The sequence below is a fragment of the Equus przewalskii genome, chromosome 1, assembly GCF_037783145.1.
Source record: "Equus przewalskii isolate Varuska chromosome 1, EquPr2, whole genome shotgun sequence".
NCBI classification, from domain to species: Eukaryota; Metazoa; Chordata; class Mammalia; order Perissodactyla; family Equidae; genus Equus; species Equus przewalskii.
The window spans coordinates 102008250-102152428 of NC_091831.1; the positions used below are offsets into that span (position 1 = coordinate 102008250).

Genomic DNA, 144179 nt, shown 5'->3' on the forward strand with positions numbered 1-144179 from the left:
AATATTCATGTAATATATACACAACTTGACTATTGCCTGTGCCATGCTGTCATACTTTCTCTTCCTTCATTGTTGCCAGAGTCTTACCTCCAGTCCAGTTTCCCGTAGATCGATCAGCCTTGGTGCACCATGTGGGCTAACCCCAAAAAGAGGCCCTCCCAATTTGCAATAGGTCAGAAGAGGTACAGGAAATAGAATGACTAAATGTTATAGAACTTAGTGTCTATTCAGGAAACATCCTTCATGGCTTTGCAAATAGGCAAAAATGTCAAGTCAGCTCTACTCTGAAGCCATTTGGAGACATTTGCAACAATGAATGCATGATTAAGTTTATTGTTTTGTAAACAGTTTGCAGACATTAGCCAAGGAAGAGTTATGGCGGCAGTTTACAAATAATTGCAATTGAATTAGGCAGACTGCAATGTAAAAGCAGTGCAAATAACTTGCCAATTCCATAAAATGTTTTGCAAACAGATTCTGGGAGAAAATAGAATGAGAAAAGCAGAAAATGCAGGAAGGGATGTTTTCAGAGTCTGCTCTGCAGATAGTGAGAGAGGATGCCCTCATATTTTACCACAAGAGTGAAGCGCTGGTGAAAGGTGTTCATTTCTGCTTTGCTTCAGAGACAGACCTGGGCATAGACTTCAGAGCAGGAAAAGGGGGCAGGACTCAGTGATCTGGCAGGTAACAAATTCAATCCAACAGAAGGGGCAGAATGATTTTAAAATAGAGGATATGTGCTTGAACTGAGGGAGACTGGTGTGGGGACATCCCGGCTTGTGGAAATCACCATTCATAGCACTGCGCAACCATTTCCGAGATGAACATTTGCCCATTGTCAGACAGCCACTATATATGTGGAGTTGGCTTAACTGAAAATATTTATTTTATTAAATGTATATTATAGAACATATATATTTCTATTTTATTAAATATTTTGTCAAACATATATAATATGCATAAATAGCATATGTACATAGTTATATATGTATAGTGTATGTATATAGTACAGTATACGTATATATTATATATAATATGCATGTTAATATACATACATATTAAATGCATAATATTTAATAATATACAGTAAGTTAGTATAAAAGTTAATAACATATATCTTGTCAATATCAAGATTGTCTCTCCTATGCCAATGGTGCAAAAAACATTACATTAGTTTGCTTCCACCAAACTGTTTTATTCATTTCTTACCACTGATCCTATGAATTGAAAATACAAGTGCAACTATAAACACATTGGAATGAACGTAGAAATCAAATTAAAGAAAACCTATACAATTATATAGTTACTCACAGGACCTGCTTGGATAAGGATTCTTTGGCCACTTTAACTTAGCCTTTATGTTGAAAAAAAAATGCACAGAGCACTCATAAAAAGTGCGAACATGATTTAATGAGAGATTTTCTGGGTAAGAGCACCCACAGGGCTTTAGTGGTTAAAGGTTGGCCTTTTGTCTCAAAATGCATCCTGGACGTGTGGTTTTCCTATTCTAACCACACCCTTTATCAAATGCTATTGATTTTGTAACTATCCAACAAGACTTTCAGATTCCAAAATGCATTTTTGGAAGAATAAATGATCTCAAACAAACTCATGAGTTTGATCCCTCATAGCAAGGGATGGGATAATTGGTTTATATAAAGAGTCCACTCCTGTCTCCTCTGAAAAAATCCAGGAGCCATCACACATCAATAGAAATCTGAGCTGGTCAGAAGGATGGATTAAGGACTCAAATGTCCATCCTTCTCCACAACATTTTGAAGTCTACAATGGATGTATAACTTGTGATTGACCACAAACATGTTTTAAGTCTACAGATCTGCACAGTAGCTGAGGCTCGGGTAAGGAGTCAAGTACATCATAATTAGACACTTCTTTGCACTGCAACTAGGTGCAAAAATCCACCCATCATTTCCAGAGACAAATTCTGTTTACGCAGTGCCCAGCCTCATTTTGTGCATTCGAAAGTTTCACTGTCTATCAAAGTGTTTTGGAGTAAGGCAGCTCATGATCACAAATGGAGCTTTGGGAGCTGAATCATTTGCAGCATTTTAGTTGCAAAGCAATTCTGTATCTTAGGAGTTGGCATAATAAGATGCTGCTGAGTTGGAAACTAAATAAAAGAGAACCTAGAAGACAAGGAGTCCAGAGACCATCTTTCCCTTTTACTCTTTGCTCTTGTGTCCCTGAAAAGAGCCATCATTTTCTCTTTGCAGCGTACAGGAGAGAAAGAACCTAGCTTCAGCACTTGTTGATCCCATTAACAGGGAAGATTGACAGGAAGTAGACAATTATATCTGACATGAATATGGGTATGGAGGGGGTTGTTGAAATGGAGACCCTTGCTAATGGAAGAAAGATGACCCTAGCCTTTTGACAGATGTCAAGTAGATTGGAGTCCAGGGAAGTTACAACCACTTAATCTGCATCACAAAAGAAGACAAATTGTAGGACTGATAACCTCTTTATTTTTTATTCTATAATTTTTTACTCTACAGTGTAGAAAGATAGTGTTCTCAACTTGCTAATGTGGGTCAGTATTATTCGTCCAGAGTTTCAATGGCACCGGGGCTTTTGTTAGTGGGTGGCCTCTTCTCTGGGTCAAGGAAGAAAAGAAATAAATGGAAAAAGATGTGAATAAAGAAATGATATAAATCAATCCAAGAATCATAATTCTTCAATGAAATTTTGACCTCAGTTACAAGAAAGCATTTTCTGTCTCTGTCTAAGAGGCATCAGTTACTTATTTAATGCATTATACGAAAGTAAGGTAAGTATGAAAAATGTACTTGAACTCCATTTGGTTCTAAAATATAATGGAGACAGAAATTTTTTTCATTCCCAAATAATCTTTTATCCTTTGGAGATGTGTGTGTGTGTGTGTGTATGTGTGTGTATTTCTGAGTAAAAAATTGTTTTAAAAAGTAGTTGCTTTGTTTCTCAAATATACCAGTACAGGCAATGAGGCAAGTGGAAGAAATGTGTACCTGTGACTATTGTACTCTTACATATTACGTCTTTTATTACTTTCCTTTGTTAAAGAGTAAGGCCCCAAAAAACTGCCTTCTATTCCCATGTTTAGAGCTTTTGAGTCCTATTCAAGGCCAATTCAATTTGGTAAAACTTAGAATGTTCCTCCAGTGGAAGAAATTTCCTGATACTAAAATTTGATGACACTCCAAAGTTAATATGCAGAGGAAATCCCATCCACCAATGACAAGTAGTTTTCTCTTAAACTTTTAGAGAAGTTGATGGTGGGATTCAGAGAGCCGCTGTTACTCCAACGTGAGTGAACTTGGCCTGGCGAAGGCACAGAGCTATTGGAAATCCCACACAATAAACCAGGTTACGGGGCCTTATATTCCGCCATTTCCTTATGATAACCAGATTACTTACTTGTGATGCTCTTTAGATCAATGCATATTTCTTGAGTGTCTACGTTATGTGAGGTAGTGCCCTAGGTGTTTGAGCTTCGAAGATGGAGGATTTGACTTCAAGTAACTTACAGTCTAAGGCAAAATTCACAGACATATTTTTTCAATGCAATCTAATAACATAAGGAGATCAGTAAAGGGGGAGCAGGTGAGATGCAATGCATCCCGACAAGGTCTGAATGCTCTCTGCTCAACAAAGGCATTCCTAGAACGCTCAGCAGTGAGCCAGATGAAAGAACACCATCAGTTTCCAAGCCAGAGGAAGTAGCATAAGGACAGTCATGCAGAAGTGACCTGGCATGATGAGACATGAGTGCTTCTCAGGAAACCATAGCCCCAGTCCAGGCCTTGCATACCCTCATTCTTCGCCTATCAATCATATTCTGATCGATCCTTCCAGTCACAACTCCAATACCACTTTGGCTGTGGGGTCTCCTGTAAGCTCCCACTTGTGGAAAGGATTTCTCCCCTCTGTAACCTTTGGAAGATTTCAACTCCCTCCCTTCCTTCCTTCTTTTGATTTGTTTCAAATTTTCTTGAATTATACTTATTTATTCTCCTCCCTGTAACTATTCCATTGAAGTTGTTGTGAGTGTTTTTGTTGAACCAGGATGCTCTAAGGCTTTCCATGTATTATCTCATTTAATCCTTACACTAATCCCTTGACCTAGGTAATATTTACCCCACTTTACAGATGTGGAAACTGAGGCACAGCTGGGTTAAGTAACTTACCCAAAGATACAGCTAATATGTTATAGAGTCTGGATTCTACCTCAGCCAGTCTGATTCCAGGACCACAACACTGCAGCTATCTTCATGTGTCTTATCTCCTTAGCTAGATTTTAAACCTCTTGAATGTAGAAACAATAACTTGTTATTTGCGGTTCACACAATGCTTACTCTCTTGACATTGTAGTTGGTGATCACATACTATTTATTGAATGAGTGAGTGAATGAACAAATAAATGACTGTGCAAACTCTACTTAGAAAGTTGGTGGAAAAAAGCAGCCTACAGAAAACTGAGCAGAAGAGTGACAGACAAAAAGGATATAATGATATTTAAGGATGATAGGAAAGGCAGTAGAATGCGGAGCTTGCACTTGGTCTTTGCAGTAGTCAAAACACTGATGTGAAGATCTGGGTCAGAATAGATGCCATGAGAATGGAACATAAAACCTGGAGACTTGAGCCTTTTTAAAGGGGAAAGTTGTAGATGTGTAGAAAGATATTCTTGCAATAGAAAAAATTCTAATTGTCCTAATGAAAAATAAGCAAGCACTGAAAAAAATAAAAGCAAAATCACTCATGATCCTACCATCTAATGGTAAACAGAATGAACATTTTTTATATAATCAACATTGATCATTGCATGAAAATCAATTTAAAATACTAGACAAAGCAAGAAAATTGTCATATCAATTTCCCCTCAAAACTCCAGCCCCAAAATATTACACTATATTAATATCCACTTTGAATTGCCAAATGGCTGGTCCATTTGATTGTGTGGAAACTGACCAGTAACATAAATAACTCAGTAAATAACTAAGTTGACTCAGCTTGAGTCCAATTTCATCACCATAGGCATCACTGCCTGCTGAAATTTGAGGATGCAGAAGTTGGGTACACCCAAGCCTGATCTTCTGAACAGTGAAATACTCCAGTGAGACATCCTCTGGTTTGACTATCTACTGATGAACAATTCTCTGACTTAACTCATTCATTCTATGCAGATAGATAATGCTTATGGGGCTTTTTATATGTCCCTTCTGTCTAGTTTCTTTAAAAGAAAATACCAACATTTTCACAGATTCATTAACGTTGTAAAATCCACCTATATTGTACAAGTGGTAACTTTGCCTCTGTAAAAAATATCAATTAATTGAAAAGTTGCGTTGCAGACACCAATTAAGTAGAGTATTTTTTTTCTTAGCATAGTAATTTCAAATGCAGCCCACTATAAATTCATAAGTGAGGGCCGGCCTGGTGGTGCAGCAGTTAAGTTCGCACGTTCTGCTTCTCGGCAGCCCGGGGCTCGCTGGTTCAGATCCCGGGTGTGGACATGGCACCGCTTGGTACGCCATGCTGTGGTAAGCATCCCACATACAAAGTAGAGGAAGATGGGCACGATGTTAGTTCAGGGCCAGGCTCCCTCAGCAAAAAGAGGAGGACTGGCAGTAGTTAGCTCAGGGCTAAGCTTCCTCACACACACAAAAAATTTCATATGTAAGCAGCCAAATTGTAAAACTGATTCTTTGAGAGGAAAGTAGGAGTTATTAATTATATAACATTCCCTCTGGAATTCCTTCAAGAGGTAGGGCTCCCCAGTTCCAAGAAAATGAAATGTATTGATGTTGATTCATAAATCTAATATTTATTATGCCTCTCCTCTGTGCCAGGAACTATGCTGGGGGATGACTTATACATAATTTCTCTCCAGAAATGCATCTGGCTATACATATGACCAATACACATATGTGTATTTCTTATATTAGGATAATTTATAAGATAATTGCTATTGTCTGAGTCAATCAGCTTGACAAAGACTGTTGTCAGAGAAGTACTTATTCAGTAGATACTTGCTATAGCTTTGGTCTGTTTTCCCACCTGTCTCCATCAGCAGATTTTATCTTATAGAATTTCAAGAGACATTTCTAGAACATAAATGAGACTGTTTCTATAGTGGGAAAAGATGCAACATAGTTTGTAATTTAGGTGTCAAGATATTACCAAGATTTATTAAGTAACCATCATACGCCCAAAACAACTATTAGATATTAGAGGTTTCCAGTTGGAAAACATTTTTTCCGGAGACCTTCGCATTAAATTTGGAATTTATATTTACTAGTTGTTCTAGCGTCTGTAAATGGAAGACAAAGTCTACCAAAGGTTACTTGAAAATATGTTTTGATGATTCGGTGAATCCAAAAGGAATTGCAAAAAGCTGCAAATCGCACGTGTCCCTCGTTAACTCAGAACGCCTGGCTTTAGACCTTGGTCTTTGGAGTTATATGACCTAGTTGATCATATAACTTCTCTAAATTTCTGACTCCTCCACTGTAAAATAAGATTTTCTGACAAAGATGCTGCAACAGTAACGACATAATGGATATAATGTGCTTTGTAAATTCTAAAGTGACAAATAATGTTACTAATATACTATCTCAATAATATTCCAGTTCAAAGCAATAAATTGTAAATAATCTTAAATTGCCATTATCTTCCCCAAATTCATAGTCCACATCATTTGTGCATAAGGACAAGCACAAAAATTCTTATAGATGGGTTACACCTTGAAGCCTACTATGTTTAAAGGAGAAGCACGTTATTCTTAATATGCCAACATACTGCTGATCCGTTAGTAGGGAAACATGAATATGTGCTGATGACAATCTGACAAAATCTGGTTTTGCGTTCTTCTCCAAGGTCTCGGGTCAACAGAATGGTTGATGATGAAGGGACAGAGTAAAACTTGGGGGCCCACCCAACGCTAAACCATGCCCTCTCCAGCATGGTGCTTTCCACCAAGCACTTTTGTTTCTGAGGAAGCTTCCAATTTGTAGCAACTTGAAGTAACTTCCCAAAAGTTAACCCTGTGCAGTGCTTGCCTGCGGGCCAGTAGATGCAGCTCCAAGGGCCCCTTAGGATAGGCTGCTCCAGATAGCCCAGAAATGTCTGAATTTTTGACGCAGCAGACACTTCCCTGGGAAAGCAAAACTCACCCTGGAGCCCCCCACGTACAAATTGTAGTCGCCATTTAAACCATCATCACAGTATTTGAGGTTAGTAAAACATATTGCTTGAGCTATAAAACATTCTAAACTAGCATTCCAAATGTCTCGCCTCAAGCAAGCACTTAAATTAAAGTTTCAGACAGCTGGCACTGGAATCATAATAACAGTTTTACACAAAGGGATTGGCTAAACATGATTATTGTTTTGATAATTTATTGTCAACAGGTATTATTGTGCTCTGATCCCCATGCTTGGCTTGCTTTCTTCTCTGTTGTCAACAGGTGACGACGAGGTCTGGTTCAGGTTATAGAGAAGGAACATTCAATGCCCTGGTCCTGGGTAGATCTCACACACACACACACACACACACACAAAGGAAGCACAGTATATTGTCATTAATTTCCACAATCCAATCATTTTTACTGTCTCCTTTGTATGACTTGCTTTGTTTGTAGGGGAAGAATCTGAAGGTACTATTCTCAGTACCCTTATTGCAAAAGAAAAAGGAAGAAAAAAAAAAGGTTGACTCCCTAAATATAACCCATATTCCCTTGGAATATCTACAGAATATCTAATTTCTAATATCTAATTTCCCATGCTTCTCTTTGTGGAAAAGATAAAAGCAGAAAAAGCCACGGTATTTCTTTTGTACTTTAAAGCATGTACACATAGGCACATGGGTGCTGGTTCACCCAAGAGACAGATAATGCTGACAATAGCTATTTGCTCTTTAGCCAATTCTCAAACACAATATTTGGCAGCCTTATTAACATCTTTTCAGGTATAACAGATTCTCTGTTCACTCCAACTTGGAACGCCTTGAAAGATTTCATTTCCACCACAGGGAAATATGCATGATTGACATTGTTGTTCCATTTTACTCAAACTGGACCCATTCACAAATTCCCTAGCAGAATTAGAAACACGCAATTGTATTTTTATTGTTAAGCCTGAGTCCCACAAATCCTACAGGCACACTTTGTTCTCAGTCTTTGTGAACCGTTGAAAGCAGTGTGGTAACACGTTGCACCATTTTAATGAGAAAGTAGACATCACTTGTCTTTCGGTGGCGAGATTGCTATGTAAGTGCAACTAGTTTTTCTGGTTTGTGTTTTTCTGTGCAGAAAACATACTGAAAAAATTTGGAAGGAGTCAAATATAGTCAGTATGCTTAGGTCAGTCAAGAGGGAAATAAAAGGACACATTTGAATACCTTTAAATTTTTTTCTGAACGTGACTTTTCCATTGACTTTAATTAAGGTTTCACTAAACCCTGAGTTTGGGAAGCTTTTAATTGAGGGAGAATTTGCTTACTGGGCATATTTTTGTGGGCTGTGAAGAGAATAGCTATAATAAATGAGTCTTCCAACTTTAGCGTAAAATTCAACTTTGTTCCACCTTTGCAGAAATTGGTTATAGATCCACTCTTAAGAAATGAGCCATGCCGCAATAATGATTTTTATCTCATAATAAAGTGGCACAAAGTTGGCTCCAGCACACTTTATAAGTATATTGCCTGACGACAAATTAATCCAATTAGCAAAGGTGAAGGTTTATAATTGGGGTTAACTAGAATTTAACTGGTCATTGCTAATCAAACCCTCCATCACCTCCCCTAGAGCATGGTCCCCTAAGTTATTCGAGTAGTGGCATCTAGTCCCACGATCAAACCAAAAGTCTGACTTAAAAAATCCCTTTTCAAGAAAATCGGGTAGAGCCACCCTTCCCAAGTCATGACAACAATGGAACTTCGTGGTATGGTATTTTCCTGCTGTTTGGGAGAGTGGATGTCCCCGCCCCACCCCCTCCCCCTTCCCTGACTACTGAGAGTATTTTTATATAGTTCAAGTCCCCATTGGTCTGCAGTTTGCACTGCGGTTTAAAAAGTAATACATCTTTTCTTAGATGTACCCCAGTTTCTGCTTTTTAATAGACATGATAATGAGCTTCTGGGTCTTCATTTCCCAGTGTGCAGAGAGCTCGAATAAATCTTCGATTGTTCACAACCCAGGAGAAGGTTCCGGAGCACTGGGATCCACTGAAGTCTCTCTAAACAACTATTGTTTTAAGAGTATTTTTTTGATGTTAGACTTTTCTGGTGCCATTGAATGTTTTTCCAATATATTCGGTGGCATCTGCTTATATCCAGCTGAGACAGAATGGAATTCCTTTTAAAGTGAATCAGAGTGAATGAAAGTTCCCAACTGTTTTGGAGTGGCATAATATGTCAGCTGCAATCTTGGCTGTGGAAAAGGTTGCCTAGTAGGTAAAAGGAAAAGAAAAGCTTTACTCTAGACTTTCACAAAAACACGTGTGCTTGGGCAGTCCGAGTATTGTTTCCTAGATTTCAAAATTTTGGAAGATGTTTCACTTTTTTGTGTAGACAAAAGCCAATATGAAAATCTGTTTGACCACTTTGGGGATTATTTGTTGTTTTTGAAGACACATTTCCATCTAGCATAATATAATTCATATTAACAAAATGCTTTCCAAAAAAACCGCTAATTCGAAGGCCTATCTAAAAAACTTATAAATATACAATTACATATTTCTCTCAATTTTTTTAAAAATCAAAACATCCTTTGGGCAATATCTGTTTTCATGGTTTTTTTAAAGATTTGCACCTGAGCTAACATCTGTTGCAAATCTTCTTTTCTTCTTCTTCTTATCCCCAAAGGCCCCCAGTACATAGTTGTATATTACAGTCGTGAGTGGCTCTGGTTGTGCTATGTGGGACACCGCTTCAGCATGGCCTGATGAGCAGTGCCATGTCCGCACCCAGGATCCAAACCAGCAAAACCCTGGGCTGCCCAAGCAGAGCGCGAGAATTTAACCAGTTGGCCTGAGGCCAGCCCCTCTGTTTGCAGTTTTGTTGACATCTCTGAAAATAGAAATCCTGATACTGCAAAGGCCTAGTGTGGCCAGGTTTTTTAGTGGAAAAAATGTGCTTCCTCTCTCCTTTTTTTTTAATTGGGGTGGGGGGACAATGTCATCAGGTCTATAATTTGATACGACCTCAAGTTATGCTTAAAAGAACTTATACTACATTGAGTAGAATCTTTGTTTATTATAGCTAAGGTAATTGATGATACTTCCACTAATTCTAAAATAATTCCTTGGAAATTGTCTTCCTATTACTACAGATGTAATTCTACCTATTTCCCTAGCCGGCTGGATCCGGTGGGAGATCTATTATCGTGGTTGAGGTATATTTTAGTTCAACTTTTTTTTGTTCGTGTCCTTATAAGAAAGGAAGAAGATGGTAGCTTGAGCCCATCCCCAAAGCTTTAACCAATTGACTATGATTGAATACATTCTCTTATTACTGCTCACTGGGACCGGCTTATGAAATGCACATTTCATTTTTATCCAGGACATGGGGATGTGGGGCTAAAGCGGAATATTACTTGAAATTCAGTGCACCACCGTCTACAGAAAGCTGCACACCAAGATTGTGGAAGAGTTATAATTTTAATTCTTTTTACAATGACAAGGTTATTCCTGAGTTAAATTATCATTATCTGTTAAACCAAACAGCACTGTGGCAGTTTTGGGAGGACAAGGTGGCTTATTCTAATTGGTAGGAACTGTAGATTCCTATGCTGAATTTTAGATCTAAGCATTTGCAAATTAATAGGGTGATTGAAGAGAAGGATATATTTGCTATCTGTTTGGGCTGAAGTGGGTACTTGGTGCCACGTATCTTAATGCAGCAAGCCATCATTATGGTTATTACTGCTTCTGTGATAGCCAGGTAGAAGCCCCTGCTCTTTCTCTGGCTTCTCCAGTTAATCCCTAACAATCAATTAATTCCTGAAAAACAGTAATGACTGGACAAAGATGTGAGCCTTTATAATATCAAGGAGGATGTGTTTGACATTGGTCATTGGAAAGGCTGTGCTTGCGGAATCCCGAAAGTTTAAGAGCATGGAAGCTCAGCTGTCATCAAGCCAAATTCAGTTCTGTAATATCTTCCTGCTCAATAGAATCTGCTGCAGCTCTCTGTTTTTTGGTATCAGCTTCAACTATGACATGCTCTGTTTATAGAGTTTGTGTCAACAATAGGGTTTGGTTACATGACTCATACGAACATTCTGGGCTTGTAATTTTGTTAGCTTATTTTTCTGTATTTACATAAAAGGACAAAATGAAACAGAGGAATTTGTTTCACCATCATGTATTAGCGATAATAAATATATATATATAAATAAGTAAGCATCAAACATACGTATATTCAGGACTGAACAAAAAAACCTCAAAAATTCAGAACCGTAATAGAATTGAAAGTGTACATTTATTTTGTGTACACTATTTAGCAGTTTATATTTTCAGTATGTAATATGTCTTCCTCCTGAAGGAAATTAGCAATGAAATAGATCAAATAACTTGGCAAATCTTTCAAAGTAGAAAACGGGGGATTTTGTTCGTTTCCCACAATAGCAACAGGGATTTTTCACAATCACTTTATACTGCCAAACCAAAAAAGATAAATAAATTCAGATAAAGCCAAATTAATCAAATTAGAGCTATGTCCCCAAAGAGGATTAGGACATGCTCTTCTTTTTGTGATATATCTATAGGAAAGGATCTGATATTTGAATTAACGGCCAACATTTAAAAATTGAGAGTGCAAATAAAAACATAGATTTTAAGTTTTTCTTGAAAATTCAGATCTGGAAACACTGGACTTTCATTTCCACCTGTAAACAAAAGGCCTGGTTTGAACAACTGCCCGGTTAAACCAAGCATGCTCTCTCCTCCCATTTTCTGTAATCCCTACTTGGCCCACTCAACTCAAGTTGCCAGAGTGATCCTCATGACCTTCTGGTTGCCGGCCAATCTGTGGCTTAACATGGAACAAGGACATCCTCAAACTCCTTTCACCTCTGTGTTCTTTGTCAGGACCATCTTTTTAGGCCATGTCAACCCATCTACTATCTTCCATCCCTCATCTGCTTTCTACCTCTATAGCTTTCCCAGATCACCCCTGCTCAGGAAAACTCCGCTTGCTCCAATCCGTGTTTCTCCTTTGCTTGAGACAAAAATTCCCTCCCATGTAGCACTCTCTATCGCTCTCAGCTCTGCCCTGGGCCTGATCTTATTCTACATTCCCTGCACACTTTGATACATGATCCACTCAAGAAAAGCCTGTGGTATCAAAAAAAATTAATATTGGCTGAAATAAACATACCTTCAGTGTCATGGTTCTCCTCATCAGTTTCTTACAATGACGCTACAGGAGACATGCTATAGGTACTCATAACTTCCCTGTGAGCTAGAATTTGGCCCCTGCCATCAGATATTTATAATAATTTTGTATGTTCCTTTTTAAATGTTTCTGCAATTCAGTCTTTCTTCCATATTTTTCCTCCATATTCAGTCTTTCCTAAATAAGACAGAAAATTCCTGAAGTCAAAGACAAAATCTTCCAGTTCCTGATGCCCTTTAAGAACAGGGAATATGATCCTATGACCCAAATGATAGAACCCATCACTCTTGCCTCAGAACTCACACCACATTTGTACCATTTGCACTGCACTTATCACGTTTTTTTTCATATTAAATAGTAATAGATTATACTGTCTCTATGGGCAGGGATTATACCTTATGCAACTTTGTATTCTCCTTAAGGAAAATCATCTTTCTATGTCTTTGAATTAATGAAAGAATTTTGAAATTAGTCGAAGAATGTTGACTGATTCAATGGACATGAGAACATAAATTCACAGTGCCCTAGATTAACATGTGAAGTCACCAACAACTCATCCAAGATTCCTATTCACAGCTTGAAATGTCTGCAGATGCCCCAGGACAGAGAATCACAGAAGGAAGGAGCCCTCAGGGGCAGTGAGCAAATGTGCAGGCAGCTTATTCACAGAACTATGCTCTTATTTCCTTCCAGACCGTACCCCCTCTCACCACATCCTTTTATTGTTGGAAGTATTAAATTGCCATATGAAGGCAGTTAATGTAAACCAGGTACTTTCCATCATTAGTCCTTCCTTTGATTTAAGGCCTTAAACTTTCCTGATCAAATAGACGCACATCTGAAAGGGTTATTTCCTGATAGCACTAGAGTGGGAATCAGTTTATCACTGTATCTAGCTAGAATAGTCCTTCAAGAGAAGGGGACACAAGGTGGATAAGTTTTGATTTATGAATTGGAAAAGAAGAGTTCTAGAACGGAGAATCTTGGTGGGATATCTATGTTGGCGACTTTCATATTAGGGCAAGATAGGTCTAAAGAGACAATGACTATTTTTGTAAATGGCTGTCTTATGATCTTGAAAATAACCTCATGTGATTGCTCCCAAAAATTGCACCAAGGAGAATTGGTTCAGGGTGCATTGGAGTACCTCAAATGCTCTCCATAATGTTTTTTGCTTTTCCCATAATAAAAGGAAAATAATTGTCAAATCCCATGTCAATTTTTTTAGCTATATGTTTCATGTACGACTTCAAAATAGGAATATAAATTAAGAGAACCTCAAAGCTCATATATGCAAAATTCTTGAAAAAATGGCAAATCTTCAAGGATAAGTTATTCCTCCAGAAAGGAAAGGAAAGATGCAGAGGAAGAGCAATTGAAAGGCTGGCCCAGTGGCACAGAGGTTAAATTCACACATTCCGCTTCGGCGGCCCGGGGTTCCCCGGTTCGGATCCCAGGTGCGGACATGGCACTACTTGGCAAAAGCGATGCTGTGATAGGCGTCCCATGAATAAAGTAGAGGAAAATGAGCATGGATGTTAGCTCAGGGCCAGTCTTCCTCAGCAAAAAGAGGAGGATTGGCAGTAGCTAGCTCAGGGCTGATCTTCCTCAAAAAAAAAAAAAAGGTGGGGAAAAGGAAGTCAAAGGAAGAGAAGTTTAAGATATTGCCTTCAGCTTTCCCTGTTTCTAATTGTTACATGAAATTCCACCCATTCCAAAGCATGCCCTGTTCTCTCAGCCTCCCATTCTGCTACACCACTGTCTGTCTTGGTTTCTCTATACCCAATACACGTGTGTACACACACACACACACAGTTTAGGTTCCTTACTCTGTTTATTTTCATCAGCAGAAATGTGAAGCAGTGACAAGATGAGCTTCCTATCAGACTGCAAACTCTTGTACGAATAGCTTCAAAATCAGGTGGACCCAATTATTTACTAGAAGATACTGGTGGCTATGTCTATGTCCTTAGGATCTGCCTTAAGGATTTCACATTTTGTATGTCTGAATAGGCTCCAATAAAAAATTTGCAGGGAAAAAAAAAGACAATCCCAAAAAACACTGCTACTTAACATTTTGGGGACCTTGAGTAAGTTTCTTAGACATTATTTTTCCCATTTTATTGACAAAGAAAAATGAGACTGCTTCAGGGGATTATTGCGAAGGTTGATATGTGAAATCACCAAATAGAGTGACAGGCACATAGTTAGTGAAGACTCAGTGAGTGGCTATTTCCTTCCACTTTCTCAGCATTCCTTTAGTTGACTATAAGTGTGTTCAAAGAGTCCTTCGCAGAAATGTTGATAAAATTTCTTTCATGAAGTCAGTATGAGTTTTCACTTTTCTTCCATTTGGCATATGAAAGACGTAAAAGGAGAAGCACAATAAGGAGGACCCATGGACTGCCACAAGCGACCTTCTTGAAGAGAACATCTGGGCAACAGAACATGCAGGCTCCATGGTTGGGTAGCTACATCATTCAGAAGAAAAAGGACAAAGATGTCTCCAGAAATCTATCTTGGGCAGATTTTCTTCATCATGTCCATATCTGTTGGAGTCTTCCACCTAGATTATAAAAAGGTCATAGAAGAAATGAAAAGTCATATAAGTATTCTTTTCCAAATATGCTTCAATGTTCCTGTCAATATTCACTTGGGATCCACCACTGATTCTGAGATCGTCAAAGGACATTTGGTCTAGATTAATAGCCTAAATTAATTAATTAGCTTCATTGTCTCATTGCCTTCACTTCTCTTCCTCTGTCTTCCCTTCTCTCCTCCCAATTGCTTTTCCTCTGTGTCTTTCTTTTCCCTGCTGGAGGAATAATTTACTCATCCTTGAAGAATTGCTATTCCCCTAAGAATTTTGCATATATGAGCTGTGAGGTTCTGTTAATTTACATTCCTATTTTGAAGTCATATATGAAACATACAGCTAGAAAAAAATTGAAATGGGATTTCACAATTACATTCCTTTTATTCTTGGGAAAATGCAAAAAAAAAATTATGGGGAGCGTTTGAGATAACAATGAGAAACCCCAATGCACCCTGAATCAATTAGCCGTGGTGCAATTTTTGAGAGCGATCACATGAGGTCGGTCAAAGAATTCACTGTTACAAGTTGAGAGAAGAATCACCACGCAGACATGGGAGGCCGATAGAGTCAGTGAGTCAACCTTTATGATCTCTCCGAGATCACCATTCTGAGTTTTCTCCACATCCAATCCGACTACAATAAGCTAGAGACAAGAAAGAATTTACCGGCTGTACCCATCAATTAATTACAGAGACTAAGGGTCCTCTGAAGTTCCAGAGAGGCATTAGCTTTGTTTATGTTTCCAGTAAGCCCTCCTAGATAGGTAAAGATCCTCTTTGTCAGGCACTAAGTTTTCATTAGAAGTAATTATATCAGTTATGTGGTATTAAAATGGAGAATAAAATAGTGAGGATAGAAAGGTGATTTAATAAGTGAAAATCGAAAAATATGGCTAGAACCTTTCTTTCCTCCTTTTTCCCTCCATCCCTCTCCATCAACTCCTCATGTCTCCTTCTGCTACTCCTGATAGGAAGGCCACTGAGCAGAAGACAATCACCATGAAAGCAGCTAATCGTGGGGCTTTTGCCCGTTAATCAGTGTTTCTGTGGCTGACCGTTGTTTACAGAGGGAAGGGGCCCAAGATTCTTGATCTCAAATAGTCTCTCCAGCAAGCCGCCGCCGCAGCCTCGGTTTAATTAACTGCCTATCCCTGCCCTGGTGTGACTTGCATGGCTGGGAAGGTGTTTCCCAAGGAAATCAGAATGGGGGGCAGAGAGGGAAAGAAGGAAAAAAAAGGTGAGTTCAGGAGGGCAATGAGGCGGGGGTTAACAACGCTGCTTAAGATCAAGGGCTGGAGTGCTGAGATGCTGCCAGACTTGAAAACTTTAATTTACTGTCACTGTTAGCCCCCTTTGAGGTTTATAGTGGTATTTATACACACAGCATCAATCACATGAAACAAGGAGGGGATTTATAGTTTGTTTTAAAGACTGCAAATGCAATGTAATGCAAATAGCTTGCCTCATGGGCATTTACGTTTAATGGGAAAATTACAGATGCAAAAGATTGGTAGAACAAATTTTAAATTGACTTTATTACATCTAGTGCTTCTCAGAGAATACTATTAAAAAAAAAAAGAAAGATATGGTAATGGAGTTCTGCACTGTAGTCTGACAACTTAAATTCCACTTAACTGACTTTCCTTTTTTTTTCTTTTCTTTCTTTCCTTTTTTTTTCTTGCATCTTCCTGCTTACATTACTCTTATAATAAGTTCGGCTGAAAACTCCCCAGGATCATAAACCGATTCGAAGTTTGAGTTTTCTTTATTTCATTTCATATTACTGTTTTCTAGGCCCAGTCAAAGAACGGACCCATATGATGTATGTTCATAAAACTATACCTCAGTTACATATGCATTTTTAGCCTCTGCCATAAAATGACTGCTTTGTATATTAATATGTGAATGCTTTTAATGAAGGATTTCAAGTTTTAGAATAGATCCGTTCTCTTGTCCTCATGTTTTAGAATCATACCTGTGTGCACATGTACATCCTAAGGGATACGTGGTTCTTTGACTTGGAACGTTTTTGGTAAAGACCTTTTCCTGAGCTGTGAACGTCAAAGATTGTCACATGATGGCTGTTGAGTTGTTTTCATGGGATGAACTGGTGGTCTCAACTTGTACACTGGCCAGTGCCTGGTGCCCTCTGCACAAAGATGACATTTAAATTGGTACCACCTGATCAAAGGAAAGACAAGGGGTGAACAGGCGGGAGGGGGAGCTTTGCTCATACTGGTGGCTGCAGAAACTCCATCCTCACATGCAGTCTTCTTGTCAGTTAACGAAGAACATTGCCATGGATAACCTGGCCAATACCGATTAGAAGCTACATCCATACTATATTCTAAGAGGATTTTATTATGTTGATTTGTTCTTTATTCCCTACCGCTTCCACAAAGGACTTGGGGTGGCTTACAAAGATGCATATAATTGTAAATACAAGAATTTGGGTCTATTTTTTTAATTTTATAACTTTATCTCATACATCCTTAATTTTTCATATATACTCTAGTATTCATACAAACTTCCTTAAGTGAAGATACCATTACTAAGGAACAAATGACTTGTAGAATTTTCTTATCTTTGTAACCATTTGTCTATCTTCTAAACAATGAGCAACTAAAGTTAGAAAGAAACACATCTTTTTAAGAAATTCGTAGTTTCTTAAAGTGACAAGGAAGTCCCAGTAACACCGTGTCCATAGTTGATCTCCAAATCCTTTTGCAATAAGACTAATAATATGTTAGGGCTGGGTTTCATTGTGCTTAACAGTGAAATTCCAAATAACAGTGGTGAAAATGGGAAATTGATCTCTCCTGTTTTAGGCAAATCAAGGCGGCTGTGGGGGCCCCTCTCCACAAAGTTCAGAGGAACTCATACTCTTTCACTTTTTGCTTTTTCATACATGATTTCCATTCTAAAAGTCACTTCATTGTCCAAGATGGCAGCTCCATTTTCATGCATGCTATCTTCATTTTACCAGAAGGATGGAGAAAGGAACAGGGAAGGACACAATACCCCCCAAGTCACGTTTAAAAACGCTTCTCGGGAGTTGCAAATATCACTTCTACATTCATGTCATTGACCAAAGTTTTGTCACACGGTCACACTTAGCTTCACTGGAGGCTGACAATGTCCTCTTTTATTTTTCCTGACAGCTGTAAGTCCAGCTGAAATTAGGGGTTCTGCGCTAAAGTAAAAAGTGGATGATGAATATCAAGGAAAAAACAGCAATATATATAGTGTATAACGGCCCTATATGCCAGAGCCAACAAAACTATTTTACCCATACTTTGGCTGATATTAATCTTACACTCAAAAGAATTGGCCAATAATCCGTGTCCATTGATAAGAAAACCAGAAGGAGAAATTTAGCTATGTGATGGTCAGATTGTCAAATGTATAGACTTCCCTCCAGTCATGAGACCAGTAGTGATGCTTTTAGCATTCATGATATACCATGGTTTCATTTTTTTTTAACTTGAGAGGTATAGGCATGATTTCAAGATCTGCTTCATTAGCTGCTTAGTCGTTTATATCTGGGTGCAGGTGCTCAGATATTCAAAGCAAAACAAAACAAAACATGTTTGCATTTTTCCTGATTCTACAAATAATTCGGGGGGGGGGGGTGGATATTTGGCCTGATTTATCAAAATCTAAATTGTCTGAATAGTTTCCAGTCTTCTGCTTCTTTATGTGGAGTCCACAGTACTTGCGAAGACTCTAGCATTTACCAGACATCGGTCTTAGTGTAGCTGTCTCATTTAATCCCCGGGGGGAGGTAGTGGGGGAAGGTACCAGTCTCCACCTTTCTATTCGCAGGCGAGACTCTGAGGTTCAGAGTAGTTAACAATACGCTAGTTACTATCAGGGCCAATACCATTGGATTGAAAGACCACGAAGATAGAGAACTGATGGGGGACACCTCAAAACGTGAGTTTGAACAGAAAGAAAAGCAGAAAGCCATGAATTTGTATTAACAGCAATAATGTAACTACCCTCAAATGATTAAGCAGCCTTTAAAATGCAAAGGAAAGTGACCAATTAAGGCGTAAACCCTTGATCTGTGAATTTGCTGGTAGCCTTGAATTATTAAATTAAAAGCTAAGAGATGCAAATATCTTCGTCAAGCTGATTTCTCAATAGGTATCAGTAGATCTATTAAAGATAAATTAGGAAAGAGAGAAATGCTGTCCCATGAAAGTGCTCCCTGTTTTGGTTTGTTTTGGTTTGGTTTTCCTTCATAAAATTAAAGGAGGTTTTTCAAAGAAGAGTATACAATTTAGAGTGACAGATGTTGCAGTTTCTCCTCTCCAAATTTATTTTATCTGTAGGAGGGAACAGAATTTTATCCAGATGGAACCTAAAGCTTCCACAATTTAGGGAAAGGGGAAGGGTGAAAAAATATAAAAATATCTTAGAGTTTTGCCAATTTTAAGAAAGCCTCTGATCATATGAACATGTTGTTTGGGCCTCTCCCAAGTCTTGGATGGCACCGTGCAGATGGAGGCCCTGGGACGTTTGTTGACCGCTGAATGATGCCTCTCATCTGGTCTCCAGGTAATGAGGCCTTGACCACCTGAGCATCACTATGCATCAGTACCCTCCCACCAGCACCTTGTTTTCTAATGAAAATAAATTGATTCACCAGAGTCAGGTTACATTTTCTACAGTTTGGGAGATACCCCTGCATGTTAAACCTTTCAAGAGTGACAAGAACAAAGTAGCCTGGATGGATGCTCAGCATGAATTTGTATCAGTGATGGAGTAGGAGAGTATTTCACTCTGTTATTCTAAATACTTCTGGAGTATTATGAGTTTTTCAATAAGCATGTGTTATTTGTTCTAACTTAAATATAGTTATAGGGGAAGTTTTTATCCTAAGAAAAATAAGTTATGATGCATAATTTGTAGATTAAATATCTGTCCAGTTGCCCTGTCTTTCCCCAACTTAATGAGTGATGGGAGTAGCTTGGCCTAATAGATTTCCTTCTAAAGTAGGAGCTCTCAAGATGGCATGGTAGAGGGTGAGGCATAGAATAATTGTGATCCAAACTCTACCCTCATCTTCTCATCAACTAGCAGAATCCCATAGATATTTGGGAAACTTTCTTCATCCAAGACACCTGCCACCACCCCAATGCCATCACAGTCTCTCAGGGCAGAGGTTCCCAAAGTAACATCCCCAGAGAATTACAAGCATCACCTGGGAAGTTGTTAGAAATACAAGATCTGAGGCCCCCTCCTTATACCTAGTGAATCAGAAACCTAGGAGTGAAGACCAGCCATCTATGTGATTCCAATGCCCACTCAAGTTTGAGAACCATTTTCTAAGAAGAAACCTTCTAGGGTAAAAGCAGGCATTTAATATGTCTTGTTCACCCCTATTATTCTGCCGCGTCTCTAATTCATGTGTTGTCTCCTATGATTAAGTACTCCAAAATAGTAGAGGGGCAGTCTCTTTACTCTGAAAACTTTATGTAAAATCTAGGAAAGCTACAAATTTACAAAAGATGTCAGTGTGTGCATTTGTGTTTCCTTTGCACTTTTTTTAATTTTCTCATTTTTAAGTGTAAAAACGAAGTGAAATTAGTCCCCACATGCCAAGACTCATTATAAGAGAAGCCTAGGAAGCATATACAGAAAGCCATTTAACTGATGACAGAAAGTAGGCTCATGACCATGGTACCCAGATTTTGGGGTTTCAGGAGGAGCAACATTTTAAAAGAAATGTCAAGGCATTGCTTTTTGTTTCCTTTTTTCGTTTTGCCAAGTAAGGATATTAACATTTTTTAAGGTCCATCTAATAGCATCATCATTCTCTTTCTAAAATATTTCTATACCAAAAAAATTAGTAAGGATATACTTCCAGTAAAATAGCATAGTCCTTCCCAAGGAAACACTGTTAGCAAGTTCACACCACCACTTTGACCATAGATTGTAAGAGGTAGATGCTAGTTCATCAAGGAGACAACTCAACTGCTTGAATGACTTGTTCCCGTGCATGTTCATAGGAGTGCTAGATTGAAACTGGTCCCTCAGCAAAAATTCTAATTTTTGCATGCCACCATCCTTCTGATTTGCTCATAACTGATTGTAATCTTAAAAGTTACATCCAACTATGCCAAGATCTACTTTCATACACATAGTAGAGTGGGTGCATTTTTAGTAATCTATTTTACTTGATTGCAAACATGCTGTATTTATTGAAATTTTGTATGGGAAAGCTATATGAAATTGCAAATTATAAAGCAACTATTTATTTATTTTTGTTATTTGTAATTTCATGTATATTTGGCTCAATAAAAACTCTGGTCTTACTGTTAGGTTAGTCATCTGATGCTGGTTTATTCTGGTTCCTTTTTTGGTTTTTAATTCATATTAATAACCATATCCTTATTGGTACTATGGGTTCTTTAACAGACTGCTATTATGTGTGCTTCTTGCAATTTGGCATCAGAAGTTGTCAGTCTGCATTGCAGCACTATTTTGAAACTAATTCAAAGAGGCATTATTCAGTGCTTCTTCACCACAGGCCGAAGGCCTGTTCTCATCTGGGAACTGCCCAGCAAGAGCTGCAGGCCAAATCTGGCTTGAATTTACCCAAAGAGTGGCCTTAGTGTTCACATTTCAACACTGAATGGGCTATTGAATTCCACTACCACCCCCAACCTCTTTCCTTCTCGAAGGTTGACTGTCTCCCATAAAGGAATTTGTAGATTTTTTATTAACTTGTTAAAATCTTTGTAATGGATTACAATTAGCTGTTTTCACTTACGCATTTAGTGATACAGCATTGAATAGGGATAAAGACATGAGAGACTGGCATAAGCCAGAAGAGAGAATAAAAGAAACAATTTTTGTATGATTTTTGGATGACTGGCCTAATTTTAAGACATAAATACAGTCCAGCTTATTTATCCACAAGTTGATCCAATTTTAAATCCAGTTTGGGGCAGATCAGAATGCTTTTGTCATTGCTCAGGTGTAGCAAGACCTCTTTCCTCTGCAAAGTTTCCTTGGGACATTTCCACCGACATGGACTTCTCCCTATCAATATGGCCATTAAAATTATCATCGTAATTGAGTATTTAGTATTTAAATGTTCTCTGATGGCTTCCTACACGTACATTCTGTCTTCCCTGGTTGATAGGGAGATGTTTGAGGTCGGAGAAATATGTGTCAGGCTCCACCTGGACCATCTTGGCTTCTAGGAGGTTGCTGCTCAGTAGTAAGAAAGCAGCTAGAAATTATTGATGGGAAAACAAATTAATCATTGTCTTCCCTGAAAGCTTTGCAAACATTCATCACTGTTGTTTTTTGCCTTGGTTTCAGGTTCCACTACTAATACGTCGCCTGGGGATTGGTGTATACATTTTCTTTTTTTTAAGAAATAGCATCTAAAAACTTTGGGGAAAGACTCTATAAGACGAGCATTTGGAGCAATACTTCATTCTCCCAATAACTTTAGAAAATGAGATGGTATGATCTCCATGAGGACAGGAATACACTCACTTTTGAATTCCTAGGGTTCACCATGGTGCCTGGAAGGCAAGAGACACTTTAAAAATATTTGCTGAATAAATGCATGTGTGAAAGATTTTTATATGATTTTAAACCACAGTGACTACAGCTATTTCCTATCTCTGAGGAATAATATCACGTAATTCTGCTAGAATCAATCCCCTTATTTCTTCCGATTTAAATCAAAGTATTTTACTGAAATGCTTTGGGCTAAAAGGATGAATATCCCCTAAAAGGATATTAGGAAGAAGCCAGAGAACACAGGATTGGGAAACCTGCCCTATATGAGAAAAAAACATCAGAAAGTTTTAGGATTGGGAGCTGTGTGGCAAGAACCAAGATGCCAAGGGAGCCTGGAGAGGAAGGAAAACTCAGGCCACGCGGCTGCAGAGTGAGAGCCTGTGAGGACAAATACATCTACTATTTTCAGTTGTGTTCAGTGTGATGTTGTGAAGTTACTTCTCACATCACCCTGATCACCCCCAAACCCTCAGTTAAGTCTGCGCCTCCCTAAAAGTCTACCATTAATGCTGCTTGTGAGAAAAGCAAGGAAAAGAGACTGACGTTCAATGTGTGGCAGAAATGGAGCAACAGCCACTGTGGCTGAGGTCTGGTGCTCACTAAGTGTAGAAAGTAGGATCAAAAGATCCTAACACTCCAGGAATTCACAGAAATCAGAAGAAGGGTCAATTTACTTGAATTTTATGCATAATTTTAGGAAAGGGTGTTCAAGGCAGTTTTGGCAAACTCTCAAACAAGCCATCTCACCTGATTTTTAGGCTATAAAAGAATTAATATTTTATTTTGTACTAATAAGTATAATAAATATATTTTTAAATATATTTTTTCTAATTATAATAATTAAGTTCGAGGTACAAAATAATATTAGCAAAAGAAGAACATGAAAATAACCCTCAATCCCATCCCCTGAATACAGCTACCACTTGTAGTTTATCTATTCTTCTAAGCTTTTTCCCCAACTCTTTGAATTATGGCTGGACTTGTGACTTGAATACACTGAAAATGAGAGTTGCAGTTCCATATCTAGTCCTTAAGAAGCCTCGTACATTTCCACCCTCTTCCTTGAAACATTTCATTGCCAACTAAACAAGCTCAAGGCTTGTTACAATGTAGTGGAGATGCCAGTTGTCCTAAATGAAGCCATCCTAGACTAGCCTGCATCTAATCAACTCACCACAGGTGAGAGAGCCCAGCCAAAATCAGCAGAGCTGCCTCCCCAAATCAGAAGTGATTACAGACATGTGAGTCACTTGTCCAGGAGAACCACCTAGCCAAACTTCAGACTCATGAGAAATATTAAATGCTTATTGTTTCAAGCCAATGAGGTTTGGAGCAGGTTTTGTTACACAGCAGTAGCTAACTGATACGCCTTATTTTGTAGAGAACAAAATCAGGTTCATTAAAGATTAAATTACTTGCTCACGTAACATACCAAATAAAAATGGAAGCAGAACTTTAATCCATGTCTTCTGTGTCCCAACACACTGAGTGATTTTTCCTGATGTATATCTTTCTTATTCTGATATCTTCAATATAGGATATGATTTTTCCTGTAAATTAAATGTATAAACTGCTTCTCCAATGTTTACAGTTATTTTTTCTTGCTGGTAAGCTCAGATTTTTTATTGGATTCTATATGTTCTCTGAATAGTTCTATGTTGACTTCAACTCAAAATTTACAAAATAATGTTTATTACCTGCTTCGACCACATCTTTTTAAACAGACACACACATACACACACACACACAAAACACTTCTCCCTGACTTTGGTAACTTGTTCACTGATAGCCCCAACCGTGTGGTCATGCATGGCGAAAATCTCGAAGCCATATTTAATCTATCCCTCTCCTTCATTAACCATCCATTAACATAGCATGGATTTCTCCTTCTAGATGTCTCATATAGTCTTTCTTTCCACTTCATGACTACTGCCACATCCCTAATATGAGTTGTTTCTACCTGTACATTGATACTTTCAAATTCTATCCCATGATCCTTCTAGTGGGAAAGATTGGAAAACTAAAAGTTACAACCCCCAGATTCCTTTTCAGTTCTGGACATGGATTAGTCCTGTCATTTAGATGAACTTACATTGGATTTGGAAGGCAAAAAAAGACATTACATTTGTCAGATCCCTGACTCCTTTTTGGCTGTTTTTATCCATAAACTAGACTGTAGAAACTGAAATTTGATGGCAGCTGTGTTCTAGTGTTCATTTCCTCCAGTTTCCTGAGTGTCAATAGGCAGTTACAGCTGAAGGAGTGACCTCAGAAATACTAGCTTCCCTGCCAGGTCCATTCTTTGTATTCTGGGACTTTCCCTGGACAGCCAACCTAGGTCCCACTCCTTCAGCATGCCAATGTTCTTGTAAACACCTAATTTATTGTATTAAGTCCCACTATCCTTGAAAAGTCTAGAGTCATTTCTAAGGATTTGAAAAATATAATGAAAACCCATCCTGGAATATGGAACTGTGTCCCCAAAAATGGAGAATATTGATTTTATTCAAGTGACACTCCACCACTTATAGTTGTGTCTCTTTGAATATAACTACACTAGGATCATCTGATTATTCGTGAAAAATGAAAACTTACCCCTAATGAATCATAATCTCCCAGAGAGGGCCTAGATGTATGCATTTCAACAAGCCATCTCAGGGATTCTTATGCATCCTAAAGTATGAAAATCACTGATTTACAATAATTGTGCAAGTGTCAAGCTTCAAAGAAAACCTCAATAAATAGAAACTGTGTGTGTTTCATTTTCTGACCCACACAATTAAGTAGATATTAAAAATAGAGCATTACATCATAAGAAACAAATAATTAAAATATTTATGTATTCTACTGCCAAATTATCTCAAAGAGGAAAGGAAAATGAAACTACAGGCTAGTTAGAAAATAATATATATTGAGTCATTATGTAACATCAGGTAATGAAAGTAGTCAAAGATGTATTCACAAGGAAATTTGTAGATGCAAACATTTATTAAACAGTAAAAAGACGAAATCAAATCAAGCAATTAGAAAGAGAACAAGAAGGTGAAAACCAAGGAAAGCAGGCGAAAAAGAGTACTAAAGCTAGGGCAGGGTATCAATAAATTGCAATAAAGAAACAAAGTGGAACTGAAAATAAATACAAGAATTGGTTTTGAGGGGGAATATACTAATGACTGTGAAGTCTAATCACAAATAAAAAAATAAATTCAAAAATTAAATACAAAAGATTTTTAATAAAAGCATAAAATAATATAGAAAACTTTTGGATGCTTTGAAAATACAAAAATATTAGAAAATCTTCTGAGGATATTCAAATCATCAAAATCAATTCAAGATCCGCATATGTGTGCATGTGAACAGACAAAGGATGAAGGAAGAAATGGCAAAATTCTAATGATTAACTTCCAAGTAAGGTGCCAACTTGTTTTATAGATGTATTTCTTTTTAATTCTTCCCATACTATGGAAGCTATTTCAGACCATGTAAAAAGATGGAAACCTTCTCAGTTCATTTTTAAAAGCAGTAAACCCCTGACACCTTGAAAATTAACAAAGATAACACAAAAAAAGGGAAAATTCCAGATATATCTCAATTATTAATATTAATGAAATATTATTATGTAACATCCCATTAAATCAAGTATATCATCACACTAAAAGACAAAATAATCAAGAATGATTTATTCTATGAAAATAAGGATGGTTTAGCATAGAGCAATATACTGATATTCATAATGCCAATAGACCAAGGAAGAAAAAGCATGCGATTATTGCAACAGACTTTGAAAAGTCACATGGAAAATTCAACATATCTTTTTTTTTTTTTTTTTTGAGGAAGATTAGGCCTGAGCTAACATCTGCTGCCAATCCTCCTCTTTTTTCTGAGGAAGACTGGCCCTGAGCTAACATCTGTGCCCATCTTCCTCTACTTTGTATGTGGGAAGCCTGCCACAGCATGGCTTGACAAGCGGTCCATAGGTCCACACTCGGAATCCGAACTGGCAAGCCCCGGGCCACTGAAGAGGAACGTGCGAATTTAACTGCTGTGCCACTGGGCCAGCCCTCTTTTTTTTTTTAATGCAAGTTATTTTTATTATATTTTGAAGCTTCTTTCCCTTTCTGGTTTTCTGTCAAATGATAGCAAAACTCACATTTATTGGTACATTTGAGCTGTAGCCTTTAAGTTCAAGTAAAAGATTAGAATGTCCCCATGTCACTACTATTAATTTAAATCTTTTTGAAAGTTTTCACCAATTCCACATTATTTTAAAAGGAAGCAATAAAATTATTTAAAGACAATGTGAACAACCACCAAGAACCTGAAAAAAAATCAAACGATTATTCCTATACGTAATAATAGAATTGCATCAACAAAATAACTGTGGCATACATAATCAATGTTCATAAATACAGTAGTCCTCCCTTATCTGTGGTTTCACTTTTTGCAGTTTCAGCTACCTGCAGCCAACCGCAGTCCAAAAATATTAAATGGAAAATTCAAGAAATAAACAATTTGTAAGTTTTAATTGCATGCCATTCTGAGTAACATGATGAAATCTCGTGTCATCCCTCTCCGTCCCACCTGAGAGGTGAGTCATCCCTTTGTCCAGTATATCCACCCTGTGTCTGCTACCCACCCTTTAGTCACTTCCTGGCCATCTTGGTCATCAGATCCACTGTCAAGGTATCTATCGTAGTGCTTGTGTTCAAGTAAACCTTATTTTACTTAATAATGGCCTCAAAGCACAAGAGTAGTGATGCTGGCGATTCAGATATGCAGAAGAGAAACTGTAAAGTGCTTCTTTTAAGTGAAAAGGTAAAAGTTCTTGATATCATAAAGAAAGAAAAAAAATCATATGCTGAGATCACTAAGATCTATGGTAACTTTTACTATAGCGTATTCTTAAATTGTTCTATCTTATTATTAGTTACAGTTGTTAATCTCTTACTAGGCCTAATTTATAAATTGAACTTTATCATAGGTATGTATATATAGGAAAAAACATAGAGTTCAGTACTATCTGTGGTTTTAGTCATCCACTGGGGGTCTTGGAATCTGTCCCCTGCAGATGAGGGGGGACTGTATATTCCCATTTTCCTCTGCTTCTGAGTGCCTGGCTTCCCATCTCCCTTAAAGGTAGCTGTGGTCACGTGACTAGTGCTGGCTAATGAAATGTGAACAGAAGTGACCCATGTCCATTTTAGGCCAAAGCATTTACTTGCCAATGCTCCATTCTCCAATCCTCCCTGCCCTGTGAAGGCAATTGTGAAAGCATTTTTTGATATAAAGGTCCCTCAAGGTAAATTCAATCTGGGTCACTGAGTCAACACATGAAGAGTAACTTCCCTGGAGAATTGCCCAGACCTGCAGAGGTCTTCGCATGATGAAAAATAGATGTTTATTCCAGTGAACTAAGATTTGGGAGCAGTTACTGAAAGATAACTTAATCTGTCCTAGATAATGCAATAAATATTCAAAAATGAACAACTTTCCTACATAATAGTTAGACAATAGTGTGTAAATACACTTATACCATACAGTGGGGCAAGCTGTTGCATTATAATAAATATTAAAATAAATATTTAACCACTAAAAAATATTCATGACTACATTAAAAAACATAAAACTGTGTCTAAAATATAGAAGTTTAATAAATGGAAAGTCATATCATATGACTGGAAAGGAAGACAGTACTGCAAATCTGTCTAGTTTCTCTCAAATTTATTGGTAAATTTAAGAATTTCTAATTAAAATTTCAAAGTAAATTTTTTCTAAACTTAAAAAAATTATTACAATGTACATATGAAGGAATAAACAGTTGAAAATAACTGAGAAATTTTTTTAAATGATGATAAGGATTTGTGCTGTTAGATACTTGGAGAAAATATTTGCCATGCATATATATAATAAAGAACATATATCCAAAATTTCTATTTAAAAAACTCTTATGACAACGAAAAGACAACCCAATTTAAAAATGGACAATGATTTGAACAAATACTTCAGAAAAGCACAAGGATAATAAGCACATGAAAAGACATTCAACATCAGTTGTCATCCAGCAAATGCAAATTAAAATGACAGTGAGATACCACTACTCACATACTAGAATAGTTAAAATTTTAGAAGACTGACAATAGCAAGTGTTTGCAAGAATGTGGAACAACTGGAACTGGTGTGTAAAACTGTAATAACACTTTGGAAAAGAGATGGTGGTTTTCTATAAAGTTAAGTACTTACCATGTGACCCTGCAATTCCACTCCCAGATGTTTACCCAAGAGAAAGGAAAACATTGCACACAAAGACTTGTAGAGGAAAGTTCATGGCAGCTCTATTTGTGATAGCTAGAAACAACCCAAATATCCGTCAACAGATGAATGGATACACAGATTGTACTGTAACCAGACAATGAAATACTGTTAGTAACAAAAAGGAATGGAATATGGACAAATGCAACAACAAGGACGAATCTCAAAAACATTATGCTGAGACAAAGATGTCAGACACAAAAGAACACATGCCATGTCATATCACTTACAGAAAATTCTAGGAATATGTGAGAGAAATTTGGGGAGGTGATCGACATAATATACATCTTGATTGTTTACATTGAACACAATGCATCAAACTGGACACTTAAAATGAACACGTTTTTATACATAAATTGTACAAATATAAAGCTGACTTTTAAAAAATGAAATAGTCTACCAAGATGATCTCAGCTTTCTCAACCCTAACATTCTGTCGTATATGTTCAATAGTTTAGGATAAATAAAGTAAGTTTTAAAAGTGCTCTCTCTCTCAGAAGGATTCCCTCTACTTCCTCCAATTTTAGAAGGAACAACGTCTTGAGTTAAATGAACAAATCTCCAGTGGTGGAGCTTATAAGACTAGGAGAGCAGAAATGCTGTCTTTCCTGGGCTGCTAACATCCCACCATATAGGGAAGCACTCACTGTGCCAGCACAGGGAGAGAACAGCTCCTGCTCTTCAGTTCACTCTGTGATCTCTCTTTAGACTCAACTTCCTCCTGTTGAATTAAAGGAACAAGCAAATCATTCTCATTTTGTAGCATTAGCAGAGAAACACTCTGCTTTCTCTGTCCGACTGAGCTACTTTCAGACTTAAATCGATACTTAAAAACTTCTAATTGAAATAAAAGTCAATGCATGTGACAGAGAAAGAAAAATCAGAATCAGATACTAAAAGAAAGTAAAGAAGGGAGGGAGGGAGGAAGGAAAGAAGGAAGGAACGAAGAACTGGTGGACTAGGGCAGCATTTGATAAATCAGAAAAAGATAAGGCAGATAAAACAGGACAGCCTTTGACTAGAACAATTCTGTTTGACTAGCTTAAGGCTACTATTTGCTATCATTGTTTATCTGGGAAATTTTATGATGACATCAGTCAGAGGCCAGTGAGAGGACTCAATTCTTCTTTGGAGATGCAAAATTGCCAACTATTTTCCTTAATATTTAAAAAGACAGCATTAGAGAGCAGGAAGCTCAGAACCTGAAGCCAGATAATTTCGTTTTCTTAACCCCTTCCAACTTGAATTTTTATATCTTCACACAATTTGATAGGGCACCATGTACAGGAAAGTAGGTTTTAATTTAGAAAATTCAAACATTTTACATATTATTTATTAGCAATAGTCAAGGTCAGTGGTGCCTACAAGTCATGCACAGGTCACTCCACACTTGCTCTTTGTGCAGACTAGAGACTAATGGGAACTGTTCTCCTAGACTCGGGAAATATTCTACTAACACCACTAGAAAGTCCAAAGAGGCCATAAGGAACAAGTTAAAGGGGGATATTGGGGTAAATGCTCTTGACAGACAGATCAGAATTAAGTTTCTTGTAATAGCCAAGTACCATTTCTGACGGCATTGCTAGCTAGATTCCTGTGTCCATCACACCTCAGCTCTGGCTGAGGTCTGCAGCATCATAAAGCAAACCTGTGGACATGTCTTGAGGCAATTAAAAGATCAAACACACAGGAGAGGTGAGGGGCTGGGGCCGGGTTTGCAATTGAAACATGGGCCGTAAAGTTCTGGAAATGAAGCTTTCTCGGCTATCAAGCCAATGATTGCCACATGCCAAAACATAAACCAGATTGCATAATGAGTAGGTTTTTCATAATTTCCTCAAATTAGGTTTTTATTAATGCCTGTCAACAGCAAATGATAGGCATGTGTTGCATTAGCAGCTGCCATTGACCATGTCAGCTCTGATATCACAGCTAATCTAAAGCTTACAGTAAGCCAAGGACCCACAGGTTCTATTTGAATGAAACTTTAAGTAGTTTGTAATTTAAAAAAAAAAGTGAACATTTCACTGCTAATGGTGAATAACTGTTGTTGAATGTGGTTTTAAATACATTAAACTGATTTTCGTCCTCAAATGAATGTCCTCTCTTTTCTGCATTGTTTGCAGACAACTTGATTTAGTGCAGGGCCCCTGGCATCTTTCTGGGATATTTTAAGTGTTCTGGTCTATTTAAGTTCCACCCTCCTTTAGCTTCTCACACTTAATCATGAAAGACTTGTTGCCTCCAAAGGGGGATACTGATGACGTGGTTGATTCCAGAGAGGCAATCTCATGGTGGGCTTCCAGGGGAAGAGTTAGAATGCGACCATTTTTAAACAAGGTATTAGTTAGACAGTAAATGAGCTTAGCTGATGATTTTCACCTTAATGGAAAACACAGTCAAATAGAGACAAAGATACTATTTTACCGAAAGCTACAACATTTTCTTAATTCATAGCATAAATTTAAAGCCCGTAATGATTAGAAACATTTTCAATAGGGAAAATAGTTTCATGCAAAGGATTATAAAACCTAGACACTTGTGAAGAGATGAGGGCTGCGAGGAGGCCCCAGCTCCAGGTGAAAGAATCCTGCCCACAGGAGTGGGATCAGAAGGCCGGATAATGGAAGAAGAATTTACTTCAGAAAAAGGAAGGTGAATTTAATACAATGTACCCCTAGGTAAATTACTAAATGTTCCCTATGATGGTGGTAACAGAACTTTTAGATGATTATTTGAAAGAATGATGTCTTAGTCAGCTCAGGTTATTATAACAAAATATGGTGGACTGGGTAGCTTAAACAACAGACACTTATTTCTCACAGTTCTGTAGGCTGTGGAGTCCAAGATCAAGATGCCAGCCCATTTTGTTCCTGGTGAGAGCTCACGTCCTGGCTTGCAGATGCTGTCCTCACATGGCAGAGAGGGGGAGCTCTGGAGTCTCTTCCTCTTCTTATAAAGGTGCTAGTCCCATCATGGGGGCTCCACCCACCCTCATGACCTCATCTGAACCTAGTTATCCACCAAAGGCCCCACCTCCTAATACCATAACACTGGGGATTAGGGCTTCAAAACATGAATTTTGGAGGGACACAAACATGCAGTTCATAACAAATTATTCAAGTGGAGAAGTTGGAAATAGAAAAAGGTAGCTGGGAAATAAATGTAATAATGCAGAGGAGGAGTGAAAAAGAACAGATTAGAGACCTGGTGTGGAAGTGGGGGAGAAAAGATAAATCTATGTGACATTGTAAAGGAATTATGATATAATGACTAATAACAGGGAAGTATAGATTGAGATGAGTTACAAATATCTAAGACATTGAACCTGAGAACTGAGGTATTTCTTGCTGATTTTCTTTTCCTTTTTGTAGAAATGGGAAACGTAGATAGAATTGCCTGGTTGAGGATACATGGATGGTAAATGCCACTCTTGGTGGAATATTTTAAGCCAAGAACATGGGTGAGAGGGCCCATATTGTAACGTACACATTAGGATGCATGCCCACTCAGGAATCCCTCATCCTACGAGGAAGGTCCCCCCTACAGGTGTGTTTGTGATGTACATAGTGCCATTCCATTGGCCACAGTTGATTGAGTCATCTAAGGGTTCAGATCTGGGATCCAGCAATTCAAGTTAATCTCTGTGGGTACCTTGAACTGAGGGTAGATAAACCCAAAAGTTTTAAAAGACACCCAGAAACAGAGAAAGCTTGTCACCAGAGAGAAGGATACACAGAGACATGAAAATGAAATCGATGCTCAGAGGTAGTCCTCAGTGGTGAGCACTTGCATGAGCCAGTGAGAGAGAGAAACTGAGGATGAAGTCACCTTGCATTCTATCCTCTTTCCTAACCCCTGGATCAGTGCCTTTTCCCAAGATTTACCATCCCTCTCCACCCTTTTTCTCCTTCTCTTTTCCTTCTTCTTCCTTTCTGTTGAGATAACTCCAGTTTGTTTCTATTCCTGGCAAGAAGAGAGACAAGGCTGTGGATTAACCACGATTCGAGAAGTCACTAGCTTATTAGCAAAAGGTAAGGAGGTGAATAATTCCAGGAAGAGAACAGAAGGGCACACAGAAGAACAAATAAGTAGTCAGTGAACAAATATTCGTTTATAGAGAAAATGAGATCAACTAAGAAGCAAGAGACCCAGCAGAAGTTGTGTTTTAGGAAGCCAAGACAGTAGCAACTATGGCAATGAGGCTAGGGCAGATTCCAATGAGAAAAGTTGGTAACTAAAGTAAACTTGAATGTTATCAAATATTCACTTTTTTCTTTTTGGTGCTAATATAGCACTTGCATAGGACTTGAAGGGTGGATTTTTTCCCCAAGTCGTACAGAATTCCAAATGTTGACCTAAATCCTCACTTCTCAATCAAAACAGAATCCTCAAAAGGCTTTGCTGGCTTAGCAGGCAGATTCCATCTCTTTCTTGCCAATATCTCTATGTCCCATTGTTATTCAGGGAATCATTTCTGGTGGTCCTTATTTCCCTCTGTCCTCCATTGCATTCCACGTTGATCATTGTCACAACTTTATTAGCAATTCTTCAGGCAGATTAAGGTAGAAATGAGAAATCAATCAATCAGATCCTTCAAAACTTTTGGTGGGAAAATATGTTGAAATGATTGGCTAACGAAGGTATTTATTCACTCTTTCCCTGTTTTCTAGTATGTACAAAATGACTTCAATTCAATGTCAAATTTAATTTTTGCACATTGAATGAAGCTGGCATATTTTCAACTACCCATTATTCAAGTAAGCACTGGAAAGCAGGAAAAAATGCAAAACTCTCTGAAGGCAGGATTGGGTCATCTTGTTAGATCCAGTATATTGATCATTTGAGTGTTTAATAAGTAGTTGCTAAAAGGAAAAGGAAATCTTTACATTGCTCACTTCACCAAACTGCCACCACAGGCTATCTTCCCACGAAGTTTCAAATATTTTAAATTGCTAACATTTCCAAAGTTGGATGACTCAGGTTAGATTTCAAGCCCTGTAAGCAAACATAACATGTGTCATCCAAATTAATTCCTCCGTATTTTTAAAAATGTTTGCAGGAAATCTAGTAAGTTTTTGGGACGTTAATATAACAGTGAATAGCTTTGTGCCCAGAACCACAGCTCTTTTAAGTGATGAAAGTAATCCAATTTGCTAACAAGTAAGTAAATTGGGAAGAGGGAAGGAGAGAAGCTTTGTCCATCCGTGAGAAAAGCTGATGGCATTTCCACCACCTCATGCCACCTTCCAAATGAGACCTGGGATGCACTCCTCTGTAACAAATCCATCTCAGAGAATCATAGAATTTTAGAGGTGACAGAGATTTTAGGGTTAATCTCAACATCCTCTTTGATGAATCAAATTCCCCTCAAACTCTTGTGTCCTGAACCTAATTCACTATCATCCTCCACAAATCTGGTCCTTTTCCAGTGTTCCCAGTCTATGAACATCACCATCCATTTGGTCATTCCACTCGGAAACCAAAGGCCCATTCTTGAGGATATATTCTCCTTCAATTTTGAGCCCAACCCATCACCAATGCTGTCAATAGTGTCTCTTAAATATCTCCTCATTCTATCCATCTAGTGCAGGCAACCATCATCTCTTGACTGGTCTACTACAATAGCTGCCCCCTGCTTGATCTGTTTCCACCCTTAGTCTTTTCCTCCAAGTTCTCCACAAATCTTTTTCCAACTCAAATCTGACCATGCCCTATGCTCTTACCAAGTATCTACCTCTGCAACTTCATCTCACTGCCCTCGCTCCCTTGTTGTCCCTCTTTCCATCCCATGCACTTCCTTCCTTCCTCCACTGCACCTTCTGTTTGTTCTATCTGTGTATTGATTCATCACATCTCAGCTCAAGACTTACTTCCTCTCTGAATAGGCCAAGTCCCCCTCCATGCGCTCAGATTGCCTTTATTTCTGGCTGTTCCATTTTGCTGCATCCATGTAATTATTTGGTGAATGACTTTCTTTCCCAATTGAGACTAAGCCCTATGAAGGATATGTGCCACTCCTCCTTGCTCACTTTTGAACCTCAGAATCTACAAGAGCTCATGCTATGTAGTAGATGTTCAATACATATGAATTGAAAAAACCCTCCCTCTCAATTTTATAGATCATGAAATCGAGTCCCTTTGAGGGTAAGTAAATCTTTCAAGGAACATAGCTGGTGAGCGGCAGAATTGGAACTTAAACCCACACCTCCTCACTCAAGGTTCAGTGTTCCTTTTCCTTTGTGCCCCATCCCCTCCTGCTGACACCCACACTTCTGCTCTACCCCATTCTTCTTCTTGTACCTCATCACCCACTGACACATGCATACACTAGTTATATTTAGAAGGCACAGTGCAGCCAGTTCTTCAAAGAGCGAAGATGGCAAAGACCAAAGGACTCTGTCCTCAAAGTCACAAGTATAATAAACAATCCCAGCTTCAAAAATGAATCCTCAATAACCCCGTCGGTCCAGGCCTTCCTTCGTCTTGGCAGGAGGGGGATTTACCAACCTGTCACTATCCAATCAATTCTTGGCTTCAGCAGGGAGGGAGATGATAAGTGTGTCTTTCTAACACACAATGGAAATTGAAATTAATCTAATTAGTTTGAAGGAGCACTTCAATGCCAGAGTGATGGGCACTAGATGCAGAGAAGAAAGACAGAACTACAGATGAAAACTGATGGTTATTTTCAGTCTACTTTTAAGTTGGAGGTAATTTTCAGAGATTAGTTTTATCCTTAAAATTCCATCCACCGATGAGACCCAACTGCTTCACTCTTTAAGTACTTCCAGACACACACACACACACACACACACAATTCATAACAGGTAGATAAAAGGTTACAAAGGTTGCAAAGAAATCAAGTCTAGTTTCTGGTTTTGGTGATTGTGCAAATTATGATTATTTTCGGTGTAAATATGTAACCAGGATGACCAAGATCCATTTGCATGGTGGCTTGTGATGAATACTTGGCTTACACAAATACTATTTCTGTCAAAAGGCTAACACCTAGATCTGCCTTATGATCGCCCTTCAGTGTTTTAAAAAGATCATAAACATTTGGCCTCTGTTTCTAATTAATACGGCACTTTCAAATATTTCAGAAGGAAACGGCTGCGACATTATTAAGAAATAGTGACTGTGTTTCAAAAACCGAAGGGAAACTCAAGAGAGAATACATTGGCAGCTGTTTAATAATAGTTTGTATAATAAAATATTCATATCATCATATATTTCCCATCATAGAGGATGGATCTTAAAGTCATTTTAATATTTTTCCTACTAAAATAAAATTTTAATTAAGGCTAAAGATATATTGCCTAAGGAAAGCTAAACTGTTTAAAATTATTAACTGCTTGAATACTTGTTGCTATACTACAAGCTGCATAAAAGAAAAGAAATTAAGTACTCGAGGGATTAACGCAATTTTGAAAGCTGTAGCCCCTCCTCCCTTCTCCTTTTAGATACGCCTAACTGAGCCATAACTATTTTTCTCCACTCAGCCAGACTCCAGCTTTGTGGCTTTTTTAATAACCTGGCTTTTCAAGGCCCTGCTCCTGAGAGCCTTTTCATTTCTGCCGCACTACCTACAAGCAAATTTCTTCCAGTTGCTCAACAGTCGAATGCCTCCCTTTCTTCGTTGCTGAAGCATTTCATTGCAGTTTCATTGACGGGGTGGTGTTCTGTTACAGTGGAATCAATAGCCCAGCGCTTCCCAGCACACCCATTAGCTTGTCAGTCAGGGCCTGGGGGAGGTAGTGTAAATCCTAGAATACCAGGGGCCAGGAGTTTGCAAACGGAGGAATGCAAGCAGCCCCCGTGGTTGTCTACCACCTGTTGCTCTGCAACATGTGCAAAGTGAATTAACTTTTTTGCTGCAACATGCCTTAAAGGTCAACTGCAATGGAAGCCTTAAGCTTTTGGAATATTTTAACTCATTACAAAAAATCCGCCTCTCCTGATTTGTTACTGGTTCTGTGACAAAAAGGGAATTTATCCTTTGAGAAGCTAAGTTGGACAAACAGGTTGGCCATGGGGGGTGGGGCGTAGTCAGGAAGGGCATTTGGGAGGGAGATGGGATTCTTGTTTTATTTTTCGGAGTAAATGGTCTGCCTGCTTCTTGATTACACATTAATGGAAAACAGCTTCCACAGTTAATGTGAGCGTGCTGTGGGTTTCCGTGTAGGGTATGTGTGTGTGTTTCTTTCTCAAACTCTTAAGAGGACTCTGATCACTGAGGAGTCATAAGGTTGTGTTTTCTTCATCCACAAGTTGGAAACTCAAGATAAGGAAAGGGTAAAGAAGGGAATACGAAACAATGATGCACAACTTCTTGGCCCACACACCAAACAGGAGAGTGAGTATTAGAACAAATAAGGGATTAGATAATTATTGTCTATTAAGACGTGATTACAAAGTGATGTGACTTTAATATCTATATGTAAAAAAAGGCTTCAAATGCCACTGTGGAAAGCTGTGAAATCAACCACTTAAAGTGTCAATGATGTCCTCCAGTCAACCTCAGGAAATCTTTTTACAGATATTTATTATCCAAAGCCACGTCACCCCAGACCACAAAAGGAAATTCTGTGCTTAGTACATAAAGGCACTACGGTTGGAGAACGGCTTGCTTTTAGCGCTTGGCATTTTCTCACAAAACCTCCATAAACTCACCACAAACCACAATGTAAACCGGCGTGCTTCAGATATGACTTGTTAACCTAATTCCACCAAATTAATTCACCCATTTTAAAAGGGATTTCTGACTAATGATGCAAACAAAAGCTCCAAAGCCATGTGAACACCCATTTGAATTCAAAGGTTGGCAGGGAAAATATTAATCTTTGAAAACAGCACACAGAAGGAAAACACTGAATCCTACAGTGCCAAATGTAATCTTTTTAAAAGTTTAACATAATTTGATCTGAGAAATAAATGTGTCCATTTCAGAATAGAGAACGTATGTGGCACCCTGAGTTTGTTTCTCTAAAGGGAAAAAAGGCTGTAGATTCTATTTTAAATTGCTGGGTTGCTGTCTTTCTGCTATTCTATCCATATGGCTGCTAGACAAATATTACAGAGAAGTTTAATTCTTATTGACTTTTAAAAATGTGGGCATTTAATTTTGTTCCCTCCCTCTTTGGTTTGGTCAGAATGTTTCATTTCATGGGCATTTACTGCCCACCAACAGCAGACCCACCACTGTGGCTGGCAATGTGGTGTGTAAGGACACAGACACGACCCAAAGAAAATCAAGCGCCTGGTCTCTAGACTCCAATATTCTAAATTCAGCAACACACCAAGTCAGGTATAGTTTCGGGACAGAAACTCGTTCTCAGGAGGTAGTAAACACAGAAATTCCACTCGGCCTAACTTTCGGTGGCATTTTTCAAAACTCTGTTACCCTCCTTCTTCTCTACGAGCAATACTTCTAACTTTGCACATGTTTTCAGAAAAAGGTTTGGTGACAGAAAATCAAACACAGCTTTGCACTTCGACAAATGACAACCGCTGGGGAACTGGGCATCATTTCTCCTGCAAGTGTTCGACTGCTGTTAGTGACTGCTTTTTCTCAAATCCCACCGCTACCTTTAGCAAATGAATTCAGAAGCCGCACCACTTAAAACTTGTGCCATAAAAGAAAAATTAGAAATACACGAAGAAGAGTGATTCGCAGTTCTATTGTGATTCCTTCTGTGAGAATTATCCCTAGCAGTTTCCCAGATCCACCCACAGGACTCTGGTTCCAAAGTGGATAAGTGAAGTACATTGTGTAGACAGATACACATACAGACTTTAAAGTGCAATCATGTTTAACATAAACAGAGAACAATATTTGAAATTTCTTTATCAACATTCTGTTTAAATTTCTATTTTCAATTGAAAGTATCTGGCTGTGGAAATTGCAGTCTGCTTAGTCCTTTAGAGTCACTACTGCTCTACGTGAGTATGAATTTGTTTTATTTCACGAGTATGTGTGAATAGCAGTTCTTGACGTCTCCCAACAGGAGCCTACAGTCAACCCTTACAGAGTAAGAATCCTCTGAAGTCATAGCATAAATGATTATACTTCACTGCAACGTTTGAGGCAATGTTTTAACTGCTCCCTGCTGCCTGGCGTCTGCTTATTATGCATCTTAGCCAAAGATTGCTCCAGTTACTGCAGTCACCACCTAGGCTCCTGGTGGCCCTTCCTGCAGCGGCCCAAACCCAAAAGTATGCTTCTTTGCAGACAGTAACACTTCTCTTGTGAACGGCCCAATGGACCCTCCAAGATCAAATCACTTCACAATAAGCACTGAAGGAAGAAGTTCTAATGATGCTGCTATCAACTAAACTTCTGACATTACTTGAAAAAACAAGGCAAGGATGCACCAGATGGTTACGCAGGGACTTTCCTTCCCAAGTCCTGATAAGCCTGGTTAAATTGCCTATTTTGCTTAGTTTGAAGAATATTAAATTTGAAACTTGAATTATTTTACCCATCTTTCAGAGCATATTAACATTGCACAATGGAATAATGTTGATTGTTTCTCTGAACTTGGGCCCAATTGGCCATTTTAAACAGGAGCAGCTAGCAACAGATGCATCTGGAGCATACATACATTCTCCTTTTCTTGCTCATTTCCATGACTCCATCATTGCATAAGAAATTCAAGCAATGGAGTGATTCGATTCCATCATCCTTTCTGGAGGGGATTAAAATCCAGTGTTTAACTACTATGGGAAACCTGGCACAGCAGGGACACCCAGAGTGTTGATTACGTTATAGTTTTATTTTACTGTATTATAGTCTCAAAAGGGGTTCACATAAATTATAGCTACAAACACCAAAATAACCTAACGATTAGAGTAATTAGGCAAAGAGACCAAGTGAAGAAGTCAAGAGGGAAGTTAGGGAGGTAAATGAATTCAGGCACCAAGTGGAGGGTCCAGCTTGGAGTTCAGTCCCAAGAGACTACAGAGCTGTCTCAATTGCCACCCTCAAAAGTCTGAGGGGACATTGGCTGTATTCTCAAACAAGGAATAAAGAAATAATTATTTGGGAAGTTGTAGCAGACACCTGCGTTGAAAATTTATTTTGCCACCCAGATCCATATGGAAAGAAAGTGGGCAGTACATTTCTTTCTTCTTCAGAAATTGTTATACAAAAACATGCTAATTAGATCTGATTAAATACAAATTATATTTATCTAATCATCTGAATGACTTAAGGCTGAAATTATTTTAATTTCATAGTATAATTGGCTGTATATTAAGCATTGCGAATGTGAATTTCTCATCATTCTTCTTTTCAGTCACCAATTTTCAGCGCATTTGCTTTATACTATAGTTTTTCAGGAAGCGGATATAAATGTATTTAAATTATAATTGGACAAGTTCTGTTCAGTCAGGTAAAGGCTCTTAATTCTTGGACTATCTTCTCTGAATCCTTCCAACAGACAACCCATGCCCCATTTCTACCTCCATGTGTAAATCAGAACTTGCTTCTCATTTTCTTATTTTGTTTAATCATCTGTCATCTGGTAGAAAGAAGAGGCAGCAAGAGGGACTAGAAAGGTAAATGGGAAGGATGCAACGAGGAATGAAGTTTGTCAAAAGAGTCCAGTATTAACAGTATTCAGTGGTCCTACCACCTTCAGAATTTTCTATTTAAAGAGCAAACATTTCAGGTAGCGCCTAAAGCAACTCACTCTAATATCAGGACTGTGGGGACGAGAAAGGAGCAAGAAAATTGAGATCAAATGAACCTGGTGTTAAAATCTATCCTTGCTGCTTATGAACCTGCCTTGAGACCTTGGGTCGGTTACTTAGCCTCTCTGAACCACAGTTTGTAAAAACAGAGATAATACTATCAATTTTCAGGTTGTTAATAGAGTTAGGAATAATACACATAAGCACCTAGCAGTAAGCGGTCCGGCTGAGGTTAGGCACACAAGAAATTATAGATGATATTACTAAATATCCTGCACAGAAATAAACATGATATTACATTCCCAGAAAGGAATTGCAACGTATTATAAATTAATTTGCTAATTCACATGATTTTCAGTAATTGTGTATTGGTTCTCAATGCCTTTAAAAATAGTCCTAACAGCAGTATCTTAAAGACACTAGAGTCATATTGTCCAGGCCTCATCGGGGGGACCCAGGTGGGATCAAGTGATGTCAGTCCAAGAAAACCAGAATGCAAAGACAGAGGTGTCATGTTTTTAAAGAACTTCTTATTGAGTGTTTAATCACAAGGCTAAGTAATTTATATATATCAGCCTCTTCAATACAACAAATCTACAAGTCAAGTGCGATGTACATACCCACTCTAAAGCTGAGAAAGCTAACAGACAGGGAATAAATTCCCAAGGTCCCACAGCTTCTAAGAAGAGTTGATGAGATTCTAACCATCCCAGTTGGACTCTGGAGCACATGCTGTTAACTTCTATGCCAGGATGAATGTAAGGAGCAGAGCTACAGATCAATTCTGCAATGGAAGAGGCATAACATTAAAGGATTGGACAGAGGAAAGAAGAGAGAGCACATAAATTTTAGCTACAGAAGTCAGGAGACATGGCGAGGTACCAGCAGGTAGAATTGTTTGTTTCAGGGCCAGGGGCAGTCTCTCAAAGGGACCAGACTGAGCTAGAGAAATCAGCATATTTAAATGTAATTTACAGTCTCTTTTTTGAAACTGAAAAGCCCTTTCTCAAAAAGAAAACTTGTATGAAGATATACAAATGGCCAAGAAGCACATGAAAAGATGCTTAACATCACTATTAGAGAAATGCAAATCCAAACCACAATGAGATACCACTTCGCACACTAGGAGAGCTATCAACAAGATAAACAATAATAAGTGTTGACAAGGATGTGGAGAAATTGGAACTGTCTCCCTTTGCTGGCAAGAAAGTAAAATGTGCAGCCACCAGAAAAGTAGTTTGGTGATTCCTCAATAATTTAAACCCAGAATTACCATATGACCCAGCGTTCCTGGGTATATGTCCAAAAGAATTGAAAACAGATGTTCAAACAAAAATGTGTACACAAATCTTCATAGCAGCACTATTCACAACAGCTAAAAGTGAAAACAGCTTAAATGCCCATTAACTGAGGAACCGATAAACAAAATGAGGCATATGTATACAGTGGAATATTATTCAGCCATAAAAAGGAATGGAGTTCTGATACATACCACAACATGGATGAGCCTTAAAAACATTACACTATATGAAAGAAGCCAGACACGAAAAGGTGCATACTTCATAATTTCGTTTATATGAAATCTAAAAATTGAGTTGGCAAATCCATAGAGATAGAAAGCAGATGAGTGGTTGCCAGGGTCTGGGGGCAGAGGGGAAATGGGAAGTAACCACTTAATGGGCATGGGGTTTCCCTTTGGGGTGATGAAAATGTCCTAGTAGTGATGATTAACATTGTTTATGCACTAAATGTCACTAATGGCAAATTTTGTGTTACAAGGATTTTACCACAATTTGGAAAAAGAAAAAGAAAGTCTTTTTGGAAACCCAGTATGTAAAACAGATCAAGGCAGGGGAATCCTGATGAAATCTGGCATGGATGGGGACCATGGGGCCATCTATTCCCAGCCTCTCCAGAAACGTTGTCATTAAAACAGAGGAGGCCAACTTTACTCGTGTAACTCATACCACGCTGCTCTGAGGAAAAGAAGAACTGAAATTTCTCTGTCGCCTATGTGGAACTGTCAACAAAACGTTGCACCAAATGCTAAAGAAGAGTTTTCACTAGCTAGAATGTATAGAATCCACACTAGGAATTTTAATTTTCAAGCAAAAGTAAAAACAAGCCCCTCAAACAAACAAACAAAACTATGGGGGATTTTTAGTTATTTTTAAGGATTTACAGATAGAATACATCAAAGTACCAGAACTTTTCTCTGTTGGCTCTCCTGGAAAAAAAATGTAGAAAGTGGGCTTACTTTATTGCACAAATTGCCATTCCCCCTCATTCTTGCAAAACCAGGCTCTTCCCTTTCATTTTAAGTTTGAGACACGTCTCCCAATGTAAATCCAGCATTTTAAGGTACACTGTATTCATCGCTTTAAAAGTCCCTTCAAGGGGTGGTGGAATCTTTTTGGCCCCTGGTTTACTGACAAGCAGTCCAGCTGGTGTCTTAAGTCAGGATTCAGCCTTTCCCCCAGAATTGCAAATGAATTGAAGAGTGACAGTCCTGCCACTCTAGAACCAGACTTGAACAGCTGGCCTCTTTCAGTCCTAATTTCTTCTTTCCTTTCTCCCACCTGACACTTTCCTACAACTGATTATGAGGATCCTTGTGCTTGCATCTCCACCTGGCAAGGGGGGTCCATGGGATAAGGTCCTTTCTTCCTTCTAAGGAGTAGATTTTCTCAAGAGCGACACAGGAAAGCGTTAAGGTAATGTCGAAGCTGGGCTTTCTTGTCACTGTTTGTGTGTGGCACAGGAAACAGGCTCTCAACATGTTAGTAAGAAGCCTTAAACCCAGATTACGGCACCTCTCTTTCCAGAGTGCTCTTTTTGGATAGGGGGTGAAAGGTCATCCTCTCAGACTGGATAGTTGTACTCAACCAATTACAAGACCCCAGGGTTTCTAAAAAGGGAGCTTTGAAATTCCATCAAAAGGTTTTCATTGATTTACAAAAAACACAATTAAGCAAATGGGAGCATCACTCAAGACCATTTGGTGGAAGAGGTAGCATATTTTAAGTTCTAGTACAATTATTAATAGCAAAACAATATAGATTTAAAAAATTGTAAAAAATAAACTGTGCATTATCTGTGCCAGTTTAATAGACTACATAGTATTTCCATTTATTTCACAGGGTCCAAGTATAAAAAGAGGTGAACATTGTATTACTGAAACACTACAAGTCGGGAAATCTGAGCAGATGCATACAGAGGCAATGCTCAGCAGAAAAGCTACGGATGGCCTCTGACTCCCAATTACACATCTTTATTTTCTCTGGTTAACTTAGGGAATTAAAACTGCTTAAATGAAAAGGAGATTTGATTTCTTTTCCTTTCTCTGTGCATCATTCAACCGAGGACAGAGACTTGCTTGGATTTTCCCTATTCTTGAAGGGCAATTATCAAATGTGAATCTCCAGCATACGGAGGTGTTGAATCACTGTGCGTCTGCGTCAAGGATCGCAGAGCCCATTGCAAGTCTAAAATGCTCTCCTTTGGCCTTAATATAATCAGAGGGAATTTAGGTCAACACTTGTGTCATGATGAGTAAGGTTATCCATAGCTAATACTTGGTTTTCCTGAGTTTCGTTAGGACACTTCATGCAGTTTTTGACAGATCCCTGCACTTTTTCCAAACACAGAAAAATATATCTTGTTGAGAGGGAAACCATTTTGTCAAAGAGGATTTCAAAATCAGAAACAAATGGTTCATTTGAACAAATACATTTACCGTTTCATCTTTATTATCTCATCGTGCACAAAAACAATCACAGTCTTCGAAAACATGTCCTGGCAACTTTTAAGAAATTCTGAATCGTAATAAAGCAGTGCATTACCATTCCCTAGACTGAAGGCTGGAAGTTAGCAAGTTCACACAACTGTGCTGTGAGATGGGGACCGAAATAATCATTCACTTGGTTTCCAAATATTGACTGAGAACTCACTTTGAGGTCTCGGCAACCTCATGGCAAAAGAGAGCAATGATGACTCAGCCCAGAAGAAACCTTAGAGGACTATCATGAAGTACAAAGTGCAGAAGATTCCAACAGAGCGTGACCAACAAAAGAAGAGGAAAAAAGTAAAGGGATTTCAGTTTGTCACACATTATTAAATTAAACATCCAGAAAAAATCAGATTATATTTAGAGGTGAAAAGATAAAATTTTAATGGGAAATTTACAAAGCAGAAACTGGGATCTGATGTCACCCCGGATCCAGAAAGGTAAATAGATAGAGTTGGGGCAGGGACAAAAGTGTTCTCACATTTTCTTGTGAGCTCAGCTCTCGAACAAAGTGCATTAAAGTATCACTTCAGACAATAGAGATGTAATGTCTCTATTACTCAATTTCTTTATTGAAATTAACGTATTATATTAGTTTCAGGTGTACCATGTAATGATTTGATACCTGTATGTATCACAAAATAATCACAATGTCTAGTTAACATCCATCACCTCACATCATTACAAATTTTTTCCTTGTGATGAGAAATTTTAAAATCTACTTTCTTAGCAACTTTCAAATATACAATACAGTATTATTAACTATAATCACTATGTGGTACATTATATCTCCAGGGCTTATTATTCAATTTTTTTTAATGAGGTTGTTACCTGAGGACCTATGCTTATTCCTTCCAAAAAAACAACAGAAAAGCAAAGTTCTTGCTCTTCTTCTGATCATTGAAAACCTTGGGCAATAGCTGGTTCACTCCATTCCTCATCCAATTCTTTAGGAAAACGGGCATTGTGAGTGGAAGAGAACAAGAGTCCCATCTATGTGCATAGAGTCTGAGCAAATCTTTCATAAATCACATGAAAACATAAGCATAACAATAATTGTGCTCATTCACCCAGTAAGTGTTTGTTGAGCAAGCACCCAGCTTGAAATATAGTTCAAAGCCCTGCATATGGGGCTGGCTCCATGGCCAACTGGTTAAGTTCCTGCGCTCCACTGCGGCGGCCCAGGGTTCAGATCCTGGGCGCAGACATGGCACCGCTTGTCAGGCCACGTTGAGGCAGCGTCCCACATCCCACAACTAGAAGAACATGCAACTAAGATATACAACTGTGTACAGGGGGTGTTGGGGAGATAAAGCAGAAAAAAAAAAAAAAAAGATTGGCAACAGTTGTTAGCCCAGATGCCAATCTTATTTAAAAAAAAAAAAAAGCCCTGCATATGCAGCAAGAAACAGACTCAAAGCTTGCCCTCATGGAGTTTCGATTCTAATAGGGAAAGACAGGTAGGATCAATTAAGCAAATAATTGTGTGTTATGTCAGGCAATGATATGAAACGGTGAGTAGGAGAAAAATAAATCAGGAGCAGATCGGGGGCACGGATGTTTTACCTTGAGTGGAAACAGAAGAATTTCCAGAAAGTTGACCCTTGGGCAGAGACCTGAATGAAATGTGTCAGAGCCAGGGATCATCCTGGGAAGGTCATTTCGGACAAAGGGAATCATAGAGGCAAAGACTCACCCACCCATCCACCTACTTATCAAGCAGGAGTGTGCAAAGCATATGTGAATAACAGAAATGCAGTGTGACTGGAGCAGAGTGAGCAAGGTGGGAGGGTCAGACAGGGGGCAAGAAGATAAAACAAAACTGAATCAGAGACAACCAGGGAAAAGATGATGAAGTTACTGAAAAGATTTGATTTGTGAAGATTTGTTGTTCTAGTGAGATGAGAAGCCATCGGAGGGTTTCTAATAGAAGAGTGACATGCTCCCAGAGCAAATCTTCGGAGAGGATTGCAGGAGACCAAGTGCGAGATGGTGGCAGTGGTGACTTGGACCAGAATGAGAAGGAAACACCTCCAGAAAGGCCTAAAGTTTCCACCTTCTCCACTCAATGGTCTTTAAAAGAAGAGAAAGAGTTGCCCAGTGCCAATCAGAAACCGTGGTAGGTGTTTTGGAATTTAGTGCCATCTGTACAGAATCTCAGCTAAATGAGTTCCCCAGTGCCCCACCCCAGTTAAATGACCCCACACAAGACTGGGAAAGTGGGCAAACAGCTTGGCTCCAAATTCCTTGTGTAGGAAGATTAATATTACATGAGTCAATGAATCTTCACTTCTCAAATTGCCGCAAATGAAAGAACTTCCTCTGCCCCCTCAAAACATCTGGATGCTGCCTGCCGAGCCTCAAATCCAAGTGGAAACATCTGGTTATCAGCGAAGAGGTAGAACTGAGTGGCATCTAAATATGAATTTGAAAAGTTGCTGGAGTAAAAGCACTAAAAATAGAAAATGTAGCCTTGTACGATGTAAATCCACAGTATACTTACGTGTGCTTACTTATTTTTTCTGACTCCTTTACCCATGAGCACTGCCCACATCATGGGAAAGAGACACAGCTTGACGATAAAGAAATGCTGCTCTGTTACAAGCAGGCCTTTCCCAGTTGATCTGACTATTAACCACTGAACATGTAGCCTGTTTTGGTCTTTCTGCTTCGGGTAGTTAGGTTTCCCCTGTGACTCTGGAAATCTGGAATTCATGGGTAATTTTGGCCCTGGCCAATCTGAACTCCCACTCTGCATGCTTTTTGTATGACTGGCTTTCACACAGGAGGTTCAAGAGAAAAATAGCAGCAATGTGTATGAGAGGGAGAAATGTGTACATTCGTCATTTTATTCAGTGCATACTACATTGTCATCACTGTCAAATATAATAAAAGTGCAGCTAAAACACTTAACCACGTATTGATCTGCTCCCACGTCTCCTGTAGAGAACTTAGAGGAACAGAGCCCCTTCCTTATTCCCCTCCAAGCTCTAGTGCAGAGGGGAGCGAGCTTCCTGTAACTGTTTATTTTGGAAACAGTTGAGGAAGCATCTGACCTCAAACTTTCCCATTGTTCAGCTATTGCCATATAATCCCTTGTATGAACTGAAATGTCTTATAAGAAACGTTACGATGAACTTGGGTGGCTTGGGTAGAGGTTGGTTTGTTATTAGTAGGATTATTATTATTATTAACATATGACTTTTGGTAACACTTTTTCTTTTTCAAACCTTATTTATAACTGTATACTTTCAGCCTTATTACTAGTAATTGGAATGAGACCCACCATATATTTGGTGGTTCTCTACGTTATACCGAACTGTACTAAGGGTTTTTCATATAAGCCTGTTTAAATTCTTGTCACATACCTCTGAGGTACGTGGTATTATGGTATTATGTGTATTTTACAGATAAGAAAGCTGAGGCACAGACGAGAGAGATAGCAAAGGAAAGGGACTTGCCTGCTGTCACTCAGAGAGCAACAGGCAGGGCCGGGGTATAAAACCACATGTGACTGATTCTGAAGCCCATGTACTTAACCACTTTGCTAGGTTGCAAGTTCATGTCCAGAATTGGGAAGACATTTTCCTGATGAATAAACGTGTATACTAGAAAGTAAAGCTGAGGCATCTCCACTGTGACCCCGACCCCAAGGTAGAAATCAGGACTCAAATTCCCAGCCTCCTTTGCATCTCCCAAGGTGCCACAGGCATGAGACACACCCATATGAGAATTTGGTTCAGACTCCTGGTGGAGCTTCCATTTTCTTGACATGGGTGGAAACATAAGCCTCCAGCTTTGGGTTGCAAAGTTGAGTTCCCAATGCAGGCCTGGCATCCATCAGTGCAGGCAGCAGCAGAGGTTGCAGAAACGTTCTGAGAGCATTCTGCTCACGAGGGAGCAAGGACAACTGTCTGCTCATGTTACAGTTTTGTGGCCTGATGTAGGATATGATTCTGGAAACTTAGCCTCAAATCTGTTTCTCCAGTCTCCCCAAAGATTCCGTGTGTTACTAATTTCCTTTATTAAATCCCTTTTCTGCTTAAACTAGCTAGAGGAGATTCTGTTGTTTGCAACTTCTAACCCTGAACAACACAGGCAGAAGAAAGATAAATAAGCGGAATCCATATATTTCCCCTCTACTTGCAGCTGTTTCTCTGGTGAGCTGCCATTTTATGTCATCACCTCCACCTCCAATATCCCCCCTCCCCCAGGAACTGTCTGACTCCCCACAGAAGGGACTGAGGCTATGCTATGGGAAATACACCTGACATCTCCCCAGGATGGCATGGAGGTCAGAAAGCAGAAGCTTGGAGCTGTGAAGGGCTTCTCTATGCAGGCAAAAAAAGAGTCTCAGCTTTCACACTGAAGTCCCTCCCATCCACAATGAATCCAGATCTGCTCTGTTACTGGCAGGTTTGAAAACATGGGTCTTTACAATAATACCCAAATCCCTGGGAGTAAAATATGCTAAATTGTGCACAATGGTTTTCCACATCTCTAGCATTGTGTTTACTTCTCTCTGCTGATTCCACACATTTACAGATAAATTTAGGCTCCATTTTATTTCATTAAAGCAAAAGTTGCTCTACTATGTACATAGTTAAGCAGAAAAACTTTCCACCCAAATGTCACTGTTGTCCAAGAGCACAGGTTAGGGCCAGAACTGAAGAGGTGAAGTGAATGGTAGCCTTGACCAGGCCTAAGTAGAAAGCTGAGAGAACCCAACCACAGCGGATGCAAAAGAGTACAGGCAGGTAGAATGGAATATCAGGCTCAGTGGGATCATCCAGCAGACTGTGGGGTAACGGGTGGGCATGCCAGAGGAAGGCCTTGAGCCCAATACAGGTAAGCAGGTAGTAGGAGGTGATTCAGGAGCTCTGACAACAGGTGATGGGTCCTTTCTTTCCCAATCTGAAGAAGTTATATTGAACACTGTCAAACATAACTCCAATTTAAAGTAGCAATGCAAATTCATTCAGGCATAAAGCGAGAGAAAGTTAGATGCCTCAGAAATTCATAATGTCCCTTTTTGGCCATTAGGGTACTGCTTAGTAGCTTATTACTCCAGAGTTTATAAATTCTGGTGAAAGTCTTATATAGCAATCTTCCACTCCTCTTCACCTGTGTTCTTGAAAACTACAAATGGGACTAGACACTTGACAAACTAGAATTTCTAAATTCCCTTAGGGTAATTCCAAACCACGGTGTGTATGCTAAGGTCCAGCGTCCCCAGTGTGTATCTTTTTTTTTTCCTATTAATACCTAAAAGGTAGAAATCCAACCTTAAAGGCAGCAACATATGATACAATGGAAGTTTCAGACTGCAATATAGAAGACAATCCAATTTAATTTTCAATTTGGGGGAGAAAAAAAGCACACATATATATTTTTTATATATTTGTATAATTTTTTTACAAAAGTCAACAAGCTAGCAACAAAATCTGAGAAGACTTCAACTTTCTACTCTTATCTTATCCCCTCCAAACTCACTCATATTATGCACGTTGATGTTCACGATGAAACAGCAAAAATGCATACTTTTTGATCCAATAACTCCACTTCTAAGAAATCCATCTGAGGAGAGGAAATCATATAGGCAGCCAAAATATACATCCAAGATTATTTATAACAGAAACAATTAGAAATAACTACATATCCAGGAATAGGGGAATTATTAATGTGTATTATGTAAAACTATAATAAATACTTATAATGAATGTGATGTCATTATTGAAAATGAAAACTGGGCCAGCCCTGGTGGCCTAGTGGTTAAGTTCAGCATATTCCTCTTTGATCTGGGTTTGGTTTTCATAGTGGTGGCTCACATACAAAAAGAGGAAGACTGGTAGCAGATGTTAGCTTAGGGCAAATCTTCCTCAAGAAAAAAAAGAAAACTTTAAAAAACATTTGATAGTGGAAAAATGTTTATGAAGTGAAAAAGTAGCACTCAGAACTGCATGATGGTGATCCTAATTGCGTGTATTTTTTCTTAACAAAATTCATGTGTGTTAGTTAAAAAGACAGGAAGAGGGGGTGGCCCCATGACCAAGTAGTTAAGTTCACTCGCTCCACTTCAGCGGCCCAGGGTTTTGCTGGTTCGGATCCTGGGCGTGGACATGGCACCGCTCATCAGGCCATGCTGAGGTAGCATGCCACATAGCACAACCAGAAGGACCTGCAACTGGAATAAACAACTATGTACTGGGGAGGCTTTGGGGAGAAGAAGGGAAAATAAATAAATAAAAGCTTAAAAAAAGACGGGAAGGAATAATGCTAAAATATTTGCAGTAATGGAATTTTCAACGACTTTTCGTTTTCTTCTCCACAGTTTTCTTTATTATATTACAGATTCTTTTTATATATTTGGAAAAATCAGTAGCTATGACTTACAAGCACTGAAATAAAGCCAAACCCTGACCAGGCAACACCTCTTCATTTCCCAACCTGGTTTTAGGTTCAGATAAGTGGTCTGATCCTCTGACCCGAGGTCTATCTACTGGGGAGTGAGAGAAGGGCAAAATAGGGTACAGGGGTCACAAGTCAGAATGGTCTAAGAAAAAAATATTTTATTGTGAAGTAATTTGCTTCATATCCTGAGAACAGCTTCCAGAAGGTGACAGAAATCTGTTTACCCTAAGGATGGGCTGCTTAGGATCAGCTAGAAATTACCTCCCGTATTTCTGACAACCCCATTCTCAGCCATTATTCCCTCTTGCATTTTCTGCTTGAATCTGTTGCAAAACCCTCTTGTTCTGTAAAGAGCTTCCTTCCTTTATGGGTGTGTCTTATTTGCTGTGTATTTACCATGATGGCCTCTGTGTCTTATACTTCCAAATCAAGAGTCAGGGAATTTGATCTTACACTGAGAAGAATATTTGAAATTTTTTCTATCCTAGAAAATCTGACACCTCTAAGTACTCTGAATTTACTTTCAATAAGTTTATTTAATATGATGAAGATAAAATTGATGGTGGTACTGCTGACAATGATGACGACGAATGACCCAGTTTCGTTATCTGTAAAATGAGGAAATATTTATTTCACGGGGTTTTTGGAAAGAAGATAATGAGATGATTGTATATACAGGCCATAACAATGTCTGGCAAGGAATAATTTTAAACATTTTATGTTCCATTGGGATTTCTGGTTCCTAGAAGACAAACTGTTCAAAAGGAAGAAAGTACCATATGGTGATATCAATATGATGTCCACAAAACTGCAGAGGGGCAGCATAGCAGCCTGGGCTCAAGCCAGACTCCTTGGGTTTGAATTCCTTCCTTGCAAAATCTTGGCCAAGTTACTTAATTTCGTCATACCTCAGTTTCCCCACGTGTAAAGTGGAGCTGATAACAGTTCCTGCTTCATAGGGTTGTTACGGGGATTATGCTAAGCATTTAGGAGAATGCCTGGCAAACAGTAATCACTACACAAGCTAAGGCAAATATCTTTCTATCTGACTTATGTTACAATAAAAGAAAAGAAATTGCCTGGAGAGCAGCACTACTTGCTCTGTAGAACTCGCTGGGATGCCCAGGGTTGTGTGCCCACTGCCTTCCCTTCACTCACAGGGCTTCTTTACATACACGTTCATTTCCTTCGTCCTCAACTCATTAAGTTCTTGATTGCGACTTACTCATTTTCACGTCCCCAAAGCCTAGCACCCTGTAGGTCCATATGAAATGCTTAATGTAGTTAGAACCAGGCTACAATGAGAGCGGGCAATGGATTTTATTAATATCAAGTTATTTTTTTTTAATTGCAGTAACATTCGATTATAACAATATACAGCTTTCAGATGTACATCGTAATATATTTCGAATTCTGTGTAGATTACATCCTGCTCACCACCCAAAAACTAATTATAGTCCATCCCCTCACATGTGAGCCTAATCATCCCTTTTGCCCTCCCCCACCTTCCCCTCTGGTAACCAACAATCCAATCTCCATTGCTATGTGTTTGTTTGTCATTATTTTTATCTTCTACTTATGAGTGAGATCATATGGTATTTGACTTTCTCCCTCTAACTTATTTCACTCAGCATAATACCCTCAAGGACCATCCATGTTGTCACAAATGGCTGGATTTCATCATTTCTTATGGCCGAGTAGTATTCCATTGTGTGTATATACCACATCTTCTTTATCCGTTCATCCCTTGATGGGCACCTAGGTTGCTTCCAAGTCTTGGCTATTGTGAATAATGCCGCAATGAACATAGGGGTGCATGTATCATTATGCATTTGTGTTTTCAAGTTCTTTGGATAAATAGCCAGCAGTGAGATAGCTGGATCATATGGTAGATCTAGTCTTAATTTTCTGAGGATACTCCATACTGCTTTCCACAGTGGCTGCATGAGTTTGCACTCCCACCAGCAGTGTATGAGGTTTCCTTTCTCTTCACATCCTCTCCAACACTTGTTGTTTCCTGTCTTGTTAATTATAATCATTCTTACCGGAGTGAGGTGATACCTCATTGTAATTTTGATTTGCATTTCCCTGATAGCTAATGACATTGAGCATCTTTTCATATGCCTGTTGGCCATCCGTCTATGTTCTTTGGAGAAATTTCTGTTCAGATCTTTTGCCCATTTTTTAATTGGGTTGTTGGTTTTTTTGTTGTTGAGCTGTATGAGTTCTTTGTATATTTTGGATATTAACCCCTTATCTGATATATGTTTTGCAAATATCTTCTCCCAATTGTTAGGTTGTCTTTTCGTTTTGCTGACGGTTTCCTTTGCTGTGCAGAAGCTTTTTGGTTTGATGTAGTCTCATTTGTTCATTTTTTCTTTTGTTTCCGTTGCCCTGTCAGACATGGTACTTGAAAATATGCTGCTAAGACTGATGTCAAAGAGTATACTGCCTATGTTTTCTAATATCAGGTTATTTTATTTCCCCACCTCTCCCCACAAACACACAAAATGTACCCTTTAGAGAGATTTTGGAAGAAAGGACACATTTTACCTTATGCATTGAAAGGAATTAATAAATCTATATTCAGACTTATTTTTAATAAAATTTATATAAAATTGTTAGAATTCTAGCAATTAAAATTACATCGCTTACTGGAATTCCTTTGCCTATTTATAGAGACATTTCCTTTATTTCAATTTGAGCTGCTAAGAAACCTTAAGCAGAAACTATTTAACCAGTTATTTCTATGCTGCAAAGAATAAAAAAAAATTTCCAAGGACTATAGCTCATGCAATACGTGCTGGGTAGAGAAAGCAGGACTCCGCAGGAACACAGCAACAGCAACATTGGACCTCAGTCCAGGAGACTCGGATTCTGGATCCAGTGATCCTGGGGAAGTGTGCGTACCTCTCCAGGTCTGATTTCCTTCTTTGTACAGCAATAGGGCTGCCGAACAGGTCTAGACTTCAAGCTACAGTGGAGCAGCAAAGACTGCTGAATAACTCTGCCCTTGCAGGAGGTGGCAAACAGCAAGGAGGAGGTGAGGAGATGCCCTTAATTAAATGAGTAACTAAAGTTTATTCTGCTTGAAATTTCTAGTTGAAGTTTCTAGATCTTCCAAAACCAGGCTGTCTATCCAGATTTTCCTAAACAGCTCCCAGCCATCCTTAAACTGTTTGCAGAATGGACATTGCCAGGCAAAGTTGTTTCAAGCCCCTTCAGCTCAGCACCACAGATTACTGCCTTCTCATATCAAAGGGGGCTTCCTGCTGAGTTTGTTTACACCATTAAATTTCCTCAAATGTAAAGCCAGGAGAATTTTCCCAGGTGTTCAAATTCTTAGAGGGTGGGGAACGTGTGGAGCCCTGTATTAGATCAATACCACGCTGAAGTGAGATACAAAGAACCTTTTTCACGGTGTCGCCTCCTCCGGAGATCTCTGTTTTAGCGGCACCCTTGGCAGGGACCGCAAGGCCGTCTGTCACTCTCCTGTGACACCGACTGCCCGCCCAGGGCGGTCCCGAGCTCTTTGCTGTCAGCAGCCTGGGGGACCTTGGGCATGGCCTCGATCCGACCTGCGCAACGTGTAAGGTGATCAGAAAGGGCCCACTTGCGGGGCGCCCCTAGTACCTCTGTCGCTTCTGGTCCCCCACCGCGGGGTCGCAGCGCTAGGCACTGGCCAGGAGCCCGAGTTAAATGCAAAGGGAAGGAGATTCCAGAGAGAGCTACAGGTCGAAATCAGCAAGAGCCTGGGCTTCTCCTAGCCAGGTGAAGAGAGCTGGCAAGGTCACCCATGCAGTCACCAGGTGGTGCATTTAATTTAAAACGAGTGTTAACCTTCTTTATACAAAATAACACCAAAATGCAGAGAAGCAGTAAATCCATTGTCGTTAAACAGCGGGGAGCCGCTGGCGCTGGCAGCCTGCCCACCGGCGACGTGAATCGGGCTGGCACCGAGCAGGGTGCGGCGCGGGCCGGCCGGGGCTGCGATCCTGCCCGCCGCGCAAGAGCAGGCCCGAGCTGTGCCCTTTCTGCCCTCCAGATGACTCTTTGCATTCTTGTCAAATATATTTAGAACAAGAGGTGTCCACTTAAAGAGAAACATTTGTTAATCACTTAAATGCAGGCGCTTGGCAGCCCTCCAGTTTCACCTTTATAAATATGTAGGATCGGTTTCCAGCTAAGCAGGGAACTCCTGAGCAAGTTCTCTTTCTCTCCGTGTCCCCTCGAATTGACCTAAGGTGAATGTCCCTAGCACCTTATTAATTTTCTATCCCAGCGGGTTTTCCTGAGTCAATGCCAGCCTTCTATCTGAACGTTGGCGGAGATAAATAAATGATGCACGACAGAGAGAGAAAGAGAGTGGTGTTGCTTTAAGCAAGGGACAGATTAAAGTGAAATTCCTGTTGACTGAGGCGCTGGTGTCGACATCTTCCTTGTTTACCAGCAGCTGTCCCCATTAATGACACTCTGATAACTTGCGGAGGCTGCCCCGCGGTAGGGGTGAAGCAGATAAAGGGGCCTCTGTTTAAACAGTCCAGTCCTCGACCCGCTCCTTGTAACTTGCCTTCATTTAACAATCGCTGAAACTGTTCAGAGAGGCAAACCCTGAGCGCAGAGGTTTTTATTCTCCAACTTTCGAGTTCACAACGTGAGAGCAGCGGCTGCTCCGGCCAGCCCTCTGCGAGCTGATGAGCATTCCAGGAGGGGACACTGGGGGAGGGAGTGGGGAGGGAGTGAGGCAGCTGGTGGGCAAGGTGAGAAGGTCAGCACTAGGTGTCTTGAAGAACTCTTCCCTTTGCTGGAAAACACTGACACCTCCCCACCCCCAACAAGTCTTAGTAACAAACTTGTCGGGAACAAGGTGTGGATTTACTGTTCTCCAGGACTGATTCAGCATTAGGGTTAACCACGCCACCATCACTTTTAAGGCTTGGAACAACCTCCTTCATAAGACTGTAACGTTGTAGGGGACTGTGCCGGGCACCAGGCTAATATCCCGATCTTACAGCTGAGAAAGCAGATGCCCAGGACACTAAGGGGCTTGCCTAATATCACTCAGCAAGCTTAGTGGCAGGATGGGGACTGGAACCCAGGCCCCTGTTCACCGTTCTTTTCAGACAGAGAGATATGTATAAAATATTATATGTACTTTATATCTATATATTTTCACTATATATATAGGAGGATAGGAAGAGGAAACGTGTATGTGTATATGTGAGATCTATGTATAAGATATGCATATATCTTTAAATTTCCTCTTCCTAGCCTAATGCAGTAGGCAGATGGAAGCTATGAGGAAGCCAACACTCTCACCTGGCTCAGGTCCCACCAGGTAGATCCTTGGGCTTCCCTCAAGACCCACCTCTGCCCTGATTATTTCATGAATACAATCCATTTAAAGATCAACAAACCTGGAATCTCATAATCTTTTTCATGCTCTAACCAGTCAAGCAGACACACCTTCAATAACGCAAATGCAGAGAACAAATTTATCTTTGGTTTTAGAAAGTGAAGATGGTGTGAAGTAAATGCTCTTACTTCCATTCACCTCAGTTTTGTCACCTATGGGATATCCCATATCCAACTCAAGAAATATTGAGGAAAAAAAATTAAAAGGCAGATGAAGTATTTTGAGTTGCTCAGAAGAAAGATATTAACATTTTGATACACGTGATTTCCTCAGGAAAGTTCTTTACAATATTTTTAAGGATAAACTACTATAGTGTATTTTCCAGTGGCTTACAATAACGTGAGGTTGATCGCTCATATTCCCAAACTATAGCGACTCCACAGTTTTGTCTTTATAGTAAGGTATTATAAAATTATTTTTTCTACAAAATTTAAATTTAGCTTATAATCTCTTTATGGCATTCTCTTAATTATCAACTGTTCCGGGTTGAATGTGTCCTTCTAAATATATATGTTGAAGTCCTAGTGCCCAATACCCCAGAATAGGACCATATTTGGGGATAGGGTCTTCACAGAGGCAGTTAAGTTGAGTTCATCAAGATGGACCCTAAGGCAACATGACTGGTGTCGCTATACAAAGGGGACGTTTGGACACAGAGATACATGTAGAGGGAAGAAGATATGAAGAGACACAGGGAGAAGATGTCTCCTTATGACCAGGGAGAGAGACCTGGAACAGATTCTCCCTCACAGTCCATGGAAGGAACCAAAGCTGCCAACCTTGATGTTGGGCTTCCAGTGTCCAAAGCTGTGAGACAATAAATTTTTGTTCTTTAAGCCACCCAGTCTGTGGAACTTTGTTACAGAGCCCTAGAAAACTAATACACAAACCAATTTAAACCATCTCAGTAACTTTAAATATCCCCTACAATCAATAGTTCAAAAACTTACAAAATCAACTTAAATGGTTTAAAATTATTGTTCAAGTGTTACATGTAATGGGGAGTAAACAGAACTAATGCTTATTACACATCTCCTATGTCTTGGGCAGGATTTGGGGGACTTTGTATATTTTTGTTCATTTTACGTGTATAAACCATGCTTTCAATAATAAAATTTTATCTAATTCAATAGAAGCATATTTTGTGCAGTAAGAACATTTACAGTAAACATGAGTAATTTAAATGAGTACCAATTAAGGGGATTGTACCTTGCTTAGCATATTTCATTAAATTACATATCATAGAAGGTAGAATCTTCTCTACATTCTGAACAGTAGTACTTTTTGAATTCTTCTCCATCGTTTCTCCCACATTTTTGGTATATAATATAATTGATGGTTGAAAACTTTATAGTAGGTTTTGTCAAGGACCCAATTGCGAACAGAGATTATAAATAAGCACAGTCAGTCAAGAAGGTTTATCAGGTAGGCACTCTGTATAAAGTTCTAGAAGGAGAAGGGAAAGATGCACAGGCTGCACCGCCTATCTCTGGGTAGCCAGGTGTGTAATCGGTGAAAAGGGCCATAAGCAAGTCAAGAAAGCAAGTTAAAATTACCCTTACAAACAATGTCTCATCAGTCCAAAAGAAAAGGCACTCAAGATAGAGGACCACAGATCCTAGATGCTCCAATTTACACCTGCTGTCTAAGCTTAATTGTTAGGAGTGCTATCTTACACTCACCAAAATGTCCAAATTTGATTGAAAAAGTCTGCAGTCACTCTATCTCAGGGTTTCCCAACCTCAGCACTGATAAAATTTTAAGCTGGATAACTCTTTGTTATGGAGTTGATCTGTGCATTGCAGGATGTTTGGCAATATCTCTGGCCTCTACTCACTAAATGTCATTAGCAATGCCCTCACCCAGTTAGGACCATCAAAAATGACACCAGACAGTACCAAATATCCCCTGGGGGGTAAAAAAAACCACCAGTTGAGAACCACTATTCTAGCCCAAGATTACATAGAGGTTAGGAGAGGGTATGTACAGGACTGAAGATTAAACCGTGAAAAACTATCTTGTGAAGGTTAGATTTCAACATCTATAGCTAAGGAAGCTGAATTGGTTGAAGAAAGAGGAGGACATTCTGTCTGGAAAAGAACACATTGAAAGTCAGAAGTACAAGAGAAAGGAGTAAGCAGGAATAAAGATTGGGACATTAAACAAGTTAACCAACCTGTTTGCCAAGCTACAGCTATATCTATCTATCCCTCAAGAATGTTTAAAAAAAGCTAAGTTGTTAAAATGCCTTAATTTGTGGAGGTCTACAGCCCTTGCCATAGTGCACCAGAATTAGCCTGTTTACGTTACTTAGCTTTTTTAATATAGAGAGGCATAGGGTGTCAGCCCACCTCAATCTTTTCCTGAAAGAAGAAGAACAGTTGAGAGCATGATAACAATAATAATAGCAGCTGCTGTTTATTTCATACCTCCTTTATCCCAGACCTTTTGCGGACATTATCTGGTTTAATCCCCTCAAGACCCTGGCAAGAGCAGTATTAACTTCCCTGGGTCTCAGTTTCCTAAACCGCAGAGAGTGAAGGTAGGTGGTGTCATGCATCTATCAAGTATCAAGGCCATGACTTGAATCCAGGTCGGGCTGCGCCCAGCCCATGTCTGTTCTCCTTGCCCCACAGCAATGGGTGGCAAGACAGCAAGCAGAGGAACTTCCAGGTGAAAAGAGAACACAACCAACTTAAGAAGATAGGAAAAAATGATCATTCATACAGAGACTCTGAAAAAATGAGGTGGGAGGGAAGGCTTGCTCTTCTTTTCTTCAAATTAACCTTTAATTATTGCGCGTGTCCTTATCTATCAAAATGAAGTGATCTTTATCTGTTTTTTTTCATTTAGTTGTTAGGCAATCCTTTCAGATTAGGAGTTTCTAGACTAGTTGATGTTTAATAGAAGTGTAACAATATCATTCTGAATACTGGCTGTGGTGAAATCCCTCAAAATGAAGACTTAAACTCTAAATTTTTGTTTAAGACTCTCCCAAGTAAGGATATTCAATATCCAGAGGCAGGCTCTCTTCCCATCTCATTTCATTCTTAGATCTTCACTTAGTAAATTTAGCTCACACTTGCGGCTGGAAGGAAGTTATCTGGTTACAGGGAGATCTCCATGAAGACATGAGGAGTATCAGTTATTACCATCACTTGCTTTTCTTTGCCTTTATCTCACTCAGCCAACTGGGGAAAGACAAAGTCCTCACGGCTCCAAGCTTGTGGAAAAGAACCTTCATTTAAATGTAGTCACGTGATTTGTACTAAGCAAAATTATGAGTACTTCTACAGAGAGAGGTAGGATGTAGCTGGGCCAGAAAGTACACTTTGCCTGTCCACATTGGACCAGCATGGCGTCTTACATCTGCTGTTTCATTGTATTAACCCCAAAACCCAGAGGTAGGAGATGTTTTATAACCTCATTACTCAGGTGAAGAAAAGGAAGATCTAGAGAAATTAAGCAACTTGCCCGAGGCCACATGGCTGGGAAGTACTGTAGTCACAGCTCAAACTCAAGTCTGCTTCATCTCAGAGCCTGTATTCTTTCAACTAACACAAGCAATTCAAGGGAAATTTAGCTATTTAGCTTTGGAAAATGAAAAGAACACGTTCCCAGCCTACCTCAGAGAAGATAAGGTGAACCCTAGGTCAAAGGAGAGGGACCAAGTCTTTCAGGTTCCCAGAATGCAGCTCTCATTGGCACCCTGCAGTGCACTAAATGACACCCCCTCCTAGGAGAGTAGTAGTTGAACATTACCTTGTTGTCTGAAAGACTTAATGACTCCCCGTTTCCAACCCTCAGAATGTAAACATTGTGCTAGACTGTGGCTTTCAATCATCATTTCCAGCATAGATGATATTGCAAAAAGTTCAAGCAGAAGCACATAAGTTCGCTGGGACCTGAGCACAGGCTTTTTCTCTTGCTCATGCTCCTGTGTGGGCCATCTGCCAGGACCCTCAGAAGAGGGGACATCCAGCTCTCCCCAACTGGGCACAATCTTATTCCTGGATGGACCACTTGTCCGTGTGCACTGCAGTTTCATGGAAGGATCCAGGAGAGCAAGTGCTGAAGGCGCAAAGAGGCTGGAGGGTTTCACAGGCCGCCCTCTTGCCCCTCATTCCTCGGCTCATCTCCTACTCCAGGAAGAGTTTGCAATAGGAAGGGAAATCCACTGGGTCTGTTTCTACAGAAAAATATGAGTGTGAGGGAGTACAGGATTATGTGAGGGGAGCTCATAAACTCCCAAATGTGTGCAGGCCTCTATGTCTTGCTTCAACAAATACTTATCTACTGTCACCTGAGTGGCAGGTGCCCTTCTAAGTACTGGGGATACAGTTGTAAGCAAAACAAAGTGCCTCCATGTAGCTTATATACTTATAGGGGAAAGAGAAGACCCAGGAGCAGATATAGGAAGTCAGAGGATGATGAGAGAGGGAGAGATGCAATGTTCTACAGTGTATTCATACAAGATCCTTACAAGGAGGTGACATGAGAGCAGATAACCAAATAAAGCACACGAAGGGGCCACAAAGATATCTGAGGAAAAGGATGTTCTAGAGAGAGGGAACCACAGGTATAAATCCCCAGAAGGAGGCCAGTGTGGTAGAAGGATGGAGGAGAGAACAGAGTATTCAACAGACGAATAAACCACTGGGAGATCCACTTCATTAATTTTAACTGCTTTATAGTATTCCTTGTAGGAATAAACCATATTCATTAATACTTCTGTTGACATACGTTAAGGTGTTTCCAGTTATCCATATCAAATCATAAGTTATGATGCATGTGGTAACGTTTTCTCTAATGTATGTATAAGGAACTGGAATTGCTGACCATAGCGAATGAGCATCTTCAGCTTTGCTACATATTGTCAAATGATTCTCCAAAGGGATTGTTCTCATTTACAGCTCCTACAACAGTATATGAAAACTCCCTTTTCCTAACATTTTCTCCAGCGTTTGGTGTTAGCAGATTCTTCGTTTCTAAAAAATTTCTACCCATCTGATGAGTTTGAAACAATCTATCTTTGTCATTTTAATCTGTATTTCCTTGATTACAAAATAAGATGGAGAGGTGCATTTTTTTCAAAGGTTTCTTGTTGATTCAGCTTTCCACTTTCATGACTGACCTTTCATATCCTTTGCTCATTTTTCTATGGTCTATTTATCTCTGATTAACTTGTAGGACGTTTTAATATATTCTTGATATAAATTATAAGAATTAAAAGATATTATCTTGGAATGTAGGGCTTTAGAAAATATTTTTGGGTATCTGTAAACAGAAAGAAGAGTTTTCATTTAATTTAATCAAATTCATTAATCTTTTTAAGATTTGTACTTTCCATATTTAAAAACTTGTATCCTCTTGTGATGTCATAAATACGTTCTCTTCCATTTTTGTCTAAGAATTTTAAAGCTTTGCTTCCTGATTTTACTATTTTCAGTGTATTTTTGCGTATATGTAAGATATCTATATCTATTTTCTTTCACGTGGAAAGCCATTCTTTCTCCATTGGTGAGTGAGACCACCTTTTATCCACTCCCCATGTCTATGTGGGTCTGTTTCTGGGATCTTTATTCTACTACCTGTGTACCACCAGCACACTATTTTGAATACGATAGCTTTAAAATAATTCCATCTCTAAATGGGTGTGTGCTGCTTCTTGACTTTTTCTCTTCAAAATCACCTGAGCTATTTTGGGCCCTGACTCCTGAAGAAGCATGAAATAGTTCCATATGAACTGACTAGCTTTGTGAAAAAAAAAACCCTGTTGAAGTTTTAATGAAAATTTTAGATTAGTTTTAGGATAATTGATCTCTTTAGGAAAATAAATCTTCTTGCCTATGAAATATATCTCCATTTATTTGTCTTTTTTGTATCCCTTCAATAATATTGTACAATAGATTCTACACAGGTCATCTACGTCTTTGCTTAGATTTATTTCTACATACCTAGTGGGTATTAGACATGCAGACCTTTAAAGATTACATTTTTTGATTGGTTATTGCTGATATTTAGGGACACAATTAATTACATTCATTAATATTTATATACTGACCCTGTATCTGTCAAATTTCTGAAATTCTTCTACATTTTCTATCAAAAAACTTATACTGTCTGTAATCATGACAATTTTTCATTCCAATAATTATGGTTCATATTTCTTTTTTTTGTATAGTGTGCTGTCTAGGACCTAGATATGGTAATAAAGGACTTCATTGTCTTATTCCTCACTTTGAAGGTAATATTCCCAATATTTTAGCATCACACATGACTTTTGCTTTAAATGTTGGTAGATATTTTATCAAATTAAGAAATTTCCTTTTGTTCCGAAAAAGTTCAAAAAATTCTGATACACTTGTGGAAATTTAATTGCTATTCCTGGACTGGTATCCGGCATGATGAATGTGGTCCATTCTCCATCAATAGAATGATAAATAGTAACAATATAAATGTCTACGTGTTCATAGTGTTTATAGAGAATATACTTGCTGGTTGCTCTTCTGTGGGCTAACATTTGAGATTTAGTGGTGGAGCAATGTAGCATTTTCTATAAAACAGTCTTTTTGGGTTTAAAATAGTCTCTTTTGAGTAGCATCACTAGTGTTTAGCTTTAGATCCCTAGAGTGATGGAACTCTCTCTTTTCTCACAAAAGTAAAGTTATGTTGAGAGCTCAAAATGTAGAAAATTAAATATTAGAAAATTCTTACAAAAAGTCAAGAAATTAGCAGACTATACTAAGTTCCATTTCAAATTTCTTATTCTAACAGCATTTCAGAAATGACTTGGGGTTTCAAATGCCTGTTGAGGTGACATTCACATTTCCAGATTAATTTACTTTAAATGAGTATATTTTTCAATAACTTTGTTGATTGGTCCAAGAATGTTTACAAGTCTCTGTCTGTTTGGGTTTTATCACTAATCACACCCACTTCTCTAAGGGTAAAAAAATGATATGTTTTTAACTAGATATAACTGAAATTGAAAAATGACATAATAATTAAAAACCTTTCAGAAATACAACATAAACTATTTGAAGGAGAGAGAGATCGAATTATTGGAAATATACCAGGGTAATCCACAGCTTCACAGAAAGAACTAAGGAAACAACATACCTTCAAGGGTCTCTAGGATTAGAATCAGATACAAGATACTCTTTTCTCTCTCTCTCTATCATCTCTTCCGTTCATCCATCATATTTCTCATCTCTGCTTCTCTCACTGAGCCTTTTTCCAGTAGTAGAGAACATGGACACTCTGCATAATGTTTGAAAGGTCCCTAAGACCACCCTCAGGTTCAATAATTCACTAGCAAGATTCACAGTTCTGAGAAAAGCCATTATACTCACAGTTAGAGTTTATCACAGATAAAAGAAATGGATTAAATTCAGCAAAAGGAAGAGGCACGTAGGGCAGGGTCCAAGACATACAAGGCATGTAGCTTCCAGTTGTCCTTTCCAGTGGAATCCTGCGGACAGCACGGATTACTCTCAGTGACAATGTGTGGCAACATGCACAGAATACTGCCAACCAGGGACGCTCACCCAAGATTCGTTGTCCAGAGTTTTTATTATGAGTTGGCTATGTAGACAGGCTGATCACCCACATGAATAGCCTTATTCTCCAGCCCCTCTAGAGCTGGTACCACATGGCCCAAGGCCTTCCACCAAAAATTATGTCGTTAGCATAGACTATCTGACCTGGCTCAAGAGCCCTAGGTAAACAAAGACATAGACATTCTTATTGGGCAGGACATTCCAAGGATTTACCGATTATCTCCCTGGGGCTGGGGGCAAAGGACCAAACCTTTCTTTGGGCAAAGTTAATCCTTTACTGCACATCCTGAGTCATGGAGTCACATCTTTATCAACCTGGGAAGGAAGAATTATATTCCCTGCTGCTTGTAGTAGAACAAATCCCAGGGGAGAATTCTGATAGGCCCATCTTGGGCCACATGCCCACCTTCGTACCAACCACTGTGATCCAGGGAATGAGGAACGTGATCCACCCAATCTGTGCCAAGGGTTCAGCTTCTAAATCAGAGAACTGGAGCAGCTATGAGAAAGATTTCATGTTTGTCAATGAAAAGAACCACAACAATTACTACAACAATAACCTTAGACGTTAAAAAGGAAAAAAGGCCATAGAGTATTATCTTGCTTTTCTTCTTTTGGATTAAGTTCTATTTGCTGAATCTGGATATGAGTAGATTTAAGACAAGTAGGTCTTCTCTTAAAATGACTGACTGTGTGTATGATACCAGAAACATCCAGTAATTTTTTCATATTTTTGTTATCAGTAGGAGAAAATATAAGTCAAAACAGCCAAGTGAGTGAGATTTTTATTTGTCGATGATTTTTGCCACTTGACTATAACTCAGCCTGTTTTCAAAATTTTTGTTTTGCATACTATGAGTCCTGCTTGAGATATCATTACTTGTGGTGAGAACCAAAATTCCAGTTTTATTATTATAACTCAAAAACATTATGAGTTTTAAGACAACAGGAAATTATTAGAAATCTGGATTTAGAAGAAATGTTATCACAAACATCCTTTCATAGCAATCATTTAAATTGTCACACTGTGGTTTAATTGCATACTTATTAATGCTTTTATAGAGAATAAATCTTAGCATGGAAAAAGTTGGAGACTGGAAGGTTATATCAAACTGAAAATAAAAATATCTTTAAAAGCATTCTCTTAAGCTCATTTCCTGTAGACAAGACAACCCCAGATAGTCTTTGAAGAGATTACCCAATTAAACTCTGGTAATAGAGGTTCTTCAGATTGTTTTTTTAAATATTCCTGACTTGAAAAAAATGCCCTAGATTTAATAGGGTATCATAGGACATAGGTCTGTGGCACCTGTGATTTTAGCTAAGTTCACTGAGAAACTAGATGCAAAGTCAATGCTAGTACACAAATCAAACCTCCTATCAGGGCAATGCACTTGGCATACTGCAGACTGAAAAATAATAATGATAATTATTATAATGATAAGTCATCTAGCCTCACAACAATCTAATTTTTATATGTTTGTTTTACAAATGTGAGACATGCCTGTCAAAGAACAGGACGTCCATGGCCCCAGGGCCACCGTAACAGGTGACAATGCAGAGATTTGAACTCCAGGCTCACTCCAGAGCTGTAGGCTTGATCAGGTAACCTGAGGAAGACAAAGCCACCTCCTGAAATCATTATCAGTCCCAGGTTGTCCCTCAACACTGGTGTTGACCTGCACAGTCTCGTGTCAATGTTTTCAGCAGTGGAACTGACTTCTTTGATCACCCATCTCCCACGATTGTCCGTGGTTTCCTAACTTCATGCCTCTAAGCACGTGGAAAGTGGCGCTGTGGGGAAGGTGGCGAGGAAGAAGGAAGGAAAATCACTGCAGCTGGATGGGATAGTATAATCTCATCCAACTGTTCTTTAAGGCTCAGTTCTAATCTTATCATCTCCCCAAGCCTTCTGGATTGTCTCAAAGTACAAGCTCTTGACCACCTTGCCAAAGACCTGCCAGGTTCTGGTTGGCAGACAGCTGGGATCCCTCCATCCATGACTCCCTAGTGCCTGCGAATGCTAAACCTCACATACCCCCAGACTGGACAGCCCCTGTCAGGCTGGCCATAATGCAAGAAACAAACATCGTCTATGGCCACGCTTTAATTTAGACCTCGTTAGTAGTGAAGACGTTTCTGATAACAATTTTTTAAACCATCTAGTTATTTGTACAATTTCAAGAAGTTGTATGTTTATTTTTCTTAGCTGCTTAAGTTCAATTGTTGCTATTTATCTTGAAGTAAGACTAAATATTTTAAAATTTGGAATGACAAGCTGATATGGCCCAAATTCTTTTGCCTCGCCAAAGTCTAATTTTTTATAAGGATACAGTTTGCAAATTTATTTTGGAAAGGCCAGTTGCCTCAGAAAGTCATTCTCAAGCTGAGTGAATTTATCAAACCTATATTATTTTTAGCCTGTCTAATCCTTTTTCCAATTCCTTGATGGTCATAATGTATAAAAAACAGAAAAAATAAGCGGGCTCAAAACATGCCAAAAATAAAAACTTACGATTTCGAGCCTTTATAGATTGTCTCTCTCCTCATTGGTGTTTTGAAAAAGTTTTAATCTGAGAAAGAAAAATAATTCTATCACCAGTGATAATTTGAGTTCATGCAAGGACTTTTATATAAAGTGCTCAAATAATTTTTCATTTAGGCTCAAGATAAGCAAGTAAAACAAATAGATGATAATAATAACAGTAGCATGGTTCTCAAACACTCACTATGCGTCAGGCACTTGACACATATCCTCGCATTTAATCCCCACAGAAAGGCAATTTTTATCATCTACTTACAAATAAAGGAACTGAGATTCAGAGAGATGGAGTAACTGGTTAAAATTATACAGAGATGCTCAGGATTTGAGCCCAGGTTGTGTGTCTCTAACCTTAAGTACTGTGTTGAGGCGATTATGCCAAAAGGGCTTCTGATCTTGACTGCGGAGGGCAGCCTGGAGCAAAGCTCCAGGTTCCCTCTCCACCTGACCTCACACCACCAAAGGCTAAGGGTCACCAGACTGTCGCCCAGCTAGTTCACGACCAGCCAGGATGGGATGAGAGATGCGTTGCTGTTCATGCAAATCTTTCTTTCAATACTAGATACATCTGTGATAGCAGCAAACTGTCCTTATTATTTCATTTTAGGTAGTTAGAATTAGAACTTCTTTTTCAAGACATGAATTGAACAGGAAACGTTGTATCTTAAGGCCAAAATGGATTCATTCCTAACAAAGATTACGCCACTCATCCATATCCAACTTAACGTTTTCTTAATTCGGTCTACACAGAATCACAGAATTTGGAGTTTTGAAAAAGAGCTATTAGGTTCATTCTGTTGATTCCGGTAGAAGTGATCCAATTGATTAAGAATTTACTATCCCCTTCAGAACATGTTTTTCCACTAGATTTAAATTGGTTTATTTTTATCGTGATATGTATAGTCAATGTTATTCTTAAAGTACACACAAATTTACCATCTACAATCAGGTTTTCTCCACATACATATCGACTCAATAGCTGTTTGTTTCTACCCCAGACAAAAATGACACCCTCCGTTAGCTAGATGGTATACATGTCAAGTTTGTGTGTTTCTCTGGCTTCTGGCATGAGACGTGCTCAGGTGAAATCTTGCCCCTCAGAGCAATCTTGTAAACAAGTGGGAGAATTATCAGCTTCATCTCTAAACACCAGTTTTATAGTTTAGACTTGCAGACACCAGCTGCTTCCTAAATACAAGTTTGTTGAAATGATGGAAGCCACCAGTAAATATCAAAATCTATTGTTTCCAAAATATCTTCGGAATGTAACATGTTTCTAGTTTAATAATAATTAAGTAGACTCTTGGACTCAATACCATGGTTGAAGAAATACTTAAGTAGTGACAACAGGTATCCTAGACCCCCAACACAGCCCCACACATTGATTTGTTTGTCTTTGATGTAGCCATTTTAAAAGCCATTTAATCATTAAGAGCTCTAGTAGGCAGAAATGTGAGTTGTGGTCATTAGCCCTTCCCAAGCAGAAGATTTGATTTCTAGCCCTAGGTTCCTCTGGGCTCTCCTTCAGGATTTTCTAGGGCTCTTCTTCTGGTCTGCACACATAGGATGGGGAAAGAACTACACCCTTCACATCGTAACAAGTGCTGAGAGGACAGGGAGCTAGTGAAGGCCCCGAGATAGAAAGATAGCTATCTGCCCACGGGTCCACCAGGGCTCAGCTCCAGAAGAGCAAACTATGGGCCCAGAAGGAGCCTTGAACTGCAATTGCTTGTGTTCTTCCCTTTAGAGATGAGGAAATAAAGGCTCCGGAAACAGGCTCCCAGCGGTGGCTCTACCAGAGTCCGAATCTCTGAGTTTCTTGTCCAGTACACCATCGTGTATAATAATGGCCCCAAATTGGGGTCCTCATTGCTCTTAAGAGCTCCCAAAGGGAGCAATGGATCCCTACGATTATTTCCTACATTCTGAAAAGCCTAAGAAACCCCACATTTGTCATCAGTTAAGCCACACTGTGATTAATAAATGTAATGAGGTATTTTTCAATTAGTGATATTCATGGGGAGTCAGAAGCAGATAATTAAAGGAGTCCTCGATTTAAACAAAAAGTAAGGAACGCTTGCACTGTAGCACACAACATGCTCTGAAGAGCTATGGAAGAACATGCACTAGCATGTGCGTATTTATGTGGCCACAAAAGTGGCTGTGCCACCTTCACAGTGTTGATAACCATTCTACCTGCAGGTCTGTGTGGCTGAAGCCACCCCTGTTATGAGAGAACACATGCATTTGACTGAGGCCAGAGGTTCTCAGATTTCCATAAAACGACCTCAACAGCAATGAAAGGAAAGGACGGGGAGGAAAAGGAGATACAAGGAGAGAAAAAACAAAGGAAGGGCTAAGACTTATTCAGGCACCTACTTGTTTCTCTTTACCTTTATGACACCTCAGGTAAGCTGATAATACACTTAGATTCAATTGCAAAGTAAGGAGATCTGATACAGAGCTGGGGGAAAGGGTTTCCCTACGTTGCAAACAGGGAAGAAAAAAAACCAGTTGTTTTTTCTCAAAAAGGATATATGCAAACAGGGAAGTCTTAGACATCTCCTAGTCAGCCAGGTCTGTATACTCAGTTTACTGATTCCCAGAAGGGAGATGAATTGGGAAATGGGGCTCATGGTCTGGACGTTTGCCGGTTGTTCTTTACCTACAGTTTCGACAAATATGATCTCTTGTAATCAGCCTGTGCTCTGACTCACGGACTATAGCAGGGAGCAATCTTAGCGCCAACTCTCCCAGTGCACCTGCTCTCCTGCGAGGCCTGCATTCAGTTGGCATGGCGCTCCTAAGCAGATTGGCACGAAACCATCCTCCCAGGAAAACAGCATGTGCATCGTGTCAGGAGTGTAGGGGTGGCTTACCATCCCAGAATTCCAGCTGAGAAGTTTGGATTACATAGTTCTATGCCTGGAAAAGAACGTGGCTACTCCAACTTTTCACATCTTTTTATTTTTCTAGGATTTCTTCATGAGTAGGAAAAAAACACCCACAACTTTTGCTGGAAATTGAGATTCAAAATAATTGATGCTTGGGGGCTGCCTGGTGCCGCAGTGGTTAAGTTCACACTGTCCGCTTCAGTGGCCCAAGGTTCACCAGTTCCGATCCCGGGTGCGGACATGGCAACACTTGGCACACCATGCTGTGGTAGGCGTCCCACATATAAAGTAGAGGAAGATGGGCATGGATGTTAGCTCAGGGCCAGTCTTCCTCAGCAAAAAGAGGAGGATTGGTGGCAGGTGTTAGCTCAGGGCTAATCTTCTGCAAAACAAACAAAAAAAAATTGATGCTTAAAACTTTAGTGTTAGAATTTAATTTTTCCAGATAATTTTTCTCAGTGCCAAAGAACCCCCTTTCAGTGGAAATATTATTCACAATCTCAGTATATAGCAAAAATAAATAGCCAGGGAAGCTTCTGGAGGAGTGGTGGGTGGAAGGAGGAGGATGTGTCCTCACCTCCCTCTTACAGCCTTCTGGGATTCAGAAAAACATGTTTCAAAAGCTGCTGAAAGACACTGATCTCTGTCAAATTAAAAATGTCCCCTTCACAGATACCCATTTATATTCTTATCCAGCATTTATACCTAGTGTGAATAAAAGCGTAGATAGGGAAGCTTGTGGATATTACATAAATAATTAGTTCTTGAGCTGGGTCAGGTGCTCCCGCGGGAGGCAGAAGGAGGAAGAGCATTGTGTGGTCCCTGTTTCCCCGTGAGCAGCCCCAGCTTATCTTCCAGCTTTAACAGCATTGATTGAGCCCCTAATATTGCAATAAACCCTGGGGATGCACAACTGAAGCCCAGAGGAGCGTTATTTAGTGAGCAGTGTAGCACTAGCTTCTATCTCAACCCAGGACCTCCTGGGACAAGGAACTGAAGAGCCAGATGCCCTGTCACAGAGCAGCTCCCTTTACTCTGAGCTGTTCTCCCCAACCCCGAGCAGACTGTAGATCTTATGCCCCAGAGGCTGCCCACTGAGCCCAGAGGTTGCAACCAGCCCATAAATGCGTTTTGTTTGGCTCTCACAGCATGTAATATAAGATATATAAAATAATATGAACATATAAAAGAATATATATATAAAATAACAGATAGATATAAAACAATATGTATATATACACATATGCATAATGTCTATAAATATACATACAATATTTTAAAATCTAGAGATTCCATATTTAAAAATTATAGATGCTGTACCAAGTCAGAGCCCCCTTTTCATGCGGAAACAGTAAACTGAGGCAAGGCTACTCCTTCAAATGAGCACATGCTCTCACATCTGCTCCACCAAGGCAATTTCACTCTTATGAGGATTAAATGAAATAATAAATGACATTAAAATATTCCCAGCACATAGTAGGTGTGCAGTGAGTGGTGGTTATTTCATTTCTTTATTTGCCTAGCCAGGCGAGGCATTTGAGTTTTGACCCGTGTTTTACACACAGTCCTTTAGAAACCACTTGAGAATTTATATCACTCGTATCAAACACCATATATGGTCTGAGTATGTTTAGTTCAATTGGTTTCCAGTATAGGAAAAGAAAACAATACATGAAATTTTAGAGGAGAATTAGTGACTGCATTGTGGGCTTTTTAAAGCATTTCCTGAGATTTTACAAAAGAAAAATATGGAAAGTAGAAATGATATGGGAACCATTGCATTCTCTTAGAATGTGTGCTCCTGAGAGTAGCGAGTTCAGGAGCTGTGCGAATGCCAGACCTTTCAAGCACTTAGCCCAGGCCCGGGTGAAATGGAGACGCTACACAAGATACTAAAGTCATTAAAGCCTCGTGGTGCCTCCTGGGCATGGTGCAGGGGAGCCAGAGAGGGATGGTGACCGTGAAAGTATGCCACTAAGTAGAAAAGTCTGGTAGCACCAGTGGTCAAACTGAATGATTAAGGTCAATAACATTTCCAACCCACCCAATAAGCCACACAGTGACCAAAAGCTGCTGCCTCTGCGCTGGAGGAAATACAGTAAAACCGTATAAGGAAGGACATATCAGCCTGCCTAGACACAAACAGCCAACTCAAATATTTTTTGGATTTAGGCAAGGAGAAGACAAAAAATAAACCTAGGGGCAGGCCCTGTGGCATAGTGGTTAATTTCAGCACACTCTGCTTTGTGGTCTGGGTTCGCAGGTTCAGATCCCAGGCGTGGACATACACCACTTGTCAGCCATGCTGCGGTGGCAACCCATACACAAAATAAAAGAAGATTGGCGCAGATGTTAGCTCAGGGCTAATCTTCCTCAAGCAGAAAAAGAGGAAGATTGGCAACAGATGTTAGCTCAGAGCGAATCTTCCTCAGCATAAATAAATAAATAAAGTCTAAACATTTAATTATTTAAAATACCTCCGCATGCAGCTATTTTGTAAAACTCCCCAAGTCAAGTAGTAAAATGAACATAATTTATAAGTTAAGTCAAATGTAGGTAAAGATTCAGGTATGAAAACTGTTTCTATACATATAAATATATTCAGTATTTATTAAATGTAGAGGGGTCAGGAATTAAAAACTCAAAATTAGGCAGACGTGATAACTTTGTGAATCCTCAAAGATTGTTTCTAAAAAAAAAAAAAAGGAAAATTCAGTAGTGGGCTGCCTGATTGAGGACCAAATATAAAGTGAGTTTGCCTCATATTCTCCCAAACAGTGGTAAATTCCCCAAACCTAATCCTAGTGGAGGACATGAGGGGAAGAGGAGGACTCGAGAGCTGATGGGGGTAACACAATGACAAGGAAGGAGGAAGGAGAAGAGTTATAAGTTGTCCTAGGAAACTTGGAAGAAAACTCAAGTTGAACCCAACTTGGACTCCCTTTCCCTGATCCTCTCCTCTCCTCCCACTTTCCCATCACCCGGGGGATTGATCTGCTGCACTTCTTCCCTTCTAGCCCTAAGCCCCTTGGATCTCTTCATGGTCGCTTAAAGGTTTTCAAGTTACTCACGCCACATGTCTTTAGCTGAATGAAGTCTCAACTCAATGGAATGAAACTAGGAAAAGGGGAAGAGCAGGACTGGGGAATCAATCAACCAGTCTGAGTTGAGTTTCTGAGTTTGCTGAGACATCAGGCAACAGGTTGCAGTATTTATTATAGGTCTAGAGAAGAAAAGGAAAGTAGGCTACTAAATTGCACTGCAAACGTTTATGTTTCTGTCTTTCCCAATAGATGATGAGTCCTAATTATTTTTATATCCCCAAGTCTAATTCAATGCTGTTCCATAGTATTTGCTCAATTAGATGTTTGAGTGATTGTGCAAATACAATTTTGGAGTTCTTGGGTATCTTCTTTTAAAAAGCACAAAAGCATATCATACATGCCATTCCTTCTCAGCTCCGTTTGCTAGAACTTCTTCCTCTGTTTCATCTCTAGTTGTTGGAATAACCCTGACTCTTCTCTTCTCTGACTATATATTCATTCACCCTAGATGGTCTCATTCAATTTCTTGGCTTTAAACACCATCTATCTGTTCTTAACTCCTGAAGTTCTATCTCTAGGCTTTGCTTCTCCACTGAGCTCCAGACTCATGTGTCCAACTGCCTATTGGGCATCTTTACTTAGATCTTAAATATATCTCTTGAAGTTAACATAGCCAAATAGGATCTTATGATTTTCCCCAAACCAAACTCCATTCTCACTCATCTTAGTATATGACTCTAGCCACAAACCCATGTGTCCTTGATTTTTCTCTTTCCCACACTTCCAACATTAAATCCGTCAAAAACTCCTTGTCTCCATCACCACTTCTCTCTGGCACTCCCATTTCTTGCCTGAAACAGCCTCCTAACTGGGCTCCCTGCTGCTACTTTTGTTCAAGAATCCGTTTTCCATGCGGCAATCACAGTGATCTTCCAACAATGTAAATACGACCATGTCACTCTCCAGCTTCCAAATCTCTCTCAACTTCCCAATGCATTTACCATAAAATCCACACTCCTTATCCTGGCTTATCAGGAAAAGGTGCCTACCTACACGGTGCCTACCTCATCTTCGGCTACTTCCCCCCTCAACCCCCCATTTTTTGCTATGATCCAGCTACCATAATTGTTTTCGTGTTCTTTAAACACCGCAAATCTATTTCCACCTTAGGGTCCCAAAACGTGCCGTTAACTCTCCTTGTCGTTCTCCATCCTCACACTTTGACACCAGATTTCTTATATAGCTCAGGTTTCAGCTCAAATGCCGTATCCTCAGAGATACCTTCCTGGCCACCTAAATAATACATTTCCTCCTCCCACCCCACAAATATATCACTTTTTATCTTATCACCCAAGCTTTTTCTTTTTAATTACCAAACTCTTACCACTGTCTGAGATTACCTTACTCTTTGATTTGTATGCTTATTTCACATCGTTCCCTTTAGGATAGGAGCTTTCTATTCTATAAGAGCTTAGTCCATCTTATTTACCAATGTGTCCCACAGTCCAGCACAATGCCTGTCCCAGAACGGGTGATCTGTTGAATGAATACTCTGTGTGTCACCATCACATTGGTCTGAATCTGAAGACAATACCGATGGTAGAGGCAACATAAACTCTTACCCTGCTCATCACCGTCTGCTTGACCTTGGGCAAATTACCTGGCTTTCCCAGACCATAAACTGGAGTTTAGGAAGAAGGCTGAAACTAGCACCTTTGATGAAGTTGAAAAGCAAATTCTTCAAATGGAAGAAAGAGCCGGTAGAAGACAAGGGACTGGGATCTTGGTCAGGGGAAATGTCGGGGATAATAGGGTCTGTTATCTTAGGAGTAAAACTGTTTAGAATATACGTGATGGGAAAGACTTGTGAAGATGAAAGTCACCATAACTTAAAGAATGGTAGAACCCCACAATTATGCTATAAGATAGAATTTACCCCCGGATATTAGGAAATGCTTTCTGTGTCCATCTCTCTTCCATTAGGATGGACTACCCTTGCCCACCACATCCATGAAAGAACACAAGGAGCCAACCCACAACAATCACCAAAAAACATGTATTTTCTGTATCAGTTGTCTTGAAAGTGGGGAAATAGCCCCAGTGGATGAGCAGAAAGAGAATATTAGAACTCCTATGAATATTGATTTTTATCTCCTTTTTTATTACTATTTTTGTCTGTGTTTAATGCACATAAGATTTTATTATAGTAATACATGTAAAAGACATATAAACGCACATGCACAAAGTAAGACTACATGCAATTGGGGCTTTTTCTTTTGCATCTCTGATAAGAGTTTTTAGTCAGTTTTAGATATGATTGGTTTTAATGACACATGTAACTCCATATTCCACCTTACATTTTAATCTTCTTTCTTAACTGTATGCATAAATTAAGTTTCTACAACCAGATTATGCATTTATTAAGGGTATGGCCCCATCTCACACACGGACCATCAGCATGTTCTCCATAGAGACCAGTAGAGCATCTAACAGTATGACTGCCAGCACTCTGTGAGTTCTGGTTGACTGACAGAGAGAGAGCAAGCAAGTCCCTCATAGACCACCCTGCAAGAGAGAGAAATAGGGCTGGAGGGTTTGATCCCCAACACCTTCCTTCAAGAAAAGGGGAGAAGAGTGCCCTTTCTTAACTTGGGATTTGGCTATGCTTCACTGCTTCAAAAATCTCATGAAGAAATCACATAATTTTGGTTTTTCAAATTGAAGGAAGCCAAGAATGAGTTCCAAAAGAACTAAAATATTTGCCACGATGGACTCATCGTCATCATCATAATCACCATCATATGTATGTATGTGTGTGCATGTATTTATGTATGTTTCATAATACATATATTTATGTCTTTTTGTCTATATACAAATTATGTCATATATATGTACATACATATGTACGTATATATTATACACATATCTCCTACGTAGAATATACGCCTATATTATACACACACACACAGAATACTGACTGTTAGGCTATCTTTTAGAGTCAAAATGATACATAATTTTCTAATTCTACATAAAAGGCGTATGTGATGTCACTATAGATCTGATATTAGAAAAGACTCTTTCTATGAAAGCCCTTTGACCTACCTTCATCTGTGCTCCAGGTATTGCTAATTTAATTGCCAGGAATGTAAATATAAATTAATGAATAGTTTTTCCAATTGCCAATTTATGGATTGGAGAAATGGTAAGCATTTCTTTTGCACATCCATAATTATTTAATGATATCTACATAAAAGCTTTTAATTATATGGGAATAGTGATAATAATTATAAAGGCCCACACTCAGCTGATAAAATACATATTGCTCTAAAAAATTATTATGTCTATTAAAAATGAATTATTTCTGCCAGTGAATGGCTCACATGACATTTTTCAACAACTAAGATTATGCAGCCTTCAGTTTTTACACTTACTGAGGAAAAAATTGCTGGTTTGTGGAATCAGAAAGGTATTTTTTCTGTCCTTTTTTTTAAAAAAAAACTCTAAAATTTTATTTATTTTCACATTCTTTTGGTGCTGAGTATGTGCCTACTTGAGCTAAAAAGACAGGCGAGAAAGAAATTAGAGTTGATTTTACATTTTGAAATTTAGTTTAAAATTGAAGTTGTGGAGTAGCGGAATCAAGCGTTAACATCCTCGTGTGTTTGTCAGTGTGTATTTACCTGCAGCCAACCTACAGCTGCCTGTGGAAGGAGTCTTGTCACATCTGCTCATCTCTTAAACTATAACGGCAACATCCAGATTTATATAATTTTCATATATATTCACCAATATTTGTAAAATCAAGTTGAAATAAAAATCTAGTATTTATGCATGTGATAACTTTTAAAACTCTGTTTCCTTCTGATATATAACTGGCACTAAGATTACATTAGATAATTCAACAGAGAAAACCATTGTTTTTTAAAAATGACTGAAAGTTGAGAATTTAGCGTCCTTAGGTGAAGCTGGCTGCTAACAAAACTGCATTAGAGACATCGTTGCAATGTCAATAACAGAGTCTTACTACAATTTCGTTTTTCTGAAACTTAAAAAGAGGCATTTATTTTTAATTTATTTTATTTTAAACTTAAAAAGGAAGCATTTATTTTTACAAAACTGTTTACCTTTTGTGGCTTAATACAAAGAAATAATACAGAAATAACCTCCTGAAATGAGTATATTTCTATATTGCATTTCAAGATTTGGGTTCAGGGAGCGTGGCGTGGAGAAATTAAGGCTGGTCAATGAGATTAGTGTTTCAAAAATAAAAAAAGAGAGAGAGAGAGTCCAATTAGAAGTATCCTGGGGTTATTAGCGATAACAGTGCTCATATCCAATTAAGATGAAAACCATTTTAGCAGCTTAATGTGCCACCTCTGGCAGTGTGGGTTTATTAGTTTTATCAGACTTGAGAACTGAAACTTGAAATGATACGTATGCTGCGTACCAAAGAGAGGCTGTTTAAGACTTAGAGATAATTGGTATAAAATGAGATGCCTCAAAAGTTGTTGATTAACAAGCATTGCGGATTTTGGGGAGGGGAAAAAATTGGTCGTTTCAGACCATGTTTGAAAGGAAAAGACTCACTGAGCTGTGCGATGACGTTCTTAAGACAAGAAGGTACGTGACATTCTTCGATGTCCAAAAATTCAGTGATATGACATACTCATTTGAACAAAATAGTCTTCAAAATCCACGCTTCACCTTCTTTATAAAAACTCAGATGAACAAGAGCAGTTTTTTGTGGTGAATGTCAGGTTCCTTGTTTTCCCTTACAGATTAAAAGGATATCATAACTGATTGGTATTAATAATTAATAAGAAAATCTCTTGTATTATCCTCAAGCTTTTCAAGCTAGGCTAGATAACCAGCAAAACTTATTTTCATTAATTAAGTTTTGTTCTATGTTTTTAAACAATCATTTGAACGTTACACAAAAAAATTCTTTGCATTTCCATACCACCCATCTTAGTATCACAGAATGATTCAAAGCTAACAAATACATACACAATAAAGCTTCCCACTTAGGCAGCAATAAAGTCACTGTTGCGTTGCTTCAGTAGACATCTCCTTGGCTAATAAAATTCTTGTCACTCATTTCTGAAGCTGATGGGGGAAAGCTTTCATTGTGCAGGCGTAGTGTTCTGGATGCTTGTCTTTGGTAAAATATTCAGTGCACGGCCAGGAACGTGCGATGGATATTGTCAGAGAGATGGCCCCGCGGCAAGCCTGCACTGGCGACTGGTGGTCTCATACAAGCGGTTCTTCTAGAAAGCACACTAGGACTTCCTCTCCTAAAGTGTTGGAACCCATATACGAAAGCCCTATTCCATGATATTAAGAAATGAACACGGGAGGCTAGGAGCACGTGTGGCCCATTTTGGGGGTAAGAGAATGGCATGAGCAAGTAAAGAAACACAGGCCACCTCAGTTAGATCATGAAGGAAATGGAATATTTTCTTTCATAGAAAAATATTAGGCTCATAAGGTGAACTTGGTTTCGGTGCGTTCGTTTTATGATGAAATTTTTAAATCAAGTGTGTTTCATGTGAGTCTTTCAACTTCATACAGGAGTGAACACACTACTGCGTCGGCAATGTGTGTCTTTGTTTCTGCCAAACAGAAAACCAAGGGCTTTGGATAAATCTTAAGTTGGCACAGGTCATATGTAACTCTTCTATAAGTAAAAATTAAGGTTTAAACAACAGTTACCCGGGCCAGCCCCATGGCCGAGTGGTTAAGTTCACGTGCTCTGCTTCAGCAGCCTGGAGTGTCCCTGGTTCAGATCCTGGGCACGGACATGGCACCGCTCATCAGGCCATGTTGAGGTGGCATCCCACAGGGTACAACTAGAAGGATCCACAACTTAAAAAAAATACAACTATAAACTGGGGGGATTTAGGGAGAAAAAGCAGGTAAAAAAACAGTCACAAAGTGTTTTCCAGTGTGTGTTGGGGGGGGTGTATATTTCCCAGACTTCTTTGAACAATTCATCTTAGAACCAAAAGCAATCATTAACAGTTCATAGTTTTCAAAGGGCACTGTTTATGTGGCGTGTTGGATAGCATGTATTTTAAATGTTTCTAAAGAGACATGTATTCCTTGGGTGCAGTAGCCAACTTGCTTAACAAGTATAGGTCACTTATAGGTAAACATAATGATTAAGAAGGCTTTTAATAAATCAGTAGGTTAATCACATATGTACGTAGTTTAATTTATATGAAAAAATCATGCATATTTGGGTTTTCCATTATTTAACAGCTAAATTTTAATTCCAGAAAAATATTAGGGGTTAGCCATGTGTTCTAGATGATAGAAGAATTGACCATAGCTGGAATTATTCATTATAAAAGAAAATGGCACCACATTGAGAAGTATTTCACACAACCATGCTTGAGGCAATGAGGATAGGCCTGGAAGTTGGTATGGGAATACATTTTAAGTCCTCTGGGAAACGCTTTCATTCACCTCAAGCTATAAACTTAATAAAAGCCTTGAAATATTCATTCAAAGACGTATTTCTTGTAGAAATTGTAGAAAATCCAGAGAGTTTATTTTTGCTTATCTGATTTTACTCCATCCAAAGAAAAAAATAGCATTTTAGTAAATATTTTTCCAGCAAAGGCAACAAAAGTAAAAATAAAGAAGTGAGACTACATCAAATCAAAAAGCTTCTGCACAGCAAAGGAAACCATCAACAAAATGAAAAGGCAACCTACAAAATGGGAGAAAATATTTGCAAATCATATATCTGATTGGGGTTAATATCCAAAATATATATATAAAGAATTCATACAACTTGACAGCAAGAAAACAAACAATCTGATTTAAAAATGTGCAGGGGAACTGAATGGACATTTTTCCAAAGAAGATATACAAATGGCCAACAGGAAGAGAAAAGGGTGCTCAATATCGCGAGTCATCAGAGAAATACAAATCAAAACCACAATAAGTTGTCACCTCACACCTGTTAGGATGGCTCTCACCAAACAGACAAGAGATAACAACTGTTGGTGAGGATGTGGAAAAAAGGGAAGCCTTGCACAAGGGCAATGTTGGTGAGAATGTAAATTGGTGCGGCCACTATGGGAAACAGTATGGATGTTCCTTAAAAAAATCAAAAATAGAACTACCATATGATCCAGCAATCCCATTTTGAGGTACAGATCCAAAACAAATGAAAACAGGATCTTGAAGAGATGTACTCCCACTTTCATTGCAGCATTATTCACAATAGCCAACATAGGGAAATATTGTGTATATATATAACGGAATATTATTCAGCTATAAGAAAGAAGGAAATCCTGCCATTTGTGACAACACAGATGAGTCTTGAGGGCATTATGCTAAGTGAAATGAGAAAGACAAATATTGTGTGATCTCACTTATATGTGGAATCTAAAAGAACCAAACTCATAGAAACAGAGCAGATCGGTGGGCGCCAGGGACTAGGGGGTTTGGGGGAAAAGGGGATGCTGGTCAAAGAGCACAAACTTCCAGCTAGAAGATGAATAAGTCCCCAGGATCTACTGCACTGCACAGTGATTATAGTTAATAATACTGTATTATATACTTGAAAGTTGTTAAGAGAGTAGATCTTAAATACTTTCACCACAAAAAAGAAATATTAATTATATGATGTGGTGCAGGTGTTAGCTAACGCTATGAATGGTATCATTTTTTCAGTATATAAGTGTATCGAATCAACACATTATACACCTTAAATTTACACTATGTTATATGTCAATTATATCTCAATAAAGCTGAAAAATTTTTTTTTTAAAATCCTACACACATATAACAAATATGAGATGAGTAGATTTTAACTTTTGTTTTTAACAAGTTGTTTAACTTTCTAAAAAATTTAATAATAGACGTTAAACATCTTTTCAGCACTGGTGGGCTATCGGTTAAGATTCAGCTCTCTCATTGCTACAGCCTGGGTTCATTTCCTGGTCAGGGAACCACACCACCCGTCTGTCAGTTGTCACACTACGGTGGCTGCATGTTGCTGTGATGCTGAAAGCTATGCCACTGATAGGTCAAATACCAGCAGTGCCACCCACGGTGGAGAGGTTTCAGAGGAGCTTCCAAACTAAAACAGATTAGGAAGAAGGCCCTGGCCACCCACTTCTAAAAAAAATTGGCCTTGAAAGACGTAGTTCCTACCTGGCTGTTGACTAAAGGCTGCTCTCAGATCTTTGCCACATGGGTTTCTCCAACATGGAGACCCACTATGAAACGTAATCACAGAAGTGACATCCCATCGCATTTGCTGTATTCTTGTTGGTTAGAAGTAAGCGGCAGGCCCACACTCAAGGGTAGGGGATTACCCACGAGCATAAATACCAGGAGGCAAGGACCACTGGGAGCCATCTTACGGTCTTCCTACCACAACAGGTCTGTGGTCAGAGACGTGAACATCTTCTGAGATATGCTGATAAGGTGTATTTACATAGGAAAGTTATTTCTGGACATGATAGGAGATATTTTCCTTAGCTGTGCAAAGTTGTAGAAAAAATTATTTTTTAATAACCCTCAGTTTTTAATCATTTAATTTTCTTAGTTATAAAAATTTATCTGATTGGGGTTATTTCTGTAATTATCAAAAAACGTTTAAATCCATTACATGTTAAAAAGAATCCTTGTACTGCCCCTTGTGGCTTTTTAAGTTTAATATTAAATTGAATTTAAAACATCTTAATTGGTAGACAGCCGATGTGTATACACTTTAACCACATTATTTATTTTTTTAGAAAATAAAAAATGGCCATTAAAATATAACTTTTACTGCATTTCAACTTTACTTTTACCTCACAATATAGTTGTAAGCAATACTAATTATGGGATATAAATATTCCACTATTGGTAATAAATGGTACTTATTTGAAAAATGTCTCTATTAATCTTTTTCAAGAACACATTAAAAGGCATGTGTACAAATGTGTAATCTCAAGGAAGAGAAACTGATGACAAAAGACATACTAGGTGGTAAATTTTCTTTTTCTTTTTTTCTTTTTTTTTTTTTTTGAGGAAGATTAGCCCTGAGCTAACTACTGCCAGTCCCCCTCTTTTTTGCTGAGGGTGCCTGGCCCTGAGCTAACATCTGTGCCCATCTTCCTCTACTTTATACATGGGACGCCTACCACAGCATGGCGTGCCGAGTGGTGCCACGTCCGCACCCGGGATTCGAACCAGCAAACCCCAGGCCACCACCGAGAAGCAGAACGTGCGAACTTAACCATGGTGCCACCAGGCAGGCACAGTAAATTTTCTGATGACTATCAATGTCCCATTTTGTGAATATCTGTACAATGTTTTCCCTATTTCATCAAGAATTTCGGGTTTCCGTAGCTGAAAATCCACCCATACAAGGCCATAATCTGTGGTTGGATGGCAGATGCAGCCCAGGGTTGTCCACCTTCCCCAAAATTGGCCTCCAATTGCCATTATCAGCAGCTTGAATTACTAGTTAAACCGACAGAAATGTGTTCTCTCTCCTGGCCAATAAGAGCTTATTTCCATTGTACTCCCGCTTTTTGTTTAGAAGTTAAGAAAATAGGGTAATAAATTAATGACTTCTTAAAAGGGCTAACCAGAAACTGAAACATTTGTGAATAAAATGGAATTTAATGATAGAGCACAGACTGCCCAGTTTCAGTCTTATTAAAAGAGGAAAGTATTTATGTACCTAGTAAAGGTTTAAAAATAACTAAGCAGCCAGCAGCACCGACTTCGAGTTGGGGAATAATGAATCTGCAAATCATTATTGATTAAGCTGTGAATTCAAGATCGCTTCTTAACCTAAGAAAATTTCTTGACCTAGACTTTTTTTTCTTTTATTTCGTCAACCATTCAATTCAATTAGTAGCTACTGAACACTTATTCAATGCATGGTACTCTAGGAAGGTGAAAAATACTCAGAATCATTCTCCAGCCCGCTTGCCAGGGAACACAGTTTTCCTAAGCAATGTCACGGCATTCTTCCAACCCAACTCACACTTTCTCCTCAAAGTAGAAGTCTAGGTCACTCACTTGTAGAACATTCTGTCCTATGGCATGTGCACACACAGTAAGTTTTGGACCTTAGTAGAATTCCTTGGCTCAACTGGGACAGTAGCTTTCTCTACACAGTGAGTAGCAGCTGTAGTTTCCAGGTGTACAATGTGTGTAGAGTCAGTCGGGTAGAATAGTGGTGGAAACCAGGAGTCTTCTATCAGAAAGCAGCTAAGGATAGCAGAGGGTCCAAGTCCACAAGCATCTCCTAGGACCTCCTGGAGGTCAGGCCCTGGAGAAGCAAGTAGAGAAAGATCAATCCCTCAATGCTTTGGAGAAGACATCCAGAGCGGGAGCTTGAGGTTTAAATTCTGGCTTTGCCACTTACTCACCAGCTCTATGCCCTTGGATCTATTTTTAATCTGTTTCTTCATCTATTAAAATGAAGACTAGGACTAATATTTTACATGAATGTTGAGAGAAATAAATAAGGTAACAAGAGATAAAAAAAAAAAAGCAACTTGTATGCAAATCCTGCTTCATTTTCATGATAAATGGCAGCTCAATAAATATATGATGAAGAGACAATGAGTTCACATTAATTAATTTATTTTTTAAATCTCCTAAATAAAATTCAGCTGCAGATATATTTGTTAGGAAAAATACTTTGGCTATAACACCACAATCTTTAGTAATAATTGCATTCCTTGTATTAACCTTATACACATTACTTTCCTTTAAAATGAGGAAGCATATATTTACAAGGAAGAGAGTCTAATTTTTCTTGTACATTTTCTATACATATGACATTTTGCAATATATATATTTTTGTCATTCTGGCTAAACTTAACTGAGGACTTATTATGGGCCACACACAGGGTCATTTATGAATCATAATATTTTATCTTCCCAGTGACCAACCCTGTGAGTTAGTACCATTCTCACTTCACAGATGAGCAAACATACAGGGTCTACCAAACATCAGGCTTCTGGTTTTTACCACCAGTGTATTACAATAACGTAAGTTTTGATGCGCTGTCTCTGAGAATCATACTAACCTATAGTTCAGGTGTAGTTATTCTCAGAGAAGGTAAAGAAGGCAACAAAAGCAAGTTGTAGTCTTCGTAAGTGTTGAAATTCTGACCCCAAAAGTCCTTCCCTTTCCATGATGCTTCTCCTGGAAGTAAAATATTAATAAAAGTCTGTTTAAAATACTAGCCTCTGACATTTCTCCATATAATATTGTCTCTGACCATATTTCAAGGGCTTCTATTTACGTATCACACATGCTTTCTCCTCTTCAAGTCCTTTATCTTACCAATGTTTCCAGTTGGCTCTTTTACCCAGATCCGAACCACAGCAGCCTTTGCCTCTTTCTCTTCTAACCAGTCCCTCTAGTTCCCCTGCTTTACCTCACCCACCCCAACACCCAACCTACACTCCCTAGAGCCGCCACCTCCTGGAGGGCTGCAACCATGGCTCACAGTCTTCAGATCCCAGATGCCCGGAGCACCATGGGAACACAAAAGAGATCACGTGAGGCAGAGCATACAAACATGCGTGCATGAATTCCAGTTGATGCCACTTGAAACATACTTTTCAAAAAGCCTTTCCCTGTCTTGGGTTAATTTCGGTAAAAACAAAGTTCCTTAAAAACAAATATGCCTTTCAAAAAAAATGTATAGTTACACTTTTAATAAAAGGAACAAAAGAAAAAGAAAATCTTTCCTCTAGCCTGGGATGGCCAACTTTTGTTATCCTGATTTACCTAAGATATGGGCTTATATTAAAGATTTTTACAGGAATCATTATTATTTTTAAAACTAACTTCTTATGCAATGTTTTGAAAGCAACAACAAACAGTACATTGCATTATCAATACTGTGAAACGTGCTAAAATGTAGTAAAAACAAGATTTTTAAATCAGGTTTTTAAGATTCATTTGCTTACAAACACTAAACTTTTTTTTTACTTATGGAAAATAATTTGAAGTCTTTGAGAAATAAAATATGATCCTAAATTTAAAACATAATACCTCATAGGATCAAATCTAGACCAAAGAGCAACATGGCAAAAAAGTGACCAAAAAAGCTTTGGTAAAAGTTTATAGTGAGCTTTGTGTTCATTGAATATAGTATGGTGGGAGGGAGACTAAGTGGGGGCGGGGGGGGGGTGTAATTGAGTACTTTTAATTTAATCAAAAATTCGCTTTTGCGTGAAGTCAAAAGTGCTTCTGAACTGTGTAACTGTTGAGTCAGGGAGCTATTCCCCCTCCTGACAGCACAATCATTTAAAAAAAATAAAAATTAGAAAGATTATTCTCCAAGAAAAAGTACCTAATGGGGAATTTAGTTAACGTGGTAGATTTTTCTCCCCTTCCTTCCATCTGAATATTTCACAGAAGAGAAAAGTCCTGCTCTATTTTTCAGCTGGAATCATAGCAGTTTCGGTTTCTAACCTGGGAAGAATGTGGTTGGGACTGAAAAGCCCCCTGTCCTATTGTTAGACTCCCCGGCACTGATCCCTGCTTTTAACATCATAATGAAGGATGCTCTTTAGTGGATTATCTTGAGAAGGGATTAACTCCTTCAAGTCTTATAGGGGGCAAGGTGTTTTGAGCCCTAAATACACACCAATTGCCTGCTTAACTTTTCATCTTATTTTGAAAACTGCCCAGCTGGAATTCAAATTCTTTTCCATAGAGCTGAATTTTATTAGTAGCAAAGTTGGAGTTGGGGGCAGCAGATGCTAAATATAAGCACTGTTCTTTTAATCTCGTGGGGCCAAATGTTTCAGATATTTCACCGACACAGGCACGTCAGGATAAGACTCAATCTAAACTTTGCTGTAAACTCTGCACGCTCTGAAATCCTCGCCCCCTCTCCCAGGCCCAGGACTTAAGCCTTGCAGGAGGCCATCCTTTAACTAGGACTCTACCTTTAAACTCTGTTTGTCTAGATGGCCCTTGTTCGTGGCTTTTAACATTATTATTGACGTTTTTTAAGTCACACTCAAAGTAGAATTCAAATGCCTAGTAAACACTCACACACACACACACACGCACACACACACACTTCAAAAGAGAACTAATTACTCTATAATTTATAATCAAGTGGTTTCTTTAGCCTCTGCTTTTTTATCTTAATAACCATTTATTTCAGTCTGCCTATTACATTAATACCGAAATCTTCCATTTGTTTCATGCTCATCTTACCCCTTCGCTAACCTCATCTCTGTTCTTAACTACCCCATTGTATTATCCTCTCATTTGCCAGGAAACTAGATAGTTCTAAATTTGTTCTTTCTCCTACTTTTCTGTCAATTCAAACTCTTTTACCTTAATAGATTGCAACTTTTCTTTTGTTCAACCCAAAGAATATTTTCACTGCCAAAAACACTCATTTTAAAGCTATTTGTTCCATGTTGAAAATTTCTTTTAAACACATACACAACAAAACTTGTATTTGTTTCTTTCAGGCTGATTTATTTTTTTAATCAAATAGCAGCACATGCCAACAGCAGCTTTAAAAAATAAGATACAAGTTGATTAGCAAATGCTCTATTAAATATGTAAGAAGTTTTAAATGTATACAAAAAGCAACAGAAAAATCTTGAGAAAATGAAGTTTCATAATTTTTTTTAAGTCAGCGTGTTCAGGTGCACTTTCTCGTGAACAAAATGAAATGAACTCTTATTCTTTGTTTTAGATATATAATAATTGTATTCTAGACGCTATGCTTTAATTGTAAATAATCCTCCACATTCTTTCAGTGTAAACTCTTTAAAGAGTCATGAATTTTATTTATACTCTCTCTCTCTTTGAGAGTCTTTTGTTTATTTGCTGTTTCGTTCTTTGTGAAATAACACTCCCAGAGGAAAATCCCCTCTCTGCTTAAGGAATTAGGCCAGAGACAAAAGCAGGGAATTCTTTAAGCCTTGTTTTGTGCTAAGAGAAATGTTTGACATTTCTGTGGAGAGGTGTTTAGTTTGGATTCATTAGGTCTTACGGACTCTTTTCTCTTTTCTGGCCTTTCAGATTCTGTCACTGTTTTTTCTATGTTTGGTAGACTGAAGAGAATTTACCAGAGTGTAATTAGGTTTCCTACATTCGAATAGCAAAAATCCAGTTGTTTTAAATGGGCAGACTAAGTATTCCCCTCGCTCAGCAGGCCCAAACCTGAAGCTCGCTTTCTGATACCCATCCGGATAGAGGAACACGCAACGTCGGAAGCAAGGAAGAAAAGGCTTTCACCGAAGTTTGCATCCTGATTGAAATAAACACCTCTCGTAAGCATCTTTAAACAAAGAGGCTTGACTATCACTCCCACAGTTCTTTCAACCCCGGAAGACCAAGACCAAGACATTTGGTTTTCCTGTGCTTCATCTAGAAACACTAAATAAATTCAGGTTTAACAGAATTTTTTTAATACAACAAAAAATTTTAAAATATTTCCTATTTTACAACAACTTGCCTGACCTCCAGTCCTTCCCAACATCATTTAAAAGATGTCTGTTGCCTGGCCTGGAAAAGCTGCATTCTTGACAGGGTATCACAGCCAGATCACTTGCCTTCTGCTAAACAACAGAAATACTTGCTAGATTATTAGTTTCACCCCCTGAATTATTGGAAGATAAAATATTTGGTAATTCCCCAAATATGAAAGCCAGAAGTAGAGTTTGGTTATATTTTGCCTTTTTTTCTTGGATGTGACATTATAGACTCTATCGTGATGATGTGCTCTCTACGTTTTAATTCTGCCAGCATCAAAGAATGGAAGGAGTGGAGGGAGAAAGCTTGAAGACTCCTCTCAAGAACAATTCAGAGGTTAGGGAGCACTATCCATACAGACTGTATAGGCTGCTTTCCAACTAAATCCCAAAGCTTGTTCCAAAGCTTGCCAGTCTCGGCCCAAAGGCCACTGACTTTCATTTAAGAAACATGCCCTCCAGCATCTGCTGGACCATGTGTTCTCCGTTCATCCCACACCTCAGAGAGTGATGAAGTTACAGGGTGGCCAAGGAGCCCCATGGCCAAGCCCTCAGCAGTGACATCCTTTTTGGGACACAAGCTTTCTTTGGCTGGCTGACAACAACCCTTTGGTAGATCTGGCTGGGGAAGCATTAACCAAAAACAAAAGATGGAAACACTGAAGAAAGACCTAGTGCCCATGATTATACAGGGAAATACCAGAGGATAACATCTTTAACTAGCGGATGGCACCATTGTCAAGTATGCATCCCCAACCCTCCCCACCACTAAAGAAAGTGCCTATTTGTCTTTATTGAAATTGTGGAGAGCCTGTCAGCCATGTCAATCCAGCCCAATCAACAAAGATGTGTATAAAGGAGTTATCTATCTATCTCCAGGAAAGCTTTCACCATGTCCCCCAATAGATCTTTTATCATTGGATGTTCAACTCTACCATATTTGTTAAAGTTAATTGTAATCAATATTATTTAATAGAATGAAAAACTCAAACTATTTTTTCCCACTTCTTTTCGAAACTCTGGATTGTAAATTATAATTCAATTTCCGTGAGGACCTAAAGGTGCAGATCAAAAACAGTTTTGCAGTACCTCATTATTTAGAAGACTTTGAGAAGAAATATAAAGTTAAGAAAAAGTAATGGTTGAAATCACTGATTCTTTAAGAATGGTGAAAGGTAAATCCAGCAGACTTTGGTCACTGAAGAATACATAGGTTGGGGATAACAAGATAAGCATTTGTGGAAAGGTATGAATATCGACAAATTTAAGTAATTATTTAGGATGTCAGAACAAAGATTTAATAATCCAAGTGTGAACCATGGGTTGAAATGTAAAAGTTTCCTTTCTTCAAAGAAAGAATATAATGGTCTCTAGGCAGGAAAGGGGATAATAAGGAAAAGGAGAAATGCCATGAAATATAGCAAGCACGTTCAAGCATATGCATTACAGTCAACCAAATGTCTTTCTTTGACTCAACTACTGAAAAACTTGCCAGGTAGGAATTTTGCAATCATGGAAAATGTCCCCAGTCCCTGATATAAGGATGACATGTTACTGATCAGTCTCCTTGGGTAAAACCTATCATTATCAACAGTGGGCCCATGTTTTAGAGAAGCGTTTCCATCTTCATCCCCTTGAACTGATCCTAAAGTAACAGGAGGGGAGGAAAAGGAGCTGGCAAGGAATTTCAGCTTCTTCTATTTGAGAGAGCAAGGGGAAGAAAACAAGTGTCACAGTTCTTAAAGTAATGCTGCTTTGGGCAAGAACAGAACTGAATAAACTTGTAAGAGGAAAACTCAATTTGATGTTTCATTATGTAGAATAAATTTGGGTTGACTAGATATATATAAATACTTGTATTTCTCATTTTCTCTCCTGTTAAATAACCCAAAGTCAGAAGAGAGAAGCCAGGCTCTTATTGAGTACCAAAAGAAAAAAGTTTGTTTAAAGTATGCCTTGGCATATTAATTATTGAATGCCGAGTAGATTGGGCTGTTTACCACTGGAATGCCATTAAGCGAAAGGCCAATGATAAGAACATAACAATGATGGAATTTGCTCTGCAAGTACGCATCTATTCATACCATATAAAATCAATTACTACAGTTCCCACAGGACTTCTTTTCGCCTAAATCTACCAAATATAATGTGTTCTAATGTGCAGAGAGAGCTATAGAGAACTGTCTCCATCTTAACCCTGGATCCTTTGACCCTCAGCACCTCAATGTGAAGATTCAGAGTCTTCATTAACGTAATTAATTAGAAACAAATGTGTTTCTATATTTTAAATCTTTGTGTAAATATACTTCTTATACTCTAAACAAAAACTGCTACTATGCCTGCATAGCATTCCTGTTTTCGTTCGTTACTGTGCAGATAATACTTTAAATAAACATAATCCTCAAACTTCTTAATAAAGACAAATCGCCTTCTTTAGTCATTATAGAGAGTGACATATTTTGTGATTAAGTGTGGGTGTGTAGTTTTGAGACACTGTAAAAGTTAGCATTTCTTTCCTGCAGTAGCTTTTATTTTTCTTCCAGTGACCGCACTTTCTCCCATCCTCCCTCACTTACTTGCAGATAAGGCAGAATGACTGCAGGCATTAAAGATGTGATTATGTGCCATATTTTTGGTGCTTCCCAACTCTTCTTCTCTCTGTGTGAGGTCTAAGATGCTCATGTCCATTTTATAAGAAAATATGATTGATTTCCAAAATGAATGGTTGAAGCAAAAATAGGTGCAGTTTTGGAGATGGAATTTTGTGGAACCCTCTCTAGAAATAAGCAAATATCCTCAGAAATTTAATACAAGTGCATATTGGTTCTTTACAGAGTGGATTTCATTCAGACTCTTCAATGTTGTAGCATTTAACAGGATAGCATGAAAGCTGATGGTACTTTTCTAACAACTGCAAACATTTCTCCTGTTTCTCACAATAAAAGCACATTATTTGTCGAAATTTTAAAAGATTCCTAATTTTTTCTCACGCATTTGAATTAAATATACATATCAAATGTTTTGCTTATAGGCACTAATGGGAAGTTTCGCTGTGGCATTAACCAAACAGACTCCCTAGAAACAAGGCAATTTTGTACATTTGATGTGAATTGTAAGAGTTTCTTTGCAGATATTGTCTTAAATGCGATTATCTCACCTCCTTTTTTTTATTGTTACAAAATAAAGACTTCTTTCCTTTAGGTTGCCTGTCACTTTTGAAACGGGACACATGATGAATTATGGCACATTTGCCTTGCTATGCTTTATCAAACTCATTAGAGATGATACATAATCTGAACTTTACAGAAGGAAAGAAAATGCATGGACACCCTCTTTCTTATCTTCTCTGTTAACCTCTGAAATTCTGCTGTTTAGCTTGTTGCACAAACTGACCACCTATTAAGAAAACAACGTCTTGTCTGTAAACTCACGGCTTTCCTCTAGAATAGCCCTAAACTTGAGCTATAAATTCTCATCCTCTAGAATAGCCCTAAACTTGAGCTATAAATTCTCAGAGCGATATCATCTCCAAATTTCTAGCTCAGAATGTTTATTTTTTTCAATTTTTATACTATGCAAACAAATAATTCCATATGCATGTATAGATTTGATGGAAAAGATTATTTTTAACTCAATTTTCCAATGAGATAGCCTTATAATAAAAGCCTTAAGTGAGAAATCTTCAGCTTAATAAAACCAACTTTCATCCATAAATTTAAACATATCTTGTTCTGCTTTAGAATCATAATGGCTTGCTGAATATTCAGTTTTAAAGAAAAATTTGACTGGGTTTTAAACTGATTTATGCCAAATAAGTTTTAAGTAAGTCTTGCAAATTCAAAAATTATTACAGAAATAAAAAGTCATATCTTCTTATCTCTTTCTACAGTACTTTGAAAAATTTGATTTGCATGAAAGCCTAAACAGATTCACCATGATGAAGGTCTCAGATAAAAAAAATGTTTCTCCAAGTTTAATTCAATACTTAGCTAGAACACGTCATCTCTAATCCTTCAGACGTTAATCGCAATCGAGATGTAAAAGACAAATGAATATTATTTTTAAATGTTAAATACAGAGTTGGAAAGAGCATTTGGCATCAAAATAAGAAAGGTGACTACTTTGATAGCAAATATACATATATGAATTTTGTTGACATTAATGTATCTTTCATTTCTGGCATTTGTGATTGATGGGTTTCCTTGGTAATAGAACACTGAGGCACTCACTTTTAAAAAGATACCTAAATTCCAAAATCATGGAGAACTGCGCTAGATTCTGTAACAAATTGCCTGGGAGAGTCTTTTAAGAGGCCAGTGGGTCAACCTCCACTCGTAAGGATGTCTTCAAAAATGATACCTACACTTTTGCTGCTGTAATGAATCAGTTCACACACGTGAAGTTAATGCCTATGTGCAAGTGGTGTTTTGCAGTTTCAAATGGGTATCACGGCATCATTTCCTTCTCTTCCTTCATTCATACAGAAACGTTCTGTGTCAGGGACTCTGCTGGGTTCTGGAGGACTGTGGAGACTCCACAGAACTGACCCTGCCTTGATAGAGACGACAGTCTGGAGGAAAAGTCAATCTTAATCTAATATCATTTAATCAGATAAAGAATTAAGGTACTTACAACTGAGGTGAGTCCTGTGAAGGAGGATGCAGGGGGCTCTGCACGCACATGTCAGAACCCCACCTCCTAACACGGCATGTCAGGAGGCCCCAACCTAGTGCAAGATGTCAGGGGGCGGCCTTACTGTGGGATGTCAGGGGGGCCCCCAACCTAGCACAGGATGTCAGGGGGACCTAGCTCTGCACATGAAGGAATCAGATCTAGTGTGAAATGTCACGAGGGCCCCCGACCTAGCTCTGAATGTCAGGGGGCCGGACCTAGTCAGGGATGTGGGGACCGGGCATGGATCTAGTTCAGGATGTTAGGTGTCCTCACTTAGAAAGGGATGTGAAGGTGAAGTCAAGGTTCTAAAAGAAAGCCAGTGGGGCTAGAAGAAAGTAGTAATCAAGGGGAGTTGTTAGAGACAGAACTGGCAAGAGAATCGGGGCCAGATTATGTAAAGCCCTAAAGTCACCTTGAGGATATGCTTTTTGTTCAAAGATTTATGGAAAGCCATAAAGAGATGCAAGGAAAGCTTCAATGCAAAGAGAGTGACACAACCTGACTTGTATTTTTTATGATTAACACAGACAAACAGACACCCTATGAGGCAGACAAAGTAAGTGTGATAAACCTCACTGAACAAACGTAGAAACTAAGATCCTAAGATTGAGTTCCTTGCCAAAGAAGGGCTGTACTGAGTGGGTGGTGGATGCACTTGCCCCCATGGTGTGTGTCCATGTGTATAGGATTCCATTCTTTCCATTCCCATCATAAGTCTCTGTCCACTACTGCACACATTCAAAATCAAGGCCATGTTTCTCCTTATTTTTTTGGTGATATTTTATTTTAACCCCAAGTGAGATGTAACTTAGGTAGTTTGTGAACCAAAAAAAATCTAATAGAAAAAAGTTATTTTTAATAATGGGTTTCCCAGGGCCTGCCTCGTGGAGCAGCAGTTAAGTTTGAATGCTCAGCTTCGGCAGCCTGGTTTGCCAGTTCGCATCCCGGGTGCGGACCTATGCACTGCTTATCAAGCCACGCTGTGGCAGCACCCAACATACAAAATAGAGGAAGATGGGCACAGATGTTAGCTCAGGGCCACTCTTCCTCAGCAAAAAAGAGGAAGATTGGTGGTGGATGTTAGCTCAGGGCTGGTCTTCCTTGGGGCAAAAGAAATAATAATAATGGATTTCCCTTTAATGTGTGCCTACTGTTTATCTAAGTAATTTACTGGATAGTTTATTTTTTTCATAATTTTAGAAGCATTTCAGCTCAAGGACCAGAATGGCATTTAAATATCAGCAACACTGTCTATTCTAGAAAGCAGATTAAATAGAATATTACAACCACATCTTAAGCCCCACATAGAATAACTCCTTTATTATACACTAAATAATAATTATAAGTAGGTTTTCTAGCACTGAAGTAGTATAAACATGAGATCTGAGGAAAATACGGTTTATAATATTCTACTTAGTTCTGACAAGTAGGCAAACACCACTTGAAGGAAGAAAGCCCGTCGTGGTTTATACTAAAGTAGAGGAATGCCTCACCCTATTGCTTTTTCTTTAACTCTTTCCAAATACTGGATAAGAGACCAGCTCTGGGCATTCTTTACCCAAGATTTGGTGTATAAAGAATTTGTCTACCTCTATGAACCAGAGGGAATCATTTGGGCCTGGCACATCTGCTTACAAGGAAGGAAGAGTAAGGATGTCAAAACAGGAGCGTTTCATTTTTGCAAAGTGGAATTAGTGAAAAGAACAGTAGAGTACCATAACCTCTACAGTGGTTCAAAAATAACCAGCAATTTCTACCTCGTATTGTGAACTTAATCAAAGTGCTTGCGAATTAATTGACTAATGATTCTGCAGCAGACAGAAGCTGGAGCACTTACAGCCACGTCTGCAGACTGACTGTGTCTTAGTCAGTTTTGGCTCCTATAACAAGATATTATAGACTGGGTGGCTTAAACAACAAACATTTATTTCTCACAATTCTAGAGGCTGGAAGTCCAAAACCAGGGTGCCCTCATGGTGGGGTTCTGTCACGGTTCTTCTTGGCTTGCAGAAGGCCAACTTCTTGTGGTTTCCTGACATGTCAGAGAGAGAGACGTCCTGTCTCTTTCTCTTTTTATAAAGTCATTAATCTCATCATAAAGGCACCATCCTCATGACCTAATCTAACCCTAATCACCTCCCAAAGGCCCCATCTCCAAATACCATTACTGTGGGGACTAGAGTTTCAACATATGAATTCGAGGGGGATACAAACATTCAATCCATAACAGACTAGTTTGCTTACACCAAGGCCAAATTACCCCCCAAAAATGTGTCAAGCCCTATCTCATAGCACAGAGTTAGAGAAAGATCTACCATCAGCTTTGGGCCCTCTTGTCATCTCGGGTTTTCAGGTAGCATTGTTCAGTAGGCAGTTGGATAAAAGAATGTAGAGGTTGAGGGAAAGGACTCTAGGCAAATATACAGATTTGGAAGTCAGCAGAGTATGTAAGAGGAGCTAAGGGCCAAGGGCAAGGCCTTGGGTAACATTAACTCCTGTCAAACTGATTGAGCCCTTCTCAGTTTTGCATAATTTAGCACCAAACTATACATCATCTCATATGGTTCTAATTCCTATTATACACAACTCTTATCTTGCCAGCTAAACTCTTAGATCCTTGAGGTCAGGAGAGTGTAAGATAATGCTCTTCTATCCAATTATGCACCCCAAATAGAAGCCAGGAGTTGAGGGAATGATCTAAATTCTACCACCAAAATCCAACCGATCAAACAGCATTGATTTAAATATTCCATTACACAAATCAATTACTCTTGTTTTGTTGGCTGAACTGCCCACATCATTGTCCACTTCTTAAAGTAGATGAAGTAGTGATTCCTTATGGGGTGGGAATAGAGCAAAGCAGGAGTAGCAGTTGACACTGAGAATTTCTCTGCGTGTTCTAGAATTCAGGTTCCCAAATGCAATGAGCTAATTGAGTGAAGACTGTCCTTTCCAAGATATGATGAATCATCACTCATTTAAAAAACCCTTTGGAAGTGTAAACCCCACAGAAGTAGAATGCTCTACTTCCCTCCATTACCTCACAGGGCGCTGTGGCCTTCTGTGACCAATGTTGACATGTACTTTCAGTTGTGCTTACGGATAAAAACAAAATGTATTTACAAGGCCAGTTTCAAGTTCTGGTTATATTTGTCCTTCCAATCATTCTCTTTCTGTTTGAATCTAAAGAATTGTCTTAATACATGCTATAGACTGATTGTGTCCCTCACCCCCAAATTCATCTGTCAAAGTACTAACCCCCATGTGCTGGTATTTGAAGATGGGGCCTTTGGGAAATAATTACGTTTAGATGAGTCATGAGGGTGAGGTCCCCGTGATGGGCTTAGTGCCTGAACAAGAAGAGACACCAGAGGGCTTGCTCTCTCTCTTTTCTGTATGAGGACACAATGAGAAGTCAGCTGTGTGCCAGCAAGGAAGAGAGTCCTCCCCAAGGAACCAAATTGTCTGGCACCTTGATCTTACACTTCTCAGCCTCCAGAACTGTGAGAAGTGAATTTCTGTTGTTCAAGCCACTCAATCTATGACATTTTGTTATGGCAGCGCCAGCCGAATAATACAATGTGTATGTCCAAGAGGAGATCAAAAATCTTTGCAAAGCTAAGGAAGTTTACTTTAAGGTATAATGAGAAAAGTTGATGAGAATATCTAACATGGGCCTTTTAAAATATTTGATCATTTGGAATGATTTAGAAGGCTTTGTGATGATACCATTAAAAAATATATTCCATTTAACCATAGTCAATCATTTTGTATTTTGGTTTGTTTGGTAATGAGGCCAAATTTAAGATATTATTCTACAATATATTTGAAGAAATTTTGCATCAGATATAAATATATAGATTTCTCTGCTTAAACCAAATATGATGAGAGAGTTAAATTTTGTGCCAAGAATATCATATGGTATTATACCTTCTCTATTGAAAAAAAATAAATGTTTCCAATTTGGAAGGAGAACTTGTTGTAAATTCTTGAAATTTGAAAGTTGATTTCACATCCGGATTCTCAGTGGGGCACCTGGTACGTTTCCCCGAAGCCTGTCTATGTTGGTGTATTGGTACAACCATTTCTTTAATAAATCTGCTTTGAAATACAGAAGAGGCATGCTGTTTAAAAGCTGGTGAAAGGTGATTGCTAGCCTTGAAATAAAAAAGCCGAGTTTCATTTTAAAAAACAAGATCCTTCTCAGTTTGACTGAAATGCATTAAGCAGGATAGAGAGACTATCTCTTGTAATTGTCAGCAGATTGGCAATCTGACATATAATTCTGGCAAACCTGTACTTAATTGCTAAAATATGACTTCCTAGCAACTACAAGTATGTTCTGGCAATGTCAAGTTATCCCAAACCACATGACTTGACTTCTGCTTTAGAATTAAAATTGAAGATTTATCCCAGGTTGAAACTGTGCCTCGTGCATTCTGCAAGAACTCTGTAGACTGCAGACAGGAAAACGGAATATCGTTAAAGCTTTGCAGTGCCCCAGGGGTCAATGTCAGATACAATCTAATTTAACATCTTTATTAAGGATCTCGAAGAGGGAGTAAGCCACATATTAATGAAATGTGCAAATGATATTAAACTGGGAGCTGGTGTAACCACCAGTAAGGACAAAGAAATAATAGAAACGCACCAAAAGAGGTTAAAACTATGAGCAGAAAATTATTACATGAAAATCACCTTCTTGGGATTGATAGTTTTGGAGATGAGCACTGGGAGTCAGACATCTCAGAGTTTGGGGGTTGCATCCAATTGGGAATTAAAGAAGAAGAAAAAGAGGGCAACCTTTAGCCAGTATCTAATTTAGACACCAATGTAAACACTTTACATTATATTATGTAAATTTATACAGTCTTTAAAATCAGGAAGATCATCAACTCTAAAATCTAGATACAAGCCAACTCAAATGTAGTAGCTTAACTAAATATGACACAGATAGCTATTAAAAAATACTAGTGCATGAACAATATCAACATGCAGAATATATGAAATACCATGGAGCAACATAAAAGCAGAACATAAGATACGTGCAGAATGATAAAACATAACATAACACAACCTAAAATATATGTATGTTCACTAAACAAGCTCCAGAAGTCTCCACCCAAAAACCTCTTTTCAAATATATACTAATCTGGAAAAACAAATAAATGAATCTTTTTTTAAAAAAAAAAAGGCAAAATAATTTAGAAGCCCTAAATTTGTAGCCTCTATTTCTTCATATTTTCCTATTCCTCACCCATACAACAGTTGAGACTACTCCAAAAACGACACTGTGAAGCTGTTACTAAAATACGATGCCCTTGAGGCAGCATCTGACAATCTTTTAGTCTTCAGGAAGGAGTCCCGTGACTACCTCTAACTTCTTGAAATCACCCTTTCTTCCTTTTCCACTTCTCTTTCTACTCTCATGCCAATAAACTTGGTCACTCTTAGTTATCCAGTCATTTTGACAAGAAATTTTAAATAAGCAAACACCCTGAAACAATGGTTTGCATTTTAGAACTTCTGACCTTTCCCCCATCTCTTAGAATTCCTCATGGGGCTGCCTTCAATTGAACTACACGAAATGGCATACTCTCATGTCACATACGTGGAGCCCGAAAGGGAGACCTTCATAACCATATTGACTTCACCCATCTGTGTATGGTGCCTACTCAGTAAAAGTCATCTTCCACTCGTCTTCTAATTTCTTCCATGAACCCTTACCTGCTTTCAGGATGTAGGGCCAGAAGAAAAGAAGGAAAATTCCCTAGTGCCCCAGATATACCAAAAGGGAACCCATTGACCTAGCATAGAACCCACAGCAGTGGCTCCTTATAACAGCAAGACATCAGTAGCAAACATGTAAAAAGGCAGATGTAAGTGGATCCAATGAATCAAAGATGCTGAGTTTCCTAAAACAGTAGAAAAAAACAATCCTATTCGTGTTTCACACAAAGAACGTAACCCACATCACATAACTGCAAGGTTTACTGCCTCTGGATCATAACGATTCAGCTATATTACTGGCTGATGGAAGGTGATGGAAATGGGGCAATGGGCACATGAGGGAAGACTATAAACACCAAATAAGGATCGCAGTTCATAGGGGTGGATACACTGAAAACCTTCAAAGGACACCCTTGCCAATGAGGAAGAAGAATTATTTTAAGTATGCTAGAAGGAATTACTAGACATATGGGAATAAAATTCAAGGAGAAAACAAGTGGGCTAAATCTTAAGAATTTTATTATAGTTTAGCTCTTTCATGGACTTGAGATACCTAAATGGGAATTTAACAGACATGAAAAGCACACACTAGAAGACAATTTCATTAATGATTCCTAAATTACAGTGAATTAGAATAAGCTTCTCCACATGAAGTGTAAGGTTTCCTTTAGTTTGTTACCTGAGTTCATTTACAAAGGAGGATTTCCATGTCACCTCCTCACTGCATCAAGCACAAATGAACTTCACCCCACCCCAATGGCAGTTCTTTCCAAAGCTAGAAAAGTGTTTTCAACAAGCCATTTAGTATTCTTGGGTACTTTAGCTTTTCTTAATTTATAATTAGTATACGCATCAGAAGTTCAAATATAGACATATTTTGAATACTTTCCACCATGATAAAATAGGAATTTTTTTCCTTAGAGAAAAATAAATTTAGCTTACCTGTCTATGCCTTCTTCCAGGTACATATGAAGTACAAATTGTTCGTGTCACAACGTAACGGAAGACATTTAGTATCTGCTCTGTGCCAGCTAATCTTCTAGGTGGTGGGAATACAGAAAAAATCAGACCTGGAGCTTACCCTTAAAAATTTCACCATCTGGTGAAAGATATTAACTAATAAACAGGTTTATATTATACACTATATGTGAACGATGGAATCATTAATGCCAGTACATCTTCCAGGAATGTCATAAATAGTAAGTTACTTGGTTTTCAAATATTAAGATACAAATTCATTAAGTGGAAATACGTGATTTTTTCAAAGAACAAAATATTAACTTTCAAAGATCATCAGAAAAGCCTGTGACAAATACTATTCTGTTCACTGATATTTAATTCCCCTCTTCTGGGCACATGGAAGAATTATAATTCCCTGTCCCCTTGAAGTTAGGCATGACCACATGACTTGCTTTGGCCAATGAAAAGCGAATGGAAGTAGAGAGTGGAAGCTCTAAGTGGAAGCTTTTAATTGCCACCGCTTGAACTCTCTCTTGACCTCATCTGGCAATCACTGAAGTGCATGTTGATAGGAAGGTGAAATTCAGAGCTATCACCTGGAGGATGGCACTCTGGAGAGTCACTCAGATCTGCAATGAATTTTGCATGAGCCATAATTAAACCCTTGCTGTTAAAGTCACTGATACTTAGGGATGTTTATTACTGCAGCATAACTTTGTCTATCCTAACTGATACACTCATTAAACTCAAGGAAAAATATGATGTCTTCATTATAAAGCAAGAGTTGCTAAAAATATATATATATTAATTCTAAATGAGTTAAGTGTCAGCTAGTCAAGAAGCTTTTATTGCATGTCCACAAGGTGCAGAATACTTTAGTCAGCCATGTGTCAAGACTTTAATTTTGTAGAATACTTTGAATTTATGACTTTAGCCAGCTCACTACTCTCCATGAGTAGTGATGATAAAGGGTCTTGTTCAGAGCAGCTGTAATTCTGAGTATCAAGTGCACCTTCTTCTTCCATCTCACAGGTAGCCTGGGGGTCTGCACCCATCCATACTTGAAAAAACATTTTGAGATCCTCTAAGGAAGAATGAAGGCAAAATTGTTTTACTGTTTTCACTGTCAGACACTTAAAAGATTTTTTGACAAGAAAAAAAAATAGAAGTGATCAGGAAACCATTCTTAAAATTGACTATATAGTTATAATGATGGGTAAAAGTAAAAATAAATATGTCTAATCACAGAATACTTTATCATGTGAAATAAAAATGAACTCTCTTTTGCATTGAAGAGCATTCTCTTGTATCTAATTTGGAGAGATACTTAACAAATAGTATAACAAAGGCTTTCTTTCTATTATAATAAGTAATTGATGTAGACTAACCATTTTGCCTGATGGATTTCAGAGCTGAAGAGTGACAATCACTCACTGTACCATCATTGAAAAGCAGCATTCTAGAAGATTTGTTTTTTTTAAAGACATTTGTATGCTTTTTGAAATGAGAAAACATCCTAGCCATGAAATAGCGTTGTTATAGCTATTTTCTTGAAGTACCATGTGCAGAATTTCAAAACAACTTTGGAGTGCTAGCTTATAAAACCATTGAGGATGGCCTAGTAACTAGTCTGGGTTTGGAGTCAGGGAACTGTTTTCCTGGTCTCCGGACTCAGGTCTCCTTTACATGCAAACCTACGAATACTCAACCATCAGAGCTAATTTTCTAAATATAAAGCTGACCTGGTTCTTTCTATTTGAACAACCTCCAAAGCTTCTCAGTTGCCTTGTGCATGAAGTTTACATTTCTTAACCCACTCTTCTGTCCAAAATAACCTTTGCTCCCGTCGTGCCAAGTGGGTCTCACTCGCCAGGTTTATCTTGTTCTTTCATCCTCTTATCTGAGACATGTTTCTTCAACTTCTTTTTCTCCACTGGTGAACTCATCTCTCAAAGCTTGCTCATGGCACATCTCTTCGGTAAAGTCAATGTCACTTGTTTCTTTTGTTGTGCCTACTCTGAATGTATGTTTGTTTCTATGACTGCATCGTGTGATATGATTACTATATTTTATTATAACTATTTATTTACTTGTCCAAGAGGACTAACCCAATCCCTTCCATAGAAAAATGTGTTTTATTTAACTTTGCATCACCTGCTCCCCTATCAAATAGCTCAAGTATCTGGCATATAATTGTGGGTAAATATTTGGCGAATGAGTAAATGAATGAATGAACAAATGAGAACTGAATTCAGCTGATGACTTTACTAATAACCTCCTGCGTGACATTGGCCAGGTCACTTGATTTCTCTGTGCCACAGATTCCTGATATGAGAAAAGGGGATAATAATTGCTACCTGCCATAGAGGGATGCTGAAAGGATTAATGAAATAATTTTTGTAAAGCAGTTTGAGCTCCCTGGAAGAAAGGCACTATGTAAGAACAAAGTGTTATTATAATTATTATGTAGCACCTTTCATCTGAGAATCTCAAAGCACTTCACAAAACATTAACTCATCAATCTTCCCGATGCTTCTGCAAGAGAATTCCATTATCTGCATTTAGAAAAGGGGAAAATGTGGACAGCAAAAGGTGGACCACCTAGCCCACGATGCCATCCTTGTTGAATGCCAAATCCAAGAGCAGGTTTCAGGCCTCCTAGCTCGGAGACAGCCCTTTGAACTTCCACTCTGTAACTTCTCCTTTTCCCTATACAGAGAGAGCCATTGAGCAGCCTGGGCCGGATGGCAAAGATCCAGTTGGAATGAGTGCCCAGGTTAATACCTTCCATAGAAGAAAGGGTGGGATGGGGCAGGAAGGTGATGCCCACAATCCTTCCCTCAACTGTAACAGTAAGAAGAAAATGTAAGCAATGCCTGCAATCAATCGCTCACCCTCCTCCAAAGGCTTTGCCTGAAATCTTTTCATCAACCCACTTTTAACTTGACACCTTTCGGCAATGTCTGTCTCTCAGCCAGAAAATGTCTCATCACCTTTGAATACAAAGGTAGCTGTTTAGCAACCAAAGAAATAATCCTAAAATACTACATTCAAAGGAGCTTTCCCTTCCTAATACTGTTTTTCCTGCTGAATCCCATGAATGTTAGCTGAGACAGGTGGTACTAATCCGCCTTCTAAAAGGAAAGGAAGAATGTTAGCTATTCTGCATATACTTAGGGGAAAAAAAAAAGCCGTAGTTTGGAAAAAGATGTGTTACGTCAGGAACATCTAGCAAAGTGGAGCCACTTCTATTCATAGCTAACCAGGGAGGCGACATTTGTGCTTTCTCACAGATGTGAAGTTCATACTTCCTGGAGGTTGTGGTCAAGATGACTGGTCCAATAATGTGGGTAAATTTGCTGCAAACATACACAGCACGTGTGTCTCAACATCCTGGAAATAGTAGAACTGTGTCTAGAAGCCAGACGAATTCAGCAATCATCATTCTTTCATAGCACCCATTTCCAGGGGAAACATTATATTTCATCTTGATTTTAAATCCAGAAAAGAATAATTAGCTCATTATGATAAGCTTCCTACTGACAGCTCCTCTGAAAGCTTGAATGGAATATCCCTCAACTTCCTTGATACTTAGGACCTTTCTCTTCTCTTCATTCATTATCAAGCCCACTCTTCAAAGGTCAATTGCTCACAAACTGTGCCACTGTAAAGATTTGAAACTCCTGGCCTGCTGTTCCTAAACACAGTCTTATTCACCTTTCTAACTTCCTCACACCTCCTTGGGAGCCATCTGTAGTCATGGAAAAAGAAGGCGCTTTGTAACCAAACCAATCTGACAGTTAATCTTAGTGCCTGCCACTTTCTAGTTGTGTGACTTTGGGCAAGTGTCTGAATCTCTCTGAGCTTTCCTTTGTGGCCTGTAAAATGAGAATTACAGGCCTACAGTGAGAGCTGTTTGAGAGCTAATGGGCACACACAGAATTTCCCAGCAAAGATCGGTGCCCTGCACTGACAGAATCTCCAAATGCTGAGCAGAAGATTGAATGTAAATTCACAAAATGAGCACCAGAAGTTGAGCTATACCCACAGTGCCAGCAAAGTCACTGCAAAGAAATCCCAGAAACAGAGCTTGGATCTAGGCAAGGTATTGACAACGGGAATCCAACAGATGAAACCAAGCAGGGGTCAGTGGGGGTGGGTGTGAGGTAGAACAGACCAAGGTCAAGGCCTAAACTAGCAGGTAGTAATTGCCAGGAAGATCTGAAAATTAAGGGAGAGAAAATCATAACAGAGACCGGAGCTTCATGATTCTAATCCCTAAAGGAAACTCCGATGTGGAGGAGTCAAAGAATTAGACTTGGATTAAGAATTAGGCCAGGATTTAAGCAAGAATGTCTGTGTCAGCTGACTCCAGGCAATCAGACATAGGAAACATAAAGGACCACCTCCACAGAGATCACTTTACTCCTCCTTCAGCCTCTCCTGCCTGCATCAACGTCTCAACTACACATCAGGCTCCATGGTTCTGGGCTCTCCTGCATTTGCATCTTGCTCTTCCTCTATCATCTTATCTTGTATGGACTTGTGTATTGAGCTTGAACTGTTTTGCCTATGATTGATTCAAAAGCCTCATTAGATACTGGACTAGTATTTGCTCCCAGGCACCATAGACACCATGCTGCTCAGTCACCATGATCGCTCAAGTTCCCAGGGCACTGCTGAGCACTTTCCCATTCACGCTCCACTCCCTATGGGGAAGAACATCCAATACGAGTAGATAAGAATGGGAATGAGTTACTGGAACCACAGTATACCACTTCACCAAGAACAAGAGGATGCAAAAAGTCACCAGCATGGAAATCACTCCCTTTCCTCCTGACAGGGGATAGAATTCCAGACTCAGGGGAGGGCTGAACCTACAAATGGGAGACAAGACCCTCCACTGTGGAGCCCAGCAGACTGTCACCCCAACCACCTACCCTCTGATATTCCACTGGTGACCTCTCCTGGTATTGTGGCTTCAGGTACTACCACTGAATAGATTACTTTCCCAAATGTTCAGCTCTCACCTCTAGCTTTTCTCTGGAGCTTCAGGCCCACATTTCAGAAGGCTGTCAGACATTTTCACCTAAATATCTAACAGACATCTCAAATCCATTAGTGTCCCTTGCCACTTTTATCAGTAGCGTCAAATATCTCCTACATAGCAGACTCAAAATGATGATTTGACCTTCCAAGTTGGATACTGAGTAGACTCACAGCCAGAGCTCAGTGCCAGTGAGAATAGGGTCCAACTATGCGTTAGCAGTGCTGGAAGAGAGTTCTTTACCTCAACCAGAGACACCTCGATAACATGTGCAATGAGGGCAGAGGCCTTCACTCAAAGATCAAGTGGAACAAGACTTCAGTGGTGCCTGCGAGAACCGGAGTTCCTTCCCAGGACTGTGATGTGCCCCGAGGTCTCCCCTACACAGAGATGAACCTAATTAGAAGTGACTCGATCAAACAGAAGTGACTAAGTGAGCTTTAGGACATTAAATTGGTTTCAAAAATTAACCAGCACGCCCACCCTCTAGCTACTGAGAAGAAATGGGGGTTCCTAAGTTAAGTAAATTCAGTTACAGAAAAGGAAAAAAAAAGTATTAGTAGTGACTGTAGCTTTTAAACCCACTATCTATATATCCCCCACAGGGTCCAGCATAGGTTAAGTAATTAAATATTTACTGAACAAAAGAATACATCCTTGATTTTTAGATCTAGCCTTTATTTCGCTAAACAATTTTTTACCTGTGAGATCTTACTTTCCAGTTAGTTCTTTCCCCGTCCACTACTTAGAATTCTAAGCAGCACTTGACTTTCTAAGTGGAAAGTACATTTCACCCAGTGACCCAGTACTACAAACGGGTCAGCACTGTGCAAGCGCTAACTTAAAGGATGGGTCTATATGGGGCACTTTGTTTCTCAACAGAGAAATTACAATAACCCCAGGTGAATCAGGTCAAATGTGTCCTAGATGAGTTTGCCAACAGATAGCAGTAACAATAACCACTTCCATGTATCCACCATTTACGATGGGCCAGGCATTGTGCTAAATCCTTCACTGACTCTAATCTTCACACAACAAGCAGGAAGACCATAGAATCTCCCCTTTTCAGTGCGGAGGTTAATCACACAATGAAGAAGTGGCAGAGCCTGGGTCTGAACACAGGTCCGTCTGCTCCCCAAATGGGGCTCTTCCACCATAGGAATCACCTCCCCTGCCAACCCAGGAAATCTTTGCCATCCTCTCAGCTACGTTTCGTATGCACCTTGGTTGGATCTTTGCCAAGGTTCCCAAAGTTCTCAGAATTTTCATTTCCAACTCAGGCTCAGCAGAAGACACATTTCCCATTGTAGTTTACACACTAAACACAGAAATTATAAATCTGTATACCAGAAAGTGTAATGAAAGAAGGAGCCCTCCTCGCTGAGACAGAGGAACCCAATGGAAAAACAGTTTTTAAATTTCGAATGGGTTTCCTGAATACTAAATTTACTCAACGAGAATGAACATGTCAAAATAGAGGAGACTTCAGAGCCCAGATTCGGAGATTCAAAATGTCATTGAAAATTAAGATGCTTTTGAATGAAATAACTTCTGGTAAGTTATGTCTGAACATGACCACTGGAATTTCAGAATTGACTACAGGGAGATAAAAACGTACATGAGCTCTGCCAGGAGGATTCCAGGCTGAGGGGTTTTCTGGAGAGAGTGACAGAAAGTTGAATAGCTATGGTTTCATCCCAAGTAAATTAACCTTGAAGTAAGGGCCAAACTTCTTAGTAATGCCAAAAAGTGCCCCCAGACATTTCTGGTATTCAGGCATTTCCAAAAACTGGGATTTTACTTAGGGACAAGAAAATGCTCTATCATATCTTCCCTTTGCCAAACACAGCTAGATTAATTAGCATGTTCTTCAACACTGCTCTTTTTAGATTTTTCAATTGAGGAAAAGAACAATTATTTCAACAGTCAGATCATGCAGTGCTTCTGCCTTCAATATCTTGTATTGGCTTTTGAAATTCTCACCTCCGTGGAGGGACAATTTTAATTGGGCCCTAGATCACGCAGTCTCCCTCACACCTCCTGTTCTGGAAGATGGAAGGAAGGCTGAAAATCCAGACTTCTTCAGCAGGATAGCTGGTAGGTGTCTGAAAGGAAAGCCTGGTACTGCATCCTTGGCTTTCCAAGTTTAGGGTTATAGCTTTAATTTATAGATAGGTCTGGACAGCTGCTATAGCCACCCACTGATGCTGGTGTCACTACATAGGATGGAAATTATGCCAGGAGGCAGGCAAGTCCTCCACCCAGGGCTAAATAAGACCAGGGAGAGAGCTAGATAAAGCAGAAAGCAGGAACAGGCAGTGAATTCTTGGCTAACACTGAGTCTTAAAGAGAAAAATCCAGATTGCAATATGAGCTGCACATGAGGACTCTGGGATGTCCTGTGATTCTGTACAAGACAGTCTAGAGGTGGTAAGAGCATTTCATCTGTTCTTTCTCATACCATCACATGCATGGCAAGCACTTGTTTAATTGTCTGCATTCCCTACCGAAATCCTTTAAGGGTGGGTAATGGATCGGTTCCCTTCACCAAGGCATCCCCAATACGCAGTATAGTACCCATGAAAGGGTAGGCATGCAAAATATTTTTTGAATATCAGATGTCAACCAGTGACCTGGTTTTGTCTTCTGGATGATATTCATTCATTCAAAAAACATTATTAGGTCGCCCTCTGTGTGCCAGGCCCAGCATCAGTAGGACGAGGTTAAATGACACGTGAGTTCTGATGAGGCAGGCCAGACTGTTTCCAAGCTTTCTTTGCGTATCAAGTGGTCCAGGCTTTACGTTAGCAGGCTCAGCTTTAAGACGCAGAGAGGCAGAGGTGGGGACCACTAAATTCCAGGCAAGAAAGGCAGTAACACAAGGAGAGAGAAGGAAAACAAGGGACAGACAGCCAGGTGGTGTCGGGCAGTCTCTACCTGTCCTCTGCTCTGGTTTTCTGCTAGGATCTGACTATGGAAAGACAGTGGCCGACAGGTGTGCTGGTTCCCTGGGTGAGGTGAGGCTCCACAGGTGTTCAAAGTTCTTTATTGCAGCTCCAACAGCGAGCTGGGTCCTTGGGGAGTTCTCCCGGACCTAACAGCTGATTCCTTCTCATTACCCATCAGGTTAGTTCCGAGCACAGCTGCTCCTTGCACGTAACCCTTTCTTTGCCTTGGCACCCAGTGGGGGTGAAGGCCCCATTCACTGAAGACCACACTAACCCTGGGACAGCAAGGCCTTGGTCAGGTCCCACTCTGTCATTTATTAGTTCAGTGCCCTCAGGAAACCCTCTTCTCTGAGCCTCCTTCCTTCCTCTATACAATGGGGAGAGGGATTTCTATTCTTTCTTGCCTCATAAGCTTCTTGAGGATAAAAAGACCCATAGAGATCTTAAAGTAAAACATAACATGATGGCTAAGGGAGAGGAGAATATGAAGAAAATGGTTTTCCTCCTGATTTTCTTCTCAAAATGGAGATAGTGATGAAAATGATAGAGGTAGTGGTAAGTAGCTAAGTATATGAATTTGAAAGTATGTAACTGATTTATTTGTGTATTTGTTCAGCAAATCATTAAGTACTTGTTATGTACCTGTCTCATAATATCTTAAACAGAACCTTCCCCTGCTGTTTGATGCTGCCTTATCATTACATATAACATTTCCCCAAGCGAGGCTTTCAAGGGAATGGCTGGATATTGATAAAATTTACCAATCAGAAGCGATATAGATCAGGAATTTGTCACTTCACTAAGGAAATGGGTACCTTAACAAGTGGCAGTCATTTCTTCTTTCTGCTGTACAAACAATCTTAAAACTATGAGGCTGCGGCACATGAATTTGAATGAAATAAAGCATGTTAATGGAAATACAAAACTGAATCTTTTGAAAGTGGTGGTTCTCAAAGTGTGGTCCCTGGACTGGCAGCTTCAGTATCACCTGAGATCTGATCAGAAAGACAAATTCTCAGCCCCCCCAAATCTGCTGAATCAGAAACTCTTGGGGTGCATCCAGCAACCCGTGTTTCAACAAGCTCTCCAGGTGGTTCTGGTACACCACGCTGTGAAGCTCTCTGATGCCTCTAAGGTGCTTCAAAGAAGCTCAAGCAGGGTGAAAACTCAAATGTAGTATGAAGCCAAATACCCAAATATGGACAGGAAAAAAGGGTTTAATTTCTCATCCTGTAACAAGGAAAGGTTTCATAATTATTTGGAAGTATTTTACATACCACCTTAAATAAAATCATTCTGATTATCAAAAGACTATTATGACTACTATATTTTATGTCTTTAAGACTAATGTGGTACCAAAAGCTCTGATAGTGCCTGAATGGGAGCAGGGAAAGTAACTATCTGAAAAGGAAGTTTCTTTCTTGCATCTCTCCTAATACCTCTGTTGGAGATGGCCAAAAGCATTTTGGTCTCAAGTGTCACATTAGCATGGTTAATGAGGGAACAGAAATTGAGGGAAATGATTTTGAAAAAATACAAACTTTATTATTTCCAGGTTCTTTATTCAGTAGTTACTTATATCTGATGGTATTCTCCTTTTTATTGTTTTATAAACATTGTAAATAATCGTCTCAAATAGTAAACTTGTTGGCTGTGGAAGCACAAGTGATAAGTAGAACTTTTCCTAAATTCTTACATACAAATTTTGATAACTAACAACCCCCAAGAAACTCCAATCAAAGCCAAAAAAACCAATCTAAGTTCTTGGGTGTTTTTGCACTTTAAATGCAAGAGCATAACAAAGGAAGGCCCTTTTAAGTGAAATGCTTTCTCTTTGTGTTAGTCTTATACGGCCATGAAGTTGCATCCAGAAGTAATGCTCAGGATCAGCCCCGCTGGTTACGGAAGTCAGAAGGTGGTGAGTAACTGCGGCCTGGTTCCATCAGAACTTCTCAAAGCATTCAGCCCAAAGTTGTTCTGAGGTCCATTTAGGCACCCCCCAGCTTGCTTCCTTTATTACTCGAATCCTTTAGTGAGGACCACTTTGCATGATTGTTTTACACATCGTGGTCCATTAATATGACTCTTTACCCTTCCATGTTCACGTTTAAGAACACTTCACTAAATAGATGCACAGGCAAAATCAACTGGTTGTTAATACCTCTAACTCAACAGGTGCTAATGTGAAAATAATGATGGCCACCAATTAAACAGCTGGTCCTGTGCCTGCTTTTTTTTTCCTTCTTAATGAGAGTAAAACAGATCTGTGCTATGTATAGATTCACAACTAATCAGATGGGGTCTATATAAAGCTGTCCTTTTGAACATCTATAAAACTTCATTCACAATCTTGGATTATAAGTCACTTCTCTTTTTCTAATTCCCATTCACCACTTTTTATCATATATATATATCTTGAAAACGGTGGCACAGATGTCTGAAGAGTGAAAAATTCAGAGTGTTTAGATGCTAACTTAGCTGAATTAATAGTGACCAGTAGCTCCAATGTGCAGTTCCATTAGTTTGTTCTTGCTGAAGATCGTTTCCATAAAAACACTGCAATACAATTTTGTCTTTAATTCCTTCCACCAAATTTTTATTGCTCATCTACTATAACAACATTACATTGCTCGCTGTCTTTACTAACATTGCATCTAACAATTCTTCACTGGGGATATTAGAAGGGCCAATTAGTTCAACCCCTCATTGAACTTAATTAAGAAATAAACAAAGAACTGTCTACTTAACTAAGAAAATTAATGCAAGAAATTCTTTCTCATGTGGCATCTGAGAAATGAAAGCCTGCTGCTGACCTGTGTCTTCTGTCAGTTAGCACTTTCTGTCTCACATAAGGCAGGATGAGATTGCAAGCTATCCTAAGAATTTGACGTGTCTTCCTATTTAAGGGGGCAAAAAGATAACATCATGAACTGGATTGACCAGTTGTTTCTTCCAATTGACTGAAATAATCAGGTGTTCTGGCATCTTATCATCTGAACTGTCCAGGCAACATGGTCAAACTGATAGACTTAGAAAATTACCCTTGCTTGCTCAAAACATTTTTTTCATTATTAATACATGTATTTTTATTTTTTAATATTTTTTAATTACAATATAGTTGACATAACATAGTGTGAATTCAAGGTTTACAACATGTTAATTTGTTACATTTATATATTTACTATGATATCCATTGTAACAATAGTTAGCACCTCTATCATATTACATAAATATCATTTCTTTTTAGTGGTTGGAATAATTAAGTTCTAGTCTCTTAGCAAGTTTGATGACTATAATACAACAGTACTGTCTATATTCACTATACTGTGCATGGGATTCATTTACTACTGGTTGCAAGTTTGTACCCCTAATTCATGTCTGTTCTTTCCTCCCAACCCCCATCCCCTGGTAACCACCATCTTACTGTTTTTATAAGTTTGACTTTTTTAGATTCCACATCTAAGTGACGTGATATATGGTATTTGTCTTTCTTGGTCTAACTCAAGGTCCATCTATGTTGTTGCAAATGGCAGGATGTCCCTATTTCTCATGGCTGAATAATATTCCGTGTATATATAATAATATTCCATCATAGTATATATTTGTATATACTACATCTTCTTTATCCATTCATCCACTGATGGGCACTTCGGTTGTTTCTATATCTTGACTATCGTGAATACCGCTGCAATGAGGGGGTGCATATATCCCTTCAATATGCTGTTCAAAATAATTTCAATGTTCAACAAATTTCTCATCCAAAAGAAACAAATATGCCTTAGTACAACAATTGATTTACGAGAATATAAAGTTGTGAAAACTTAACAGTAACTTAAATGCCAAAAAAGAGGATTAAATAAAATACAGTCTGCCATAAAATGAAATACTAAACATAATGACTTTAATTATTATAACAGATGACATGGAAAGGTATTTTTGGTATATGTAAATTTTAGAAGCAGATCACACTACCACATTTTGATGCAACTCAATATTTCTTTAAAATATATGTGTGGTATACTTATACATGTTCTCTAAAATGTTAGAAGAGGTCATCTGTGGATGTTTGACCACGGTCATTGGACCACCTGGCTGGTGGATCTACGTCCAGGTGACCTTTTAGTACATAAAGGAATATGGAAATTTTGTGTAGAATGGAGTGTGTTTGCCGTGCTAAGTCACCACAAGACAGCTTACACTCCATTTTGCAAACATCTCCTTGGAATTGGCCAGAAATATTTTCTCACTGCATACGGTCCTGCCACTACTTAATGACTGACTCTAGACTCTACTGTGTGTCCAAGGTGCTAGTCTCTTTTTAATAACACAATGTATGTTGGCTACAATCACAAATTTGCTTTTATTACTTCATGATGCTATTTACTATAGTAATACTCCCAGCACTTACAGAATTGGGGTCGATCTATATCTGCTTTACGAAATGAAACTCCAAACAGTCTGTGTGGACATGCATTCGTGGGCACATATGGAATTTGGAGTTGCTCCAGAAAGCTCGATAAAGACCGCTAGGGTATTTGTTTAAGGTGTACCACAAAGATGGAAAAGAAAATTGGAAAAACAGATAGGAATGTTGCCTCAAATTTCTACTTCTTTGTGCTTATTGAGTAAATGTTGGTTCTTAAAAAGATGTGTACCACTTTGATTACATCTATAATACGTGAAGACAAAAACATAAAATTCATCTGAATTATCCCAGAACAGTTTCTCAGGGAACAGTCAGAAGAAGTGCCTGCAGTGCTCATAAACAGTAACTGGATCCCACCTCAAATCTGAGTCAGAATCTCTGAGGGCGGCTCCAAAAATCCATCTTATTAGCAAACACTCTGAGTAAATGTGCACCAAAATTTGCCAAGTACTGATCTTGACCATCGTTATCAAGAATTTACAGCAGAGACACCCAATCCTCTGCTATTCATTGTATGGATTTGTCTTGTTTACAATTTGAAATTTCAGTTGACTATTCCGGGCATTCTAATAGATACTTCGGTGATTTTATTTTTTTCTCAAAATTCCTCATATGGGAAAGAAATACCTTTGAAAACCTATAATGTAACTTTTTTTATTCTTTATATTTTTAGTTGTAAATCATTGCAAACATGCAGAAATCTAGTGATAAGAATTTGTTAAACTCTTCTATACCTGCCTAGGTAAATTTCTCTATATTAAATTACATTTTCTCACTTAGTTAAGTTTAAAAATAAAATCCTTCAGTGCATTGATGCCCTCAATATTATTCAGTGGGACTTAAAATTTAATGTGTCAATGTAATGTGTATACATTATATGAAATATATAATATGAATACAGAACCATCTTATTAAGAACTTTCTGATTACAACCTTGAATCCTTTCATTTTCATTGAGACAACCCAGTTAGACACATATATGAAAATATAGCTGAAGTATACTTATTTATAGTTGATGTTATATATTTTCCAACTTTATGAATAAAGAAAAGGAGATAATTGGGAAAGAAGAGAAGGAGAGGAGAAAGAAATAAAGCTACAGTGGGAGGGTGTCCAGTTTGGAGATTTTGATGATCAAGCAGTGATCCAAGCACCAAAAGGACCAACTGCCTCGAATTTACTTCCTCTGAATTTCCCTCTGAACCCTTGCAAACCTGGCCCTGGACACTTGCTTGCACCCCTGAACTTGGCACCTCATGCAGTCTCAATTATCTTCTGTTTTCCTGAACACATGGCATCCAAAATGTGTTTTTAAAGTGGTATTAGTGATAACTGAGGGTTTTAAGCTGAGCTGGACTTTGTTGAACAGCTTCTCATCATATCGAGTACCACCCAGTCCAGTGTCCCTTATCTTCATTTTCACTTTAATCGTCATTTCCACAGGGATCCCTTGGTTCCTCCACAGTTACAAAGGTGGAGTCATCCTGATTACCTGCTAGTTAACAGTTTGGGCAACAGAGCCTGATGAGACATTTTGAAGGGCAGATCCATTAGTATGATAGGTGTTAAAGCCAGATGTTGGGCAAAAACAAATGCTGCCTCTAAACTTAACCACCATCTGACACACAAAATAACATTTATTGATTAATTTCTAGAGCACTTTGCTACATATTAGGCCCTGCAGTGTTCATTCTATGCATTATTAGAAACTCTTCTCATAACCTGATTTGTCAGATATCACCACCTCAACATGAAAGACCAGAAAACTAGGGCTCAGAGGAGTTGGAGAATGTCCACATCTACAGAGCTGGTAAGTGAAGAATCTGGGATTCAAATCCAGATCCATTTGTCACAAAAGGCTTTAAACTTTCCTCAATAGCTCACTATTTTTTACAGAAAATATCCCACATGTATAGGCATACCAGTTACCATTTTCCTTAACAATCAGCCTAAAATCTTTGCTCAAATTGGGCCACTCCTCCTCTAATAGCTTGGCTAGTTGGCTGTGGCTTACCCATCATAACTTCTTCTTTTCTACTCTGTTCTATTAATTATTTCATCATTTTTTTTTATTGAATCCCCATCATATGTCACACACTGGATCCTTAGGGTAGCCTTTGTTTCACCCAGTTTATGTAATACAAATTTTTATGAAAGTTTCTTAATCCATTTGCTACATTCATCAAAAATGTAGCGTAACTGAAACTACTAAATCACTTTTCTGCAAACTGTGGTTGCCAGCCTCCTATTCAGGATGTGAACTTTGTGGTTTGCAACTAGCATTTGTTTTTCAAAGTGAAATAGAACACAATAGAAAATATCAGTGTACATTGCAGGTAGTAAAGTAAATCCTACATCTGAAACTTTTGTTTCAGTTATACACACCCATTTGCATCTGTGTTGCAGTGTAAAATATATTTCTTACTGTGGGTCTCAGCCAGTCTAGTTTGAAAAATACTTCCCTGGATGAAAGGCTCTTGAGAGCAAAGAGTATGTCTCCAATTGAGCACATCACCGCTGCTCAGTGCGTGGGTTCTCACCCCTAAATTTGAGAGAAAGTTCATAGCTTGTTGATTCTGAACACTGACTTTGAGAATTGCAAATGATGTTCTGACATTCTTAATGTAATTGCCTATTCCTCCATTTATCAATGTATTATCGGACAATGGGCTGTCTGGATAGCATAATTCAGTGACTTTTTGTAAAGGAAAAAAATCTTTCATTAGTAATGCACTCATTTATTCCTTTCCAAAACACTTTTCATCATGTGGACATGGTCTTAGCACCTTGAATATTAATTATCCACTTAGGTGATACTGGATATTCCTACGGGGAAAATATATTTGATGAGTAAGTCTGAGAAAAGAAAGATTTAAAAAGATATCTTTTCAGTATGATTTGTGCAAGATCACTTTTGGAAGTTCACATAGAATAGGAAACCCCAGGTCAAATTCCAGGTTTGTCGCCCCATCTCGTGATTATATCCAATTTCTAAGGGTCTAAACCTTTAGTTAGTTAAATCATTTGTGGAAATGAATCTCTGTAGAATGGTGATTGCCATGGGCTGGGGAAAGGGGGCGGAAATGGGGGAATATTGGTCAAGGGGCACAAACCTCCAGCTATAAGATGAATAAGTTCTGGCGATCTAAAGTAAGCATGATGACTATTATTAACAACACTGTATTATATACTTGAAAGTGCTTCAGAGAGTAGATCTTAAACATTATCACAACATATACAAAAAAGGTAATTATGTGAGAGGATGGAGGTTTTAGCTAACCTTATTACGATAATAATTTCAGAATATACATGTATCAAATCATCGCCTTGTATGCCTTAAACTTATATATAGTATATGTCAATAATATCTCAATAGAGCTAGAAAAATTTTTTAAAGTACACTCCTAAAGAATAAGCAAGAAAAAAGAAAAGAATCTCTGAATTATGTCAAACCATAATTTGGCGGTACAGAAACCAGAATATGATGTAAAATAATATGAACACTGTACTCATCTTCTACAACGTATATTCAAGGAGTTATTGTCAGGCTCACGTGTATGTCAAGTGGAGAGTGGCTTTGAAGTCAGAGAAACTAGATTGGCTGGAGTTAGGGATGGGATGGGAGAGGATTTTGTAAATAAAGAAGGAAACCACAGTCTCAAGAGGGAATCAGTGCTAGAAATTAAGCCATCGCCACTCCCCGATGTTAAGGCAGAATGTTAAAGATTAGACAAAGGATAAAAATTCACATCTCCTCTGCGTGATGAGACAACCCTCAGGGCTGGATAGATTAAAAATCAACTTTGTTTTTGCCTATTCTTGGTTACAAATTTTTTTGGCCCAGAAGAGAATCAAATAATGTGGATGAAAAAAAACTGCCAAATATCCAGTTTGTTTGAAACAACTTGCCTCCCTCCTGTAGAGAGAGCACAGGCTTGCTTGTATTGGTTAACACTGGAAGTTTTTCTTCTTCTTTTTTATTTATTTATTTTTTTGCCTCATTACTATTTTTCTTTTTTTTTGAAAAATCTCAGCAAGGGTCAACCTAAAAGTATCCACAAATTACAAATTATTGCATATGAATCTGTGACTGGGAGGAAGAATCTGGCTTTTGGATTGCATGAACTGAACTGAGTCCTTTCTGACATTATGACTACCTGCAACACCAAGTTTAGAATTAAGAGTATGATTAGATCAATGACGGAAATACTATGAAAAGTAGAAAGACTTGCTCTGAAATCTTATAGGATTACGTGCTTTAAGGGGCCTACATACGTGCATAATTTTAAGATTGTAAATAGACAGCTATTCCCAAGAGCCCTAAAAATGCCCTGGCCTGTGCTTCCCCACCGGCTCTGGAGCATTAATTCAAACACAAGGAGAGACCAGAGGAGGAGAGTAGAGGAAAATCTCTCACATCCAAGAGGTCCCCCATCCGTTGCTTACCAACACTACTTCATCTAAAGTATTGAAATATTTGTTTTATATCCCCATTCCATCCTCAGTTATATAAAAGATAGCTGGAAGAGAATAAAGATTTATCAGTATCAATTAAAATTTTCCATTACCCAGGCATTTCTGTTCATGGGTTTATGACTCATTGAATAAGCCATCTTCCACATGGTGACTATGGGGGGAACTCTTGTTATAATTTATTGTCCTTTTGCCTAGCCACCTGGTCTCACGTTCACTGAATCCCAAATAGTGGCTCGGAGAAAATCTAGTTCCTCAATCTCCGAGACGTTATTAAACGGACTTGATAAATGCATGAGAGGATAAACTGAAATACTAATTCTAACACTAAAATTCATTTTGCTGTGAGAAAAATGTTCTTGCTTCATCAAAGTCCCACTGATATCTCTTTCTCCTAGAGTACAGACATTGTCAACACTGAAAAGACGTCCAACCATTCACTTAAAAGCCATGCTCTCTGATTCCTTGCTAAAAAGGATACCCCTACTACCACGCAATGCCAGCTTTCCAAAATCAATCTCAGATACCTCAATGATTCTCACCAAAACTTGGTTTCGCAGTTACAACACACCGATGAACAGCCCCTGACCTTTCAAGGGGCCCTCCCGGGTTCACTTGGGCCTCCGGTGAGTTAATATGTGCAACAGGACTGTGCATGTTTGGGTAATTTACTTATTAAAAACATTAAAAGCTTTTGGCTCTTTGCCATCCAAAGAAAAAGCAAAGAAATCGAGTGACTCCTGACCCTAGCTTATCAGATGACAGGTGTCATGCTGTCAAGGTCTCAGCACTGACCATGTGGGGAAGGCCACATTTTATAGGTGTTTACAACAGTTTAAGGTTCAGGCTGCCATTCTGTGTCAACACCAGGCTATGCAAGACAACAGGCTGGGTTAGTGGGGCCAGAATAGAAGAATGGCAATGCATAGAAATCCTATCTAATTAAAGATAATATCTTTTTCCTTTTAACTTTTTAAATCAAAAGGAACAAAGCAGAGAAAAGCAGTCTTCCCTTTACATTTCCCAATATGGTAATCAGTAGTTTGGTGACAATCAATTTAAATATTTAAGCTTTACAGAGGTGTCAGCTAGTCAGATTGAACTCCATTGGTCCTCTGGAAAGTGGTCCCAACTTTTTGCTAAATCAACAAACTATTTTTTAGCCATAGTATTCTAAGAGAGAAGACTATCACTTTGTTCTGGTGAAAAACTTAAGCAAATTGTTCGACTGATTTTGGGGGGTGTGCATGCGTTAAAATAGAACTTCATGGGTTGCGTGTGTGTGCATGTGTGTGGGCTCATGTGCATGCCATGTGCACCCTGGTTTTATCTAAATTGCAGGCAATACTGATACAATATCCCCAGATAATTGCTCTCTGTCTGGAGTCAGCGAGTCTGGGTTTAACACTGAAAAGGAACTAAAACAAGTTGTTTTGGTGACTTCAGAAATCACCATATCAAAAGTGCATTTGAATACTCTGGTTCATGAAAATGGATGTTCGTGGAACTGAAATGTACTGTCCCATACCCACATTTTTATCCAGTACTTCATAAGAGGGTCTGGAGTGTCTGCTTAAATGTGGTATGCCTGAATAACTGGAAAGCACCTGATTTGTGGGAGGTTAATTCTCTTGACCACTCAACTTTCTCTCTCCTAGTTTCAATTTTAAGAGTTATACTTGCCAATAAGATCTTTTGTATAAATGGTCAAGTCTTCAGGCTGATAGACAGCTATATTCCATGTTTCTGTGATAAATCTAAAGTATCAAATACCATCATTCACTGCATAACAGCGTTTCATTCAAAGATGGACCTCATATACAATGGTGGTCCCATAAGATTCGTACTACACAGACTAGGTGTGTAGTAGGCTTTAAACTATCTAGGTTTGTGGAAGTACACTCTATGAGGTTTGCACAACAATGAAATCGCCTAACTACGCATTTCTCAGAAAGTAAGTCTGTCATTTAGGGACACATGACTGAAATTTTAATCTCAATTTTTGTTCATGTTGCTCTCTTATGGGGGCAAACTCAAAAGTAAATGATTTGGCATGACAAGTTGGTTTTATGTACATACACAGGATAGCAAATTCATTCACACTATGCTCAGATGTTTAATGAAAAAATTGGCTTTTTATTTGTCATAACTCATCAAGCCTTCTCAAGACTCTTTCTTCCCTCCCACACTCTCCTCCCTCCACACACCCACCCCCAGCCCACTGGGTCTAGGAAAAGAAAAGTTACCTTGTCAATGTTCAGAGTGAGAGCCAATTCCAATTGAAGTCATTACTTTCTGGGAACTAAGCTTCTCTCAGATAAATACTCTTTCTCTTGGGTTTCCTCCTCCTCCCTGCTCCTCTCTGAGATGGTGTCTGTATGAGGAGGCTCTCTTTAGAGCAGGAGGAAGGTGGGCGATCAGATCACATAGGGACTCTGGATACATGCAGAGTCTGATGAGGACTGGCCAGTCTGGCCCCGTGCCTGGTCAGGCAGGATGTCCTCTCACCTATTCATATGTCAGGCCTCTAGTCTCAAAGGGTCTGTGCACCACTGCATCTGTATCCTAACTCTAGACTTCTGCTTGCTCACAGCTCACAGCCCAACCCAAGACATCCACATCTCCTCATGGAGGGTTGTGAGAATTCTGAGACCCAACAGACCTCATGCTGAGCACGGAATTAGTGCAGTCCCAGGTATAGCTATCAAACCCAGATGCCATCATGTGCCTCCAGCACTCAGAGGGCCCTTCTAAGAGGGATGAGGTTTTCCAGACTATGCCATGGAAGTGGTCAAGGCCCCTAGCCCTTGACTCTTCTAAACATATCTGGCCATTTCTAACACACAGCTAAATCTGTTCACTCTATTCTTTCCCCCCACTGTTACTTCACCAGAAGTTTAGCTCTGCGCATGACTTCCTTGTATAACAATGAAATTTCCCACCTTCCCTTGCATCTAGGTGGTTAAATAACCAAGTTCTGGCTATAGGTAAGTGGTTAAATTTGAGAAGGAATCCTTAAAGTTAGACTGTGGTCTTCTTTATCCCTTTTTGTCTTTACTGGCTGGGATGCAGAGGAGGTGGATAGATCTAGAGCAGCTATCTTGGACCATGAGGCAGCCTTGGAATGGGGATCATGAAAGAGTAAAAAGAAAGGTGGAACCTGCATCCCTTATACTGAGGACTGCCATCCTATCCTTGAATTGCCCTTCTCCAGGCAACCACACAAGAGAGAAACACATGTCTATCTTGTTTCAACCACTGTTTAGATTTCCTTTCACTCGCAATCAAGCCTAATCTTCACACATCTCCTCTGTCTCCCTCCTCCCTCCCACATTCTACCTGAGTTAAAGGGGAAATGTCCTCTTCCTCTTTCTGACTTGCAAAGACATCTCTTCTTGAGGAATGCTAAGCCTCATGGCTCAGCCTTTTTGACAGAATTGGGGGTCTGCCTCTGGAAGAAATAAATACCTTCTAAGCTTGATTCTGAATAGGTTAACAAGAATTCAAAGGAATTAAAAGAATTTTTTTCAACAAAGACTAACTTGCTGTAGACGCAACAAAATCCTATGCATAATGTTAAAAACTGAGTGTCATATTCCTCTTTCTTTTTGCAGTCCCATTAGAATAATCTTAATCCTACCTGCGGCAACCAAATACTAGACAAGATAGGTGGTGGTGGTTACGGGGAGGTAAGCGGGAAATCAGTCACTAGGGAAGAGGGAAAAGACAAGACGTGAATAAATTTAAGAAAGGTTATCACTATTTAAATATGCAGGGGCTGGCCCCATGGCCAAGTGGTTAAATTCACGCACTCTGTTTCAGCGGCCCAGGTTCACAGGTTTGATCCTGGGTGCGGACCTAGCACTGCTCATCAGGCCATGCTGTGGTGGGGTCTCACATGGAAGAACTAGACTGACTTACAACTAGGGTATACAACTATGTACTGGGGCTTTGTGGAGAAAAAGAAAAAGAGAGGAAGATTGGCAACAGATGTTAGCTCAGGGCCAATCTTCCTCACCAAAAAAGCATAAAAAAAATAAATATGCATATATGTGCATACAAGTGCACACATACTCATATACATGTGTGGAGCTATATATATATATAGCTTATATAATTAGTAATTTCTGCCCCACCAACCTGTACACACAAATGAAGTAATATTAATTAATTTTTTCAAATTCAAAACCCCTCCTAGCTGACATAGACTGTCAGGAATTTCTCCTCAGTGCACCCCCAAATACCCCTCTCCCCAAATTATTCCTGGGAGGGCCTCACTGGCCTAAAGCCTTAGTGAACATGTCCAGGAGACACAACCCCTGCACAGCCCTTTATGCTGGACAGACTTGGTGCTCTGAAAGAGGGCTGGATCAGGGCTCTCACTGCCCCTGCGTTGGGCCCCTTTGCCAGGTACACAAAGTCCCCAACCAAGCATGGCAGCCTGCTGCCTAGAAACCACTCCCCACCCCACCTTGGAGCCAACACCCCTGCCCTTAGAAAGCAAGGCTGCTATTTCTCCGGGCTTCCTCTCCTGTGCTTCCCAAACCCATCAAACGCTTGAGATGCATCAGTTCCTTAGACATGTCTGTGTGACTCAGTGATTCTGTAAACTGCCCGGGAATGGAGAGAGTCTCCTTTCCTCGGCTCCAGGTCGCTGAGGCCCCAATGCAGCACTGCTTGCCCTCCAAATTTCATGAAATCCCTCCCAAAATGCCCAGTGAATACCTCTCTCCCCTGGGGCTAGACCTCCTCTAACCATTCATCCTACGGCTCCCCATTCCCCATCCAAAGACCCAAGAAAAAATCTCAGATCCTGGGTGTAGCCTCTTGAATACCCACCCCTATCTCATCCTACGGGAAGCTCCCCCCTGCTCCCGGACTCCAGACTGGACTTCCTTCAGCAACTTAAATGCACCATGTTCTTTCCAACCCTGGGGCTCGGCATGAACTGTCCCTTATGCCCAACCTGATACCCCATCTCATCCCCAACTCTTTAAGTGCATCACCCCAGTTGCCTTTCAGATCTCAGTGCATATATCACATGCTCAGGGCAGCCTTCCTGGTCCACAGCACCGCATCCCTTCTCCCCTATCAGGACCACCTGCTACACTCTCAGTTACCCTAATTTTCCTTGTTAACACTTCAAACATATAGAGCTCTTCCATTTCTGCGTGCTCGATCTGTATATACACAGATCCTGAGAGTGGCTTGATGACACCGTGCTCTGGACTTCACTTCATCCCTTGGAGACAGGCATGACATCACTTCATCCTTTTACTGCAGTCAGGATGATAGGACATCAGGGAAAATACTTACAGCATGGATTCCTCCAAAGCATAGGGAACCTAAGAATTGGGAATCATAGGCTGAATCTTCTGACATAAGTTTAAACCAAGTGAGATAATGATCTGAAAAATTTAGAGAAGAAAGGGAAAAGAAGAACATACCTTAGAAAGTCACCGTTTTCGAGTATTTTCTTTGAAAGATCCAGGTTGACATCTATCAGAATGTCTAAACACTTGACCACTCGGTTGTTTTGTTTTGTTTTTTTAACTAGGGCAACAGTGAATGTTGGCTGGATTATCTGATGCTGGGCAGACATGCATGGTTGATCCAACTTGCCTGTTTGAGTGATGTACTTCGCCTGTGCCTAGCAAGCCATAAACCTTTTTTCTATATGTCAGTTCTCAGGGCAATCCCTTTTGTTGGCCTCACTCTAAACTTTTCTGGGATGTAAGCAGAGATGTGTGGGAGCTGGCTTGAACAGGCTCTCAAGAGCCCACGTGCGCTCTCTTCTCAACTCCACATTCAGTGGTGTCACACTGGTAGCTCAAAATTGGCTATGGTGGGAGTATATACGATGGAAATCAGTCAGCACCACAGATCAGAGTTTTATTTCCAAAGAACCAGTTGTTAAACGTTAACCAGCACACCACTGGAGGTAAGGAAATTCACAACCAAATTAAGAATCCTGTTTTTAAATGAGTCAATTTAGAGTCACCAGGCCCTGATCATATTTCCTCTACTTCCTTGAAGAGATCACGTATAGCTATTTATTCAGCATGTTATTTTTAAACCTTGCATGTGTTTCTTGGATGAAACTCTTAAGCCACAGCAAGATGAAATAACAAAATAAGATTAGGTAGAGCCTCTGATGTAAAAATTTCTCATTGTATTTAGAGCTGCTTATTCACTCTGGTCTCATTGATACCAGTATGGAACTTCTATGCATCTTTTTCTCATTTGGTTAAAGAAGAAAAGTGAATGGCTGCTCTTCTTTAAGATGAGGGTCAGAAACAATAAAAGAAAAAGATGGGGGAGGGGTGGTTACTGATGTCTACAGGACACCCAACACCTGTGTTCTATAGATGCTCCCTACTGGGCTTCCCTTGACAGTTCTGATCTCCTCCTACTCCAATTCTTCTTCTTTTCTCTCTATTAAAAGACAGAGTTGTCTCATAACAAACTTTTAAAAATAAACATTAAATATTTAAAATAAATACTAAAAGAGAAAAGTTAAGGGGAGAAGTCAGAAACAAATTCTGTGAATAATCCAGTGGTTAAGTTTTGGAAACAGAGAAGACTCGTCACATTTATTTAACTAGCCAGGGCCAAAAATTTTCCTTCCTCTTCTCTTAAGCTTTGGTGTAAAACAACTCTAAATTTAAACTTACATCAAATCACATAAATTCTCCATCTGGAGCCCGATTCTGGTAATATGTCCTTTGGGATAGATCAGCCTCCCTGGCTTTACTTTATGTGAATTTATAAATTCATAACGCAGTCCTCTGGCTGTTTTAATGGAGAAGATTTCCATAAGAGAGCAAAAGCCATCAGTGTCTTTAAATACACCCACACTCCTAAACAGATATGCGCATTTTTTTCTGTAAGAAACAGTCAAACAAAATTCCCATGACCTCAGGACAGAGGGAAAGGAGGTTGATTTTGAAGATTTGGAATCAATGCACTCAGAGCTAACACTTACATGATATCTACAACGTGTCTGACATTGTTACAAGCACTTTACGGGTATCAACACATTTAATCCTCTCAAGATCCTGAGAGGTGGTAATTGTTATTATCCCTACTTAACAGTTGAGAAAAACTGGGGTAAAAAGAAGTCAGGTAACTTCCCTTGGAGCAGATACAGAGAAGTAATGAAGCTTCGACTGGAACCCAGCATCCCGTCTCTAAGATGTATATCGCTGCTCTATCTCACCAAACATTTGTGTAAGGTAGAATCCCCCAAATGCAGCACAGCCAAGGAAAAGTGCTTTATTTGCTTAATTATCTCCTCAAACTGGTGTTTATGTGGGGTCCAGGGGATATCCACATCAGAAGCACCTGGACACATAAGAGCGCAGATTCCCCAGACCCTGCATAGACCTAACACGTTCCAAAGGATCTCATAAGCACACTGATATTTGAGAATGAGAGCCCAAGATGTCTATCTCAATCTGATCCTGAAGGAGATGGTTACCTCGAGCTACATTCTCATCGTTTGCCATTCACCAACATCTTCATTAACAAGTAGCTGTGCCAGTGATGCTGTCCAAAAGGAACGTAATTGATGGCTGGCCCTCGGGTTGGCCTGTGCCCTGATGAGGATGCCAAGGAAGGGTGAAATGATCAAAATGTCAGCCACAGGGGAAAGTTGAGGCCATTGACCTAGCAATCGACATACTGAAAAATAGCTTCTCTATGTTGAAGAGTTGTTTGTGGGTTTTTTTTAATTTAAAACAATAGAACTTGAATTTCTTACTGACATTCAATCTAAGTTCTGCCAAATGGGCGAGAATAAAATATTCAATGGTGTCAATTTGCCACTTCTTGGACATGGAAATAAAGATACTGTTGCAGACGCACATTTGAGATGGCTTCTTTGTAATTAAGGAAAGCTCTATATTGATGCCCCTTTAAAACATCTTACCATAAAAACAAACCCAGACTACTTTGTTCAGAGCAAGCCTGATCTGTGTTCAAAATATTTGGCATTGAGTATACTTCAATGCTGAGATATTATGTCAATAAAAAAATTAACATTTGTAATTTTATTTATTCATTTATCAAATATTTATTAAGTTCATATTATGAGGGCAAAGCCTTATACTACAGGTTAGAAAGACCCCAATTATAAACGGGCTTGCCACCAGCAAGCTCAGAGAAAAAAGGGGAAGATGTCACACAGTATTTTAATTATATAAAGGTTGGGAACAGATACTTTAAATTATCCCTAAACCACAATAAACATGTTTTATCGTGTAGTTTTTAACGTTTTGTAGTTCTACTTAAATTCAGGTTAAAGAACCAAGGAAAGGACCAGAAAGAAAATCTACAGGCAGTTGTCTAGACCTTCAAAGCCTTCTGCCTTTAAGATAACTCTTCAATCTCCAGTGAATGGAGGACGGTGGAAATTTTTAAAATAGCACCACTTGCCTACAAAGACTTATCAATTTTATTTTAACATCCAGCCTCTAAAATGTTTATAACCTCCATAAACTTATATAACTTTTAATAGATTTATTATTTTGAGATAACATGAGTGAAAACACCCATAGATGAAGAATGGACAACTTGAATCTAAATCTGTCTTGATCAGGCTTACTTATGCAATGTCTTTAAAATGTTGCAGAAAAGAAGTACCTCTTCTTATCTTTGCATTTCCAGTTGAGGCCCCACTGACCAGTTATTTCTCTCATGTCCTTAGGGCCAGTCAGTGCAGCCCCGTCTTATGTGAGGATTAGAGTTTATGGTAAATGTGCATGTGACGTAGAGGTCCAAGTTCTGTGCTGGAAACAAGACAATGTTACAAGAGCATAAAGTACAGGCTACCTGGAGCTGGGGGTGGGAGAAAGATGAGTTCCTGGAAGTGTTCACTTGGGAGAGAGCATTTACATTTTAAGGAATAAGCAGTATCGTGTTAAGCAGAGTAGGTAGAACACTATAATCCTGATGGCAGTATCAGAACGTACGAATGCATGGAACCATGACCGAACATGGAGTGTTTGGGGAACCACAAACAGCGCCCCGAGCCTGAGGTCTACAGTGAGGGCAACCTTCAAGTCCTTTTGACAGTCTACTGAGTTAGCAACTTTGGAAGCTGTAAAGAAAGGTCTGAAGCAAAGTTGGCGAGAGTCTCAGGAATCAGACCAAGGATCATGGACTTGATCTTGTAAGTAACAGGGAATCATCGAAGGGTCAAACAAGGGAAGAGTGTCATATTTGTCTTTTAGAAAGTTGCCTTAATGGACAACATGACGAGTGCATTGCACAGTTAGGAAACTACTAGAATTGTCCAAGTAAGAGAAGATCTGATTGTAAGCTAAGGGAGTGGAGGTGAGGAAAGTCAAAGGAAGCAAATACTGCTTATATCCAGTAGAATTTTACATTTCCCTTATGAAGTATTATTAAATATATTTAAGGTGAATCTCTCATAAGTAGAGTACTTCCTGATTTGAGTTAGACCTCAAATTACTCCTTAGATCAGTAAATGTAGTTCAAAATTTTTAGAAGTTTCAAAAAGATGTAATACAATTTCAAGATAAGTTTATTCATTTATTAGGTGAAGAAAAACAATATTTTAGACGTGAACTTGTAGATTATAAAACCAAACAAACAGACCAAATGAGTGGAACCGTGCAAGGATCCAACCAAGCCAAATAAAAAAATCCCATACCAGACCCTACAGCTGAATCCAACGCAGTTCTATAAAACCTCGGAGTCTAAGTAGATTCAAAGAAGGATTTCACTATTTAGAATTTTTATTTCCTCTTTGTTAAAATCTGGGAACTTCATTTGATTTCCTTGATATAGCATAGATGTAGGAAAATCTAATTCTAAGAAAAGCCATTTTTGAATAATTTTAACCTCTTGAATTAGGGCAACTACGTATTCCAGAGTATCAGAACTTTTTAAAATTTTGTAAAATGTAAATGTCTTCTTCTCGTCTTGCTAATGTCACAGCCTATCCGTAGTTTCCTCTCTACAGCCATCCTCCCATATTCTTTGCCTATAAAGCCCCAATTTTCTTCAGATTTGGGTACCATATCCTTCAGGGGAGCCTGGATCCCACAGTTGTGTGGGTAAATCCATCACATGAATTATGCTTCCTTGGCAGGGCTTGATTTTAGAATGGACAGTGATGAAATCTTGACCAAAGCGACATGACAGCAAGGAAAGTCAAAGCCCTCTGAGAAAGGTCTTTGCTCTCTCTGCCCTTGTCCTGCTTGGAGTGTTGCTAAGTGAAGTGCTAACACTTGGAGCTGCACAGAGGGGCAAGATCATCACACTGAGAATGGCAGAGCGGAAAAATGGAAAGTCTTCAACTCTTGATGATGCCATTGAACTTCTGGATAAGCCAAACTCAGAGCTACCACTCTAAGTGGAGACTTTTTTTTTTTTTTTTTAAAGATTTTATTTTTTCCTTTTTCTCCCCAAAGCCCCCAGGTACATAGTTGTGTATTCTTCATTGTGGGTTCCTCTAGTTGTGGCATGTGGGACGCTGCCTCAGCGTGGTCTGATGAGCAGTGCCATGTCCGCGTCCAGGATTCGAACCGACGAAACACTGGGCCGCCTGCAGCGGAGCGCGCGAACTTAACCACTCGGCCACGGGGCCAGCCCCCTAAGTGCAGACTTTTTATAATAAGTATCCTGTTTAAGCCAGCTGAATTAATGTCTGGTGGCAACCAAACACATCCCAATTAACATCTCATATACAGTTAGACACATGTTTCTGTCAAAGGTGCTTTCCCTTCTGCTTGGTTTATCTTCCTGATTTGATTACATCTTCCTGTGGAAACTTCACCTCCCGTCAGTACAGTGCCCATTACAGAAATGCTGTAGATGACTTTTTCTCACTATTTTTCACAATATATTGCTAGAAAAATGATATTTTAAGTTATATACAATTTTGTTTAATAATTAACAGAACAGGAAAAGTATATCAACTGTAACTATGCCTCTATGACTGGGGAAGCAAAAAATAAATCATTCCAATTCCTCTGTTGGAAGACTCTGGGAGTCAAATAGGTAAGATGGTTAGGGTCCATTTCCATTTTATGTATATGCTTGTCTTTTTTGCAACATGCTATTTATAGGTCCTGATACTATCTTGTAGATTTGATGGAGGAAATTATGACCTCCATTATGCAAATCCTCCAGTTGAGATCCAGAAAGGTGGAATAAACACATCATAAAGTTAAAGAAGAGTATCCTTTAGATCCAAAATTTTTCCCACTAGACCATATTGTCTAAAAAAGAGGAAAGATCTGAGTGGTTTTATGTGCTAGTATAGACATTATTACTGAGAATGAAGTGGTTTTTAAAAATAACATCACTGTTAATGCTTCAAGGTAGATTTGGCTTTTCAATCTCTTTTCTCCCAACCGCCATGTATTCTTGGTGAGCAAAGTTTCAGATTAAAGGTGGATTGAGTTGAGTGTTCTTTGCTTGCAAAAATATTTGATTCTCCTGCCAGATTCACGCCATATATGTAGAACAAGGAAAGCAGAACCGTATAAATGCAAGCTTTGTGACATACACTGCTCTCTTCTTACGTGCTACCAGTGGGGACACATTCTGTCCACAGGGTCACTGAGGCAGCAATATAGTAACATCTCAGAAAAAAAGTCATTTCAGGACAAAGATTACAGACGGCATGGTGAAGGATTATTCTCTCAAAATAAGAACCCTACTTTGAATTAAATTGACAAAACGCAAGTAGTTGGGAAAGGACTTCTCTTCATTCCTATAATAGTTTGGACTTTTTGATAATAAGGAACAGAATCCAACGGCACAAAGACAATTGTGCCTCAGAAGCAAAGGGATCCAGGAATGCTAACAAGACCTTCTTTCTACTCCTCACCTCTGCAACTATCTTCATGCCTGCCTCTTCCTTTGTGTTCTCTCTTGAAACCAGTTTTCTTCACAGTCCAAATAGTGGAAAATATTGCCATCACCAGTCTGGTAGTTCACTCATCCAGTCCAAGCTTCAAAATTCCTACAGGTTGGCTCAGTTTGGTTCAAGTGTCCATCTCTGGATCAATCAATTTTGGCCATGGGAAGGGACTCGGGTTGGCTCACCAAGAGTCACATATCTTCTTATGAACCAATCAACCACAGGTGCAGGGTCACGGTGAGCAAAATGACCCCCTATGGTATCCGTGGCGTGGGAATGAAGGAGGGCAGTACTCAGGAAAGAGAGTCAGGAAGGACGAAGCTTACAAAATAATGCTTGTCTTTGGGCTGATTGCATAATTTTCAGAACACAGTGCAAAATGAAAGTCTGGAGGCCCTTGCTCAAAAAGTATTAAGAATCTTAAGATGAAAGCAGCAGAGGATTAAATCAAGTGTGAGGCCCTTCTGAGTGTGGGGGCCTGTGGTGTGATAGCACAGGTCACGCACCCATGAAACTGGCCTCACTCATCATCTATGCTTCCCTTTAAAAAGTGAAAAAAAAAATTAAGTGGCATATTTTATCAAGTTAGCTTGCATGTCAACAAACAATACACTTTTACCAAGAAACTACTGCATGTCCATCATGCCCATGACACTGTGGGAGAGGCATCCCATTTTACACATAACAAAACAGGTTCAGCGGGACAAGTATCTTTACCTAAATTCCACAAATCCATCCATTCCAACCCCAAGTCTTTTAATTTGAAGATGGGGGATGTTCTTACTCTGTACTACACTTGACATTTATCTTCCCAACAAAATCCTCTTGTTTCAGATAATGGTTTTTAGACTTGCCCCCTTCAAAGTTTTCTTCAATTGATTTACAATTTAGTTAAATGATAGTGGCACATTCCTGGTAGAGTCAGAGAAGTGTCTTTTTCTGCCTAGATTGGTATTATTGTAATACGCGAAAATACTATTGTATTAGACACTAAATGATGACTAAGAACAGAAATGGCAAAGGATTCCCATATTAGAACCACATTATATTTAATATTACCTATAGGGTAACAAGTAGAAACTAAATGTTGGCTGGGATCACCACGTCCAATGTGCTTCTCAATATTTTTGCAAATTCCTAAGGACTTAGGAACTCGTGGCGACTTTTTATCTCTGAGTTTGTCTCTCTCTCCCACAATCCCCCGAGCCTCCCACATCCCATCTACCATGCCACTATTTTTTCATTTGAACCGTACCAACCCAGTATTTAAACCCAGCCCCTTTACCTTGATTTTCCTGAAATCAATCACACGTGTGTTGGCATGTGTCACCTTTCACTAAATATTTCAGTCTTACGTTGCAGCAACACAAACAAGTTAAAGATGAGTGTTAGGCTTCTGCTTTGTTAAAAGCACTGTGGACACCATGCTCCTAGGATCTCCCCAGGCCACCATTCTCCTTAGGCTGGAGCTTGCCTCTCAACACAGCTTGGCATCCTCTTCCCTCGAGACCACCTCCTATTTCTCCTTTCTTACATTGTCACAGAGAATGTTGGTTCTTTGACCTATTCTGCTGCTGGTTTATCATTGGCTATCCAAAGGCTCATTAAATCTCTGCTACGTTAACACTGCTATATGTATATTTGAAAGGTGATAAGAGAGAAACTCCTAAAAGTTCTCATCACAAGAGAAAAAACATTTTTTTTCTTTTTCCTTTTTGTTTTTGGTATCTGTATGAGATGATAGATGTTAACTAAACTTATTGTGGTAATCATTTCACAATATATATAAGTCAAGTCATTATGCTGTATACCTTAAACTTATACAGTAGGTATAAGCTGTATGTCAGTCATATCTCAATAAAACTGGGGGAGAAAATCTCTGCTAAACTGTCTCTCACCACTTGAACGATACAGAGAATACTGGCTTGGGTTTTTACATTTAAGACCCTCTTCACTCTTCCCCCCTCACTCCCTCCAAACCATCACCAGCGATTTCTCTAATTGGAAAGAAACAACAGAGACTGAATTTTCTATTGATATGAATCTTGCCACTCATCACAATGCCAAACGGCCCTCTCTACCCTTCCCAACTGAAACTTTCCTCCAAGAGCAGAAGTGTCCACAGACAGCTTGGGTTTTAAATAAAAATTTTACTTCACTACACATACTGAGAACAAGTAAAATAAGCTCCTTTATCTGTTTCATAGAACTTGATTCCATTTCAGCTTATTTTAATCTCAATTTTCTTTTGTTTCTATAGAAACAAAGAAATCAAATCCTAGCATTTAGTGTTCACACATGAGACTTTTCAATTTATAACATGGTCTTTCTCTATTGTTTTAGTGTCTGGCAAATTCAAAAGTGCTGTTGAAATCAAGTTATTTATCATAAAATCTATAATGAAAAAATACCTCCACCTTCCCCAAGAAAAGCAACAATAAAAAAAGTTAAGCTATATTTTATAATGTTCCTGAAACCGTTAATGCCATGAAGTAACAAAGCATTGTAAGATGGCACAGCACTTAGTCAACTTGGTTTTAATTTTTTTAATGCTTACTTTAATAATTACTTTCCCCTACCTGACTTATTTCTCATAGCCTCTTAAAATGAAATGGAAATTACATTTGTACCCGTCACAATGGAAATATTCTTGAGTTAAAAGTCCAAGAAGATGCTTTGAGATGTGGTATTGCCAATGGAGAATTTCACACAAAGAGATATGGAAATCCAACTTTAGGAACCGCTTTAAGAGTGCATTATGTATAATACGCTGTGTTAGGGTAGAGTGGAAAGTGTCAAAATGACTTGAATTTGAATCTCAGTCTTGCCATTTATAAGGTAGATGATTTCAGGTAAGTTATTGACCCTCTTCGTGCCTCAGTCTCTTCATCTGTAAAATGGTGGCAAAGTCTGTTTTATGAAGTTATTGCACAGAATAAATGGGTTAGTAATAATAATAGCTACCATTTATTGGGCACTTTACCAACATGATCTCATATACTTCTCAGAACAACACTGTGTAAGAAGTAATAATAACCCCATTTGTCTGGCAAGAAAATGAAGATTTAGAGAGGTTAAGAACATGTTAAAGCCTTAAGTGGCCAAATTGGAATTCAAACCCAAGCTTCTGATTCTAAATTTAGTGCTTGTAACTTCTGTGTTCTATCTGCTACGGCAAGATGGATTCATTTATGTTAGTTCATGTTCCCTCGTTTTCGAAAAGCAGTGGTTCTCAAAGTGTGGTCCCTATACCAGCAGCAGCAGCACCTCACCTGGGAACTTGTTATAAATGGAAATTCTTAGGCCCCACCCCAGATCTGCTGGATCAGAAACACTGAGGACGGGGCCCAGGTATCTGTCCTGACAAACACTCAGATGAGCGTAGTACATGTGAACATTAGAGAATCATTCCATAAAGTTTCCAAAGGAAGACATAATTTGGGGTTTAAAGATCAAGTGCTCAACGTAAGAAGAGAAAGACACAAGTAACCATAATACAAGAAAAATCTGGATAAGCGTAATAAAAGAGATCAGCAACGTGCCAAGAAGAAATAAAGAGGAAAGAGATGAATTCTGAATCAACTCTCTGAGAATTTGAGCATGGCTTTAAAAAACACATAGGACTTCAACGAGCAAATTTGAAGTTAAAGTTGGGGCGAGCAAGGTGAAGAGTGCCGCCAAGGTATTCGGCACCCTGTTTTGCTGGAGTGCAGGAAGATTGGGAGATATGAGGGCTGGCAGCCTGAAGATGTGGTCTGGAAGCCAAGCAGAGGCCTCGGGAGTCCATTCTGTGGGCAATCAGGAAGGTTTTAACTATGTTTCAAGAGACGGAATAACATAACAATAGCTATGCTTGGAAAGAGAACTCTGAGGGCACTGTGGAAGGCAGTGTGGTGAGGATAGAGAATGGTGGCAAGGACACTCGCTCAGCACCTGGAGCACCCATCCTGGCCAGAGCCTGAACTGAGACCCCACACCAGGTGCAGGTCTGAGAATTACCAGTGCAGACAGCATAGGTGTGAAAAAGGCTAGTAAATAATCCCTTCACCCTCTACCACATGATCCTTGCTAGTTTTTCTTTTAAGAGTGATTTATATCTGATTATGAAACATACTTCTCAACATAGAAATCTATAAAATTTAGAGAAATTTAAAGATGATAATAGAAATCACTTCAACTTAGAGCACTGTTAATGTTCCGAGACAAATCATTTGAAAGTTGTTTGTGTGTGCATCTGTGCATGCATGTGCATGTATGCATGTTTGAGAGAGAGAGATAAAACCTTAATACAACTCTCTTTCTCCTTTTTCATGTAACTGAACATAGTGGGCATTTTTCTATGTGGACAAAAATTATTTGAAAATACAGATCTCGATGACAACATAATGTTCTAGCTCAATGCTGGTCTGTAGTTTACTTAATACTAAGATAGCCATCTTTCTACACCAAGCCTTCCCTCCAATTCTAAATTTCTAATCATCTCCTTTGGTAGATTCTTGCAAGCAGAGTTAAGGGTCAAAGGATATAAATATTATAAGGATCATATTACACATCACGAGATTAGCCTCCAGGAATGTTGCACTACTTAACTCTTCAGTCAAAGTTTATGAACATATCAATCTTACTATGATCTCACCAGCATTATTATCATTCAATTTATTTTGATTCATACTTTTGATAACAATATAATACTGTTAGAACTGATATAACAACACTTGCGTTGCTTTTTTAACATAGCCTGATAGAGACTTGACTGACGTTCTCAGAATATTAACTAAACCCAAAAAGGAGCACTTTTCTGATGCAGCCATTGTCAGTCTATGCGTACCAATACGTGCTGTGAGTAACTATCAATGAATATCCCAAACTATGAGAAACTGCAGAGTGAAATACTTCAGAGACTGAAAGAAAATCCCACGAGAACCAGGAGACAACAAATAAATCTGGCTTCTGGACCCACAGTAGATTCACTTATTAATTCATTCATTTTAGTAATATGCAGGGTGATAAATTTGAAATAACGTACATAAAGGGCTCCATTGATTATGAACAGAACATTGGGTGCAGACAAGATTTTCTTAATGCATGAGAGGTTAAGAATGATCGCTTTTGATGTTAATTGGAAGAATTCTCTGTAGGGTAGGTGCACTCTTGACAAATGAGTTCTCAGTTAATTTCAGGGCATGGTAAGTAAGTGGTACACTCTTTAAGAACCAGTTTTCCTGCTCATTTATCAATACTGTGCCCTATAATGCTATATTTAAAATTGCTTTGCTTATGATTACTTTCTTAAAAAATTAAATTCAGAGTGAGGTCAAGTATATAACCACTTTGTTTTGCATTGGTAATTAGCAGTTTACAAAAACAGAACATTTATTATTATTTTGCTTTGGGTTGTCCTGAGAAACTTCCAATAATACACAGTCAACTCACAACAACACTTGCTCTGTGCAGTCTTCTCAGCCACTCCCAGGTTGAATTAGATGACTTTCTCTCTGCTTCTACATTTCCTTGTATCTATCTCTATTATGTCACTTACCATGTTGTACTACAATCAACTGATGCCATGTTGGTCTCCCCAACTGCACTCTGAGCCCCTGAAGCCAAAGGTTGTGGTTTTAGTCATCCCTAGCATGTAGCACAGTGCCTGTCATCAATACTTTCTTGTTGAATAAATGTATTGATAAACAGGCGCAAGAGTCGCAGTAGAGTACGGACATACTGAATTCATTTGGCTTAGCATTTATCTAAGCAAAAAGATGATGAGCACGTGAACTAAGGTGATGATGGTGGGAAATAAGGAGTATTACACTCTTTCAACCTGCCAAAGTCAGTGGAAGTTTATTGTAGGAAAACTTAGGGACATAAGGAGAAGACAGGCTTGTAGAGGCTACCCAATATCCTTTTGCTGATTGCCTACCAGATCTCATTTTGCACTTTCTTTCTTAGCAATAGAACTCTTAATTTTTTGCAGCAACACTGTGTCCAGACTTTTTAAACTACATTGTTCTGCCTCTCTTGTAGATCAGGTGGTCATGCAACACTGCTTTGCTCAATATATATAAGCAAAGATTGTTGGGTGCTGCTTTCAGGAAAGCTCCCCTCAGCTGGCAGATGCACTTTTCTTCTGTGATCTTCCTCCCTGGAATGCAGATGTAATGGCTATAGTTCTAGCATCTATCATGAAAACACAAGAACAAGCCCCACAAAGACTGTCACAAAGGTCTTGGCATCAGTCTATGTATCTTCTAAGTGTGACAGACATTGTGAGATAAAATTAACAGAGCTTACAACTAAACTTGGGGATTTCCTAGGATCTGAAGGTCAAACAAGAGTGTAGTGACAAACATAATGCTCAAGTTTTGAGGTTTTAAAACCGAGAGAAGATTATTTCCATGTACAAACAAAATTATTGAAACCACAAGGACGGGTTAGGATAGCTGGATCAAAGAGAAAACTGATGAGTTTTGACTTTATATACTGAGTTTGAGGAAATCCAGGTGAAAATCACAAGCTTAAGAGAACAATTATGGATGGCCCAGCCTTTGGGGTGAACGAGATAACTGGAGTAGCAAGAATGGACAGGTTTACCTAAACATAAAGTCTTGGGGAAAGAGAGGATAGAATCCTGAGCAAATATTTTAAGACCACACAAAAGGAATCATCATAATTGGGAAGAAAACAAGAATAGTGCAGCAGAAGGCAAGTGAGAGGATTTCCAAGAAGATAGTCAATGATGCCAAGTGGCAAAGGAGAAGGATCATTCATGGATGGTCATTGGAGATGGTACTTGGACAGTCCGAGGTGTGTATGAAGAATGAGCTTCTGTAATTAGTGAGAGGTAAGGATTCAAAATCCATGAAGAAGTGTTGTCAATGAGAGTACTCTTTCAAGAATTTTGACTATGAAGGGAGGAAGAGAAAATACCGTCTGACACACACTTTAAAGGGCTAGCAGACCAGTCATTTCCCCAGAGTAGATTAAAAACAATTTTTTCATTGGATAAAGAATATAAACTTTTAATATTTAATCAAATCTAACATTTATTAAATTCCTACGTTTAATATGTATAGAGAATATCAAGTAAAGAAACTACCAGTCATAATTTGGGCCAACCAGGCTTTTGGCAGTGAAATTTTTTTTTTTTTTTTTTTTTTTTTTTGCTGAGGAAGATTTGTTTGAGCTAACATATGTTGCCAATCTTCCCCTATTTTGTAAGTGAGCTGCCAGCACAACATGGCCACTGACAGATGAGTGGTGTAGATCTGCACCCAGGAGGTGAACCCAGTCCCCTGAAGTGGAGTGCGCTGAACTTAACCACTGGTCCACCGAGGCTGGCCCGTGAATATTTACTTTTAAGACAACAACCATCCTATGGAATTGCCAATATAAAAATAACTTTTAGAAACAATATACCACCATTTTAGAATTAAAAGACTGTGGGTTTAATGTTTTAATTCGCCGACAATTTTATTATGGCTTTTGCATATATTTACACTTTTTCACCTACCTTTTTTGACTGGTGAAAATTAGATGCTAAAAATTGCCAAGATCAGCATTGCTTCACGCTTGGCATTAGCTCAGCAGGAGTTTCCCAACTTCTCCCCTACATCCTTACACTTAGCCCTCCCCAAATTTTTTATGTAAATATGGCTGCCCTGGACTCAATCCAGCATCTTTTAGTGTGTCCACTCACCAAGTAAAATTCTGGAGAGTATGTAACTTTATGGAAGAAGGGTCCGGAGAGTTCCCAAGGGTCCACCCAGATTCCCATGTGTCTGTCTTTGGCCTGGCTCCTAGAATTATGAGCGTATAAAATCACCACCATCATCACTTTCTATATCTATTAACAGCCACCGATTTTTCTAGCATTAACTATGTGCAAATATTTTATATACATCATTTCATTTACTTTTCCCACCAACGCTATCCCCATTTCACAGATGAGAAAATTGATGGTTAAAGATTTTTTAAGTGACTTGCACAGATCAAGTGCTAGAAAGCAGACGAATAGGAATTTGAAAGAGGTGTGTTTGAGCATGAAGTTCAAACTTCTAGTAAATCACTTTGTGAATCACTAACTTTGATAATATCATGGGCACTACAGTTTTAAAAGTATTTTTAAGTACTTTGCTCCTCATAATGACCCATTTAAAATGGGTATAATTATTTTTCATTATTCTTGTTAATTTTACCCATCGGAAGCAGCCTCAGAAATGTGCCCTAGTCACTCACTACTACTACCCTGGTACTGCTCGTACTGCTCCTACTAGTAGTAGATCAAGTCAGCAGCCAAGCCCAGATTTCCTACTACAAATTTCAATCCCCCTTGTTCCTTAAATTACTTTACACTGGAACAAAAAGCACGTTTACAAAATCTAGCCTCTGCTGGATTGACCAGATACCTGTATTACAAGCATTTTGATTATTTTTTTTATTTTGCTCTTTTTTCTCTATCAAAACATGTTCTCCAATGATTTCTAAAATCCGGTAATCCACATTACAGATGGATCAACCAGATCGTTTAGAACAAGGCTCTGGGGTCAATCATTTTTAGAAGCAAAAGCACAGCAAACCATTTTTAGTTTACTATTTTGAGGTTCTGAAATATTCAGTTGTGTTTGTCCCTTTGGTCTGCAGCCAGGAACAGAGGCAGAAGGGCTCAAATGCCAAATGAAAGGGTGTTCTCACAGTGTTTCTGGCCAGGACCGGAGTAGAAATATCGGAAAGCTCACAAGCAAAGCTGTTCTCCTGAGATTTTCATACCAAACCTGCAAAAGCAAGATGCTGGCAAAAAAAAAAAAAAATAATAATTACGTAGTTATCTGAAGCAAATTCTTACTGCCAGCTCTGCCCAACCTGACCGTGAACTTTGCACACCCGTCCATCCCAAGCCAGTGTATGCATGTGGGTGGACCTCTTCTACTTATGCTTGAATGAGTAGGCGATTCTTTGACAAATACACCTCACCCAGAGATACATTTTGCCACTTTTGCTTTTCATTCCCAGGAAGACATATTAGAAGCCAAATAGTCCACTTATGCTAAGAGAGCAGACTAGGTACATGATGTTGCCAAAAATCCTACATAATTACATTCAGTTTTCCAAAAGCTCTTAAATTGTTGGCTTAAGGGAAATAATGCTATCCTCGAACACCCATTTTATTTATTTTTTTAGTGCACCTATATAAAATTTCTATCAAGTTTATTTTTGACTATTGGATTAATTAAGCTCTAATCATAACTTGTACTTCTAATTTTATCTATCCCACTGGTTTCAAGGGTAAGGTATTAATTCACAAAATGTGACTGTCTTTCCTTTAGTTAACAACCATGGGTTTGTGAATTCCTACTGTTTAGTTATCAATTTTATTTCTAAATTGATGGTTTAATTCCTTTTCTGATCATTTGCGTTCTATCTTCATAAACTCAGCCAGTTTAAGTGAAAAGTACAATAGTTAAATAGAATCATTTCTAATTTGAGAATCCATTTAAACTAGTAGTTCAGAAAAAGAACAGATGTCCTTCAGGATGATCAGAAAGGCTGAGTCTTAGACCAAAACATGCAGTAAATTCCCTGAGAGAGGTTACAACATCAGTTAGAGATCGCAGAGAAGAGAGATCCCCAAAGCATGTTCTGTTGAACATCAATTAATTTAACTACCACTTGAAAAGGAATTTGGTGGTTAAATAACTTTGAGAAATGCCGCGTTCAACACATTGAGCCAGTTCATTTACTTCAGGTCCTTTCAGAACCTTTCATGTGCTAACAGACGCAGCAAATCTGGACGGGAGGATAATGTGCAGCTGCCAAATGTGACTGACGGTGCATGGTCTTTAGGGCATCTCATGGGGCTACCATTCCTTAGAACCCACTTTGGGTTGCTCTGAACTAGAACGACCAAGGCACACTGGAAGGAGAGAAAAGTGAACCTCTTCTGAGTATAGTGCTGGTGTCTTAAACATATCGCTGTGTTTAATCTTTACAACAACCTATACAATGCACAGGAAATGCTATTCCTGTTTTACAAATGAGGACACTTGAAGGTCATTGGATTTCTCAGTAGTTGTTGACCCCAGCTGCTTTTGAACACTCCCGGACCCAGTCTCTGACCTACTGAATCAGAATCTCCGCAGTGTGGCCCAGGTGTATGTGTGATGTCAAGCTCAACAGATGGTTTTGTTGTACAGCTTTGGTTGAGAATCGCTGGAATAAGCTATTTCCCCATGGCCACATATTTTTTAGGTGAAAGAGCTGAGACTTTGAATTCTATCTTCTGACTCCCAAGTCGAGTGTTCTTTCTCCTATAACATGCCACCCATGAATGATTCTCTGCTTCTGGGTGTCTCCAGGTAAAAATCTGGAAATTGTCAGAAGGTCCACATTGGCTGATTTGTGCCCTTTCACCGTCACAGTTCAACGCAGAACAGTAACCTCTAAGATAGCCAGGTAAACAACCTGATTCTTTAGAAATAGAAGTCAATACATTAAATTACACACTGACTTCTTGCGAAACCACCTAGAGACATATCTTGTAAACACTGTATAAGGTATTGTCAGATATGAATGCTTTCCTTTCCATTATCAAATGGAGGCATTGTTCCATTTCTCCCAAACATTATCTATGGATTTTGAATGTTTGGTGACTTGTCCTTAAAAATCTAGATTAAATTATATTCTCAAATATAGCACAAGCCCTTTTCTTTGGCCTCTCTAAAATCCATGAAAACTTCCCCTTTTCACATTCAATAGTGACTTTTCCAGATCTGCTTGCCTGCCCTTTCTTTCTGATTGTGAGTGTTCCGGTTCAACTCCCGTTTCTGCAATAAAACTGCTCGTTAAAAAAAAAAGTTGTCAGCAATTATTAACCCTTTTGCTGCTGTTTCCTCTGGTGACAGATAGCAATTGGATAGATTCCCAATTTAAATATTGAATTTGTCAAATTAAAGTGCCTCAAAGTCTAATTGAAGGAGAGGAGGGTTGTATTCTTTTTCTATGTAGACATTTTTCATTTTCCATTCATCTTCTTAGGCCCTTTATGCTTTGCTGGTGCCTCTGTTGACAAGGAAAGTCTACCAGGCCTTAACCAGATGGAATGCACCTCACTTAGATCACTCAGCAGATTAATGCACTTCCCAGTTATTCCTCAAGCTTTGGAACAAAGCAAGCAAACATTCAAACCTTGGAAAAATGTACCCCTTTTCTCTAAAATGAGCTTAAAGTTACTTAGAAAAAGGAGTGAAGGCGAATTCAAAGAGAAATGGGCTTGTCCCATTGTATTTATAGGTCAAATGCCTATTTTAGGATACATGGTGCATATTTTGGTAATACATAATATTCACTCAGTTGAGCCTAATGGTTCTTTGAAAGCCATTAAGGGGTACTGAGTAAATACATTTTTGGTAGGTGTGCTAATTTGAAAAACACATTGCTTTATTTATAATGCTGTCTTTCACATCAGAACCTACTGCTCCAGAAGTGGCCTGCGGTTTGGACTGGCAGTTTGCCGAGGGGAGGGAGATGAAGTTTTGTGGGTAAGAGTTTATGCGGCATCTAGGCAAGTTCTGGTTAAGAGCATTTGAACGTTGGGAGAATAAATGCTTTTGGGGTCATTCACATCATCTAGGAGATGCAAGCCATCTTTGACAAGAAGGAGCTAAGAATGCATGTAAGAGTGAAGAAAAAACCCCATTACAGCATCAAATATTAAATTCCTCATAAATTTGAGGGGACCTTTTGCACAAGTAGGGGATGCCAAACACGAGGGGGCACCACATTAAGTGGTTTAAAATTAGAGAAGATTTGTCCAATCTACTCATTCTACCAATGAGGGACAAGAAATCCAGACAGCTAAAATGACTGGTCCACAATCCCAGAGCTACAGCTGATCCACAGCTTACCACCTCCACGATCTCTCCACAGCGAGCCTTCTCCCTTTACCAGAAGAAGCAGTACATGCAGCTCACGTCAACAAAATTTCACTGAGGTATTCCAAACCCCACAGTCAGGGCCCATTTCTTAAGGACCCCACAATCTGGTAACACACATCTTTTGTACACTGTTTCATTGAATGCCTGAGACCAAAGCCTAGACTTCATTCACATCTATGTGTTCCGTGTCTCAGATGATAACACCACCTCACTTACCAAAGCTTCAGAGCTGGGAGTCACCCTGGGCTCTCCCCTCTTCTTCATGCCCCCCTGCTCACCCCCTTATTCTGTCAACCCCAGCACCTCCCACTGCTCTACATTCCGCTGCACTGACGTGGCTCAAGCCCTTACAGCCTATCCCTGGACCACAGACCACAGCACCAGTTTCCTGATGGGCTTTATCACCCTAATTGCTATTCTCCACACAGGTGTGGGCAGAGATATCTCAGTTCTGCTCAAGCCTTCTTACATTCTACTGCATAAAGCTTAAGCAACTTGGCCTGGAAAATAAAACTTCCATGATCTGGCCTCTGCTTGTATCTCCAAAAGCATCATTACCTCCAGCTTCGAGCCTTGCATATCATGGCACTGATTACTGGTATTTCTTTCCATACCTTCCTCTTCCTGATCTCTCAGTGCCCTTGGTTTTCCTGACTCTCTGCCTGGAATGTCCTCTTACCCACTCTGGTCTCCCCCATCTAGTCCACCTCTATAACTCCAATCCATGCTCTAAACCTTCACGTCCACACCACCAGCATCTCCCATGAGAAACATCCCCTGTCACCTTCCACCAACCCTCGCTAACAAGGTCCCCACTACGAGTGCTCCTATAAGGCAATCCACCCTTACATTTGCTGGGTATGATTCTCCGTGTGTGATCTTCACTCTGGCCTCTAGCTCCGTGATGTTGGGAATCATGTCTTATTTAGCCTTGTATTCTAGATGCCTAGCATGGGGCCAGATATCTAACAGGTACTCAGTGTTTGTTGAATAATGGAGAAATAAAGCATTTATGTCCCAGATGATTCCTTTTCCAAAAATTGGATTATAGTGTGGATTCTCATTCTAACATGGGTAAAAGAATGCAAACTTTCAATTTTGTTTTTTTAGGAATTGCAAGTATTTAAATTTTTACTTAGTTGACACATAATATCAAAGGATATTAAACCTTTTAAGTGGGGCTCTTTTAATAATACTGTTATAACCTCTAGTTATAAGCAAGCTGTCCTCTCCTAATTGGAAAGATTATCAGAATTAAGGATGAAGGTGGTGGGAGGGAACTGTCATCCTGAGTACCTACTATGTGCTAGAAATTGAACCCTCAGTTTCGTAGGTGAAGAAATCTGGTCATGTGGAGGTCAAATAAGTTCACACTGCTACAAGTGTGCAGCAGAGTCAGGATTAGAACTCAGATCCATCTGAATACAAAACCACATCCTTACCACTGCCTCAAGCAAGAACATCGTCACATTAGACGTAGAGATGACACAAGCATCCAAGAATCCACGGTGAATTTCAAAAACGTTTAGTGTGTGTGAGATTCACAACACTGCTTATATATATTATATCAAAGTGAGTTTCATTATTTCAAACAGCTTGTGCTTGATTTCTTTAGAAAAAAGAAACAAACAGTCAAAATAAAGATATAAAAATCCTTGGCTCTGAGCATTGTTCACTCCTTTATGGGCTACAGACCATGGCCTCTGGCTCAGAGAAAGCCCCAGATGAATTCTATTTTCCCTTCTCCCTCACCCAGCAGAGCACAGCTTTGCAATCCTCCTTCCATTAACTACCCGTTGTTTCTTTCACCAACCCCATCTCATTTTAAAATATCACTTTTTATGAAGGGTAATGTTACATGGTAGAAAACTGTAAAAAATTAATGGATAGAGTTGGTATAAAGAAAATACATTATTTCGAGAGTTTTATTATTTTTTGTCCATTACGCATTTACAGGTTCTGTTGTTTATATGGATATGTTTTATAGACGGCTCTATTCAAAACAAATTACTTTAACACTTTGATCATTGAGAAATTTAAATCAACACTCTACTTGCTTTCCACAGGAAGAACTCGTTTCTAAAAGAAATACCTGGATCGTGGTTAATACTCTCATTCTTTTTATTTAAAAAATCTATTAGACGCTCTAACAGAGGATCATATATAAAATTATCTTAAAGGTGGACTCCATGTCATTAGTCCATTAATTGAGTTTCTGAAAGTCCAACAACCAAGAACTGATAGAATATCTATTTTTCTCAATACTTTCTTTCTTTTGCTTGTCACTGAATCTAGTGCCTAGAATAGTGCCCGGCACCTAGTAGGTGCTTTAAGTATTCGACGAGAAAATGGTCTCTAGGAATCTGAGCTCAGTCACCTATGGATCTCTCTCCTGTGTTTGCATATTTAGTCCATCATTCTATCAGTCTATCAGTTAGACTCTAGCTAAATTAAGCAAAAGAGAAAAGGAAAATTATTGGAAGGATATAGAAGGCTCATAGAACCCAAAAGTTGGGCACTTAGGACGTAAAGGGACAAAAGATGGGAACCAGGTTGCCTCAGGGTGAAAGGTGGCAGGAATTAATAAACAGCTTCTTCAAGGCGCTGCTCTGCAGAAGACTCTGTTCTACGCATATTAACGTTTTTGTGTCTTTCCACTCAAAGTTCAGCTTTCCAGCAGAGAGAGCCCAAGAGGCCAAGTTGGGGCAGTTCCCCATGCCTGGGATTGGAAGGGGGACAGAAAGTGGACTTAGCAAGGCCCCACATGAACAACATGGACTAAGACCAAGCAGGGGTGGCTCCCCAAAGGAAAATGCAGGCGTCCCTCCTGAATGAAGACACTGATGACAAACAAAAATCAACAGATATCTACCAAGTCTCCGACAGAACAGCAGAGGCACTCTGATCGTATGTTCTAATAAGGTGGTAGATTTCTTACATATTAATGTTTAAACCCTGAGGCCTCAAATTTCATTTTTCATATAAAGTAGCAATATGATTTTCTCTAATTGTATGCTTCCTCTCCCATTCTTCTGTCCACTTCCCGTACCCACTTAATCAAAGGTAATACACAACTGAATAATAAATCAAATATAATGAATGAGCCAATTACAAGGGAAGCTGAGGAAGTTGATCTCGGATGAGTAAAACCTTAAAATCATTACATCATAGGCATAAGATATAAAGTATTCATCCTTACTAATACTAATTAATGAATAATAGTGTTCATTAGAACCTTTTTTTAATGTGTGGGTCTCCAGTGGTTTCTCCATTGGGTCTTCCTGTGGATTCTCCCAGAGAATCTAAATGACAGATCTTGTGCTCAGGTAAACACAAAAATTGGCAAATAGTTTGAAGAATCCATAAAACAAGATTTAGGGCAAACTGAGAAAAATCCTACAGTGTGTGTGCAATGCAGGAAGAAAGCAGCTGGTTCTTGTTCATGGTCCAAAACATTGCTCATGCTACTTCCCTAACAAGTTCTTTCTTTCCTTTCAATAGCCGGCTCAAATACCATCATCTTTTAAAATACTCCCCTTAAAATGCCCTTTAATTCAGCTAGCCAAGCCTTTTGTCCTGCTTCGATAGTATTTTGTACATGGAAATATTACAGCTTTATTTCATTAACTTTTTATCTTAAACTGTAATAATAACTTCTTATATTCACTAAGCACTTACCATGTGCCAGACATATATGTATTTTATAATACTTATAAGTATTATGTTATAATAAACATAAATGTTACATTTTTATAAATTACATGTGTAAATATTGTAAGTATCATAGCATTTTACAGTAGAATAAGTATTATATTATTTTATTATTCCAAAACCCTTTGGGGTGGATCTGCTGATCGGCCCCATTTTACAGATTAGAGATGGACCCTCAGCATTCAAATAAATGTTTGCTGCATTGGCTTGGGCTTCAAGGAGCCTGCAGAGACTCCCAGGGGCTGAGTGGGGAAAAACGTAGACTGTCCCAAGGATGGGGCTGGGGGGGACTTATTATGCAGCTCAGGCAGTGTAAGCCAATCCTGATGCAGAGAGCATTAATACAGACACACACCTCAGGAGAACATTTTCCCAGGTATCTACTGTAATGTCTATAACTTCCAAACCTGTGGCCAGCCCTACTCGGCTTGTTGAGCTCTTAAAATCTCAAGATTCTTCTTCCCTTTGGTAGGAAGATATGATAAGGCATTCTTTAATTTGGTTTTAAATCTATAGTGCCTTACCAAGTTTTCAACAAAAATATTATTTTAACAGAAGTGACAAAATATTCAGCACAATGTCTACCAGCCATTAGCCATTTTCCATGTAGAAGTTCTAAAACCAAAGTGGACTGTAAGCGCCTTGAGGGCAGGACCTGAGAATCATTGTCTTTGTTTTCCTCCTGAGCCCAGTACAGAGACATATAACATTTTGAGGAGCCAATCTGATAAAGCAATTTGAGCTACAAAGTTTTGATGTGACCTAAATATCAATTAATTTTTTAACTTTTTATTAAAATTATTGTCAGTGTGAAACAGTCAAGATCCACTCCTGCCCTTGACAAATAATAATATAACCAGTAATCACAGAATTACCCTTAGCCGGCTTAGAAAGGGCCATCAATCGTTAGAAGAGATACACTGATTCATTCTGATGCTTCACTAATACCTTGAAAGACATGTATCTCAGATTCCCGATTTCATCCTTAAAGTTAAAATGGCCCCATTGCTTGTTTTCAGTTAATTAATAGAGTGACTGCTTTATAATGAAACGTTCTGTTTCCCATTTGAAATCCGCACCCATGATTGTCCAGGCATGACTAGGGATCGGGGAGGGATGAAAAGCAGGGCATGTCATAATCTCCGAGGAGAAAGGAGGACCCATTCTGAAAAGCATATGTAATATATATAATTATAGATTTTGAAAAGAAAATAGAACACATTTTTCCTAATGCTAACTACAAAAACAAAGCTTGATTACGTATCTTTTGGGTTACAACAGATGGTTTTACAAATCTTCAGGTAGGGGAGAGGGCTTGAGATTTTCATGTTTCTCAAGAGACAGTTGATTGAAAAGCTGGTTGAGAAATCCTAATATAGAAGGTGGATATCTTTGCTTTCTGTAGACTTCAGGATTGTGTAGCCTTTCTTAATTTGGTTTGTAACCAAGGGACATACCCCCATAGAGTTTAAATTCTAAAGCTGAAACTGAATTGACCCTTGCAAACCCCTTACGCCACCAGCAGCATATAGGATGTATGGATATGTGCACTGTGGTGAACAGTCCTATGTTGTATATGACCTAGAATCACAACCCATGCAGCAAGATGCTCACGCTATGAGCAGGGCATGGGGTGCAGGGTGGGAGGGTGCTGGCAGTTACTGAGGGGCTAGAAGAGCCAAACCCTCATCCAACACCTCTC

At 39.0% G+C, this 144179-nt stretch overlaps 2 long non-coding RNA genes across 2 annotated transcripts; both read right to left on the reverse strand.

Moving 5' to 3' along the window:
* Positions 1 to 26350: 26350 nt before the first annotated feature.
* Positions 26351 to 66288, reverse strand: LOC139076450 (uncharacterized). Its single transcript, XR_011528230.1, has 4 exons — positions 66234 to 66288; positions 64125 to 64217; positions 63512 to 63630; positions 26351 to 29566 (listed from the first exon to the last, which is right to left on the reverse strand). It is a non-coding gene; the product is annotated as an uncharacterized lncRNA (long non-coding RNA).
* A 2853-nt stretch (positions 66289 to 69141) lies between these two features.
* LOC139083341 (uncharacterized) lies at positions 69142 to 120477 on the reverse strand. The gene is made up of 4 exons (XR_011539980.1): positions 120388 to 120477; positions 118280 to 118391; positions 83253 to 83371; positions 69142 to 69536 (listed from the first exon to the last, which is right to left on the reverse strand). It is a non-coding gene; the product is annotated as an uncharacterized lncRNA (long non-coding RNA).
* Positions 120478 to 144179: the final 23702 nt, after the last annotated feature.